We start from the raw sequence: 122,015 nt of genomic DNA on the forward strand, positions 1-122,015 counted from the left end.
CATTTTACAATAATGGCGTACTATACAGGTACGAGTCTTCTTGTTGGTCACGGAAAGAGGCGAGTAGTTACGAATGATTGGCAGCGTAACGTCCCATTTTGAAATATGCAGACATGTTGGTTGTGAAGAAATAGAGATATTTTTTTAGAAATGTCACATCTGTTTAAGATACCATTGCCATGTAAAAACGAATAAGGTAATCTGAAAAACACGGATTAAGAATTTTCGTCGAAGTTTCACCATCACTGTCTGGCTGGTAAAAATATTTTCTATGAGAAACTCGACGACAGTGAACATGCATTTATATTACATTTTGTAAGGATAATTATTTGTATCAATGTTATTGAGTTCGTGGCGTCAGTGAAATGATGTGTGTATAATCCACTTGTTCAATATGTATATAAATCTATATTTTCAGTAAGCATTCCTATCATCTGTGAGGTAAAATACGTATGACTGAATGTATGAGATGTATGTTGATACTTCGACTGTTCGGCATCCTCATCTTTACGGGGACGGTGGGGTAGCCTAGTGGTTAAGGCGTTCGCTCGTCACGCCGAAGACCCGGGTTCGATTCCCCACATGGGTACAATGTGTGAAGCCCATTTCTGGTGTCCTCCGCCGTGATATTGCTGGAATATTGCTAAGAGCGGCGTAAAATTCACTCACTCACACATCCTTACGCGGGGATAAACTGCCACATCTCTGGAACAACGCTTTCAACTCTGCAAAATAAAGAAATTATAACAATACGCGTTAATATCCCGTCACCATGCGAACCCTACCAGGTGTGTTCGGAGCTCTGTCTCTCCTTCCAGCCATGGAGAATATCTCTTGTTACTGGAAAGTACACGTTTGAAAATAAACCTTTCCCATGTTCTAGAAATAACGTGTCTTTTGTTCTTTTTTTCTGAAAAAGCACCAGGTGTTAAAGTGGTTGACATAGGGTGGTTAAAACCTTCGCTCGACAACCTAGTGTTGTTACTGACGGTGAAAATACATTGGTATGACGACATCATCAACATTATTTACTGTTACACCACGGCATGTCTGCTTTATATGGGAGGAAAACCCGGAGTAATGCAGGTAATACACGTTCTCCTGCTTTAGTGATCCGCGTGGATCTGGCGCTGACACACTAAAGATTCATAATATAGGATTCGAACCCATGATCATGTTATTCTGAGATGCTAACAACTGGCACTCGATGTCCGTTTTATTATTATTGATCTTGCAGCACCGTAACTGTGTTCATGGATTCTACCAAACAATAAACGGCTTTAACATTGCGTGTAGGATGCGGAAAAGCCGTGGATGATGATCAGGGTGCCGGATGGTGGATTCGAACCCTCTGGATCCTGAATCTCCTACTTGGCACAAGGGACAATGACGACCGAGACACCACTGCTCAACGAATTCATATAGGTATATGAATATATTTGAAATGTATTTAACGTCACTTTGCTCTCGGCGGGTGATCTCACTGCTGGACGTAGACGTTGACCTTTCAAGTAGGCGTGGTGGGCGAGCTGTCTAAGGCGCCAGGCTAGTAATCCAGCGAGCTTGGAGATGCCGGGATCGAGCCCACCTGTGACCGAGTGTAAAAAACCTTGGAGTCAACTTTGTGTGCAGACTCTTTCAGTGTTGTCACAAGCCCTAGTGTACAGTACGCAACCCTGTGCACTCAAAAGAACCCACGAATCCGTTGGTATATGACCAGATGGTGGCCACATGAATACGTGCAAACACCTAGTTGTGGGTACAGCAACGTGCAGTAAACTTGGACAAAGTACTGTGACTATGTGTCCCAATCCACCCATCTGTGAATGGGTACCTCGAAAGGATGAGAAAGTTGCATTAACTCGGTGCGCCTAGTGGCAGCAAGATTTGTATACTCCCCAGGGAGTTGAGATTGATAATATGATGTGCCGCTGAATTGACATCCAATTGATCGAGGGGAAAACAAAGAAGCGCTTTGAGTATGCATGTGGGATGGACTATAGCGCTATATAAATATCCATATAATAATAATGTAAAAAGGTACATGACATTGCCAAATCGAGGATGCTCAAGGAGAAGAACCGAGACACACTGAAACCTCAGAAACTCATTCCCCTGACCTCTGTTCCACAAGTCACGTGTCGGCCAAAACCGAGATGAATCCATATTGGAACTGAACATGTAACGGTTACAAAACACCAAATGTTTTCCCATAGATTTCTATAGTAACGTTATATTTTTTGTAAAATTATCCAGGCTGTCAACAGCCATTCCATGTACACATGGGTACATTTTGGCCTTAAACTACAATTAAAACACAAATTCCGGCTAACTTAGCCTGCTAATTTTCCGAGCACAGGAAGCTGAACACATCAACCCCAGTTCCGCACCAAATGTCACCTACTTGTAAATATCTGTAAACACAATAACATATGTCATGGGGATAAAAATGACAGCACTAAATACTTAAACTTGTGGTCAGTTTTACGTACTGGATGTATATGATTTTAAAAAACTTAAAAATCTTACACTTTTACATCCAATCACAGCTGTCACATGTCTCTATCTCTTCAGATGTTCACTCAGGGAGCATGTGGTTCTGATTTAGTGTAGAGGAACCTAACGTACAGGTTGTTTCGTTAACAAGGGAGGTAAATCCCACCTTGATTCTGAACGTTCTTTTTAAAAAACAACAACAACAAAACTACAACGTTCTTGTCCGTACAATCAACAATAAATCCTTCGACGTGACAGATTATGGTACAGTGGGGAATTCTTACTACGAGTCGTACAAGCGGACACCTTTAAGGTTGATAACCTCCGTCAACGTTATTAAATAACCATGAAATATATAAGGACCCTTTCTGCTGTCATCAGATAAGATTCATATTTTTTCTGGATAAGCTTCAAACATTTTCCTTCTAAATATTTCATTCTATTATAATCTTCAAATCGATTCTCAAGTAACTTCCTTTCATTCCACATAAATATTTTACTGTATATAATTTTTATCGTGAAATTTGAAGTACCAAAGTTCGTTATCTCCGTATTGTAAGGCGGTCGCTCCATGCTGTGTGTCTTAGAGAGTGGAGGACAGCTAGACAGCATTTGCTGAGAAGCCAGTTTTTTCGACCGTAGAAGCTGACTTAAAATTCCTTAACTCACGTACGAACGAACAGGAGCAATATTACCTTCCATTGTAACCTATACTCATGCCAATAATGGTTGTCACCCCCTTCAATTTTTTTTATTGGAGAGGGGTTGTGGGGTGGGGATGTGAGGTGTGTGGGGGTTAGGGTGGGGAGAGGGTGACAACCATTACTGGCATGATATATTTTTTTTATAAAAAATGACGATGCCACTAAAGAATGACGAACGGTTGTCGTCAGATTTGGTTCCTCTTGACAGCGAAGCGAAACGAACAACGGATCCAACTTTTCGCACTGTTAAAAAGAAATCTCACGCTAAACGTTAGTGAAATTTGTAACATTTAAAATAATGTATATTTTACTGACTGACTGTAAAATAAGCTAAACCAGAATGTTCCTTCAGAGATCCAGGACACACAACGTGATGAATTATTTCACTGCATCTATGAGGACATTCTCTTCCCACAGAGGTTACTTGTCATATCTTCCTACGAACCTCTGTTCTAATACGGCCCTTTCATGGCGCGAGTGTTCAGGATTCGTGATTGGTTGCAATCAGATTTAGTTGTGCAATCAGCGACGTTGTTTCAAAAGGGATCATTCGCAAGGTCTCGGTAATTTCCGTGTACTTCGGGAAAACTAGAACCTCTTCCTCTGCGCGATGCGCAAACGTTTCTTCTAGACAGAACTCAGTTATGTAATAGCGGATCAATGGCGTCTCCATCGCCCTCGTTGACAACGGACAAGCTAGCCATTAAATGCCTTGTGTGTCACATCAACACAAGTCCCAGGCAGAGGAGGGATATTTGTGGCCCCACATTTGCTTGTATTAGTCAAGCTGGATCTAAGTGGATGTAACACGTGTTCTGATTGGATAGAAAGAAGGGAGATACTTCGTGTTGCGATTTTTTGCCGCTAGGGTATTTTACGAGAACCGGGAAATATGGCCGTATTAGAATAGAGGTTCGTAGGAAGATATGACAAGTAACCTCTGTGGGAAGAGAATGCTACGAGGAGTGAACACAGGTGAAATTGGGTTAAAGTGAGTTTAGTTTTACGCCGCAATCAGCTATTATACCAGCTATATGGCGAAGGTCTGTAAATAATCGAGTCTGGACCAGATAATCCAGTAATCAAGGAGCATGGCTCTACGCAATTGGGGTACGATGACATGTGTCAACCAAGCCAGCGAGCCTGACCACCCGATCCCGTTAGTCGGTTCTTACGACAAGCATTGGTTACTGAAGATCAATTCTAACCCGGATCTTCACGGGTCGAATTGGGTTCAAACCCGCTTTGAATAATATTACTGTGAGAGTGTCCCGTAGCATATTGTGTGAGACAACGCACAGGCACAGATTCTACATGTACCCGCCGAGTGCGGTGTGACCGTGAGCAAGGCTCACTTCGGGGTACCTGAGAACCACAACTCAAGAAGCCAGGGGACGCAACTCTTCGTGGCGTATTGTAGTGCACTCAACCGCTGGGTGGTCCCAGTTCCTAATTCTGCGGGAGGAACCAGTGTTATAGCAAGTAGGCAGTAAATATAAATCAACAACAAGCACTCTCGATTTTTCGACAAAAACAGATGCCATTGGGTGTAACCTAGTCTGTCTCACAGTCCCTGAATCATATTATTTTCCCGACAACCTTGCCATCCCCGCAGGGTCAAAAGCCCAAAATGAAGTCTAGATTTCCCCAGGTTCTGAATCTCTGGTCTCCTTTTCAGTTTAAATGGGTTTAATTGTTATGTAGCAATCAAGATGATATATTCAGAGACTCTAGGCGTAACTGGCAAACTATGGGCAACGTTGTAAGAATGGATCACGGAAAATAAGCTATGACATGGGGTATTCACTTTCATTGTTTTCCTTAAACTGACCGATAAGATCTGGGTTACAGTTGTTCTTCAGAAGCACGTGCATGTCGTTAATTGTGGCTAACGAGATCGGGGGGTCAGGATTGCTACCCTAGCTGATTCATGTCACCGTGCCTCAGTTGCGTAGATCGATGCTCATGGTTGTTTATTCACAGACCGCCGCCATATTGCTGAAATAGTTTTGAGTGCGGCGTTAAACAACAAGTGAAAACAAACTAAAAAAATAAGTTGTGGGGCACGTTCGTTTCGTGTAAAACATTCCAGATCCTAGTTGTTGAAGAATTCTTTGGTCACTCAGCACAAGTCCCTGAGTTCAATTCACCACATGGGTTAAATGCATGTGTCAACCAATATGTTCGTGTCATACACAGCTGTGATAAACTGCCTCATTCACTCAGTCTCAAATGAACAATAAGGAACCATGCACATTTTAAGACACTTCGTACAATTAGGAGTCGATGGGATGCGTGGAACCGAGAGGCCCACAGGAGTTAAATCAGGTTATCACTAAATGTATCACATGCTCCCTGCGCGAGAGCCGTATGTAAACAAGTGAAGAGAGACAGAGACATGTGACAGCTGTGATTGGATGAAATAGTGTAAGATGTTTGTTTTTTTAAAAGCACATCCAACCAGTAATTAAAACTGACCACAATGTTAAGCATTTAGTGCTGTCATTTTTATCACCATCACTTATGCTTATTGTGTGTACAGATATTTTCCAGTAGGTGACATTTGGTGCGGAACTGGGGTTGATGTGTTCCGCTTCCTGTGCTCGCAAAACGAGTCGGACAAGTTGGCCTGATATTTTGTTTTATGGTAGTTTAAAGGCCAGAGTGTACCCATGTGTACATGGAATGGCTGTTGATAGCCTGGATATTTTTACAAAAAATATAAGGTTACTATAGAAGTCTATGGGAAAACATTTGGTGGTGTGTAACCATCATCATCGCGCCTGTCCAAAGAAGGGCTAAAATTGTTTAGTGAAATCGGTGCGGTTCTACCACGTAAGCATTAGGGGTGACTACTGATGGAGAAAAACAATTGCGATAGCGATAGTCTATTGCAACATATACTATTGCGACCAACTATTGCAATAGTGTTTTATCTGTTTGATTTATCTTATTTGACGTCATGTTATCGTTATCGATGTAATAAGCACCGAATGCTCTTTATAAAGGAATCGAATCATTAATTATGCAGAGCGGTCCAATTTCAAACTTTTGTCATGATAGAATTGTCTCACAGAATGTAAATCTAACGTGGATTTTGCCTTTGAAGCGATGATTTGTGCAAAATCCCGTTTTCATCTACATATTTAGCTGTAATAACAAGCATCGTGTTATCACTTACAATGTTGAAGCTCCTTTGTGGCTGCCTCTCAAAGAGCTTGTTAAATCCCGCTCCTCCTCCTCTTAATAAATCCCACGTGAAAAACGCTTTTCGGTCCTTATGATATAGAATAACTCCAGAAAACATACGACTGATTTTTTTAAAACTCGCATACCGTGAAGGTCCGGGTTAGAGTTGATCTTCAGTAACCCATGCTTGTCGTAAGAGGCGACTAACGGAGCGGGTGGTCAGGCTCGCTGACTGGGTTGACACATGTCATCGGTTCCCAATTGCGTATATCGATGCTCATGCTGTTGATCACTGGATTGTCTGGTCCAGACTCGATTATTTGCAGTGAGTGAGTGAGTTTAGTTTTACGCCGCACTCAGCAATATTTCAGCTATATGGCGGCGGTCTGTAAATAATCGAGTCTGGACCAGACAATCCAGTCATCAACAGCATGAGCATCGATCTGCGCAATTGGGAACCGATGACATGTGTCAACCAAGTCAGAGAAACTGACTACCCGATCCCGTTAGTCGCCTCTTATTTACAGACCTAGCCATATAGCTGGGATATTGCTGTGTGTGGCGTTAAACTAAACTCACTCTCTCACTCACTCACTCACTCACTCACTCACTCACTCTTCAGTCACAGACGTGTGTCAATGCTGAAGGCATTAAGCTATCTCCAATTGTTCTGGGCCATTGTGTAACATACAGAAATATAAATAACCAAAATACATTGACAAAAAAACCAACTAGTTTTGAAGCTTTTATTCTCTGAAATACTCCGCCGCTCGTCACAATCACTTAATATGTAAAAAACGAATCTGACAAAAAAAAACATAAAACTCGTCAACGTCGAAACAAAAATACATTTGACAGGACATCTGAATGACAGTAGTAGATGTGATGCTAAATACAAACTTGCTGGTCGATAAATAATCACATAATGGTTGACCTTCACGACACTGCCCATACGTGCAAAAATAATGTCATAACATTAGATATTTACCTATTTGTGTTTGAGGTCACACAACATCAGCTATTCAAATACCACCAAACAAAAAAATCAAAATCAAAAGTATCACACATGACCAATTAATAACATTTCATTAACTTACTAACATACCATTAAGTGGAACTCATGAAACAAGAATGCCACAAACTTACTATTACTTTCAACAATTGAATTACAAACCAACATTGCGTTCAACTATTCAAGCTAAACTATTGCACATTAACCAGTGTGTTTAACCGATCAAACAATACAATCACCAATTACCATTGCCCTTCACTGATCAAGCAATACGATTACAATTTACAATGCCTTTATTTGATCAATATTACAATCACAAATTAGTAAGCATTACTCAAGTAAAAATATACAAGATGCAATGATTACTTATGCGTTTTTCTTATGAAATAAACACATTACAAAAGTACCATTTGATTAGATTAACTTAACAAGCTTAAGGATACTAATTCATCATACGTTTTAGCCTGTCAAACAAAACCATTACGGACTGTTATAATTTTGAATTTAGCAGGCAAGATTAATTGTTCAGTACAACGGAGCCTCGCTAAACTCGACCGTGGAATAACATGCACACCTCACCACTCGGTCAGTAGTCTGTCTCACAGTCCCTGAACCACATTATTTTCCCTACTGCCAAGCTCTCTCTGCAGTGTTAAAAGTCTAAATGAAGCAAGTCTAGATTTCCTCAGGTTCTGAATCTCTGGTCTCCCTGGGGCTCCTTTTCAATTTAAATGGGCTTGTTTGTTACTATCAAAATTATATATATTCAGAGACTAAGCATTTGTCTATTCGGTCAGTAAAACTGATTTATATTACATTGGGAGTGGGGGCGTGGTGGGCGAGCTGTCTAAGGCGCCAGGCTAGTGATCTAGCGAGCTTAGGTGACGGGATCGAGCCCACCTGTGACCGGGCGTAAAAACCTTGGAGTCAACTTTGTGTGCAGACTCTTTCAGTGTTGTCACAACCCCTAGTGAACAGTAAACAACCCTGTGCACTTAAAAGAACCCACGAATCCGTTGGTATATGACCAGATGGTGGCCACATGAATACTTGCAAACACCTAGTTGCGGGTACAACAACGTGCAGTAAACTTGGACAAAGTACTGTGACTATGTGTCCCAGTCCACCCAGCTGTGAATGGGTACCGCGAAAGAGTGGGAAAGTCAGATTAACTCGGTGCGCCTAGTGGTAGCAAGAGTTGTATGCTCCCCAGGGAGTTGAGATTGATAATATGATGTGCCGCTGAGATCGATATCCAATTGATCGAGTGAAAAACAAAGAAGCGCTTTGATCCTGTGGATCGTCAGGCCGTCTGTATGTACACACACCAAATAAACGAACAATATACAAAATGCATTGTACTGTTATGAAATACATTCAAAATATACAAACAGTTGTGCTTTTAAACGCGTATAGGGCGATGGTTATGACTGATGATGGTCTAGGTTAAACAGAGATATATAAAATACAGTTTGGTAATCAGAGGCCGCATGAAACTACCATGTGCCCCCAAAATGCATATCAGAGTGTCATTTATGCTTCACGTTGTGGCCTTGTGTAGACATCATGGGTTCAGTTTGGACAAGATCAACAATTACCTGAACAGAGCAAGGCCACCTTAAGTTGATTGTGTTTCCATAGGTTTCATCTGGAGTGAGGGGCGGAAATAGGGTAGCCTGATGGGTAAAGCGTTCGCTCGTCGTGCGAAGATCCGGGTTCGATTCCCGATATGGCTACATTGTGTTAAGCCCGTTTTCTGGTGTCCCCCGCCGTGATATTGCTGGAACATTGCTAAAAGCGGCGTAAAGACATACTCACTCTGGAGTGAGCAAACTGAACGCCATTGATCATCAATGATATGGTGTGGTATAGGTATTGGTTTGAAGATGTTAAATGTAATGTATGCTTCGATAGGCTAATTTGCCTACCGGTGTCTCATTACATTCCTTTTTTCATATAGTGTTCTAATGAAGGTCAAAAAATGAATAAAAACGGGAAAGCCAAGAACAAGGACCAGTAAAACAGAACTTGCAGTTCCGTTTGAAAAAGATTATCAAAGGGAAATAACTCTTGACGTCGTATTGCACGCACCCTTAACATTGGCAATATGTACTGAAGAAGTAGATTGCAGATGTTGATATCTGTGATGTACAATCATGAAAGAGTGAACTATTCCGTGACAGGGGCTAGCTTAGCAAGTTTGACACACGGTGTTAAACACCACTATTGAATACTGTGTTATGAGTGAGTGAGTTCAGTTTTACGCCGTTTTTAGTAATATTCCAGAAATATCACGGCGAGGGACACCAGAAATGGGCTTCACACAATGCACCCATTTGGGGAATCGAACCCGGGTCTTCGGCGTGACGTGCGAACGCTTTAACCGCTACGCTATCCCGCCGCCTCCAAATGAGATTTGACTCGGATACCTTGCTGCGGTTTATCATGAAAACCCAGCTAGACACAGTATACACTTTTAGAGCCGATGGTTGCTGTGTTGTAATAGATAATGATTACCTCAGGGCCAATCATCAAACATGATACTCACATAGAACGAGTGCCAGATATATTTAGCCAAGTTTCCCCGTTTACCATGGGAGTGAAGTTTACGTTTACGACGATGAAACTAAAGTTATGCTACCCGCAGACGAAGGATTAGAGCCAACCAAATAGTATTCTCCTCATGGAGTTGAGAATGACACTGATTGCTCACGGCAGTCTGTAAATGTTTCAGCTAGGTAAATGGAAGCTGGCGTATAATTAAAAAAAAACCTGATTGTTTTGAATGCTCTCATCATCGTCGATTCTGATTTTATTCAAAAATTTATGATCATGATATTATCATTCAATGTGATAACAGCATCATCATCGCTGATGATTTTCATTATCTGTTATCATTATCATCACATCATGATCATCATTAAATCTATTATCTGAAGGATATTATTATAAACATAAGAATGCAGTTATATTTTTCTGCCTTGAAACGGATAGGATTGTTTTGTTGAGGGCTGAGTTATGATAAACAATAAAACACTAATATTGAAAAAGGAAAACTCTAACAATAAACCGGAATGGTGCCCCACAGTCAAAGACTGACTGACTGAGTTTGGTTTTACGCCGCTTTTAGCAATATTCCAGCAACATCACGGCGGGGGACACCAGAAATGGGCTTCACACATTGTACCCATGTGGGGAATCGAACCCGGGTCTTCGGCGTGACGAGCCAACGCTTTAACCACTAGGCTACCCCACCGCCCCTCACTAACAAGGTCAACGTAACACGGCCCAGATCGCCGGTGAACACTTCGTCTTGAGGTTATTATGAAAAGACCACAACGTAAAGGCTGGCAGTGTTGATGACAACGACAGAATATCCTTGAAGCGAAAAATTTGGTATTTGTCGAATTTTAAACGTGAACAAATATGTTAAACCAAGGCGAAAGGCGGAATCAATATAATGGCACATTTCCAATATATACTTCTCAAAAGATGACAATACTTAATCTGTATGATGGTTCGTACAGCACAACCTTCAAATTGTGCGTGTTTTTCTTAACCTCTTCCGAGCAGTATGGTATTTATACGTACCGATGAAGTTAGATCTAAATATACATCACCATCCTCGCCCTAAGCGAAAATGACTGTGACATTTACAGAAATTTTAAATGAATCAAACGAGGTTTAGTTTGTTCAAGTCAGAGAAATATTTTACAGATGAATATTGCATCAAGTTTACAATCTCAAGCATCAAAATTTACAATCGTGTATTGAGGATAGAACGTATCAGCTATGAAGTAATAATCATCTGAATGGCGTATCAGAACGGATATCAAAATAGAACAAACACGTTACTGTTCATTTGACATGAAAACATAACACATGAATATAGACCACTCTGGCGGAGATTCACACAGAACATGATTAAAATGAATGTCACATCGTTTGAAAATGTACAAAAATTATATGGACATACAATTCGCAAAAATCGGAAATGCCCGAGTTCTGCCGAGTTGCTGATCACGTGACACGATGCACTCAACATAGGACACCACACATGTCAGCGACAGACGTTTCTGTAGACGATAACTAAAACCTTCATCCAGAGAGTAACGGAGGGGCTTGTATCCACGCATTCCTGAGTGTAATCTAAGATATTTCCCTCTTTCTCTGCTCTGGTTGGCGTTTCTTGACGTCTCGGCATAACTAGATGACACTCGCGTGCCACCGACGATAGGTCAGTGTGTGTGAAGGACTCAAAGGGCAGATCACTCTACACTGCTTTGCCTTCTGACATAGTAAGGTATCCTTTGGGATTCGCCCGATGCCACTGAAAACGGAGGTGTTAAAATTCAATGAAAAAAAATATGGAATCTGTACACATATAATTGAAACTACGAACAGACTAAACAGCACAGATTACAGTGCCAAAACAAACATGCTAAGGACAATTCGATTTCTCTGAAACACTGGCGTATTTGAAATATTCACTTTTTCGACACGGTTAAAGGTATACGTTAAGCTATACATTCGTTTAGTAACACTCCACACCACACCACACTAAAGGTTCCAGTTTAGCAAACGGCAAAGCAACGCTTCGTTAAAATATCATATGTATTCCCCATATCAGATCAAACATACATGCAATTATTTGTTGAAAATAGAGATGTGGGGATATTAAAATACCCACGTGGAGAAGCAGATAGAAGTTGTGTGAGTGAGCATGAGCCTTTTGTGGTATATAAATGTATGGTACCTATAAACGAACGAAATATAGTTCGAAATATAGGCAAATCTGGGATTTGAATCCGCACTCCTTGCATGATGAAGGCCGCTGCTTTGCACAGCAAATATCGGCGGCTTTGATGACCAGGCAATCTCTACCAAGTGAAATATGATCTCATGCATAACGCAGAGGTCATGGCAACTCTGGTGGCGGAGAGTTGTTGGATGGGTGGCGGCGCGCGGCAAGTTGGACTGCTTTGAGTTCGTGGGTCTTTGGTCAAGTGAACTTTGTTCGAAAGTTGCCTCTGTTCACTCAGTAAAGAACTGGTACCTGAGGTTTCAGTGAGGAAGCAAATCTGTCATGCCCTAACGGGCAACATGGGCTGTATACCCCAAGGGCACCTGAGAATTAGAACTGGAATTTGCCATAACCGTTGACCTAGGTGATGATAGCGTTCCCTTTGAGTTCAGTACTATCACTGCTACTGCTACTGCTACTGCTACTGCTACTGCTACTGCTACTGCTACTACTACTACTGCTACTACTACTGCTGCTACTGCTACTGCTACTACTGCTGCTGCTGCTGTTACTACTACTATTAACACTAGTACTACCGCTACTATTGCTGCTGGTACTACTACTACCATTACCATTACTACTACTACGTCTACTACTGCTACTACTACTACTACTACCACTGCTGCTACTAATGATGCTGATAATAATAGTAAGTGATTCTTATCATCACCATCATTATTATTGCTATGATAATTATTGACAACCACCCACCTACCTAGCCCCAACTCCTATCTAACGGTTGTATTTTCAGGGTTCGTCTTAAGGTAATTATCATCACATGACCGAATATACCCAACAGTGTTGTGGAACTGCCACTGGCAACGTGTCGCTGAAGATGTAGTCTTTGGCATATTTTCGATATTAACTATCACGACTGTGACTTAATTCGGTTAATGGGAATAATGATGTTTTCGAATATTTACGAGGCTGACAAATAGAAGAAAGTTTACTTTAACCTGATGATAAGTACCCCCATGTAACTATGCCGTCATCACTCTGACCCAAAGATCCAGTCGATAGTTATATCCTTGGCAGGCATTACGTGCCGATTTCCACGAACGTTATCAGGAAAAAATGTATTGCGGCTTATCTGAAGGATTTAATATAATCTTGCCGGGAATGCTAGATTTCCGCCGTGTTTTATGTAGCGAACACGGAGGGTAAGCCAGGTCTAGATAGCTTGATGAACGTGGGGTACCATTCGTCATGCTGAAGGTGCCAGAAATACTCATTCAGGTTGGTTGGTTGGCTGGATTTTGCTTTACGCCGCACACAGCAATATTCCAGCTATATGGCGGCGGTCTGTAAATAATCGAGTCTGGACCAGACAATCCAGTGATCAACGACATGAGCATCGATCTACGCAACTGGGATACGATGGCATATGTCAACCAAGTCAGCGAGCCTGACCACCCGATCCCGTTAGTCGCCTCTTACGACTGAATTGGGTTACTGAAGACCAATTCTAACCTGGATCTTCACGGGTTTACTCATTCAGACTCGTGTATGATTCGATAAAGCTAAAGGACTTCTGAGGGACATGAATGAGTTGGTGAGTTTTGTTTTACGCCGCTTTTAGCAATATTCCAGCAATATCACGCCTTGGGACACAAGAAATGGGCTTCACACATTGCGCCCAAGTGGGGAATCGAACCCATGTCTATGACGAGTGAACGCTTCACCCACTGGTCTATCCCATCGCCCCCAAGGGACATGAACACATCAACATCGAGTAAAAATCTCCATCCCCAAATCAGGGGATTATCAAAAGTCAAATTAGGGTAGTTACAAATTTTAAATATAATCTTTAATTTATGCCCAGTGTTTCCAATAATTTCTAACTATGTAACCACTTGAGAAAAGGACTGAATTATATTGTACCCATGATGGAAATCGAACCTTTTTTGTTGACGAGCCAGCGTTTCAACCCTAAGAATGGTCACGCATAGGTGGCACCGTTGTTAAAAGTGCAATGTTGTTTTACCCGAAGACACGCTCGAATCCAAGTTAACCTTGATCATGTTTCTCTTGGAAGTATGAACCCCACATACGTGCTCGCAAATTTCACTTAAGAGCCCGAAGACACAGCCGTCGGTTCGAATCCCGGTTAAAATTGATTTGATTTTATCATATAAGCGCTCGTAAGAATCGCTTCTGGCTTTCCACAACAAAATAACACGGCACATATATCTGAAATACTGTTCAAAACGGCGTTCAATAAAACCTACTCTCTAATAAACTACTGTAGGGCCCTGGCGTATGAAATCCGACAAGGGACAGTGTCGCGTTGTCGCCATCTCAAAAACAAGTAAAATTAGGCAAAATAAACCAAAACGCGATATCACAACGCGACATTTCGCCCATTTGTCGCATTGTCGCGATGTCGCGTGTCGCGTTTTGGTTAATTTTGCCTCGTTTTGCTTGTATTTGAGAGGGCTACAACAGGACAATGCGACAACGCGACAATGTCCCTTCCAGGATTCCATACTTACGTCAGTTTAACACATATATATGTTTTATTCACGCAAAAGGGGCGGTGAGGTAGTCTAATGGTTAAAGCCTTCGCTCGACACGTACGCCCGGGTTCGATTTCCCACATGGGTACAATGTGTGAAGCCCATTTCTGGTGTCCCCCGGCGTGATATTGCTGTACTATTGCTAAAGTCGGCATAAAACCCAACTCACTCACTGACATTCACTCACTATTCACACAAAGTTAAACAGAATTACTCTGGAGGAGAAATGATACACGTCAGTAAACGTAATATTGATATACGTGAAACTGACGTTTCGTTCTGACCAAAGATGCTGAATCACCACATCTTTTACTCCTACCTTGTAAAGAAGTACAGGAACTCAAATAAGCTCTTTGTATTAACGCGAAGTGTAAGAATGAAACGAATGCCAATCTTGTTAAGCCACACGTGTTGTTCTGTCAAGAGAAGATGTAGAGGAAGAAGACGCAGTCTCCCCAGCAGGGAGCCCGAGTGGGTCGGTAATAGATCGCTGAAGAGTTCGTTAGTCAGGACATGCTTGGTCTTAAAGGGGCATACACCTACGTATTTCCGCTACATATTACAGGTGTCTTTAAACCATAGTGGTTTCTCTTCCGTCTCTCTCTTCAGAATCATCTTCTGAGCAAAGAAAGCAAAATCAAGTTGATTGGAAAATTGACTTGGGTATAATAAAATAATCCTGACTATATGGGTGAAGTCGATACAACACATTGTCGAGGACTCGTAGTTAACGAGATTTCACGGACAAAAGAAATACTCCACATCTGGGGTGTTTTTTTCTACACACGTGACTTGTTGATAAGATATTATTTTGAAGTGACAAACACGTGACAAACACGAATGTGACATAAAACAAACTATTAGAAATGCATGTATATTTCTCCACATTTACTACATCCTACGTTATGTGACTAGGTCACTAGGTCACTAGGTCATTAGATCACGACATAACTAAACATTTCACAATGCAATCTAACTAGAGAAAGTATAGACATGACGACTAAAAATTAAATAATAAACATTCATAATAAATCAATATACAAATATCTCAGGAATGTATACTCTCCCAAAAAGAAACGCATCATGAAAATAGCAATTTCATGTAGCAATGAATTAAAACGTGATTCATTTTACAAAAGGTTTTGCTCTGTTTATGAGTCCTATGGTGTTTATGTTTTGAAACATCACAACAAAATGCACCATCCGTAAAATACCCGTATTTAACAGCATGATTTTCAATTTCGGCGTGTTGTGTCACGGAATACACAATTCACATGCAATGCACGTGAAAGTTGGGGATCAGATAGTCTCAATGATGGGTATAAAAGGTTGATCGCTGTCTGTCGATTATTCACTGTATTTGGAATATTGTTGAAGATCGCAAAATGCCACGTCTTCGTGAAGCCAACCGTCATATCGCCATCGGTTTGCTTGAAGCTGGCCAGTCTTAACGTGCAGTTGCCCGACGCATGAATGTTCACCAAAGCACCATTTCACGGCTCTGGGAGAGATATCGCCGGCAGAATGCGGTAGCAGATGCCCCTCGTATAGGGCGACCTCGAGCGACCACTGCGGCGCAGGATCGCTACATCCGGGTACATCACCTGCGTCATCGAACAGCTACGGCGACCTGTACCGCTCGACAAATACCCGGATTGAAGAGGCTTTCTGCACAGACCGTCAGGAACAGGTTGCTTCGACAACAACATCGTCGACATCGAGTTCAATGGTGCACCAACGTTCAGGCCTGGAACCTACCGAATTGGCGTAGAATCTGGTTCAGTGATGAATCACGATTTCTATTGGAACGATGCGATGGAAGAATGCGGGTGTACAGACGTCGACGTGAACGTTTCGCTGACGCTTACGTTCCCCAGGTGGACAGATTCGGCCGGGACAGTGTTATGATGTGGGGAGAGATCACCTGCCGTAGGAGAAGTGATTTGGTGATGATCCAGGGCAACCTGACAGCTCAACGGTAATGTGACGAAATCCTACGCCCACACCTCCTTCCAATCATTGATCGCCAGAGGGAGTTGTTTCAACAGGACAATGCCAGGCCCCACACAGCACGTCACACTAGAGACTTCCTCCAGAACCACAACATCAATGTGTTCCCCTGGCCCTCAAGATCACCGGACTTAAACCCGATCGAACATCTGTGGGATGCCCTGGACAGACGGGTGCGACGCCGTAACCCTCAGCCCCAGACACTTCAGCAACTCGCACAGGCACTACAGGCAGAGTGGGCTGCGATTGGGCAACACGAGATTCTGAGACTTATTCGTTCGATGCCGAGGTACCCACGGTGGTCACACGAGGTATTGACTTCAGTGCCACCACACGTCTCCATGTGACACTCAAACTGACTTTCCTCGAGTTGGTGCCAAAGACGGATAAGTCTGCATTCCCAGTGTGCAATTTCGCTATATTTCATTGACTCATAAAGCCTACAAGATGTTTCAAAATAAACATAAAAATACAGTTAAAATTCCTATATGCGTTTCTTTTTGGGAGAGTATATAATGCTCTCCCGGACATCGAGGATTGTCGATAAGAAATTTTCACACACTGTTAACATACACTAAACTATGTTTATAACGAACACGTATATAACGAACTGACGGATATGACGAACTGTTTTTGTTCCGACCACATATATGCTTTAGTCGAAATAGGTACAACCAACCACGGTTATAACGAACTTAAATTGGTGGCCCTTTCGAGTTCTGTATTACCGTAGATCACTCTTCTCTCCATTATCTGTTTAGTGTTGTTTTGTGGCTGTTTGGAATCGAACACTTGACTTCGGCGTCAGGAACAAACGCTTTTGAGCACGAGGCTACCACACTGGTCATCGAAAGTGAGTTAGTGAGGGAACAAGTGTCTTGGCTCTTTCAGCAATATTTCAGCAATATCAAGGTGGGTTGATTGATTGGACCTGTTGGGGCTTCAGCTCCACGGACCAATCTTTTGAACCACACAAGTATCCACTTGGAGACTTAGGTCACATAAAAATAACTTCTTGTTTCTCATTTCCGCCCGACCCTATTTTTTTCATAGTTTTTGCAAAATCAAAGTTCTAAGAACGTTAATGAAGACACATTAATTTGACGAGGATATGTCAAATAAAAGTTAAAGTTAAAACAGTTCTTTTTGTATGGTTATTTATTGTACAAAGATGCAATCACCTTGATAAGAATACAGTTGATATAATATTTGCACATTTTGTACACAGACGTATAGCAGATAATTAACATGCAGGTTTCACCGTATAAACGACTTACATTGTACAGAAAATCAGAAAAAATATTAAAAAAAATAAAATTAAAATCCGCCTTACCTACCTACCTATTTTTATTTTTTTAAAGTGATGAGAAACAGTAAATTTATTTGATGTGGCCTTACGGTAATTGTTGGTTGGTTGGTTTGTTGTTTAACGCCGCACTCAGCAATATTCCAGCTATATGGCGGCGGTCTGGGAAAAATCGAATCTGGTCCAGGCAATCCAGCGATCAACAGCATGAACATCGATCTACGTAATTGGGATACGATGACATGTGGCAACCAAGTCAGATCCGATCCCGTTAGTCGACTCTTACGACAAGCACGGGTTGCTGGAGACCAATTCTAACTCGGATCTTCACGGGTTGTTACTGTGAGGTGACTGTGTAAGTAGCTGTTGCAGCACAGAAGGATATGTAATCAGGCTATGTCTACATACTTGCGATCTGGACAAAGTTCATCCCCCAGATAATGCTCCACACCCAGCCGACTATGATGATGAAGGACGCCATTTGTAGAAGTGCTGACAAGATGTTTAATCCGAATGCTTTAATTGGCTTGTCTATCCTCGTCTTAGCTCCACATAACACAGAGAAGGCCGAGATGATTGTACCTGGAACGGGAGATATCAAATCTAGTGATTAATGAACACACTTGCAGACAAGATGAGAGGATATGATGAGATATACCGTAGGCGCCAAACAAAAAATGTTGAGCGCGTCGTTGGTGTTGGTTTACTGGAGTGTCAGGTAATGTAACTGGGAATTGTAGTGTTTGAAAATTCTATACTGACATGGCAAGGTATGGGTAATTTGTTTGTGTATGGGTAATAATAATATATTGTGTTGAATTGTTGTGTGGTGTGGTGTTGTGTTGTGTTGTGTTGTGTTGTGTTGTGTTATGTTGTGTGGTTTGGTGTGGTGTGGTGTGGTGTGGTGTGGTGTGGTGGTTTGGTGTGGTGAGGTGAGGTGGTGTGAGGTGAGGTGTGGTGTGGTATGGTATGGTGAGGTGAGGTGGTGTGAGGTGGTGTGAGGTGAGGTGAGGTGAGGTGAGGTGTGGCGTGCGGAGCGCGGAGTAGAGAGGAGTGGTGCGGAGTGAAGAGGCGTGCGCGGGGCGTGGAGAGGAGAGGTGAGGAGTTGAGTTGAGTTGAGTGGAGAGGAGAGGAGTGGATGTGTGGTGTGATGGAGTGAGTTGTTGTTCTTTTATGTTGTGGTGTGGGGCGTTGTTTTGTGGCGTGGTATGGGTGTGATGCGATAGATTGTGTAGTGTTGTGGAGTAATGTGGCGTGTGTGTGTGTGTGTGTGTGTGTGTGTGTGTGTGTGGCGCGGCGCGGTTTGGTGTGGTAAGATGAGGCGTGGTGCGGCGTGGCGCGGTGCGGTGCGGTGCGGTGCGGTGCGGTGCGGTGAAGTGCACTGTGTTGTGTTGCGGCTGTAGGCACACTTTAGAGTGAAGATACAGTGAAGAGTACACCAGCAAGGTGAGTATGCTACCTACAGTTACCCTGACACACTATTCATGGAAAGAATGTGAGGATGTTTTCAAGTCAAAGCATATCTTCACTATCCTTTCATTCCGTATTTAATGCAAATGCTCAAAATCCCTGTCCATTCCATTCCTCAAATTGTCCTCATCAAACAACGAGTAATGTCCCTCTCTCTGATACTGCCCCAGCTCGGCCAAGGCCGGAATCCCGCACAAAGCCGGACACTAATCACGCCTCAGCCGTGCCAACAAGTGTCGATGACCTTTCCAATGCATGCTATAAATGCCAAATATCTCCGTTAATGGAACCAGAAACCTGACCGATGTAGATGACTCTACTATAGTCGTCCCCGGACCATAGGCTCTCGCAGAAATCTCGCGGAGATCTCGCAAATGTGATGAATGTTAAACCAAGGAGCTTTCAAACAGCGAACAAGGTCGGCATTGCAAATACGACTTCTTACTTCCGGCTAAGAATATATGTTCGTTTGAGCATGCGCAGAATCAAGTGATACTCGGAAACCTAACACAATGTGACGTATCAGTAAGAGCATTAGCGTTGGGAAGATGTATTTCAGCCCGATGGCTGCCACGCACGCGAGTTTTGCAGGGGCGGATGAAAGGGTTTCATCGCAATTCAATGGTATCACTGTAGTGATGAATGGTCATCGCGTGGAACAAGTGTCCTTGGAGACACTTAACACAAAATGTTTTAATGATTACAATCTCTAAAAGGATTGACAGTTGGGATGTTTTCAGTTGATAAACACGCATATTTTCGAAAATGCATGTTGCTCTTTGAAATTTTCCATACGGAATTGGAATGTCAATATATATATACCTTTTAACGCCATTTTAATTTGGGAGTTGTCTGAAAAAGTGGATGTGTGCAAATAGTGAATAGCCTTATAACATTGAAAAAAATATTTCAAACACAGTATAGAAAATATTACATTACGTTTTGACAACATCAAAAGAAGCGAGTGAGTGAGCGAGTGTGTGAGCTTTCAGCAATATTCCAGCAATATCACGGCGAGGGACACCAGAATGGGCTTCAAACATTGTAACCATGTGGGGAATCGAACCCGGGTCTTCAGCGTGACGAGCGAACGCTTTAACCACTAGGCTACCCCCATCGCCCCAATATATGTGAAAGGTAAAGCGGGGCTGAATTGGTAATGGTTGCTACAGCTGTATAACAGGCACCTAACTAGCTTCATGAAATAGGAACAAATATGTGATGGAAACAAAACGTAAGGCATGTATTTCTGTAGAAATGTTTTGTAGGTTTGTTGAATATTCAGAAAGCCACGAACTCATCAAAACTTCAGTAACCTCCCTTGTAATATTGTGAAGAAATATCTTCACAGTTACATCAATCCTGATAAGCAAGACGTTTTTAAATACACACTTGTACATCAAATTTCATGTTAAACCATACAGAATAATAATAAGAAATAATAATAACAAGACATGCATTTCTAATGAAGTCTCTCAGGTGTACAATGGTCCATATAATATAAAGGGCGGTGGGTAGCCTAATGGTTAAAGCGTACGCTCGTCACGCCGAAGACCCGGGTTCGATTCCCCACATGGGTACAATGTGTGAAGCCCATTTCTGGTGTCCCCCACCATGATATTGCTGGAATATTGCGAAAAGCGGCTCAAAACCATACTCACTCACTCGTGAGAAAGTCAGTGAGACAGTTAGATTGAGACCTATTTGAAAGGTATTTCGATTACATCGCGGCGTTTTAGCTTGATGTGGGAGGACAAGCGGAAGTGACGCAGTTGACACATGTCGTGGGTGGGAAGAAACAGGTATTTTGCTGAGAGACCTAGATACATCATCAAAGGGAATCTGAGATTGGCATCCACGATTATGAGTTTCATGTCAAAACGACGCTATTGTGTTCACAGACAATGGAATGAAATGAGTGTCATAAATATCAATATCAGCTATATCTCAAAATGAAACGTTGTTTTATAACACTGATTAATCATTAATTTTATATCTATATATCCAGCAAATATTTTATTAACCATTTCTTCACAATAACATGCTGGGATACCAGACAAATATATTTTTACGACATCCTGTCAAGGGATCGTCTAAAACAGAGAAAAACTCTGGTGTTTATTAGAAAATATAACCCAAACATTTACATACAAATGTATGTCGATATCCACTATCAGTTACATATACAGTGATCGTTTTCTGCCAGGCGAAGGGGCGGTGGGGTAGCCTAGTGGTTAAAGCGTTCGCTCGTCACACCGGAGATCCGGGTTCGATTCCCCACATGGGTACAATGTGTGAAGCCCATTTCTGGTGTCCCCAGCCGTGATATTGCTGGAATATTGAGCGGCGTAAAACTCAACTCACTCACTCCGCCAGGCGAAAGATGGTATACACTTGAAAATTCAGTATGACAACGCTACCAGGCTTAAACGGTCACTGAAACTCTGTCAGTAGAAGGTCCAAAGCACAAATGTGTTAAACATGTTATATTTGGGTTTCCACTTCATCATTAAAGTACAGATTCTAGTACTTTTGTTAGGTTGAGTCCCATCCGTCAGACACCAAATCACCAGCACAAGTGTCAGCCGTCTAACCCATTCATCACCGCGGCCTCCACTAAATGGCAGTTTGAAATGGCATTGTGTATTCACACATGTGTTACTCCCATAACTAACATCGTCATCGAATAACGATATCTTGTTTGCATCATTTTTATCCATCATTGAACATTTGAATACCTTCGTTTGCAAGGCAATTTATTTCGATTTCAGGACAAAACACATTATGTTTCTTACTTGTGACGTAATAATATTGACATTCAGAGGGTGAAATCGATAATGTTTTTGTGGGTTTTTTTATCCCACTTTTTTTGTTGTACAGCAAATCATATATGTCATAATATGTCATTTATCATATGTTTCATTGAAACAAACTGCTTATGGCAACTGGACCAATGTCATTTATCGATAAACAAAGTTTCATCGAAAAGAGTAATGGAATAGAATGGTTCAAACAAACAGCTTATGGCACAAATTTGTTGTTATCACAGTTAGAGTTAGCAATGGCTTTTGTTATATTATAGTAATTTGTTAACTCCCTCTGGATCGAAGCAAAGGAAAGTTTTCCTCGTTGAAAATTGTGTTGTTTATTACGAGACAGATTACGTTTAAAGGGTCATTTCGTTTAGAAGGAAAGCCCAACAGAATTGTTTCTTTAGTAAACTGTATATTGATTTCCGTCTTGCTGTTTATCCAGTTTTGGACTTCAATCCAGTCTGAGTTCACGATTTCACAATTCCATAAAACGCCAAAAGAAACGTTACCCTCCTACCTTTATGAATTACTTCAAAACTATCAAAGATATGGTAGAAGGTATTAGTTTCCAAGAAAGCTTAACAACACAACTTTATGCTAATCACGAAAATAAATTCCCAAACGCATTCATATTTAGGTGAAATGAATCTTTTCCAGAAGAAATAAATTGTCCTATTTCCGTCCATGCCGAAATAAACCAATAACAGTGATTTTGATGTCCAAAAGAAAGGTTGAAATAAAATTCTGCTTTGAGACAAAGATAAACCATTTAAAGTCACCATTTTTCAACTATTAAAACAAGAAACAACTGTTGTAGAGTAAAATTGTAAAATAATCATTCCTATGATTTCAGTCTTTTAAAACATTTTCTGCTGATTTGCATTAGTGAAAACAAGTAAAACGTGTCTTTGATATTGTGACAAAATGTTTAGGAACTTCTACAATGATCTTTGTAAACATTTGTGCTTGCAAAGTAACATTTTTCCATTTTCTGTTTACACATAGCAATATCAATCGCCAAAACGCAGCAATATTCAAGCAGTATTTGCATCCATTTCACATGTAGAATGATTCTATAGGGTATAAAGAGAGCCTAGAAAAGATGATATGATACACAAGTACGAGAAATATGCCACGATTAACAGCTGAAGAGAGAGAAAAAGCCATTGGGATGGTGCAGATGGGGTCGACATACAATGCTGTTGCCAACGCCATCAGATCCCACCGTATCACGGTTATAAGATTTATTCAGGGCTTCAGACAGACTGGGGTCACCGTAGACAGACCAAGAAGTGGACGTCCACGCATCACAACGCGAGTTGAAGATAGGTACCTCCGTCATTAAGGAAGGGGGGTAACGTTTCTCTTGACGTTTAGTGTATATCTGCTATGAACGTATCACAAGTTGTACAAACAGGAGAGTTTAAGTATCCAATCTTAAACAAATATTTTCCAACTTGAAGGATTCGGTTAATAATTCTATATTGAAACCACCGTAATTGAACACTATCAGTTGATCGAAATGGAATTTCATTAATATTCCTCCATTCCATATCTGTGTATTGTTTTACTATATCTTTCTCCCATTGTTGATTGGCTGAAGTCTTCTGGAACTTGGATCCTAATAAAACATTATAGTAGTATTTTGAGCCCTTTTGGCTATTCCACGTCGTCATATGAGCGAAATATTCTCAAGCACGACGTTAAACCCACTTTCACCTCACCTCACCTTTTGGCTATTCAGGAGCAAACGAATATTACATGGTAACACTGGCGCTGTTAATGGGGTAATATCATCAGAATCAGAATATATATATTACTCCGGCTTCATCCCATTGTTTAATAAATATACATTTTTTATCAATCTTAACATTATCTTTATACCATAAATCGATAATGTTGGTTGACACATAGAGTTATTTACGCCATATTTATTTGTGTTATTTGTGAACTGGCCAAGTACCTGCTATCATATTGGGGAAAATCAGTGTCCTTTTACTGCAGAGGTGATAACGGAGAGGGAGAAGGTTTAGTATTACGCCGCACTCAGCAATGTTCCAGCTATATGGCAGCGGTCTGAAAATAATCGAGTCTGGACCAGACAATCCACTGATCAACAGTATGAGCATCGACCTACGCAACTGGGATACGATGACATGTGCCAACCAAGTGAGCGAGCCCGATCCCGTTAGTCGCCTTTTACGACAAACATGGGTTACTGAAGACCAATTGAAACCCGGATCTTTACTGGTTCTAAAACGAAGGGAGGTGGGAGAGTTGCAGAGTTTGAGATGCATGGGGAATAATGTCCATCGATTTAACATGAAAACTTCATCGGTGACCGTTGGACAGCAGAGCAAACGTCTACACCACTGGATTAATGGGAATGTTGTGTTTTGTTTGCTTGTTAACGTTGGCACAGATTAAGGGATGTTTGTTTGGTTGCTGTTTAACATCGCAATATTCCAGCCATATGGCGAAGGTCTGTAAATAAACGAGTCTGGACCAGGCAATCCAGTGATCAACATCATGAACATTGATCTACGCAATTGGGATACGATGGCATGTGTCAAATAGTGGGGATGTGGTAACGGCCACATGGCATTAATGTGGATACTACGACGTAATCTGATACTGGGTTGAATAAAATCAGCAAACAAATGTTTGATAACTCGGTTAGATTTTCCTGAGACAGGTGCCTCGCTTCAGAGTTTGATGGGGAAGACCTCCATCAATCCATCAACATAACAAACATTTCATGTCATCTAACGTCTTGATTTTCTTTCTAATGTTGAATCTTATTATTATTATTATTATTATTTTACTGTGTGGTAAGTTTACGATCTTACTGCGAGGTAAAATCTCATCACACAAGCATGGCTATACGTACTTATATTAAAAGTATCCGTTCAAGAAAACTCAATGACATCTAAGGTCTTTAATGTCTTTTAAAAAATTATATATACATATGCAAAAAACACTTTTTTTTTCATTTTTGGCCCCAAAAGTATGATGCACTTTCCAAAACTGTTGCCTCCTGCTTGTTTTATGAGTATGTGCTGTTAGTCCATGTCTGTGCCAAATTTCAGCTTTCCTGCCAGAAATGAACATACAACTCCACTATAACAAACAAGCAAATAAAAGATGTACTTGGATACGTGATTGTCTTACTTTGGAGTTAGTTTCTCAAGCTTATTTGTCACGATCAAGGCTTCAAGGATGGTACGTAAACGTTTGTCCTTCTCAGAACCACCTATAGAAGGGCAAAGCGTGAACCTAAAACTATGTGTTGAAAATACCGAAGTTGTTGGCATTATCTTATGTTCCACCATTCATTGTGTTATTTCAAAGATCGAGTCATCCGTTGTACGATACAAGCCAATCACCGATATAACGACCATAAACTCGATATATCAGGATAAATGAGTCGAGTTAACATGGTTTAACTATTTATTCTATATTCATGTTCCACTTTCACTATAAAGTTACCTCGTGTTAACTGGTATACAGACTGTAGACGCGATTCGACTATTGCTACATTCCACAAAGCGTTAACGTTTAAGTATGACGTTAACGTGCAAACACAGACCAACAGTAAACCCTAACGAAACCATAAATACAATGGTTTACCATATGTCTTCCAGAGAGGAAAAAGATCAAAGCTATCATTGTTTTGTCTCTGTTCTCGTTGTAGGACTGTTTGACATTTTATTGCGTCGGGCTGTTACAACAAGAATGTCGTTATTTTAGCGTGTAGATGACTGTAGGCCTTTTTTCCATTCAAGAGCAGCGAGCAGTTTGGGAAGTGATAACAAGCGCCGAGACACGACCGGTAGAGATTTAGTAGTTTAATGGACGGGCGTAAGGGATGGCACAATCATCACAAGAAAAAGGTTCATTCAAAGAAAGGTGTTTGTTTAGTCTGTGCTGGGAGTGGGGATGGAATCCTAATCATTTGAAAATGTAGCCTATTTTCACTGTAGTGTCTTTAGATCTGAGTTTAACAAGCCCTGTACATTAGTTGTGTGGATACTATCAATGCAAAGAAAGTATTTGAGGGGAGATTTCGTCATCATGTGTTGAATTCACTGGATCATTATCACATCATAACAGTTGGCACGTTCCATTTATCTAGACTTCTTAATCTGGTAACTTGGATTCTTGTTCTGGTATCTGGGATTCTTATTGTGATATCTAGGCTTCTTCATCTGGTATGTAGGCTTCTTGGGTTGATATCAAGGCTTCTAGGCCTGGTATGAAGGCATCTTGTTCTGGTATGAAGGCATCTTGGTTTGGCATCAAGGAATCCTGGTCTGGCGTCAAGGCCTCTTGGTCTGGTATCTAGGCTTCTAGGTTTGGTATCAAGGCATCTTGGTCTGGCATCAAGGCCTCTTCGTCTGCCATCTAGGTTTCTTGGTCTGGTATCTAGGCTTCTGGGTCTGGTATCTAGATTTCTAGGTCTGGTATCAAGGCTTCTTGGTCTGGCGTCAAGACTTCTTGGTCTGGTATCAAGACCTCTTGGTCTGGTATCTAGGCTCATTGTTCTGGTATCAAAACTTCTTAGTTTGGTATCAAGGCATCTTGGTCTGGCATCAAGGCCTCTTCGTCTGCCATCTAGGCTTCTTGGTCTGGTATCTAGGCTTCTTGGTCTGGTATCTAGACTTCTAGGTCTGGTATCAAGGCACCTTTGTCTGGCGTCAAGACTTCTTGGTCTGGTATCAAGGCTTCTTGGTCTGGCGTAAAGACGTCTTGGTCTGGTATCAAGGCCTTTTGGCCTGGCGTCAAGACTTCTTGGTCTGGTATCAAGGCATCTTGGTCTGGCGTCAAGACTTCTTGGTCTGGTATCAAGGCATCTTGGTCTGGTATCTAGACTTCTTGGTCTGGCATCTAGACTTCTAGGTGTGGTATCAAGACTTCTTGGTCTGGCATCAAGGCCTCTTGGTCAGGTATCAAGGCTTTTTGGTCTGGTATCAAGGCTTCTTGGTCTGATATCAAGGCTTCTTGGCATGGTATCTAGGGTTTTTGGTCTGGTATCAAGGCTGCTTGGCCCCGTATCTTGAGTCAATGGTCTGGTATCTAGACTGAACGGTCTGGTATCTAGGCTTAATGGTCTGGTATCTAGGCTCAATGGTCTGGTATCTAGACTCAATGGTCTGGTATCTAGACTCAATGGTCTGGTATCTAGGCTCAATGGTCTGGTATCTAGACTCAATGGTCTGGTATCTAGACCCAATGGTTTGGTATCTAGACCCAGTGGTCTGGTATCTAGGCTCAATGGTCTGGTATCTAGACTCAATGGTCTGGTATCTAGACTCAATGGTCTGGTGCCTAGGCTCAATGGTCTGGTATCTAGGCTCATTGGTCTAGTTTCCATGGTCTATTTTCAGCATGTATATGTAAAGTAAGTAGTGAAACTGTACCTTAAGTCCTCTCATTATTCAACCTTACCTACCATCTATGATGCCAGGAATACTCGTTTTCGTCATTGTCCTTACGTGACTGGAGATGTAAAGGTTCTCATGGCCATATGTAATATATGGCTCTCATCTGACATTTAAACTCCAACGAAATCTTTGAAATAAATACTCTGGATATGTTCAGGCACCCCACTGCATTCTGCCATAAGTCCAAAGACTATTACAGTATTTCCAGCATTAGAAGGACCTTGACATCAGAAAGAATACCCCTGATTTGTCACGAATACTCTTAACCAATTTACCATCGATTTCCCAGAGAGCTACCATCAACATTAGGCCACATGCATCTACTTTCTCAGGTCGCCAGATCTGTGTATTAAAATAGTGGAACAAAACACATCCGCGGTTATTTCTTACAGCATCGAGACCACTTCCGTTCAAGAAAACTCATTTGTAATGTTTCAAAACACCTGTCCTATTACCTGTGGGCCACTCTGGGACATTTCCTCGCGTGCCGTTACATTCCCCGAGCTGAACACAGGGCAGGGGTTCAAGCAGTGTTCTGCCCATCGGTCAACGCGGTGCTTCCACTACCAGGTTGTTCATTACCGTTTCCTATTAGCTTAGTTTGTGGGGTTGATGCCATGGAAAGCAGGGCCAAACATAATAATAGCAGGTCTCCCACTGGTTGACACACTCTCTCTACGTCTTTGATGAAGGTAAATGTTCTGGCAGAATGTTGGCCATAGCCGGAGATTTTGTCAGTTGGCTGACTCCGCGGAACCGTATTGAAGAATAAACGTACGCATATATTGGTTCACATACTTGCTAGACTGGACAATCAACAGGCATCATGAACATCGATGCACACAAATGGGCTACGACGAATTCCTTTTTATAAAGAAATTAGGATAATGCAAATACTATTAACATTTACAGCTTAACCATGTTATTAAATCTTCAAATACCCATGAATGCACAATGCTTTTACGAAAGTCATTAAATGTAACTTATGTCATTCTTGGATTACACTTTCTTAGTAAAATGCAAATTCTAGTATTTTGAGTTAACTGAACTGAGAGACGGTAATCCCACATAGAACATTTGGCATTCAAACATGCTCATTTCTGTAGATAAAAGAGATGATAAACTAAAACGGAATTGTTTGAAATGAGATAATTAACGTTCTAATACATGCCATTAAAACGTCTCGTATTACAAGTCCTTTTTGAAACTACTCATATAGCAAGATGTCAATAGTTAAAGAAAATACTCGAGACAACCGACAACAGTCATTACTAGGAACCCTACACTCTGACCGATGGATCTCAACATCAAAATCTACATCGTAATTCTGCTAATGGAACAGAAGGTATGTACTCATTGACATTCTCATGAAATAGTACCGGAAGTAGCCTTGTAACCATTGCCAATGGTAAATTCCGACTTCCTGTATGTGCGTAGGGATACACTATAAAGTTCAAGCTTAAAGTCTGAGATTATACTCTTCAATGGAATACGTATGTCAGCAAATGGGATCTATATTCCTTTTTAGGACTGTTTGACATTGTAAATCCGATCTCCTAGCAAATTCACAACATATTGACAATACTGGTAACGCGATAGAGTGAAACGACGCTCCATACTTACATACGTACCTGTTAGCGATTCTCACAACTAATTGGTCATTTCAGCCAGTACGAGGCATTGATTGGTGGATCATACAATTGTGCGTCATCAAATCAATAGGTTGGTTTATTTTAGTTATCATTCAGTCGTTTATTTAGTTCTCGAAGAATATCAATGTCTGATTTGAAACTAATCTTCTCGAATATCAGTCATGTATTAACTGTTCTTCAGCGAAATTACGTATTAAACAGAACTTATTTTAAGATTGACATTATATGATGAACAAATTATTGCGATGACGTCACGTTATGGTTCTTGCAGTTGATTCAAAGCTAGACTAATAACTAGCCTCTGAAATGAACATGTTTTACAGAAAAAAGTTCAAAGTGAAAAAAATAGAATATATTAAAATTGAAGAAACCCTGTGGAAATCTAGACTTGCCACATTTTCTAGACTTGCGTGGGAGTTCTTGCATATATGTACTTCAGGGTCTTTATGACAGACTAATTCAAAGCCAGTTGATTTAAAGCGGCCCTTCTGAACGAGCATGTTAAAATGTAATAGTGTAAGGTGAGGTGAGGTGAAATTGGGTTTAACGTCGTGCTTGAGAATATTTCGCTCATATGACGACGTGCATGCGTGTGTATGTGTATGTGCGGCTGCTTGTACTAGCCAAGACTGAAGCTGGTTTTATAGTGCTAGCCCACTGAGATACCATGCCGCAGTGAAGCATGAATACCCCACTCAGACACATTATACTGACTCCGAGACGACCAGTCCTTGTTGTACCCATTAATGCCAGGCAGGGACCAACAAGTACCATATTTTAAGGTCTTTGGTATGACGCGGTCGGGGATCGAACCCGCGACCTTCCGCTCTCCGGGCGGACGCTCTAACCACTGCACCACGGAGGCGGTTGTGTAATATTGTAATATTGACGAAAACACAAGTGATGATTTAAAATCCTAAAGAAATTGGGTTGAGTCACAGCATGGTGACAATGACTGGATTGTCTGGTCCAGTCTCAATTGTTTACAAACATAAATAATATAGTCTAACGCTATGTGATTCGACATGAAGGGTGATTTACAATGAGAAACCGCATTCACACCCTTCCCAAACAGCTTTTTCTATAATGGATTCCATCGTTCACAGAATTGATTATGTGCACAGTCGAACCACACTCGGAGGTATACGGAAACTTCCGGACGATTTTATGGAAACTTGCCTTCAGTAATTCGGTCGTTTCCCGCGCTTCCGGACCCGGACAGAGACGTTTCAAACCATCCAACATTTTAAAATGATCTCCGGACGGAAAGATGGGTAGATGTACATGTATGAAAAGTATTGTTTACCGGACGACTAAGTTTACATATATTGGCATTGTAGAAAGAAATGCATATCTGAAAAAGAGTTGAATTTCTTGATTGAGTTGATTGTCTGCTCCAGACTCGATTGTTCCCAAACAACATCGTACTCAATTTTAGCAGAGATTTCTGATAGATGTGGAAAGGGTTTTGTTGCTTAAGTTATGCAAATCGCTCGAAGGTTTTTGATACCTAGATTGGAATCTTTTATTTCTTTTCCTACTGGATGATACTTCTTCCGGAGCCAGAGATTATCATCGTTTCCCCATACATCAGGCCATGGTTGACCATGTCATTGTATCCCAATTGCGTAGATCACTGGAGTGTCTGGTCCAGGTGCGGTTATTTACAGACCGCCGCCATATAGCTGGAATATTGCTGAGTGCGGCGTAAAACTAAACTCGCTCACTCATCTAAAATTAACTGAATAATCGAGGATGGCGTAATCTGTTTTACATGGAGTTGTATACCGGAGGTACTCATGAACTATTTTTGTATATATTATATTCTATCAACGACAATATAATAATATTCTTGATGCTATTAAATCCCTCTATCAATTCTATTTCCAATATCTCCAAAGGAACTGCAACATAACACGACCCGGTATTAATCGTATTTTTCAAACACATACTGATATCATTTCAAGGGAAGAATACCTAACATCCCTTCATTGAAAGCAAATCTGTGAACACATCTTTATGTTAAGCACGTTTTTGGCCAAGTCAGATATTTTACAAGATTAGTATGTAAATATCTAAATGATGTTAGGCAAGCGGGATCTTACACTCTGAAGGAGTCGCCAAAATAATTTGGCCAGGATAAAAAAAATCAAGTATATCGATTTTCACAATTTATTGAGTAGATTGTGGGCATAGGGCTATTTATATGAAACACACGTCCTTGCAAACGTGCACTCTGCATGTGAGATGTTGCTGAGCTAAAAAAAGCTTCCTTGTTCGAGACGGATTGATGCAGATACAATTACAAGATGGTAAATTCTCTGAATGTATACTTAAGGGCAGCTAGATTACATGACTGCTACACTGTTGCATATTTTCTTATATTAAACTCATGCTTTCGTGTAAAATGTTTTGTTATATCACAATTCTCCTGCAGTTTAATATTTTTGTTGTATCACGATGCTGCAAAAGTAAGAAATGTCTTGTTCTATCACAATATCACGTGTCAATTTTTATGTGTTTTTTAAAGCTGACAAAATGCTAAATGTTTTCTGTGTTACAATCCTACTTCACTGTCGTGTACAAAAACTGGCACACGCTGAACAGGTTCACGCTCCCATACATCAGTGCCAGCTTAGAGAGCATGTTATCTGCAATAACTACTCCGCCTTTGAAGTTCTAATCTTCACGAAAAACCGTCTCATATCAAACAAAAACCTGCGTAGAATCCAAACTTATCTCATTGACCCTCGACGTGAAAATCCCCCCTGGCATAGATCATAGCCCTCTGGCCTACACGCAATACATCCTCATTACTACGAGAAAACATCTGTATTTGATACTTTTGTACAAAGGCACAGTGATGGCGGCGCAATCGGAAGGTGCACCTTTTGCCACACCTTCTGAAGGAAATGACAGGTCGTACAAATGAAACACCGTCTCCTGATGTAATGCATTCTTTATGCATCCCGTGGCGCCAAGGGGATATTCATGATGTTTCCATGATTACAAGCGTAGCTCTTAAGACTCGGGGTAGCGGGGGAGTTGGCAGGAACGCTGGAAAATGAGTTCAACATCCTGGTGGTAATTCGACGATCCGCTGAATAATTGCGTTTTCAAATCAGGTTTGGCATTACGCCTTGCTCGTTCAATGTCCTCTCGCACCGTGATGGGCGGTGGGATAGGCTAGTGGTTAAGGCGTTTGCTCGTCACGCTGAAAACCCGGGTCGATTCCCCACATGGGCACAATGTGTGAAGCCATTTCTGGTGTCCCCCGCCGTGATATTCCTGGAATATTGCTAAAAGCGGCATAAAACCAAACTCGCTCACTTACTCTCGCACCGTGAGGCCAACAGTGAAACCTGTTTAAACCAAGAGGACACCATTCGTCGTCACATTGTCCGGATTATGATATACATGTATATTCCAGATTTACTGAATGGTGTGGTGTAATGATCCATACATCTACAATCAACCTTGTTAATCCGGACTGTGCAGCATGGTCGTCCGCTTTAACACGTCAGATGATACATATGTGTACCGTGGAGGTTCCCTACAGATGTTCTCGAAATTCAGATCTGCCAGATCAAGGGGCGATTCACTGAATGTGCAAGGTAAATGTCCAAATTCACCCTAGTCCGGATTAAAGGGGTTTCGCTAAAAAGCGTTGTGTCGTTTCCGTCATTTCTGAGACGATATAAATACATTAAACACACAAAAACATACTTTAGGGACAACGTTCCATGCATTCATTTCTCCTGATACATGGGTATATATTATTTTAAACTGTTATTACTATATAATCATGTATATTCGTTCTTAGAAAGAATGGGGTACGAGTGGCACATTAGACCCAGGCGCCGCCATTCGCCCTACGAAGTTACGTCGACTGGGTACACCACACACCTATGATTGTGTGTTCGAATCCCGGTTTTACCCTCATTACGTTTGTAGGTTTGTAAACCTCTGCTTTTGGATTTCACCAAAGTAGTAAACATCTGTGACTTGCATCAGTAACACTTCGGGCTTTTTGTTTTTTACAAACAGGAAAAAAGATGAATTTTGCAATACTTTATGAAAATGTTTGTAATCATGTAAAAACTATGGAATCCTAGAAGGGACATTGTCGCGTTGTCGCATTGTCGCGTTGTCATTGTCGCCCTCACAAAACAAGCAAAAAGTGGCAAAATCAAACCAAGCCACAACCCGACACTGTCTCTTCTACGATTCCATAAAAAGGCACAGTAAAGTATGTTGCAGTGGTAAGTTACCACTGCAACATACTTTACTGTACGTACTGGTAACCATAATTTCAATTGCCTTCATCTTTTTCAAAATATACTTCCTTTCAAAATTTAGACTCACTAGTGTAAATATAGCCACTTACTTCAGGCAACTGTTCTAAACTAAATTTTGCAAAATATGTCATACAGTTTAAAGGTACTGTTTACACATGAACTGATGTATTGTAAAACGTAACGTTGAAAAGATTATTGTCATGAGTTCAATAAATGATAAAAATCAGTGGCAATTGGCGAATTCGTAACAAAACTTTACACGAAAACGCAGCTGTTCACATGCACGATATTTGCACATGTTTTTCAGCAATTTGATGCGTGATCCTCGTGCAATTCATCTGCATAAGGTTTGCTGTTAGTTCCCCAAGTTAGTGGAGAAATCAAGTTTCGATCGATGTAACCACATATATATATTTTCAAAAGTTTAGACTCACTTAATGTGAGTGAGTGAGTGAGTGTGGTTTTACGCCGCTTTTAGCAATATTCCATCAATATCACGGCGGTTGACGCCAAAAAGGGCTTCACATTGTGCTCATGTGGAGAATCGAACCCGGTTCTTCGGCGTGACGAGCACAACGCTTTAACCACCACCGCCCCTTATACATGAACGAAGGAAGGCAGACCTGGAAAGGTGGTTTCGGATTATTGATGTCCGGATTAACAAGGTTCGGCTGTTTATGTCATAATTAAACACATGCCACACGTCACAGTTATATAATACATGAATGAGTCAACAAGGGCAGTGTCTACTGGAAGAGCGCATTACGAACACCGTGTGCGAAATAATTTCCAAATTTTGCAAGCCAATCAGGCATGCTATGCCTGAAAGTTACTAGCCCACAAAATAATTCACTAGTCCGAAATTTGTATGTAGACACGAGTTTCATCATAAAGTTGCTAATATGATGAACATTTTATCAGGCCATAATCCTGAGTGTGTATCATAACTTCTGCATGATTTAAAATATTTACGAAATGACGCCTTGAAAATTAACTAGCCAGTCGGGCCAGTGACTGTGGAAATTTACTGGCCCGAATGGATGTTTACTAGCCATGGGCTAGCGGGCCAGTGGCTATTTCGCACACTGATTACGAATACTACAAGGCAACAGTGGAGAGACGATACTGTCAGACAGCAATAAACCATAACAATGCAACAAAGATCTCTGTGTGTATTACACTGGGCGGCATCAGATTTCCCATAAACTTGATGAGGTTACTCGCGTCTTCCTTTATTACACATCTATTTACTGTTATTTATGCTAAAACGATTCTGGATCAGTAAAGAAATGATACAGATGGATTGGATCTGTTCTTGTAGCCTTCAAATAGTGAGTGAGTGAGTGAGTTTTACGCCGCTTTTAGCAATATTCCAGCAATATCACGGCGGAGGACACCAGAAATGGGCTTCACACATTGTACCCATGTGGGGCATCGAACCCGTGTCTTCCTCGTGACGAGCGAACGCTTTAACCACAAGGCTGCCCCACCGCCCCCGTGATCGTTATAAACGTATTTTACTGCATTACCCTAATTTCCATGATGTCTGGTACCCTATCAACGAGCATCAAAATAATGCAATGAACTGATCATTCATCAACCATTTATTCAATAAATAAACAGAATCATACACCACATTATGCCTGTATTATAATATTCGATCCGTTTGTAATGGTCTTCCCACAGGATACCAAGCAAACATCGCAGCGTTCTCCTAAACATGTTTATTTCATAACCTAGTCCCCTAAGCACATGTCAGAGCTCGGAGACTCTCCCGGCCGTCAAGTAGTGCACTCAACCTTTCTTCTAAGCTCGGAGCTAACAATTGTTTTCCAAGTTGGCCTTGAACCCCTAACGGTACAAGCAGGTACAGGTTTACTGTTCATCGTTACGTTTGTCAGTCTCATGTGTTATAGGTCAGTAACCACCAAGGTCAGTAATATTGGCGAAATGACATGATTAAATTCGAACTTGCTGCTAATCGAAGCACAAGGATCTAATCTTGTAGGGCTTTCACAAATTAGACAACAGAGCAGTCGCCATCTTTTTTACTGACGTTCGTTCAAATTATGTGTGTCATTAAAAACAATTATGATGTCATGTTTTTCCATGCAATTGGAATCCTAATTACAAGATGATGACGTAATCGGAGAAAAATGTTTTGACTTGATTAATATAATTGTGAATAATATGTGCCACTAATCGATTAAATAAGTCATTAAAATGTAACAGAGAGGCACTGATTTGTCTATATATACTGAAGATAACAAATAACGCAACACATAAACATGGTTTTGATCCGGATATGTTCAACTAAGAGACCGGGGATGAGGAGTGAGTGAGTATGGTTTTACGTTGCTTTTAGCAATATTCCAACAATATCACCGCGCGGGACACCAGAAATGGACGTCACACATTGTAACCATGTCGGGGAATCGAACCCATGTCTTCCTCGTGACGAGCGAACGCTTTAACCACTAGGCTACCCCACCGCCCCCGTGATCGTTATAAACGTATTTTACTGCATTACCCTAATTTCCATGATGTCTGGTACCCTATCAACGAGCATCAAAATAATGCAATGAACTGATCATTCATCAACCATTTATTCAATAAATAAACAGAATCATACACCACATTATGCCTGTATTATAATATTCGATCCGTTTGTAATGGTCTTCCCACAGGATACCAAGCAAACATCGCAGCGTTCTCCTAAACATGTTTATTTCATAACCTAGTCCCCTAAGCACATGTCAGAGCTCGGAGACTCTCCCGGCCGTCAAGTAGTGCACTCAACCTTTCTTCTAAGCTCGGAGCTAACAATTGTTTTCCAAGTTGGCCTTGAACCCCTAACGGTACAAGCAGGTACAGGTTTACTGTTCATCGTTACGTTTGTCAGTCTCATGTGTTATAGGTCAACCAAGGTCAGTAATATTGGCGAAATGACATGATTAAATTCGAACTTGCTGCTAATCGAAGCACAAGGATCTAATCTTGTAGGGCTTTCACAAATTAGACAACAGAGCAGTCGCCATCTTTTTACTGACGTTCGTTCAAATTATGTGTGTCATTAAAAACAATTATGATGTCATGTTTTTCCATGCAATTGGAATCCTAATTACAAGATGATGACGTAATCTGAGAAAAATGTTTTGACTTGATTAATATAATTGAGAATAATATGTGCCACTAATCGATTAAATAAGTCATTAAAATGTAACAGAGAGGCACTGATTTGTCTATATATATACTGAAGATAACAAATAACGCAACACATAAACATGGTTTTGATCCGGATATGTTCAACTAAGAGACCGGAGATGAGGAGTGAGTGAGTATGGTTTTACGTTGCTTTTAGCAATATTCCAACAATATCACCGCGCGGGACACCAGGAATGGACGTCACACATTGTAACCATGTCGGGGAATCGAACCCAGGCCTTCGGCGCTTTAACCACTAGGCTACCCCACCATATTCCTGAGAGTAGGGAGCACAATTCTTTCACACATACTTTCGTTTCAAGCTGCACTTATTTTGGTGGTAAGGATTTTTATTTCTGGAAACGGGGGTATGAAATCAGTGTGTGTGTTTCTCTTATGTTTCATAAGAATAATATATGCTCTATATGAACTGATAAAATCATAGAAATGGGGGAAGGATTAGTGAGTAAGTGAGTATGGTTTTACGCCGCTTTCAGCAATATTGCATGAAATATCACGGCGAGGGACACCAGAAAAGGGCTTCACACATTATACCCATGACGGGAATCGAACCGTGTTCTTGGGCGTGACGACCCAACGCTTTTAACCACTAGACTACCCCACCGCCCCGGAAGGATTAGTTCCACGTATTCCACGCTTGGCGCTGAAGTTGACTGTAGAGAATCAAGTGGCAATGGGATGATTAGAATGATGGTTTAGTCAGTGAGTCAGTTTAACCTTGCTTTGGTGATGTGTAACTTAATGTGTAAAAGAGCTGAAAGGGATGCTAGTCTTTTAACCATCGGGGAAGCTGTGGTGCCGACATACCTAGACATCAGGGATTTGAACCCACAATGGACTGTTTCTTGTATCCAACTCTCCCAAGACAACCCCGCGAATGATATGCCTCATTAAGTGAGTCGGGTTATACGCCGCCATCAGCAATATTCCAGCAATATCTCGGCGAGGAACACCAGAAATGGGCTTTACACATTAATACCAAATGAGGAAACAGACCCGGGCCTTCGGTGTGACGAGCGGGCGTTTCAACAACCAGGCCACATCACCACTCCTATGATAAGGATCGATCGATATCCGGGTGAGTATGTCATGATGTCCAGATGGCATGGGATGTCCATTATGTATTCTGACACCGGTTTCGCTAATCCATATCTACAGGTCACCTTGACACGGTTAGAATATTACTGATGTACAATTACTCACTCTTTAAATGATAAATAATGCCATCAAACACTTACATCGAAATGAAAGGTCGATGATTGTATACATTGCATATATTCAATTGTTCTAAGTAATGCATACATTTGTCGAATGTGTTTTATTCAGATCTGACCCGTGAAGATCCGGGTTAGAATTGGTCTTCAGGAACCATGCTTGTCGTAAAAGGTGACTCACGGGATTGGATGGTGGGGCTCGCTGACTTGGTTGACACATGTCATCTTATCGAAATTGCGCAGATCGATGCTCATGCTGTTGATGACTGGATTGTCTGGTCCAGACTCGATTATTTACAGACCACCGCCATATAAAATTTAGCTGGAATATTGCTGAGTGTGGCGTAAAACTAAACTCACTCACTTTTATTCAGGTCTACTCGTGTGATGCAGACACTGTGTTATCAGCAAACACTTCTGATTGACGTAACCGACCACGTGGAGACAACGATGTGATTAGTGAACGTTGACAACAGTCACGGCGCTCAAATAATGTCAGCCAAGTCGGTGCATTACATCAAACCACCTGATGCTGGTTTCAAATTACATCAAATCAAAGAGATCTGCGAACCGTTAGTTTTATCACTGACAACTAGGGAGGTTGTTCTTGAAGGCCGCTCTTTCAAAAAGCATTATGAACCGTTATAAATCAATAAGAACAATATATTATAGTGGACATGCAACGATTCAATTCATTCCGATAACGAGTGTTTTGTTTTAAATCAATCATATGCTATACTGACGAACATAAGAAAGTACACACCTGGTGTTTTGGGACTATTCCCATTAAAACCATCAATATTTTGCTAGCAATGTTGTAATTGGGCACAATATCTATGATGTTTTGGAAACACTTGCACAATGTTTGTGACAAGGCAGAACCAAAACACTTTTTAAATATTAATGCTGTTTTCGAGAAAATATTTTACCAAAGAAATCAGGTGTGTACTTTCTTTTGAACGTCAGTTTATTTTCCCCATTAGTTGATTTGATTTTCTTTTGTTTGTTCATCGGGTTGGCAATTTATTTGTCTTACATTTGAACGTGATTTACTTCTCTGTCAATTAAAGGTAGGCAAAACTGAGGCTGTATTTACCGTTTACGTACAACAAGTGCAGCAATACTTTAGTGCTGAATTCAGCTTGTGTTACATGAATATCAAATAAAGTGTACTGTAAACATTTTGTCTGCTGTTTGTTATTTGTCGCTGCAAACACTGAGTATATTATCAGTCGTTAAAATGCACTACTGCGGTTGGGTAGAAATAACACTATACTATCGGACGAAATAAAGAGTTTTGACTAGATCGAATAAACAGCATTTTCACAATGGCACCAGTGATATATATAACAGTATGTATGTATGTATGTATGTATGTATGTATGTATGTATGTATGTATGTATGTATGTATGTATGTATGTATGTATGTATGTATGTATGTATGTATGTATGTATGTATGTATGTATGTATGTATGTATGTATGTATATCGTGAGGGCGTGTAAACCTGTCTTAATCGAGTGAGTGAGTTTAGTTTTACACCACTTTTAGCAATATTTCAGCAATATATATCACAGCCGGGACACCAGAAATGGGCTTCACACATTGTACCCACGTGGGGAATCGAACCCGAGTCTTCGGCGTGACGAGCAGACGCTTTACCACCAGGCTACCCCACCGCCCCGTGTCTTAATCGAGGTCTAATTAAGTCAAACAGTGATAACATAGGCACCCCACACCATGGCTACCTACAGTGGAATCTCCCATCGCAAACAATCGGATTTCCCTCTCACATCTCTACATCCTAAGACAACAAGCAAACACCCCAATCCTTCGGCTGCTCTCAGATCCGACACATCCATCCCACCTGTATGCCGGATGAGGCCACAAACGCTTCCTACAAATCTGTCCACACCTACCGAAAGAGTAAATGTTGCATATCTGCGTGTAATGAAACCAAAAGGTTGCGGAAATGCCCCTGGCAAAACCCAACAAATAACCAAGTATTCACGCAGAGGAATCCCGCCTCTGTACCGTGTAGACTGCGTTAGGTGAGGAGCATTGCCTTCGGAAGATGGAACGTCTTCTTTGCCTGGGGGAGATAGTGACGGGAGACTATAAAGATCTATGTTCCCTGGGAGCAAGGTTAAATGGAGAACCCACGGAGGTGCAAGACAAAATTGGGGGAACAGCATAAGATCTTCTACAAATGGCTGCTATTGTTTTGATTAAACAGGCATTACTGTGTGTACAGGGGATGCGCTATTTTATGTGAGAAGCAAATCTGCTAACATCCTTTAGAAATGGCGACAGACGCGATTATTGTTATAACATTTTTTATGAATCAAACGACTCAAGAAAATGTAAAATCTTAAACATAATCCCTATTTGTAAATGAATAATATTTTTCTGAACGAATTAGCAATGCATTAATATATACGTTGCAGAAATTTTGGATATATATTTGAAATATTTATGCGATAAATTGTTCATGGAACCTAATATTTTTACAAAAGCTATGATCTTAATATTTATTCAGATTATGTCTTCGGCTGTATCTTTCATCGCGTGTGCGAATCCGATTAATCTGGATATGAATCCTCCTCAAATCCAATCACTGCAGGGCCGTTAATCTTCGACTTCATATTAACGGTAGGGACACTTGTACTGATCTTGATCTGCACTATCTCTGTAGTACACAAGGATGCAGGAGACTGAGAGATGTCAAAATCTTAGTTATCCTGGATGGCAGCAATGGCACTGTATCAAACACACTTTTCTGTTTTAATGTAAAAGTCGATCATTTAGTACTGACACTTTCATTAAAATTCCTTGAGTGAAGATCCATCTTTAGTGGTGATAACGTTTAGGGCGGGGAGTTACATACAAAAATGATTGATTGATTGATTGAGTTTAGTTTTACGCCGCACTCAGCAATGTTACAGCTATATGGCGACGGTCTGTAAGTAATCGAGTCTGGACCAGACAATCCAGTGATCAACAGCATGAGCATCAATCTACGCAATTGGGATACGATGTCAAGCAAGTCGGAGAGCCTGACCACCCGATCCCGTTAGTCGCTTCCGACGACAAGCATGGTTACTGAAGATCAATTCTCCGGATCTCGACGGGTTTACAAAATATGACAAAATTGACATATCCGGACTGGCAGTGTATCAAACACACTTTTTCTGTTTTAATTTTAAAATTCGACCATTTAGTAGTGACCCTTTCACTGAAACCCCTTGAATGAAGATCCGGCTTTCGTGGTGATAATTGTTAGGACGGCGAATTATATCATATACAATGGACAATGTTTCGTTTATTTGGATTCTTAGCAATCTTGGCAATTATATTTGGAACGGTGCCGTCTGGATGTGGGGTTTCAATGTATATGGCGATGCTTACCGCAAGATAAGCGTTTCGAATCCTAGGAAATACGTATCCAGGATTTCTTTCACTGAGAGTAGATTCACCGACGGTATGTAATCTCCTGTCATCGAATTTTGTCGCCTTTGGGGATGATCACAGGCGACAGGGTGAAATGAACAGCCAATTGAATACGCGCAACACGTAGAATGGTCAGCTTGCCGGCTCTTCAAAGGACAAGCGTGACTTGCTCCTTCCGGTCGCCATCTTGGATTTGACAGCTGCGGGTGTAATTGCATTAGGAAAACACTTGTATGGAATCAGGACCCAGATACGGTGTGCATGAGAGGTTTGAGAGTGTTCGAATAATGAGTGGTCATTACTGACACGCGTGTTATTGGTCGTTTATAATCATAAGGAGCTTTAATGACCCAGGGAACGACAACTTCCTGTTTTGACATACGTCTGGTTGGGGAGTCATTATTGAAAGTAAAATGGCTCTAATTCGACAGGGGTGCATCTGGATGAACCTGAAAACCCATGTGAAGAATGTTATCAAGGTGGGCCCATAATGTTAACATGAACTGTTAGGAATGCTCGCTGTAAAATAAATAGGAACTGATTTTAGAACTGACAACACAACAGCTTGGGGAGTGGTTTAAGATTTAAGAGACTAGTGAGGAACTTAGTGTTTATTTGTAAGCAAGATAAACGCATATTATGTATTATTCTAATGTACGAATTCTCTCATCATCGAGTTCTTTGTTCTATAATTGATCTGACATTTGATTACCGTTTGAGTTCAAATAACTTAACGAATCCTGTGTTACCAGATTTTGGTACTAAATCATGTCAGAGGTGTAATATATCAAGACATTCGAACAGGAATTCTAAAGAAGGAAGTTAATTAATTTCAAGTTTCCACTACATAAAATAAGTATAACAGTCAAGTTCAGGGTTTATAATTGGTTATAAACCTAGTGTTTAAAGCGTTCGCTCGTCACACCGAAGGCCCGGGTTCGATTCCCCACATGGGAACAATTTGTGAATCCCATTTCTGGTGTCCCCCGCCGTGACATTGCTGGAATATTGCTTAAAACGGCGTAAAACCATACTCAGTCAGTCGGTCAGTTTATAATTCAGACTTTACTAAACCGTGTATTGTTGGAAGTAAAATCTGTTTGGTCTCCCAGCTGTTTATTGAATGACTATTTGGTAACTTGACGGATGAACGCTGTCAGTCTGTTCATTATAGAGCACTTTGAAATTCTAGACATCATCAGAATAGAACGCTGATGTTACCGACCTCAACTTACCAAGAATTGTCACCTTATGCGAAAATATTTATATCTCTTTCATATTATCTCTGGCTGCTGAGAGAAAGTAGCTCGTAAGTACGACTACACAGTAGATAGAATAATTATGAAAATTATTTTTGTAAAAGGAACTTTAAGCTGGAAAAAATGGTACTGAGATATTTAACGAATTACGGTTTGGAGACCACCATTAAATATTCTTATACTCGAGGGAACTAAAATAATGCGAACGTTTCAACAAATATGCTAACGTGTAATAAGTACTAAGAAACTTAGCTGACATTTTCCGATGCACTCTCTTTCATTTTATACTGAAACACTTCTAAAAGAGACATGACGTCAATCCTCAAGGCAATGACGTCAATACACAAGAAAAATCAACTTCAGCTATCATTGCCACCGACCGTTTTCCAATCTTGGAGCGGGTTTGTGTAACAATGATATTGAACCCGTGACGTACTGATCTACATGTTCCATTTCCAATACAGAGGCGATAGAAGTCGCCAGCAGATGAATACCAACGTGTGTGTACAGAATATGGCCATCATGCGTTTGTGCAACATTGTGTGAAATTGATAAATGAAAGTAATGACGATGTTGTAGCGTATTGCCGTATCCGAGAGATTACATCTCCATCCCCAAATAGAGTCTGATCCTTGTTAATACATAACGGTAAGCAATTGTTCCTGCACGTCTGGCAACGTGCGCCTGGGCGGTGAAAACGTTGTGCAGACATCGTATACAACAACACACAAGAGCAGTCTGTCTGGTGGTTGAGATAGACTCAAAGTCGACGCAGAAAACCATATGCTGCCATCAAGTTTCTTTCATAGAGACCCCGCGCCAGAGAACAATTCCGATTTCCAAAATAAGCGTTTCGTGCACAGCTTGTTTGATTAATGAATAAATGGCGTTCTTCTCCTGCCAAATTAACTCTCGCTATCATTCGTCACCATTCGCATGTTTCCGTAACCAAGATGGAGATTGACATGGAATATCGCGAGCATTCGGCATGACGCATCGTTATCGTCATTTACCGACGTATCTTTAATATCTCGACTGCGGACTTAGTGTTATGACAAAAATCCCTTGTTCTCGAATCAAGTCGGTGGTATTGACGACTTTGTGTTTCGCTGTATTTATATTTCACACAAATATTTCCTATGAATGTAAGGCACAAGGTACAGTATATATTTTGCCTTTAAACTTCTGAGGTACGTGTATTGATGTTTGGAACATTAACAACTGATTAATGACATTTCGTATTTGGTCATATAAAGGCAATTACGTCGAGGATATGTCTACTCTCAGAATTAGGGTATCGGAATTCAATGTCAGAAGGAACGTGCTTTCGTCAGATATTCCTGTAACTCGCGGAAACGCCCGAACCATGGATTGTATCAATACTAGCCCGAAATGTCAGGTCTACAGTAGATGTAGCGGTGTCGATAACAAAGGGAACTAACTGCAGTCAGGTAATATATTTCACTGCTTTATTTCTGCATAATGTATTCCAAACAAGAGCTGGATCCATTTGACCACTGTACATCGATTTATACAACTGTTTAACTGTATTATAGGCCACTAGGCCGATATTACGCAAATAAACTGTCTGTCTGTCTGTCTGTCTGTAACTAACTCCACGATCATCTGTAATTTAGATGCCGTAATATCTGGGATGAATTCAGGAATAAAACATTTAGTTTCACGAGGATGAACTATTTCTTGTTTTGTGTCAGTAATGTCGGAAATGTATGAAATGAAAGAGTAAACGTTTATATCATTGTGTTGAAAGTCATATGAGTGTTCAATCGTACGTTCAGCAATATTTTGTGCTAGTGTTATTTGAATCGACTGAGAAAGGTGGCGTTTACGCAATTTATTAACATAAGATGTGTAACAACATACAAGTATATTAATACAGTTGGCAACAGTCATATGGGGGTGAAATAGATATAGCGGTGAGGTACCGTTATAACACAGGGTAGTCTGTCTCACAGTCCCTGAACCACATTCCCCTACAGCCTAGCCCTCCCTGCAATGCTAAAGCTCTACATGAAGCAAGTCTAGATTACCCCAGGTTCAGGCCGAACAAGTCACGGGGCTCCTTTTCAATTTAAATGGGTTTATTTGTTACTATTAAAACTATACAATATTCAGGGACTAAGCGTTAGTCTAGACACTGGGGTGAGGTTGCATCAGGTTGGTGAGATTGGATATAGAGGTAAGTACGGTTTAACATCGCTTTGAACATCTGTACGTACACATGATGGTGTACGATAGGAGGAAAGTAATGCAAGACTTATCCCCTTTGGTGCAAACCTAGGATCCTGGCTCCTCTAAGGGACGCAATTCCTCACATACGAGTTTTGGGCGGACTCTCTAAAGCGCCAGGCTAGACATCCATCGTGCTTGCGGTGACGGGATCGAGCCCACCTGTGACCGAGTGTAAAAACCCTGGAGTCGACTTTGTGTGCAGACTCTTTCAGTGTTGTCACAACCCCTAGTGTACGGTACACAACCCTGTGTACTTAAAAGAACCCACGAATCCGTTGGTATAGACCAGATGGTGGCCACGTGAATACGTGCAAACACCTAGTTGCGGGTACAGAAACGTGCAGTAAACTTGGACAAAGTACTGTGACTATGTGTCCAAGTCCACCCAGCCGTGAATGGGTACCCCGTAAGGATGGGAAAGCTACACTAACTCGGTGCGCCTAGTGGCTGCAAGAGTTGTTTGATCCCCAGGGAGTTGAGATTGATAATACGACGTTGAGATTGACATTCAATGATCGAGGAAAAACAAAGCGCCTTTGAGCAGCTGAGCTGGATATCGGCGCTATACAAATGTATGTATGTATGTGTGTGCGCGTGTGTGTGTGTGTGTGTGTGTGTGTGTGTGTACATACAATAATGGTACCTCAGACAATAATTCACCTGTGCCTCTGTGGGACGTTCATAAATCCAGAGTGCCGTTGTACAAAGCAACCTTAGCGCTAAGAGTGTCATAAGTCTATGCTAAGGTATGGGAGTTACGTTCAGCTTAGCGCTAAGGTCGCTTCGTACAACGGCACCCTGGACGTTCGGCGTCGCTGAATATTAGTCTTTGCGCAGGGCTCAATTCAATCAAAGTCGGTATAATCAAATCTGAAAATTATGCCTTCATCACAATACTTTCAATAAAGGTCCAATCTACCTCAGAACTACCAACATCCTTGGCGGTCATATATTTATATAATTACCACACGCAGAAGCCATTCTAGCCACGCAATACCAATTATTATCTCATCATTAGTTCAATCAGGAGCATTTGGAGCAAATTACGCGCGTAAATCCTGGAAGCAGCATTGAAGCATATAATTGACAACGTATAGTTGAATGTTTTACCGCTATCTGCCAACTGAACCGCTTTACTGTTATATCCTCATCGTGACGCCAAATCGTCTCTCAGGTACGATTTGGATGGAAAAAACTTTTCCATAAATTAATTTAGTGTCTAATGTTTGCAGTGTATTCTTTCTGTCAGTATACACGTCTTCCCCTACAGTGAGTGAGTGAGTGAGTGAGTGAGCGAGTCTCTTCCCCTATGGGTTGAATGTACATACAACAGGCCGGAACAACGACTTGAGCGTGGGACTTTATTGCCAAGTTCTCTAGACTACCTACGGTGAGTGAGTGAGTGAGTGAGTGAGTGAGTGAGTGTCTTCCCCTATGAGTTGAATGTACTAGTATATACAACCGTCTGGATCACCGACCAGAGCGTGTGACTTTATTGCCAAGTTCTCTAGACTACCTACGGTGAGTGAGTGTGAGTGAGTGAGTGAGTGTCTTCCCCTATGAGTTGAATGTACTAGTATATACAACCGTCTGGATCACCGACCAGAGCGTGTGACTTTATTGCCAAGTTCTCTTGACTACCTACGGTGAGTGAGTGAGTGAGTGAGTGAGTGAGTGAGTGTCTTCCCCTATGAGTTGAATGTACTAGTATATACAACCGGCTGGATCACCGACCAGAGCGTGTGACTTTATTGCCAAGTTCTCTTGACTACCTACGGTGAGTGAGTGAGTGAGTGAGTGAGTGAGTGAGTGAGTGAGTGTCTTCCCCTATGAGTTGAATGTACTAGTATATACAACCGGCTGGATCACCGACCAGAGCGTGTGACTTTATTGCCAAGTTCTCTAGACTACCTACGGTGAGTGAGTGAGTGAGTGAGTGAGTGAGTGAGTGAGTGAGTGAGTGTCTTCCCCTATGAGTTGAATGTACTAGTATATACAACCGTCTTGATCACCGACCAGAGCGTGTGACTTTATTGCCAAGTTCTCTAGACTACCTACGGTGAGTGAGTGAGTGAGTGAATGAGTGAGTGAGTGAGTATCTTCCCCGATGGGTTGAATGCACATACGAACGTTTGACTTTATTGCCAAGTTCTCTAGACTACCTACGGTGAGTAAGTGAGAGACTTCTTCAACCTATGTGTTGAATGCAGATACGAGCGTGTGACTTTATTGCCAAGTTCTGTAGACTATCTACGGTGAGTAAGTGAGTGTCTTCCCCTATGGGTTGAATGTACATACAACAGGCTGGAACACCAACCAGAGCGTGTTACCTTATTGCCAAATTCTCTAGACCACGTCAATCATAAATATTTCATTTCCTTTGATGTATCATATTACATCCTGTTAGAGAATATCTGTTCTATTTTGAGAAGAGAGTTTACAACTTTAGAGTGAACGGGAATATTAATATTTTTGCATTTTTTATAGAAAATCTGTTCCATGTCTAGCTCTTAATTCGTGTACCTTTTATAATCCAGCCCCGTAAGCAAAGCAATTAGTGGCAATGGATTCTATGAATTATATGATTGTTTTCGTGTCGCTCTTCAAAAGCGTCTAATACCACGTGACGTCATAAGCCCCCAGGTGGAACGGTAATAAACCAGAGATGTGCCATTCTAAGTATGGCAATCTATGTTATTGTCTAAATGTTCCGATCGATAGTACAATCTCGACCCAGATGTAAAACTATACGCAAAATTATACGCCCAAGTTTGCAAAAGCTTCAAGGAAGTGAAGGCCATTCGAATCAGATCACCGATGTTCAAAATAATTCTACAGGAACTACTTTTTATCACCAATGGCCGAAGGGCACATCTGCCAATTTTAAAATATCACCATCCGCGAAAAACGATAGGGAAAATTCTTTCGTGTTGTACTATGAGTGGAAGGGGCGGTGGGGTAGCCTAGTGGTTAAGGCTCGTCACACCGAAGACCCGGGTTCGATTCCACATTTTGGTACAATATGTGATGTCCATTTCTGTTGTCCCTTCGACGTAATATTGATGGAAATGCGGCGTAAAACCTTACTCACTCACTGTGGCATCCTCCATAATCTCCAGGGTATACGTTACGATCACTCTCCACTATACCCTGATGCATCCACGGCTTGGCCCGATAATTATATTACCTCCATTTGCTGAAAATTAAGGATCGTTCGGGGCTCAATTAGGATTTGTTTTGTAGATTTATTTTTAAATAAGATGAAATTACTTCAGGGACTACATATCAGACTATTTGCTATGGCCTAATCCCTATCGGCAAAATGTTCGTAGCTATTTAACAGTAATAAATCGATGTTAATGTATCGGAGTTAGCTTCACCCCAGCACTACCATCATTTTATGGAACACGTCCTGATCCTCATCTTGAGAGGCGATAGGTCAGTTTGGTGAAAGTCACGAAATGTTTATTCATTTTTAAGAATCCCAGCTTCCATAGATACTGGTTGAGCGTTAAGAAACGGATTCTGCTGCTGTTGGTGCTGATGGAGTATTCAGTGGAAGTGATGTAGGGTACGTTGCCCACATATAGGAAAGCAGAGCATCAATGAAGCATTGATTGCATCAAGCTCTGGCGCCAGAACTGTCCTCGTCTATATCGCCTGCAAGCAGGACCAGTATAGTGTAGGGCTTCGTCAGACGCCAGGTACTGGTGACACGTGGTCATGGATGTGGTGGGGGAGGTTGTGATGGCCGTGGTGGTGGTTGGGGGAGGGGGGATAATGAGAGTCTCTTTTCTCCTGACCCTTCCTTCTTGGTACAACTGGAGGTCTAATGGATGGTTTTGGGGATGAGGTGACTGACAGTTGGGGTTGAGAGAAAGTGATGATGGGAGATTTTAAAGTGGTTGATTTGGGTAGAGTTGGGTGTAGGGGTGGATGTTGACGTTGAGATGCAGGTGGGTGTGGAGTTTGCGATGAAGTTTGGGGTGGATGAGTTTCGAGGAGGAGAGGGACTACAAGCGTTTTAATTCGTGATAAATTATTTATAAATGTAACTTCATTTTAAAGTGCAAAAAATCCTTTCTCTTGACGTCGATTACATTGTAATATCTTCAGCATAGCCGAAATTTATACTCTATTATAATCATTAAAATGTTAAGAACTGTCACCCTGGGACCAGACTTGGATGTCCTTAAACCAGGATGCCGTTGTACAAAGTGATCTTAGCTCTAATGTGACTCGATTCAAAGTGCCAAGGTTGTTTTGGATAATTCTATTTCGAATAATGTCTACACCAAAACGTCGCATATATTGTAATAAAGAAGTTGTATATCCATAGAACTACCACTTTTTTCATCAGCTTTTAAATGCCACTCAAAGAAGTTAAACAAATTTAGATACTAAAAAAGTAAAAATTCCAAATCGAACCCAGATGAATGCCAAGTAAATCTAGGCTTGCAAATTATTCTAGACTTATGTTTGACTTCTATTTTTGATATATTCTTTAGGGTCTGGGATGCAGGTTGGTGTAGGTCGAGACCTTCTAATTAGTGTCTGTGTGAAAGTAAAACAAAATGTTTGACACGTGTAACTAGGGTACCGCTAGGTTTTGTATACGACATAAGATCCGAGACAAACAAAGTGGGTTTAGAATGGCCGGAATATAAAATGCTAAAAATGACCTTCCATTGCTTAGACGGACATTCAACACTACCCACATCTGTGGCATGCAGGCTCTCGAACCCAAGTGCCAATACTCCTTCTGAAAACAACACCCACAACAGAGTGCATTCCCGGAGAGGGGTCGGTCAGGGATTCGATTCACGGCCGCAACCTGTTAGAAATTTGGTACTTGATGTTTCCTTGCCTGAAGCTCGTCATAACGGTTGGATCTGAGTTTGTACACCGTGTCTAACTGAGTGGGTTTTTTATGTTAAACTGCAGCAAGGATTCCCAGTCAAATCTCATTTTGGGGCGGTGGGGTAGCCTAGTGGTTAAAGCGTTTGCACTTAACGCCGAAGACCCGGGTTCGATTCCTCACATGGGTACAAAGTGTGAAGCCCGTTTCTGGTGTCCCCCGCCGTGATATTGCTGGAATATGGCGTAAACTTAACTCAATAACTGAATCTCATTTTATCTCGGGGGGACTCCTCCTTTAAGACGCGTCTTCACAGAAATAACCTCTATTTGCGAATACATTGAATTCGATTATTTTGTGTCAAATCAATGTTCAAACTTGACATTAAACATTAAGTAACTTTAATTCTGAAGTTAACTGGGTCTAAAATCGTATATGTATGTACATACGTGGTACTGAATCCGTCCATGGGTTGAAAATGTGAGTGGTTGTGATCTGTATTTGCAAATTCATTCCATTCGAATATTTTATTTGAGTCAAATCATTGTTCAAATTAGACATTAAACTTGAAATAGGTTTAATTTTAAAGTTTACTGGGGCCGAAACATATGTGAGCATACACATATGTCATTGAAGCCGACTGTGTATGTTCATTACTTGGGTTAAAACGTGTGTTTGTGCGTGCGTGCGTACGTGTGTGATCTGTATTTCACAACGTATTTTATTCAATTAATTTATGTGTCAAATCGGTGTTCAAAGTAGACATTAATCTTCAAAACGGTGTTATTGAAGCCGCATATGTATTATCTTATCACTACTTGGGTAAACAATATACGCGTGCGTCTGCGTTCGTGCGTGTGTGTGTGCTCCAAAATGGACAAATGGATCTCTACGTGTCGCCTTTGTTCAGTCAACTACGTGATTAACTCGGCATCTCCGATATTGATAACCTGTCATGTCCTACCATTCATCAGTCCTAAATGCCCCTCGGTAAACACGCTTAACACATTGATGAAACACGTGCCGTATCACGTTATATAGCAGGGCGAGATAAAGTGAGTTTAATGCGGTATTCAAGATTATTGCACTTGTTCAACGTTTGGGTACGTGTGTACGTGCGTGCGTGTGTGTGTGTTTGTGTGGAATAGCTCGGTTCAGTTTAATGGTTTATTGTATGAAACATGTAACATGTAGAGTGAGTTGAGTTTTAGCAATAATCCAGCAACATCACTGCTGATGACACCAGAAATAGGTTTAACACATTGTGAGAATCGAACCCGGGCCTTCGGGGTGACGAGCAAACGCTTTAACCACTGGGCTACCCCACCGCCCCTATAACATGTCGAAGCTAGAAAAGATACCCCAGACCTAGTATACTGGTGCAGTGGGGTAGCCTAGTGGTTAAAGCGTTCGCTCGTCACGCCGAAAACCCGGGTTCGATTCACCACATGGGTACGTGTGAAGCCTATTTCTGGCGTCAACCGTAGTGGTATTGCTGGAATGTTGCTTAAAAACGGTTATAACTAAACTCACTCACTCACAGTATACCGGCACCGAGCTGATAAGTCTTAGTTCCATCCCATAAATGAGGAGCTCCAGGCAGGATAACAAGAAGTACCATTTATTAACGTCTTTTGTTATGACGAAGACGGGGATAGAATTCGAACCACAGACCCTCCGCTTTCTGGCAGACACCATATCCTCCAGACCACGGGGGGCGGTGGGGTAGCCTAATGGTTAAAGCGTTGGCTCGTCACGCCGAAGACCCGGGTTCGATTCCCCACATGGGCACAATGTGTGAAGTCCATTTCTGGTGTCCCCCGCCGTGATGTTGCTGAAATATATTGCCAAAAGCGGCGTAAAACCAAATTCAGTCAGTCAGTCAGTCCAGACCACGGACTCGGCTCGTGTGATATAGAACATATATAATGGTCTCACAAACAGCTGATTACTTTTGCACAAACCAGGATATTATTTAGAATACGGTCATCATTTTGTGTTTTCAAAGTACGTTATTGCAATAACAAATATTAGTTGAACCAAAACATTTAAAAATCAAGTACGTTTTTTCTCGCTGTTATTAGATGTTTTTTTGACCGAACATCAAACGATTTGATGTTTTCACACTACAGCCAAGAAACCTAATAACCCACGCCGATTCAATAGCCTGTTGTGATCCATTTAATCTAATTGCTGTTGCTAATAACACCGAGTATTGAACAGACGAGGTGACAGTCATGCTCTGCACAGAACCTTTGGTCAGATCCCAACCTTGATCAACGTTGAAATCTGACACTCTCGGTTCGTGCAACGCTGTCAGCGGTGATTAGCTAAACAAACATACGCCTCTTTCATCTTTATGATGAATGCTGGGTAATGACACGTCTACTTCCGTGTTTCGCTTTATGACTCTTATTCTCAAGGCCGCGGTTAAACAGGCATCATGCTCTCAGTATGTACACTTGATGGTTTATAAACTGTAAACACATGCTCCTTGTGTTTTGCGAGCGTTTTTGAGGTTTCTATAATTGTTTGCGGGTACCATTTGGAACTTCGGTTTGACATTAATTGTATTTCAGTCGCTCAATGTTATTAATCGTTTTAGTTGAAACAAGTACTGAAAAGGTCATTACGTCCATGAATGTGGTCTTTTCACCACACATTAACCCTTATACGGCTGTCACTGTCAGAGAGAGAGTTGAGTTGAGTTGAGTTGAGTTGAAATTGGGTTTTACATCGTACTTGAGAATATTTCGCTCATATGACGATGTGCATGCGTGTGTATGTGTATGTGCGGCTGCTTGTACTAGCCCAGACTGAAGCTGGTTTTATAGTGCTAGCCCACTGAGATACCATGCCGCAGTGAAGCATGAATACCCCACTCAGACACATTATACTGACTCCGAGCCCACCAGTCCTTGTTGTACCCATTAATGCCGAGCGCCAGGCAGGGACCAACAAGTACCATATTTCAACGTCTTTTGGTATGACGCGGTCGGAGAGAAAGAGAGAGGAGGGGGGGGGGGGCAGAGAGATGTCACTATTCCAGTTATCGTCCAACCCCCATTTGAAAACCTCTGTTCCAGGTTAAACTATCTCTCTAACCTAAAATCAAAGGGGCAGTATACTTCTTTAATGATAGAAGTAGAGCCTACATGTTGAGGATCTGTCATACAAACCCTGAAACAAATATACCCAATATGGCCAATGAAAGTCCAGAATATAAGTCTTACCGCAGTTTCAGGAAAATGAAGGAAGTCTCTGGGCACATTTTATTTTTGAAATATAATTTAGAAACTGTTTTGTTCTGTAAAAATGTTGATTTCTGGGACTAGATTTAATCTAATAGTTTGACAGCAAGAGCGGATGCCTAACCGTATCGATGTACAAGATGGGAAATAAATGGATACAGCTCACATCTCCAACACAATGGGGATGTCGGGTTAGAATATATTCCCAGCATCCCAGGCGTGTGTAAAGGAACACCGATTGGGTGTGATCTAACTCCAAACCCCTGTACGTTGTTCATTGTATAAATCACGTGTATACTTGGTTAATAGTAGGATACTACACACAGTCGCGTAAAACAACGTTCACTCAGTCAAGGACTATTCACGCCATGAGATATATTCAGCTTCTCCTAACAAGAATCTCCGCTATTTCAAGTTAAGCTGTGGGCCAATTCATGTCAAACTCCACCGTCTTCGGCTGATTAGCTCTGCTCTCGCTTAATGAGATCTCGTTAACATGTAACGAGATTGGGTGACCTCGTGTCCTCTGGGCGAACGTATAAACACGTCGACGTGGGGAGTTATCGTGGTGTATCTAAAATAATGACGCCATAACAAATTAGACATTGATTATCAGACTTGCACAAGCCTATATGATGACAATTGATAGGTCAAATGACAACTCCTAAAAGTCCATGAACACATTGTCCTCTAGACCATGACTCTAGAAATATAACAGGCCTCTGTCAGAATAAATGGCGTCTTGAAACATTCAATGAATTCCGACTGGTGTTTGTCATCGTGGTGTATCTAAAATACAAGTCAAAACATTGATTACACAACAGTCTCGTTTCCTGCTGACTGGGTTCCGTCCTAGTGCGCGTATTAGTACAATAATTAGTCCAGAATTTTGATACCAATTCATTCAACTGGATACAAAATATTTATCAGTATTATTTGATACATCTAAGCACTTGTATATTGCAACACTACGCTCCTTCTAATCCTTGCAAACACGTCGTGCAGCGGGCTCTGTCGTACAGCGTGCGGAAATCGTGGAAATCTCAAAACGAGGATCTGTCGCTAGAAATGTTTGGCGGTCTGGTCAGACTTGATATTATATCAATCACATTGTACGTTACAATGAATAAGCGCAAAGAACACATAAGAGGTGTAACGAGTGAGCCATATGAATTGTGAATCATTTTACGACCTCATCAAACAGGGTCAGTATGTGACGTCTTAGTTAAGGCCATGCTGCATACATCTCGCCATAAAATATAGAAATACGATGTTATTAAAGTTTAAAATTAACATTTACTTGTAAATGCCATTTTCTTATGAAACAAGGAATTGGAATTCAGTGTAACCATAGTTGTTTGTGGTGTCTATTTTCACTTTCACACGAGAAAATTCGGATCGGCTGAAAAGTAGGTCATTGTCTGAATAGGTTAATGAGACTCATGTTTCGGTTTGTGACGCCATAACAAATTAGACATTGATTATCAGACTTGCACAAGCCTATTTGACAATAATTATTAGTTCAAATGACAATTTGTAAAAATCCAAGAACACATTGTCCTATAGACTATGACTGCAGAAATATAAAACAGGACATTCAGATTGAATGGTGTTTGCCAGCGTGGTGTATCTATAGTTAATGATGTCATAACAAATTAGACATCGATTATTAAACTGGCACAAGCCTATATGATGATAATTGTTCTAATGACAATTTCTGAAAGGCCAAGAACAAGAAGTCCTCTCGACTAACAACTAGTCTCTGAAGTGAACATATTTTACAGAAAAAAAACCAGTTCATAAAAAAAACATATTTATGAAAAGGAGCCCCGAGACTTTGGAAATCTAGACTTGCCACATAATCTAGACTTGCATGCGATTTCTTGGATATGTTTGTTTCAGGGTTTGTATGACAGACTAATTGTCCTCTAACATACTAGCATCCTTAGTGTCTCCTTATCTAGACTTGCCTCCTTAACAGATAGAACTCCTATACACCCATAGGCTTAGCTCTAATTGATATGTACCTGTATTGTTAAAATATGTTAATCAATCAATAAGGTCATAGTGATAAATGAGCTCATCTAATTCGATGAAACAACAACATTCTCGAAATACTCACAGTCCATGAACCATATTATTTTCCCTACAGCCTAGCCCTCCCTCCAGTGCAAAAAACCTAAATGAAGCAAGTCTAGATATCCCCAAGAATCTGTGGTCTGCCTTGGGCTCCTTTTCAATTTAAATGAGTTTATTTCATACAATCAAAATTATATATTCAGAGACTAAGCGTTAGTCTGAAAGAAATTCAGGGATCATAAAATATTTTTATACCGTATATATTCAAAGAAATTCAGTCTTCAATGCAAAAATATACCCAATAATTTTAATGATCCCGATTTTGTTTGAGTACGTTTAAATTTGGATTATACATAAACCTCATGGTATGTTTAAATAATAAACCTAAATTAAAGAAAGAAAGGATTCAATTGAATTAAACAAAACTGTTTTGCGTAAGTAACAAGTATGTCACGATAGACACCGACGTGCTGAGATAATTATAAACATACTATCTTCATTTAAAAGCTTCAAACTGTCGTTTCACATAACCCAAATAACGATCTGTCAAAGATCTGCAGAATAAAACAAAGGAATGCATTGCACAATCAACATCGGAAACCGATAAAGTATAAATTGGTACAGCTCTGTCAAACGTAATGAGATACACGAATTCCTCCTAAAGCATCCGATAATTGCAGAATCTTCGCTTCATGCCAAGCTATCTGGGTCAGTCGGTAAAATTCCTGATTGTCAAAAGGCTCTTTGTGGTAATGATCGATGGCCGTAGTGGCCTTCTCCAAATACACCATATGATTATAATCAGCTTGTCACATTCCATCATGGGTTAGCTCCCCAATTTTCGTAAGCAGGTGATTTCTTTGACGGAATCTGTTCTCACTCAATTTAGGTCTTGGAGGAGGAACGCCAGCCAGCATTGCTTGATACGAACCGACTGACTGGGTACAAGGGGCGATCTATCATCGGGAAGAGAGCAATAAAGTAAATGGGTTTTATTTTAGTTTAACTTGACGTGTCTGGCGAAATTAGCATTTGGTTCAAAGAATGTGATATTTCTTCTGTAGATAAGACAAACACATATCCACACCATGGTAATTAGAGCGGAATCTGTGCTGTATTCGTCGGTAACTTCAAAAAATGATGACAGATTTGAATACGGTAAATGTAGCGTATGTTTCGTGACAGGTAGTGATAGCTGGGATTGTTTTCGTGTATTCAGAAATAAATGAATGTCGTGAACTGTGTACGTCCGAGTAGTATTTTAGCTGCATCAGCTAAATGTGTAACGATCCAAGGTGATGAAGTTGTTATAACTTTGATGAAACCAAGAATTGTAATCATTACCATACAAATGCACGATCATTGGATTCCGCCACGCATAACAGACACGACATAGCAGTCATGTCGCCAGAAACAACACGGAATTCATCATTAACTTTTACGTATGTGTCTTTCCTTCACCATCTCCTATTGGCTACGTTTAAAAACAGAAACATGTTCATAATTAGAACAACATGTGCATCAACTGGCATAATAGAAGAACTGTTGAGGAGTGGACGCCAAGGAGATGGAAACCGTTTAAAAAAAGAGACTGTATTTCATGGGAAATCTTTAAGTTCAACTCTGCTGCGGTACCCAATAATTTCACAATAACAACAAGAAGGGGAAGACCTAACCGTGGGGTAATTTAATGTTACCGATGCCAAATGGAGAGGTTTTGCAAATAATATACTGTAAGCCATTAAAAACGCAATTGGGATTTGTTGTCCTGAAACTCACAAAAGTTCTATTGAAGATTGTTGCCTGCGATACAGAGGGATAAAAGGCTGTTATTCTGGCCCATTTCGAGTTCGAGTCCCGGAGCATTCCTCTCACATGAACTTTGATACTTAAAACTGAACCTTTGACATTTCTCGTAAACACAACCACATTCATGAAACACGTTGTGCATATGCATTACCTGCACCCAGGCCCTGTAAAAGCACAAGGAATTGTGGAACTCAATCACTTTGAGAAAATGCCACACTTGACACAAGACGAAAGGAATCAGGTTATCGGTATGGTCAGCCACGGTGCTTCAGATGTGATGATTGCCAGGCACTTTAATGTGCATCCATCCACTGTAAGTCGACTCAGACAACGTTTTCGGGCTACCGGAAGTGTTGCTGATCGTCCGCGACCTGGTGCACCACCTGTGATAACAGCTCGACAAAACCGCAATATCCGAGTTTCACACTTGCGTAATCGGTTCCAAACAGCTGATGATGAGGCAAGGAAGACAATTGGGACAAGTCAACGTCATTTCAGCGCCCAAAAGGTGCAAGGACGCCTTGCTGCCTTCAACATCCGGTGTCGTCACCCGTACCGTGGTCCAACCTTATTGCATCGCCACAGCCTTGCCAGACAGCGATGGGCAGCAAATGGGGCCAATCTTGGCAACAGGACATGGCTAGATGGCATTTTGTCAGATGAATCCAGGTTTAACTTATCCTTTGCAGATGGACGTCCACAGATTTATCGACGTAAAGGAGAAAGACTTGCGCCAAACTGTGTCCTTGAACATGATCGTTTTGGAGGGGGGTGGTGTCATGATCAGACCACAGACCATCAGAGGCTGCAGACCATCCAACAGCTGTTCCTGAGAAATGTGTGTCTTTCAATGCCCCAAAGACTGCGAGCATGTCTTGCAGCGCACGGTGGACACACACGATATTGACTGCAAGTGACCCCTCCTTTGTTTGATGTCGTTGTTGCGTCACTGATGTTGTTGTTGACTGGACATTTTCAGATGAAATTATTCACAGATGTTCACTTAAAACATATCTGCCAGTTAGGTTTATATATGTTGAAAATGGTGTGAATAAAGAAAGTATGAATGTCAAATTGCGTTTTTAATGGCTTACAGTATAGATGATCAGGTATCCATGTATTGCATCCGGACCAGATTTGATCTTCAACAACCCATGCTTGTCGTAGGAGGCGACTAACGGGATCGGGTGGTCAGGCTCGCTGACTTGGTTGACACATGTCATCGTGTCCTAATTGCGCTGATTGGGCAACACAGTTTCGTTGTTTCGGTCGCTTTGAATAATATCTTACTTAAACACAGAAGTGACAGAAGTGACGGACATCTTAGACCACTCCACCTAGCAAACCTTTAAAACTGGGAACCGAACCTACTTTTTTATGTTTATGAAACGGCCAAGGGACGCTACTCTGCATAGCTAAATGCGTCGCCTTTGAGAACAGGGCCACTAGTATATTTCCCGGAATCGTTAAAAAGAATGGATACAGATAAATGACTAAGAAAGTGTACATGGTATGTACAGTCTTGATGACAATCAACATTATATTTCCAGTGGCTTAACATAATTATTCTTGTGTTCCATTGCCCCTTGGGGAAGTTAATTTTTTTAACATTCAATTTTTCTTCCCTAAACAATTGCGTAAACCAGTTCAAGCACCTGGATGCCTCTGATAGCACATCTGGCCAAGGGCACCCATCATCACTAGAGTTTTTCTGTCAAGAACTGGAAGATACGTTCGAGAAGGCTCGTAAACCGCGGTGCTCCTCCTAAACAGGGCACCTGCCTCCATGTCTTACACGTTATCGTGAAAATCAGATACAGCTTCGAGGAACTTAAGTGTCTCTCTCTTGCGTCAAATTGGCTGGAGATTTATCGTATCGTGTTGAGTGGATTCGTGGCTGACGCACGATCGATGCGCAACCTTGGGACGTGCATGCTTCAACTCGGGGCACAGGCAGTGAAGCGTTAGTTTAGGCATGCAGAGCATGCTGTATATGTCTACCATTACGAAGGCTAAAATGGTTAAATGTTAAGTTTGGCCAAACTGAAAAAAATATATTTGTAAATATGAACTTGATAAAAGTGACGAATCATGTAATGCCACATATATGCCACGATGGTAACTGGGGAAGAAATCTACCAAAACCTTGCTCAGTAAATCAATGTTTGACTTCACTCTTAAACCTGAAGACTGTTTCATTCCTCTTGTGAACTGCATTCCAAAGGTACATAAAAACCGAAAAGGACAGATACATTTCTGGGTCAGTGTACTACCAAATCCCTGTCTCCAAGATTAACCATAACACTAAATACAATCAAGGAAGATCTCTATCCATAGATAGACTTTGAAATAGGTGGCTTTAATAATAATAATAATAATAATAATAATAATAATAATAATAATAATATGCCACATTTCTATAGCGCCCTATTTGAACTACTTCTAGATCACCATGCCATATGATTTCTCAAAAACACAAGGATTTGCTTAAATATTTGCATCCTAAGAAAAGATAAAAATCAAATCTATCAACAAATTTCATTTTTCAGCTCTGTACAACAATGTCCCACATGCCAGACTTAAGGAAACATGTATCTTTGATCCACCTGGCAATTGGACATCCATGTTCATCTCAAGAGGTAGAAGACTATTTGTCAAAAATGAAAGTCCATATCATTTGTAGTATACTGAGAAAACAATATGTGATGATTATGAAATGCTGAACTTTGGTAATACATTTAGGCACATCATCATATACATCATCATAGACATCATCATGGACATCATCATAGACATCATCATATACATCATCATAGACATAAAGTGTGTTCCCCTTCCCCTTGTCTGTCCCACAGTCCCTGAACCACATTATTTCCCTACAGCCCAGCCCTCCTTGCAATGCTAAAGCCATAAATGAAGCAAGTCCAGATTTCTCCAGGTTCTGAAACTCTGGTCTCCCTGAGGCTCCTTTTCAATTTCAGTGGATTTATTCGTTACAATCAAAAACATATATTTTCAGAGACTAAGCGTTAGCCTGCCCTTCGTGTGGTTCACTCTTTAAGCATATGAATCGGGATTTCCGATCGGAATGACAGTGTCAAATGAAAGGAATTTGGCCTAGATGTTTAACTTCATGTCTATCGATGATCTGATATAATTCAATAACAAACACAAAGCCTATGCCCTCCCATTACTGTACCCACCTGAACTGGAAATAAAGAACACTTGAGAAACCGTCACATCTGTTCAACACTTAATCCACGGATAAGGTTCGGAGTGACAAAAAGAACTCTCCTAATGAAGAGGAATGACTTCAATTTTCAGACCCTCGACGTTTCCTTTATTTCGAACGCTATCCAAGTAGCTAAATCATTTTGTGTCACAATTTTAAAAATGTTTGAGGCACAAATGAACTGTTTCTACGAATAATTCAAGGAGCTCGTATCGTCAAGATTAATTGGATCTGTTCTACTTTCAGTTTTTGTGAACAAACGTGGCATCGCACTTGTCGATTGGCTATAGAACTTGACCATCGGTGACCTTGACACTACTTGAATAAATACTGACACGAAACACTTCCTCATTGCTTCAAAAAATATTTCATGGCTCCTTGATGTCTCTTCATCTTTCTCTTCATCAGGCAAGCAGAGATTCACAATAATAATGATAATCATTATAATGATAAATAATATTGATAATTATATAGCACGATACATGCAGAATATACACACAAATGATGATGTATATACAGATTTGCTCAGCGATTCCCCACATGGGTACAATGTGTGAAGCCCATTTCTGGTGTCCCCCGCCGTGATATTGCTGGAATATTGCTTAAAAACGGCGTAAAACCATACTCAGTCAGTCAGTCAGATTTGCTCAGAGAATACTGAAGCTCGTGGACAGACGTAATATTCTTGGACATATCATCCTCATGGAATAGCACAACTTTAATCGGAAAAGAACATACGGTTCAACACACGCTCGTCACATATTTGCCAAAACGTCAATCTTCCTGACTTGAACTCCGGTATATTAACAGATCAGCATCATATAACACTTGGAAATATTAACTGAGCCTTGAATCAAAGAAGCATATGAACAAACGTGGATGTGAAGTTGGGAAGCTTTATATTTTACAGTATTGTTGAAACCAGTATTTTACAGTATTACTGAAACCAGTATATTACAGTATTGCCGAAACCAGTATTTTACAGTATTGCCGAAACCAGTATTTTACAGTATTGCCGAAACCAGTATTTTACAGTATTGCCGAAACCAGTATTTTAACAGTATTACTGAAACCAGTATTTTACAGCATTGTTGAAACCAGTATTTTAACAGTATTACTGAAACCAGTATATTACAGTATTACTGAAACCAGTATTTTACAGCATTGTTGAAACCAGTATTTTACAGTATTACTGAAACCAGTATATTACAGTATTACTGAAACCAGTATATTACAGTATTGCCGAAACCAGTATTTTACAGTATTGCCGAAACCAGTATTTTAACAGTATTATTCAAACCAATATTTAACAATCTTGCTGAAGGATGGTTAGGAAACTGTCTTAAATCTTTGCAAGAAAATATTTGAATAAACCTGTTGAGATTGAGAATCTTAAACAAATGACTACGTACCATGAAAAAATGTACATGGGAAAAAGATAGATTACCGATTCCTTGATACCCATTTTTGACAGGTTCACATCATACTGGGACATTGCTGAGTGCGGCGTTATGCAACAAACAAACACTTCCCGATAGGAGAGGAAACCCGAAACTGTAGTTTGAGTGTAGTAGAAGGTGACTAACGGGATCGGGAAACCCTACTGATTTATGTCATCGTATCCCAATAGTGTAGACAGATGGTCATAATGTCAGATGGTCATAATGGGCTTTCTGGTCCAAATTCAATTATTTACAGTTTGGCGTGATGTAGCAGTAACATTTTTTGCCACAGCAGGTGGGCCACAGCAACAAGCTAGTGAGTGAATTTATCCACAGCAACAAAGAACAAAGCATAAAACAAACAAAAAACAGAACGAAAGAACAAAACAACAACAAAAACAACAAAAACCCTTCAAAGCATATTTATCTAATGTTCGATGGATAACGACAACGAGTATTACGACATCAGCCGATTTCCGGCTTTCTGATTATATAACGCTCATGCAAATAGGACAAGGTCTTATCAAACAATGTTGGTTTTGCAATGTGAGAAAAACATTATCTCTTATGTACCAACAAAAGGAGATTGCCTACGTGATGATTGTATTCAACCATACTATGAACAGAATGCTGTGATATTGAACAACAATCACACTTGAAATCATTACACGTAGGCATCTGCTCCCAGAGCATGGCATGTTCAAGGAAGGTAATCAAAGAAGAACATACACATCCTTTAACATAAAATAGACAAATAGGAAAATCGACTGAGAGCTTAATAGGAAGACGGTCCACCAAGGTCTCAGGCACCAAAGGGTAATATGTTCTAGGTCTATAAGACTATCAGGACCAATACAGACAAGAAGCCTGTGAGGTTCTGTGTTGGGTTCCATCTCCCTTGGGATGTTTGGCGTGATTTGTGTGGCTTTGTCAAGTCACAGATGTCTGATGAAGGCTTCAGTAACAGCAAGTAACGCCGTAAACAAGACCTCGGCGACATCGACCACTTACAGTCAAGTAATGACCTCAATTAGGTTCCTCTTTGTCATTGCCCACAAAGCTGTGAAGACATATGCCCAAGTAATAAAGGAGATACAGTTCTTGCATCGAAGGCAGAAGGAACGCCAGTACGTTTAAGTTGTGAGAAAAAAGTAATTGTGGATTTTGAGGTAAAATGGAACAGTATTTACTGCTCAGATAACTGAAATTACGTTTTTCATTTTTTCAAATATTCTTCTTTTAAAAAGTGTTCTTTTTGTTTTTATTTCAAACAAATCTTTTAGCAGTGTTTTCTTATGATGTTTTTGCTTATTGTTTGTAGATTTATGTAACAAACAACAAAACAAACACATGCAGTAAAGATGGTTCAGGTAATCTTTGCAAGGTCAAGCTGGTTAGGCTCTGCTTAAGGTTCTCGTCCAGACAGCGAATGGGACTACTCCTCAGAAGCGCTGAATAGTCGAACCCACCAAGAACCCTTCGGAGAATGCCCAAAAGGACAGTCTTCTGCATTACCCAGAGTGTTAGATGGGTTGTGTTCCAGGCAGCAAACCAAAGAATTTCTCCCACTGTCGGTTAAGAGATGAGGAGGTACGAATCCTAAGGCACCCTGAAGAATGGGGAATCGGACAACATGGTTCTTGGGATGCAAGCGTGATATTTTGTAAGCGAAGTCGGATTATTTGCCTTATATTTCCTGAATCAGGCAGTCATGTTAGTTTTACAATATGTAGTATCCAATAATATACACAATTCCACTGAATTTATCAAAAACGACATGGTCGGGTTTGTTGGATTGGATATATCACGGGCTGTGTGCGAGCCTGTTCCAAACAATATTATAATAGTGACTGAGTCATTTTCCGTGACGCTCTCTAGACATTGCTGGTCGTATCGTGGACCTCTGAGTCAAAGCCTCAAGCACCTGACAAGGACAGTCCCATTGAATTAATTGTATAATCTACGTTTTATATTTACATTTTAATGCGCAACCTCAAATTACTATTGAGACGCGTGAAGATCTGTGTGAGAATTGATCTTCAGTAACCCATGCTTGTCATAAGAGGCGACTAACGGGATCGGTGGTCAGGCTTGCTGACGTTATTGACACATGGCACCGTATCCCAATTCCGTAGATCGATGCTCATGCTGTTAACCACTGGATTGTCTGGTCGAGATTCGATTATTTACAGACCGCCGTCATACAGCTGGAACAATGCGTCGTTAAACAACAAACAAACAAACAAAGACATTGCTATTGTTGTTATTACCATTATCTCAATGTCAATTATTAGATGTCCGATGAAGATTTAAAGGTCATGGCCGTTTGAATATTACTGAGTGCGGCGTTTCCAAAAACTCCAAACCCAAACATCCATACATAATGAATGACACAATCTTTCAGCATGTGTTCAAAGAAAATATAACTCATTATTCCACGAATACCTCTGCCAAATACAACGATAATGGTACAACAGGCACGGAAATACACACCTTGTATAATTTTACTACCTTCTTTCACAAGAAACAGAGTACGAAACGAAAACCGTTTAAGTGAAGAGAGGTGCTCCTTCGGGAGGGTGGTCCGTTTCCTCATCAATATGTAAGTTAGTGTCTGTGAATTACCAGATAACTGCGGGAGCCTTTTGGCATCTGAGAAGTTATTCCTGTACAAAGAAGTAGAACAACAGAGAGTCTCTAACGGGAGTCAAGTGTATAAAGTTTATGCTGGTAGCAGTAACGATGGTAGCTGTTTTGAGCGAACAGAACAGGAAGGACTATCTCATTGTTGATGTTATCACTGGTTTGTTTGTAATCCTTATCCACTCGATGAAAGCCATCTTGCATCAACGTGGTCTTTCAAAGACTTCATGTGGCTACATTCCTGGAACTCGCTATTTGAAGAATACAGCCCAAGGCGATTAAAGAATGTTCTTAGCCAAAATCGTCGTCAGATATGACCAATAAAAAAAAAGACTAAAAAAACATTTATGCTTTCAGATTACATTAGTTAAAATGCCATACAATGACATGTTAGCTGTACACATAGTGATATGCAAAAATAGCGTTGTCGTTAACGTTTACCAAGCAACATATGCCACATGTTGTCTTTAAGAAAGAATTTGCCCTGAAAGCTACAGACGAGATGCAGTTGTACAAAAAACGAGATTAATGTGTGTAAAGAAACGGCGCCGTTTATTTCATAGCTGGCAACCATGTCTTGCATATGGACAGACACGATGAAAAATGTGCTTAGACAAAACCGTTGGTCAGATATGGACCTATAAAAGAACTAAAAACATTCACGTCCAACCATGCTTTCATATTAGATTAGTTAAAATTCCATACAATGACATGTTAACTGTACTAATATGAAATAATAGAGTGGTCATTGACGTTTGGTTAGCAACGTGTGCCACATGTTGTCTTCAATAAAGAATTTGTCCTGGAAGCTTCAGAAGAGAGTCAGTTGTACAATAAACGTGATTAATTTGTGCAAGGAAACGGCGCCGTTTGTTTCAAAGTCAGCAACTATGCCCCACCAAACCATCAAAAGCATCCTTGCGAAGATTCTTGGTGAAAGGAAGCACCATGTTTGAAGCCCGTTGGTTCAACAGCCGCGCATAAATAGCTTTGGTTAAAATATTCCATGCATAGTATAGTTTCCACAGAGCACTCACGTCAGATAGGAAGGGAAATTCTGACGAGGTTGACAAATTATCCTATAAATGTGCAAATGTTCCGTTATCAAAGCATGGCGAAAAACAGTCAGGTTCATCACAGAAATATGGGACAGCCAGCGATGTGAAAGTCAAAGATACAAATCAGTATTGATATGAGAGCAGTTGTTTGAATGTTTCATCTCTCTACAAACCAGACCTTTATACATGTGGCCATGAATGGTTTAAAGTGTTGCCAAACTCAATTAAACATCACGCATGCTTTTAAGATAATCATCTGATGAAGAATCCTTACGGGTATTTCTTAATATCATCAGTTATATTACATGCTCCAAGGTATTTAGCGAGGTAGGTTTAGCAGCCGAAGGTTCGGGCGATGTATACCCGTGAAGATCCGGGGTAGAATAGGTCTTCAGCAACCCATGCTTGCCACAAAAGGCGACTATGCTTGTCGTAAGAGGCGACTAACGGGATCGGGTGGTCAGGCTCGCTGACTTGGTTGACACATGTCATCGGTTCCCAATTGCGTAGATCGATGCTCATGCTGTTGATCACTGGATTGTCTGGTCAATACTCGATTATTTACAGACCGCCGCCATATAGTTAGAATATTGCTGAGTGCGGCGTAAAACTAAACTCACTCACTCACTCGGGCGATGTATCTTCATGGTTAGAACATACCGTGGTATTTGTCTTGAACATCTCTCAAAGAGTGTAAAACTAGATATTATATTTGTACTCGAGTCATATTCTCTGTCCAAGCAAAGATTGGACTCAGAGAGACACTTGAATGAAACATATCGTTTATGTAGGGAGTATGTATCTCAAGGACAAAATGACAAAGTTTGAGTTTATGAATGAGGACAAAAGCTTATGACAACATTGAATTGCTACACACTGACGACGCATAAAGGAATAGTTTGAATTTCTGCCCTAAGCAAAGACAAAATGAATAGTTTGATTTCTCTAAGCCGAAGACAAAATGAATAGTTTAAATTTCTTTCCTAAGCAAAGGCAAAATGAATAGTTTGAATTTCTCACCGAGGACAAAATGAATAGTTTGAATTTCTATCCAAAGACAATGACAAAATGAACTACACGCAGAATATGATAAAATGAGAAAAAATATTTACAACACATAATAAACAGTAATATTTTGAGTTACGGCATGATAATATTCACTAAATGGGCATTTTGTACAACTGTGGAAGAAAATTGCCAGTATCAAGAAGACCTGCCTGGACTTTACCAGTGAGCTACGGTTGTCTCTGTACATTAAGTGTTAACTCATGGACTACCTTCTTATCGGACCACATTATACTGATATAGGACACAGTAGAACACTGGCGGATGATGGTAAACGAATACGATGGCCAAAGGCAGTTTTATTTTTAAACACAAACAGGAAAGACGGTTTTGCATTAAAACTAAACTATAATAGTATTCCTTGATACAGATACTTGATAGTTCACAAAACAAACGATGTCTGAGATGTTCGTGAACGGTGCCGCTGTGCAGAGTTATCCCTGAGATCGAATCCCGGAATCGTTCTGATCCATGGTTTGTAAGTATCATTCACGTGTTCGCGTGATACACAAACCTGACAAAGGTTTGCGTCACTTCCGGGTTTTATGGACGTTTTGTTGGTTGTATGAAAAGACGGATGACTTCAACTTTCCAATAGTCATCTTGCCTTCATATCGAGAGCTCCAGCCATTGGTATCTGCCTTTCACAGTGTTTTAGATAAAATCAGCCATGCCCTTCCTACAACATTCTGAACAGCGCCATACGACCCCATGATCAAATATTGTCTGAGAAGGGTTACAACATTCAAAGCATGTCAAGCTTTCCATAAGTCCAAAACGATTTCTGTGGACATGAGGTAGACATTTCAGGCATCTGTGACCAAAATGATGTCCGATGCAATTACACATTTCCCCTGTATCATATTCTCCCGTGTTTTGTTCAGGTGAACAATTGACTTGCCCCTGCATGTGTTTGTGACCGGTGCCACAGGTGAGGCAGGAAAAGTGTTTGCGAACACCTGTATCACCACAGTTTGATAGTGATTCATAAAGACATGCTCACGATATAGTTGGAAACGTACAACTGATTATTCTCTTAGTGAAGGTATTATGATTGTGGAGAGGGTTTTGTCACATATATATTAACAGGCGGTTGTAAATATACTCAATCAAAAATGTTAAGGACCACCCCAATTTTCAATATCAAAGTATTTAATATTGGGGTGGTCCTTAACTTTTTTGATTGAGTATACAAAAGAAGTAACGCCATTTTGTGATATATTTCCAAAACCCTGAAACATCCGCAGTCTAATCGTTGATGACAAGCAGCAAGTAATTAGACCTACATTGGTTTTCGGTTGCTTGTGGCTTCAGGCAACACCGTCCAACGAGCCACAGAGAGACACGAGGGGCTTCGGTGAAGTCACTTGGCTTGGAGTTAATCCGAGTTAATGGGACGAATTGGCGCACTTAAGCCTGCGTCAAGCGTAAATCCTCGAAGTGTCAGAGATTACTGTGAGTCGATGAAGGTAGAGGTCGTTAGAGTAGGTCTGAGAATTAGGGGAGGAATTCCCTGTGGTCCCTGAGTTGTCGTGAACAACATATCAATAAATGTTATAGAGGAGAAAAGGGACACTTGGGTGTATTTATCAATAAATTATACACCGAATATGTCAACATGGGTAAGCCAGAAAGGTGAGGTTTTACTGGGGTTTGTGAATACGGCTTGAAAGTCTCGCGAAGCGCTACTTCCGGTACTAAACTGGTTCCCGGCTCACTTGCGATATGCGAGACGGGGCACAGCTTACTTCCGGTACCAGATTTTCAGTGACAAGCGTATATTCAAGTTCCAAATTGCGCCACCGCCAAATATGACTTTACTAGACCGGACCAAGTGTACAACCATGCTTGGCTGCCACAGCTGTTGACAGTCGGCTGTAGTTGACTAATTTGGGGATGGTTAGATTGGAAATTTGTTATTAATGCAAAGTTTATCGGTTCCTTACTGTCAACTGACAACCATGAGACCATTCGAAAGTCACCGGAAGTACTAAGGCCTCGCGAAATGAGGTGACCTACTTACAGGCACTATTGCGAATGTGAGAAACAATGCTAGACGTAACTACACATTGAGTTACTTGCGTGGGTCAGTATTTATGGGTGTCAGTATATAATAAGTAAAGATAGGTCAGACATTAACAACTCTGATACATGTCTTCGCGCAATTGCAACACATGTTGCAGAAAGTTCTTGGATCAGAAGAAATTTCTATTCGAACCATTGTCCTTGTCCACTGTCAGTAAAACATCGTGTATCACTTTTCACTGTCTCTAGTGATTAGTGCATCAAGTTTCATTAACGATAGTGCACTTTGGTATCACTGACTGACTGACTGAGTTTGGTTTTACTCCGCTTTTAGCAATATTCCAGCAACATTCCGGCGGGGGACACCAGAAATGACTCTGGTGTCAACATACATATTATAGAATATGGAACACTGTCACAAGTGGTGTTAAACTCAACTCACTCACTAACTGACTCGATTGAGGGAAGATGGGAATACTAGGAAGTATTTGGTCGTAGAATATGCATTTTGGATCAATGTCGATGGTATAGAAAAAGACCACAGATTTGACACAGGAAACCTATCAGATTCTGTGAATACTGTAGTTATTCTGCTGTCTTTGATGTTTCTGTGACAGAAGGGGGTCGATATGGAAATCCGTTGTTAATGAATAATTAGGTTCTCGGAGTTCAAGTGAACTGACAGATATCTGTCTCAGGGAAATATTCACGGTTAACATACAAGATGTTTGTAAATGAAAAATATTTGACATTTAGTCAGGTTACAGGATCGGGCAGTGTCCTTGTTGCTTGGCACACACACGGAATGGTCAAGGCCTAATTCCGCTGCATGTGTATCTGGGTCCCGACCCACAAAGCGTTCGTAACGTTACGACCTATCGTAACTCTATACTACACCATTGGCTTACGAATGACGAAGTGCTATGACCGCTCTTCGGATAGGGTCCCTGGGGGCCGTTGTACAAAACAACTTTAGAGCGAAAGACTACATTAAGTCTGTGTTGTGCACGTGGTATGGGAGTTACGTCCACCTTTGCGCTATTGTATAACGCCACCCTGATCTGTATTAGTGTGTCCCGCTTTATATTCCCAACCCCCTCCCCCCTGAATGAAGCAAGTCTAGACTTCCTTAGGTTCAGAATCTCCCCTCTCACTGCGGCCCTTTCAACTTATGAGGAAATATTTTTTTGGATCGCAACTATACATATTCAGAAACTAAGCGTTTGTCTAGGTGTTTATATATATAGAACAATTTATAGGGTTTAAAACTTTGGGGAATATTTGTTTTAATTAACACTGAGCATTTATTCATGATCCTTACCTTGTTTTGTTCAGTATATATATTTTTCACAATAATGGATAATATGCCTATTCAACAACCATGCGTTCACTCAGACGTTCATCGAGTCATTCACGCTCAGTTCAGTTTCTCAGTCACGTACCCAGTCACGCATGTACTCAGTTACTCACACTAACCACTCACTCACTTATTCAATCACTCACTCACACTCATCCAATCACTCATTCAACCCGTCACTCACACCAAGTCACTCAGCCACTTGCTCAGTCCTTCTGGCGCACTAAGTCACATACTCCCTCACAGGTACAACAATTATTCCCTCACCCACACAAACAACCCACTGACTAGTACAGACAGACAGACAGACAGACAGATACAAACATTTGTATAGCGCCGATATCCAGTACAACTGCTCAAAGGCGCTTAGTTTTCCCTCGATCATTGGATGTCAATCACAACGGCACATCGTATTTTCAATCTCAACTCCCTGGGGATCATACAACTCTTGCTGCCTACTAGGCGCACCGAGTTAATGTGGCTTTCCCATCCTTACGAGGTACCCATTCACAGCTGGGTGGACTGGGACACATAGTCACAGTACTTTGCACACGTTTACTGCACGTTGCTGTACCCGCAACTAGGTGTTTGCACGTATTCATGTGGCCACCATCCGGTCATCTACCAACGGATTCGTGGGTTCTTTTAACTGCACGGGCTTGTGTACTGTACACTAGGGGTTGTGACAACACTGAAAGAGTCTGCACACAAAGTTGACTTCAAGGTTTTTTACACCCGGTCACAGGTGGGCTCGATCCCGGCACCTCCAAGCTCGCTGGATTACTAGCCTGGCGCGTTAGACAGCTCGCCCACCGCGCCCCCACATATATGTGTTTTCACAAAAATCGCTTCTGCGCTTGCTTCTCCATCTACAAGTTCATCCGTCATCCCATTCAACAACCCATTCGTCCAGCCGCTCATCCAATCATTCACGCAACCCACTGACCCACCTTCAAACAGACCACCAACTCTCGCCCTCCTTCCTTTCAGAAACTTCACTCATGTACTACGAGCCCAAATTTTGAAATCTGGTAGAATCAAAAGGATAAGTTGTCAGTGACATTTGCAAATTTTAAACTTTTCTCAAGTTAAAAATATGCCATTTCCAATGGAAAATAGATACCCTTCTCTCCCTCGATTTCAAATGAAGAAACAAAGACCTATAGATTGTATCCGTAAAGGAAACGTCCGCATCGGCGTATTCATTCCATCGAAAGGTGAACAACAATATTGTTTCTTCGTTTCAAAGATAGAAAGGTCACCGAAGACGTGTAACTGTCTAGCTACCAACGTCGAGTTGCACAAGATAGAAAAAATGCTTCCGAGACAAGATAAGTATGTTCCCAGAATCCCCGCTGGAGATGAAAACGGAAGTACGCCTCAGTTTCGAGTCACTAAATAGTTATGCAATCAAATACCAGAACGGAATTCAGCCCTGATGAGTGTGCAAGGGAGACAACTCATTTACCTAATTATCTTCTTACCAGATGGCATGCCTGTTACAGTATTCTCCAAGGTAACAAGTCGGGCATGTTTGCAGCGTTTATAAATACACAAGGAAGTCTTGAAGGGATTGTCAGCAACTGGTTCCGAACATAACAAAGTCGCAGAATCACTGCAGACCAAATTAGCGGTGAAGGAACCAAGTGGTTAAAGCGTTCGCTCGTCGCGACGAGGACCTGGGTTCAAGTCCCAAATGGTTGCAGATTGAGAAACCCATTCCTAGTGTCTACCACTGACACCGACCTTCCCTCTGCCGTGATAATGCCTGAATATGGTCTCGAACAAAATCGGCGATGATCCATATTCAATCACTTCATGCTGGTGTGTCGTTTTATGCATCGGTGTGGCGGGGTAGTCCCAGCGTTCGAAAAATAATCGCCGGCCCCTGGTCCCAGTGCCGGCTGTTATTGTACCAGGCCGGCAGTTTCAAATACTTGCAGGCCCTGGTGGCCTTCGGTAAATTATCTGTCAATTTTGTTTTCAACAGGAATTTGATGCCATTCTTCATTTCCAGTGCTGTACTGGTTATAATGACAGAACTAAACAGTGTGAAACTGTGTACAGTGTACTCTATTTTGTTTTTATAGGTTTGACTTGCAGATTTCATTCAAAGGCCTGCAGATTTTAAAGCCTGCAGGCAGCAGCAGGCCCCGATGGCCAACTGGCAAATTAAAGTATTGCAAACACTGGATAGTCCAGTGGTTCAAGCGTCCGCTCGTCACGGCGAAGACCCGGGTTCGATTCCCCAGATGGATACAATGTGTAAAGCGCATTCCCGGTGTCCCCCACCGTGATATTGCTGGAATATTGCTAAAAGCGGCGCAAAACTAAACTCACTCACTCGCTGATAGAGCCTAGGTGACAAATCAGTTGAAATTAAGCAACGCTGGTCACGGAGAGTCCTTGGATGGGTGACCGTTTTGGGCACTTTACTCCTGAGAGTTTCTTGGACTTCAGTCCAGTCCCATCAAGCAAACGTGAGAGATATGGTCTCATCTCAGGCAAGTGAGTTCGTTCAAAATGGCTCGGTTCACCCAGCAGTGAATGGGAAGTTCTAATCTGACTGAGTTTTGGTTTTACGCCGCTTTTAGCAATATTCCAGCAACATCACGGCGGGGACACCAGAAATGGGCTTCACACATTGCACCCATGTGGGGATTCGAACCCGGGTCCTCGGTGTGACGAGCCAACGCTTTAACCACTAGGCTACCCCACCGCCTCTCTAATCTAAGCTAACGGATTAAAATTAAATTGAAGTAAAACACTTATCAGAGAAATGTTTACTTCTGTCTTCAACGTCATTTGCCCCTGTCAATCTCATTAAAACGATTCCTTTCACTCTATAACCTCACTGTGAGGAGAAATGAGGAAACTTCCTGTTTTAAAATTACAGCATCGCGTCAAAACATTGCCAAACATGGTGTATGTAGGTGCAGGGTTTGTACAGGTTTAGCACAGAGTCGTCTTATTAGCATTACAGCCCCTTGGCAAAGCAGTGCATGGGCCCTGCCTGCATAACCACAGCATACATAAGTAAGCATGGGGCCCTATGTTCGTGAGGCCCCAAACATCTCCCCCAGCGTGCCAATGCGCTCCGACTGCCCTGAACCTGCATGCATTTTTTATCATAATCTCATATCCGTTCCCCAACGTCTCTCCGCCAGTAAAATGTGTGGATTGTTTAATCTGAAATCTATTCGTCGCAGAGGTAACGAGCTTTTTTCCATTTCATCTCAACGATTAAACCGTACGTGTCAAAAAAGATTGTAGATTATATATAGCCCCGTATACCAAGTTTGTTATTGTTACAACCATAGGAATTTCATCCTTGATGCCTAATAGTATCCTTTAATAGGACCGCCTCCGTGGTGTAGTGGTTAGAGCGTCCGCCCGGAGAGCGGAAGGTCGCGGGTTCGATCCCCGACCGCGTCATACCAAACTTGAAGACGTTAAAATATGCTACTAGTTGGTCCCTGCCTGGCGCTCGGCATTAATGGGTACAACAAGGACTGGTCGGCTCGGAGTCAGTATAATGTGTCTGAGTGAGGTATTCATGCTTCACTGCGGCATGGTATCTCAGTGGGCTAGCACTATAAAACCAGCTTCAGTCTGGGCTAGTACCAGCAGCCGCACACACACATACACACGCATGCACGTCGTCATATGAGCGAAATATTCTCAAGCACGACGTTAAACCCAATTTCACCTCACCTCACCTCCTTCTTTAATACATCAAACGAGTTTTACCTGATCTGCCATGACTGGAGGGTATTGTAACACGTAACGTTCCACTTACTTTAAGCAGTGTATTTTGCTACCAAAAAATGCATAGAAATATTCCTTCAATATCACGTAAGGACAAGAAATGGGATTCAAACATTGTACCCACGTAGGGAATCGAACCCGCGTAATCCACTTTAACCACTAGGCTACCCCCGGCCCTTGAATTACGACGGTGAGTGAGTATGGCGCTTTTAGCAAAATTCCTGCAATATCACGGCATAGAATGGTGTGCTATTGACACTGTGGTCTGATGTCGACAACAAGGTCTAATATGGACAATATGATCGGGAGGAGAGGCTCAGTGATATGTGAATTTCGCATAGTCTTTCCATGACAACATCCAACGTTGTTCATGATATAAATCACTTATTTGTCTGGATCTGACTCGATTTAGCGGCCCTGTCTTTGTGGAATATTCTTGAGAACGGCTTAAACCAATTAGAAAATGAAACACAATTATACACACAAAAACGACAATCCTAGTCTGTCGTACAGACCCTGAAGCAATTATATCCAAGAAAGCCCACGCAAGTCTAGAAAATGCACAGCTCTGAAAATGAAGAAAGTCCCTGGGCTCCTTTTTATTGCATTTACAATTTTAATTTAAAAACTTTAATTTTCTGTAAAATATGTTCATTTCAGAGACTAGCTGTTAGTCTACGACAATCCCAGAAAAACAACAAGTCTATCCGCCGAAACATTCCTCTATAAAAGGCGAAGCAGAGGAAAATTAGATAAAAGGATCCCCTAAAATCAGCAAGGGCATGGTAAGCTGACCTTTCCGGCAACACCCGGTGTCATCAATATTTCATGGGGTTCATGAGCGTTTCCTCATGGTATGGTTATGCTACTGACTGCTTTTGGCACAGATTTCTCAAGAATACCAAATAATAAAGTGTTTGGGAGCCTTTCTATGCAAAACAAACAATTTATAAGAACTGATGTCATTGTTTTCTAAATGACGTAATATTTCTAATCCATTAGAAGTGTTTTCGTCGACAAATAACTGGAAACTGATATCGATCGTGAAATTTGTAACATTAAAACATCAACCCGCTAAAATTGGCATTCAAATGAATACCATGTGCAGCTACATCTATCACATCTATTGACATGGAGATATATACACGGTATCTCCTCAAAACGTAGCTGATGATGAAGTTTGTGAGAGATGATCGCCAAGTAAGTCCTCCCCTGTGTCCGAGGGTGCTCCCATTTGCCCTGATATCCGACCCTTACATGTTGTAACATGTGTCTATAGCACAAGCCTCGGCATTACACATATCCTTCATCGCACGGGGAGCTGAAGAGCGGAGTGTAGATAGCTGTCAATCACTCTGGAGAACGCATTTCAAAACATACCGGGATAGCGCGAGATATTGCCACGTGCACGAGCCAAGATTCTCAGTAGCAATAGACACAGACATATGCCTGTGTTTGTCAATTTCCTCGCGTATCTATGTGTTCAGACATTCCCAAAATAACTGACTCGACAACAGTTCTTGCAGGGGGTTGTGAGTGAGTGAGTGAGTTTTAACGTTCCTTGTAAAAGCATTCCACGGCGTGTCAACTTAATAAGGGAGGGCTATTTGCTTGTTTGTTGTTTAACGCCATATTCCAGCTATATAGCGGCGGTCTGTAAATAATCGAGTCTGGACTAGACAATCCAGTGACCAACAGCATGAACATTGATCAATTGGGATACGATGACATGTGTCAACCAGGTCAGCGAGCCTAACCACCCGATTCCGTTATTCGCCCCTACGACAAGCATGGGTTGCTGAAGACCAATTCTCACCCGGATCTCAGACGCTTACCACTGCAATGAAATCAACACCCATGGGTATGGTGATTACAAACCTTGAAACAAAATCGGACTCAAGATCGCTGGTTCCTGGCATGCCCAAGGGACGCAACTCTGCAGAGCGAAATGCGACGCCTAAGCCCACAACCCTATAGAAATATAACTTCTTTGAGTGGCATTTTAAAAGTTGGGAAGTACAATATAGAACAAACTTTATGGATAACAACTTCTTTTATTCGTGAGTGCGACGTTTCGATACATATTCTTGTACCGTTGTCAAGCATAATGGAACATGAAGAAGGGGGAAGTGTATATATACTGGATGTAACAATGTAACAAGGAAGTATCCTTGGTCTCGGTTGATGGTGGGCTTTTGGCGTTTGATGTGGATGGCTTCGGTGAGCTTGCGTTTAGTGAAGTCTGTTTGTTTGTTAGAGAGAATGGTTATGTCAGACCACTCTATTTGATGATTGGGGCTTGATTTGATGTGGTCGGAAATGGCTGATTTGCTGTCGGAATTGGTAACAGAGGTCTGATGTTCTTCCCGACCCATCAACACCCGAGTGAAAGAACATCAGACCTCTGTTACCAATTCCGATTTGTGTCAAAACACATTCGGGTAAGGTCTCCTGTACATTCTAGTAACCCAGGCGGTTCGGTAGCCATAGAAACATATGAAGTCATCCATTGGTGGAGGACAAGGTTGCATTCCTGAACGACGTCTTTTCCCGCCCCGCAGATTGTTTGAGTACAGAGCCAGTACTGCATTGAATTGCTGATAACTATGGGTAACTACCGATGATATTGCGCGTACAGATTCGCAGGCGTTTTTGAGTGATATTTGTCTGGGTTATTATAACAGTTAAATACATTGTGAGTGCCACTTACGTTGCTATGGTGACTGTGTCCTGGCGATTATATAGTACCTTACTGTGAGAGTGTTGGTCTGGACTCCACCCTAAATAGTACTATCGTTTTCTAAAAAGAATTGTCTTTTCACAGTATAATTTGGTTGGGTGGCTATTTTCGTCGATGTGGGAGCGATGGAGAAGCCTAGAGGTTAAAGCGTTCGCTCGTCACGGTGAAGACCTGTGTTCGATTCTCCACAGGGGTACAAAGTGTGAAATCATTTCTGGTGTCCCCCGCTGTGATATTGGTGGAATATTGCTAAAAGCGGCGTAAAACTAAGCTCACCCACAATCACTGTACGAAGGGTAGCTCAGGGTATCTATCCAAGCGGCTCGGAGATACTTCCCTGGTTAACCGAGGATGGGTATGCCGATGCCGAAAGTGTTCTACGCCGGCTGCTGCAAATGCTACGGTAATAAAAGCAACGAGCATGCACGAATACGAGCTTTAAAACGCAAAACACGTGTTGCCAACTCGCTCGACTGCAACCGCTACACGCACACAGTAATGCCCGAACGTTCTCAAAATGTCACGTCTCTTTCGCTCTATTTCCAGAGCCGAGGGAAGAAGAGACGGGACTACCTTTGGTATTTCCAAACCAATCGGAGTTTTCATCCGCCCCCTGTTAGGGAATTAGAAGCATTATCAGGAACCGTAAACAGGATATTCCTTTGGCTTTTTATCTAATCTAATTATTTAAAAGTGTTTTTGAGATTGTAAAACACATCCGAATTCCCAATTACGAACAATGTTTCGTGTGGCAACGGATTAGGGTTTTTCGTAAATTAATCTCATAATCGACATGTAAAAGCACCACCTGAACAAAAAAACATTGAACATGAAGTCAGTTCAAAGCTTTCCCTGTGGCGGTGAATTATTGCTTTTAATATTGTATTTTACAGTGCGTGTTAGGTGCAAAAATGAAACATTTTTTTTCTGTGCTTGTTTGTTGTTTAACGCCACACTCTGCAATATCACTGCTATATGAGAATGTTCTGTAAATAATTGAGTTTGAATCAGCCAAACCAGTGATCAACAGCATGAACATCATCAAATGCAATTAGATTAAGATGACAGGCATCAACCAAGTCAGCGAGCCTGACCACTCGACCCCTAAGGTGGCCTCTCACGACAAGCATGGGTTGCTGGAGACCTCATCCCGAATTCTAACTCGGTTAAATACAGACTGTTCTCGGGGGAAGGGTTGGTTGGGGTCGGGGGTGTGATTTGTGGGGGTGTTTAACGATAAAAACAGTAATATTCAAGCGGTGGTATTATATAATCGAGTCTGGGTCTGGCAAATGACTGGTTGATGTCAAAAGAATCTTTCATCACTATCGCGTAAGCTGATGTTTAGTTAACCGAATCACCTAGTGAGTGACTACAGGCATTGTCTAAGGTAAACAGGAACCATTTATGTACGAACCTCTAACACACCTGTCATCAACCATTTGACCAATTCCACTGGAATCATCCGACACGATGGCTCATAATGGCTTTTTCTTCGTGACCGCCATCAAAACCTATTTCTGTTGCAACCCATGAACCAGATGAAGATGGTCTTATTGTCTCCACCTGCTTCTTACTATTCGACAGCTTCCCCGTACTCCAACGGCGGAGGCAAATAGCACGCGTAACATCAACGGATGTTGTCAGATCTTTACAGAGGACTGATGTACAGGGTGGTTTCCCATCAAAAGCAACATATTTGTCTTGTTCTATCTGTCCCATCATTAAATGAGATACTTGTCAGAAAGTCGTGTACAGAAGAGGCACTGTTTCTGTCACATGCATGTAAACAGAAGAAAAAAACAATGTTACTCTCACACATTTGTAAACAGAGAAAACAGTGGTACCGTTTCACGCTTGTAAACAGAGGAAACAGTGTTACTGTCACACGCTTGTAAACAGAGAAACAGTGTTACTGTCACACGCTTGTAAACAGAGGAAACAGTGTTACTGCCATACGCTTGTAAACAGAAGAAACAGTGTTACTGTCACACGCTTGTAAACAGAATAAACAGTGTTACTGTCACACGCTTGTAAACAGAATAAACAGTGTTACTGTCACACGCTTGTAAACAGAGGAAACAATGTTACTGTCACACGCTTGTAAACAGAGGAAACAGTGTTACTGTCACACGCTTGTAAACAGAGGAAACAGTGTTACTGTCACGCTTGCAAACAGAATAAACAGTGGTACTGTCACACACCTGTAAACAGAGGAAACAGTGGTACTGTCACACGCTTGTAAACAGAGGAAACAGTGTTACTGTCACACGCTTGTAAACAGAAGAAACAGTGTTACTGTCACACACTGGTAAACAGAAGAAACAGTGTTACTGTCACACACTTGTAATCAGAAGAAGCAGTGTTACTGTCACACGCTTGTAAACAGAAGAAACAGTGTTACTGTCACACACTTGTAAACAGAAGAAACAGTGTTACTGTCACACACTTGTAAACAGAGGAAACAGTATTACTGTCACACGCTTGTAAACAGAAGAAGTAGATATGGCATCCAATGTTTGAATAGAAAGGAGGCTTTGTTGGCATCCACACTTGTAAACAGAGGAAACAATGTTGACATCCACACCTGTATACAGAGGAAACAATGTTGTCATCCACACCTGTCTACAGAGGAAACAGTGTTGGTATCCACACTTCTATGTAGGGGAAACAGTGTTGGCATCCACACTTGTATACAGAAGAAGCAGTGATGCTTTCTTGTACTGGCAAAACGTGATATCGGATCTGTTTGTATATTGGGATTACACTTTCTCAGTAAAGTACAGATTCGAGGGACCCGTGAAGGTCGGGGTTAGGATATTGTTCTTCTGTAACCCATGCTCGTCGTAAGAGGCGACTAACGGGATCGGGTGGTCAGGCTCCCAATTGCGCAAATCGATGCTTATGCTGTTGGTCACTGGATTGTCTGGTCCAGACTCGATTATTTACAGACCGCCGCCATATAGCTTGAATATTGCTGAGTGCGGCGTAAAGCTAAACTCATTCAGTCACTGATTCTAGTACGTTTTAGGAATTCGAATCCACACTTTTTAATTTGCTCTCGAAGACCTCGAGGCTCACTAGAACGTGACCATACTGGTTTCAGCTTTGTTACATGAGTGAGTAATTTCAGATCACTGAGCCCTGGAAGTGGCTCGAAGAGACATTCAGCACTGAAGTAAATATCTATACAACACATGCATGACTAGCAAGGGTTGATTCTGTAAATGAGATCTTTTAACGAAATAGAAATGGGTCTTTAGAAGTATAATTCCCAGTCCAGATTTTTCCAGACTGAAGTGATTAATGTTAAAATTCACAGTCATAATGTCAACTGAATTCCTGACTCAGATTCAGCTGCAAAAACGAGAGCGTGAAGGCATCATGTTTTAAAATGGTCGAACTGAAATGTTTCAATTCTCGAAGTAATCTATCATCAAGGTGATCGCCTTCACAAGAAGGAGCATGCGTTTCCCTGACAGATGCCATTAAATTGATTTGTTCAGATGCATATGATCCAATCTTGACATATCATAATGCATATGATCCAATCTTGACATATCATAATGCACATGATCCTATTTTGCCATATCATAATGTACATGATCCTATTTTGACATATCATGATGCATATGATCCTATTTTGCCATATCATAATGTACATGATCCTACTTTGATATATCATGATGCATATGATCCTATTTTGACATATCATAATGCACATGATCCTATTTTGACATATCATGATGCATATGATCCTAAGTTGACATATCATGATGTATATGATCCGATCTTGACATATCATGATGTATATGATCCAATCTTGATATGTCATGATGTATATGATCCTATTATGACATATCATAATGCAACTGATCCTATTTTGACAGATCATGATGTATATGATCCCATTTTGACATATTATAATGCACATGATCCTATTTTGACAGATCATGATGCATATGATCCTAATTTGACATATCATGATGTATATGATCCTATTTTGACATATCATGATGTATATGACCAGTCTATGACCATGTTTCGTAATACATATGATCCAATGTTTATATGACATAATACATATGATCCAGACTTGAGGACTATGGTATCGGTTGTCAATGTATCGAGACAAGCGGTTAGCTGAAATAGGGACATTGTGCAAGTACAAATGTCACTTGTATCCCAGATACGTTACGTCTGATTTGTCTTTTGCTGTTGTAATGAATATTTGAATGTACAATGTTACTCAGGAAAAAAGAGAGTGAGTGAGTTTAGTTTTACGCCGCACTCAGCAATATTCCAGCTATATGGCGGCGGTCTGTAAATAATCGAGTCTGGACAAGATAATCCAGTGATCAACCGCATGAGCATCGATCTAGGTAACTGGGAACCGATGACATGTGTCAACCAAGTCAGCGAGCCTGACCACCCGATCCCGTTTGTCACCTCTTACGTTGGAAAAAGGAATATCTTCAATACACTGACTCAAACAGTCTGCTTCAAATAACCTTGCCCCTCGTAAGACGGTTTATCCAAATAGCTTCTGTGTGCGTGCGTACGTGCGTGCGTACGTGCGTGCGTGTGTAGTTGGGGTAGGTTTTGGGAATGTCTTCGTCTAACTGCGTTTTCGAGCGGTGGGGTGGGGTGGGGGTGGGGGGACGGAAGGTGGGGAGTGATATGTTCATCCATCTGCGTGTGTGTATGTTGTGGTGGTTGTGCGTGAGAGGCAAGGGGGGTTCGTACGTCAGACAATCCACTAACAATTACAAACCTTTCACCATACGGTCTTCCTGCTGGAGCAATCATTCATCATCTTGACTGTGCCTTTAATAAACTTGACACGCGTGTGGAAGCTGAACAGTGACGTTATTTGCTCGAATAAAACACACACAGAGTGAAAGCGTGATAACTTTCATGAACTCGGGCGAAAATAACACTAATTTGGCCTAAAGACAAGACATTTCGGCAAAGCGAGTACATTTCAACCAACACCGGAAATCGGAACTACAGGCTTCTGGAAATAGGCATCCTGGGAATGCTTATTTGGGTTCAGATGTAGAATTCTTCTTCAAAATAAATTTCCTGCGTTCAGTTTCAATGGGCATGTGCTGTCGGCGTAATGACGCTGCCAACGGCTGTCACGCAGCGGGGTCATTTTAAAAATAAAATTTCATAGGGATTAGATGGGGAACAGCTTCACGGGTCTCAGACTGAACACGTTTTAATTGTAGCAATCATGCAACACGCGGTTGAAAATGAGAGCAAATTACTGATATTGATTTTTTTTTCATTTTCGTTGCTATGAGCACAGATTATTTGATGTATCCTTGTATGCAAAAAGTATTTTGATATACATGTACGTAATGACAAGAGCGAGGTTTTGTACCTTATGCAACATTCTTCAGACAGCAGAGAAAAAGGAAAAACCGGATTATCATTCAAAATCATTTTGATTTTGGTTCAAAAGGATATGGTCAGTGGTTAGGTTAGCAGCATTTACTGAAAGGCAAATCTTTGCCAAATGGGTCAACTGTTGTGTGGTAAGTGGTCAGGTAACTAGCATTGTCAAATGATTCCATTAAGGCGAGTTGTTTCAACAGTTGAGATGATCAGTGATCGGGTAACTAGCATTGTCAAAATGGGTACACCAATGGCAAAGGGTTCAATGGTGGTAAGGTAACTAGCATTGCCAAATGGGTATATCAACGCCAAATGGCTCAATGGTTGATGGTCTGTGGTCAGGTAACTAGCATTGCCAAATGGGTACATCAATACCAAATGGTTCAATGGTTGATGGTCAGAGGTCAGGTAACTAGCATTGTCAAATGATTCCATAAATACGAAATACAGGTAGTTCAACAACTGATGGCCAGTGATTAGGTAACTAGCATTGTTAAATGGGTACATCAATGCGAAATGTTTCAATAGTTGATAGTCAGTGGTAAGGTAACTAGCATTGTCAAATGGGTACATCAATGCAACAATTGATTATCAGTGGTAAGGTAACTAGCATTGTCAAATGGGTACATCAATGCGAAATGTTTCAATAGTTGATAGTCAGTGGTAAGGTAACTAGCATTGTCAAATGGGTACATCAATGCGAAATGTTTCAATAGTTGATAGTCAGTGGTAAGGTAACTAGCATTGTCAAATGGGTACATCAATGCAACAATTGATTATCAGTGGTAAGGTAACTAGCATTGTCAAATGGGTACATCAATGCAACAATTGATTATCAGTGGTAAGGTAACTAGCATTGAGTATGTTCATGGTAAATGGTTCACGTTATAATGATAAGTAGCCAGGAAAACAGCATCGGCTCGGTACAATAAAACCAAATAGTTTACTAGTTAACGGCCACTGGTCAAGTAACCGGCATGAACAAATGGGTACATCAACGCCAACTAGTTAAATAGTTAACGGTGAGTGATCAAGCTACAAGCATTAGCTGACAGTGACTCATTAATGTCAAATGGTTCACTGGTTAAGGACAGCACTAAAATGAATTGTACGCCATGGTCACTTAACTTTCAACAATAACTGCCACTATCTCGTTGATATAGGCTATTACACTATACATTTTTTACAATTACCTTTTGGCAAGTAACGGCTTCCGCCAAAGAGCAGACAGTTGCTGATAGCTTTGGTACATCTGGACACACTGTTGAAATTTATAAGTGAGTGACTGTAGTTTTACGCCGCTTTAAGCAATATTCCAGCAATATCACGGCAGGGAATACCAGAAATGGGATTCACACATTGTAGCAATGCAGGGAATCGAACCTTGGTCTTCAGCGTGACGAGCGAACGCTTTAACCACTAGACTACCCCACCTCCAGGAAATTCAGAAGGAACATGTGATTGCTGACAACAGAGACAGAGGTAATCGGGGAAACAAAGTTTCTGCATTTAAAAAACGTAACACCAAACATGTCTGGCACGTTTGTTTAAGAGCAGGCTGAATGAATGAAGGTCCGGTTTAGAATCGGTCTATGGTAACCAGGTGACTAGCGGGATTGGGTGGTCAGACTCGCTGACTTGATTGACACATTTAATCGTCTCCCAGTTATGTAGATCGTCGCTCATGATATCAACCACTGGCCGACGTCATATAGCTGGGATATTAAAATGGGCGTTAAAATCATACAAACTAATTACATATTGTCCCCAAACTCCATCAATGGCCTGCAAATGTGAACGAGAAGTCATTGAAACTTTAGTTTCATTGGTACAACTCTTTGGGTCAAAGGGGTGACTGGAGCTTCAAGAGAATCCGGACAATCCCGAAAGGTCTGGAGTCCTATTTTTTCAGGGTAGAGAGGTCTCATCCTCAGGTAATTCAACTGGTCATCCTTAATGCCCCATATTACAATCGCCCACCCTTTTCGCTCTCATCACTAAGAAATCTTGAAATTTCATCAACAAGCGATGCTGTAAAAATGTTCCCATTTACGGGTGTCAAGTTTTAGAAACTTACAACAAAAACAGATTAGCGCAAAATATACACTTTTCCCCGTTAAAGACTTGGAAAGTTCTACTTGTTTATGTGTTTACAAACTCACACAAAGTAACTGTCTCGTGTTTCACAATACTGTACCATCTTACTCCGCTGAGAGATAATACTCAGCATTTCGTTAAATCGAAATTTCATACATCATAAGCTACAGGGTATATAAAATATCACAAGATTATTGCATCCGATGATAAGAAACATTCTTACTGAAGAAGAAGAAGAAGACTCTTAGAGCTATCAGTTGAACAACATACACCTCGAGGGTAATCAGGGAAAGTCGTATAAAAGCCATCTGCCATAAACCGTAGATAACTGTAAATACCATTTCGTATCTTCCAACAGCTGTTGCTGTAACACTTTTTAATTCAGTTTATACTTTTCAAAATACATCTTCATCATACGCCATGGTGTATATTTCGTATAAAATTACTAACTGCAATATCATTTCTTTTTCTTTGTTTCTATCGTTTTTCGTTTACGCTAAACCTGAGAAGATCCGGGTTTGAATTGATCTTCAGTAATCCATGCTTGTCGTAAGAGGCGACTGACGGGCTCACCGACTTGGTTGACCCATGTCATCGTATCCCAATTGTGTAGATCAATGCTCATGATGTTGATCACTGGATTGTCTGATCAGGTTCGATTATTTACAGACTGCCGCCACATAACTGGAATATTGCTGAGTGCGGCGTAAAACAAAACTCACTCACTCACTTTAATTTCTTCCCATATCACGGTCTGATATAACTGGAATGCCGTTCAAACGTTCAAAGCGAACCCCAGACTCATTTCTTCTCGCCATAGCAGGGGCATTCCTCTGCAGCACCATCAACAAAACGCGGTAAATGTTTGGTTTCTGGCTTGTTCCAAGACATATCTAGCGTTCTGTTTATTTCTGATGCCACCCTGCAGGTATCTGGTAATCATCAAGAACCACTTGACCCTCCAGTGGACATTCTTCACCAATGTTTGGAGCAGAGCCAAAGAGTGTGTTAATGTTAGTATGCCAGATGGAGAAGTTCTTCTTCTCTATTATAATGGTTAAGCATGGAACCAGTGTGGACTTGCACAAGCTTCTAAGGTAATAATTAATAGTTTAAATGAAAATTTCTAAAAGAAACATAAATAACCGACTGGCGTCCTTACTGTCCGTTTATCAAGACTTGACTCTTTAAAGGATAGAATTGCTATACATCCATGGGCTTAGCATTCAGTACAGCCTTGGGGCAAGGCTAGAACCAATGCTTTGCACGTTGTTCTGCTGTTCTGGGTACCACCGCTCCACTGTTTCCTGATAGCAAGGGATTAGACAAATGGTGCTGCTTCAGTGCATCTCTTGATACATACACGTAATCTTTTGTTGGTTTTGAGATTCCGTGATAGTACAAGTAGCTTGTGATTTATCTTTGAAGTGTACTTACTCTTATCACTGGTCTCCCAATGGTATAGCTGTCAGTTCATTCAGCCACAGTTTGTGCCGATGTTTCTAACAGATTTAACTTGTGAATGTAAACTTTCGAGTTCCCACAAGCCATATTGACTCAGTGCTATAACTGAAGGTGATAAGAAGAGAGTGAAAGTCAAAACTTCAATAAATAGAAGTGATACGGTCTACGGTGATCTCTGCTGATTTCTCCCTCCAAACAGGATTCCTGGCAGAATACGGTATGGAATACGTAAAATGGGTGGTGGGAGGGGTTGAGATGGGGTGCATGTTGGGGTGGATGTTGTTTGGGGGGAGGCGAGCCTGTGGGTCTGTGCTCCATGGTCCGGTGCCTAGCTTTGAGGGCCAGCGGGACAGCATAGCGGTTAAGGCGTTCTCTGGTCAATCAAAAGACCCCGGTTCGATTCCCCTCATGGATACAATACTGGTATGTAAAGCCATTTCCGATTTTACCCGCCATGATATTACTTGAATACTGCTTAAATACGGCGTAAAACCATACTTAGTTCTGACATTGTCCATGTCTAATTAGGGAATTATAAATCCTTAAATAGTGGCGGTGGGGTAGCCTAGTGGTTAAAGCGTTCGCTTGTTTTGCCGAAGAAACGGGTTCGATTCCCCACATGGGTACAATGTGTAAAGCCCATTTCTGGTGTCCCTCGCAGTGATATTGCTCGAATATTGCCAAAAGCGGCGTAAAACTAAACTCACGCACTCACTCACTCAATGTTAAGCCTGTTGGGAAAGCTCTGACGCGAACGTCACAGCCAACATTCACTGTCACATACCAACAATTTCCACACACATTCATAACACTCGTAAGCCTTACTCACTCACTCAATCTTAAAATTGATAAAAATCATGATACATCAGATAGTTGACAGGCAGAAAAGTGGTCTTGACGGGTGGGTGGGTGGGCTTGTATCAGATATGCACGGACTCAAAAACGCCAGCGATTAGCTCCTCTATAAGATCTCAAATAAGGGACACTGACCCAGCTAGTCTGTCATACAGACCCTGAAGCAAATATATCCAAGAAATCCCATGCAAGTCTAGAAAATGTGGTAAGTCTAGATTTCCACAGCTTCAGGAAAATGAAGAAAGTCTCAGGGCTCCTTTTTATTATATTTTGTGGGTTTTTTCACTACGAGCCTTTTTTCTGTAAAATATGTTCATTTCAGAGACTAGTTGTTAGTCTATGACCCAGCGAAACGTTTGGGAAGTGTCTTTGCGAAAATCAAATAGATCAAATAAAGAACTGATCATTGAGCTTGACATCGTATTTAACGAGAGCGGATTGGTGTTCACAATATCGATCACTGGTTAGTCAGTTCCATAACCAATCACACATTGCCGACATCATGGCACATCCAGGCACATCGCGAGAAACTAAACATGTTTACTCGCTACAGAAAAAGCGCAACCGGGCTCATATGGGAAAAGGAAAGGAAATGCAGCGTTTCTCTTACGAGAATCCGGTTTGGCTAAATTCGAAAACGAAAGCTTTCCTTAAATAATCTCGATCGAACGAGATATTGCTTGAATAATCTCGCGTGAACGAGATATTACGAGATATCATGTTAGTGTCGTTTTGATTAATTTCCCCTGTTGATAAAGATTCAATGATTCCCTTTTTCTTCGCAGATCAAAATCCCACCGTTCCCACTGCGCAGAAAGACATTGGTTCACATCAACTTTTCATATATCCTATATATAACCTATATTAATCAAATGTTTGGATGGCATGGCACATTTTAACATTTAAGTCTTCAGGGTTTTCAAACAGTGTTTAACATCCCTGTCTTCACTCTGAAATCTCTCCTTAACATAAAGACGTTACAGTGATACTTTTTCGTTATTAACCGTATGCGAAGTGCATTATAACGAGGATTCTTACCATGAATATGCCTTATATATTTTCATCTGAATGAGGAATACAAATATTTATACATTTTTATAAATACTGACCACTCTACAGAAAAAAACACCTACATTATCTCTGACACTTGCATGTACTCTTACGCTTTCACTTACACTTACACTTACTCTTACGCTTACACGTAGACTTAATATTACGCTTACAAATATATCTACACCTACAACATCTCCTGATCTTACACTTACACTTATTTTTACACCTATTCTTACACTTTCACTTAATCCTACACTCACATATAATCTTACACTTACACTTACATTTACATCAGCATCTACATCTACTTCTACATCTACATCTACGCCTACATCTTCATCTACACCAATACAATCACTCGATCTTACATTTCACGTACTCTTACACTTACACTTACGCTTACCTTTACACTTAGTCTTACTCTTACATCTACACCTACACTTACGCTTACACCTACACTTACGCCTACTCTTACACCTACACTTACACTTAAGCTTACCTTTACTCTTATCTTACTCTTACACTGAATCTTATTCTCACTCATTCCCTTACACTTTCAATTATGTCTCTACTTACAATTACGGTGCAGCCACTATACTACGCGGAAACTTAAATACGTGTTAGGTTTTCAAAATCACCCGTGACTAATATCATAGATGTCACACATATAACGCAGGTTCAAGTTCTTTAATTATTTCCAATTCCGAACCGAACCGCAATCCTGCTGTGATCTTTACGCTATCTGGACGTTTGATTAACTTGTGGAATTCCGGGCGGACTCTTTGAAGTCTGCACTTAGCGCCCTTTTGTTTCATTTACACTTGAGATTGTTTTACTAGACGAGACATACATTTTTAAAGAGGTAAATCATGATTACTATGTCACTGTGAACATTTAGATGTCACGGTGAACGTGACATTAGTTCGTCTTTGATAATTATTGCCATTCTTAACGTAATAGGAGCAGGATCAATTTCCGAAAACAGACATACATAATTTAATTTGTTGATGTTGACTACCTGATATATTCAACTAATCAGTAAATGGGGCAACAATGAATGTTTAATTATTTCGACTGTGTACAGTACGATCTATTTTGTGTGTATTTTCGTGATCTTCTGGACAAATGGAAGTATAAACTTGAAAATGATATTTCAACAAAACATTACAAACGTTTTCAACTTAGAAAATAATTGCCGAAACACGCCGTATAAACTTGAAGTGAGTGAGTGAGTGAGTGAGTGAGTGAGTGAGCTTAGTTTTACACCGCACTCAGCAATATTCCAGCTATATGGCGGCGGTCTGTAAATAATCGAGTCTGGACCAGACAATCCAGTGATCAACACCATGCGCATCGATTTACGTAATGGGGAACCGATGACATGTGTCAACCAAGTCGCCTCTTACCACAAGCATGGGCTGCTGGAGACCAATTCTAACCCGGATCTTCACGAGTTTAAGTAAACTTCAAAATGATATTCCAACAAAACATTACAAACGTTTTCAACTTAGAAAACAGTCGCCGGAACACGACCCCAAACCCAATGCTGACACCCGTATCAGATGCATCATCATCACACCACAGTTTGTTTCATCCTAATAATCATCAAACACAGGGGTCCTATTTATCAGATGATTTCTTTCTTCTTGCAGACTACCTTGGGTCTCAACTGACGGATTATATTTTAGGACTTGTAATATTTTCACATCAAATCACGATACAGCAAAAGTAGAGGTCAGTTGAAGCATTTAGCACACACACTGATAAAGCAAAGAAACTGTTTGAACGACGCCAGGTGTTCATGGGGATGGTCATGTTTCAAGGCAATCACCATCTGTGCATTAAGTTCAAGTTGGTATCGGGTTGGCGGTTGGAAACAGGATATAGTATCTGTCTTTCGCAAGGTGAGGTGAGGTGAAATTGGGTTTAACGTCGTACTGGAAAATATTTCGCTCATATGACGACGTGCATGCGTGTGTATGTGTATGTGCGGCTGCTTGTACTAGCCCAGACTTAAGCTGGTTTTATAGTCATTCGCAAGATCTGTAGAGAGGGCGAAATTCTTAGAAACACTGGAATCTTCTGGAACTTCGAACACTATTGCAGTCTTAATACGCCGTGTCAGTTTCATGACAAAGGAACGCCAGAGTGAGTGAATGAGCTTTGTTTTATGCCGATTTTAGCAATATGACGGCGGAGGACACCAGAAATGAGTTTCACACATTGTATCCATGTGGGAAAGGAACGTCAGAAAGGATGCAGGCCTTTGATGATAATAAAGGATTGTCATGATCAGGACAAATAGGGGATTCGAACCGCAGAAACGTAAGTTTCTAACACTACTAAGGGACACAGATCTGGATATGGAAATTCCGCCTCCCGCCAAAAAAAAAAGAAAAAAAGAGAGGTAATACATCAAATGACAACCAGGGAAGCGTATTTACATATATGAATTTCCTCCCAAAATTGTCGGGAATTCAATTTAAAAAAACACTTATCTGATGACCGAGATATCAAGGCCCGCACGTTATTTTTGTGAAGAGAGTCTTGACCCTTGAATATGATCCAGGTTAGAATTGGTCTTAAGTAACCAATGTTTGTTGTAAGAGGCGAATAACGGGATCGGGTGGTCAGGCTCGCTGGCTTGGTTGACACATGTCATCGCATCCCAATTGCGTAGATCGATGTTAATGTGGTTGGCCACTGGATTGTCTGGTCCAGACTCGATTATATACAGACCGCCGCATACAACTGGAATATTGCTGAGTGCAAAGGTTTTAACTAAACACACTTACTCACACAAGATTTCTTCCCATATCACGGTCTTATATAACTTATTATTTACAGAACACCGTTATTCAGCTGGGGTATTGCTGAGTGCGGAGCTAAACAACAAACAAACAAACAAACAAAACGTGAAGCATGACTTTCTAATGATTATCAAACGTAACCCGTATTATCCTTTCAGGCAATTTTCTCTCTAGTCAGCAACATCCCACGACTATGTGACCCATATTCAACTTCAAACACATCATTCACAGTTCTAAAATAGCGAGGCACTGACTCGCTCACGCTGTGACGCCACTGCGCAAGTCTGAAGATCTGAGAACTTCCGGTTGAGGGTGGAAGGCGGATGCAGATCCCGTCTGTGTGCACGGCTGCGGGATTTACTGGCTTTGTCTCGTGAAATTACCTCCCAATGGACTGTCACGCACCTGTCAATCAATCAATGTCTCCAGCTGTTCCTAATATACCAGGGAGAAGCCTCTGGACCGATGGACGTAATATATATACATCGATCTCTTTTCACCTTCCTGGAAAAGGCCAGGATCTTGGAAAATGTGTTTTATAAATCAATAGGACATAATTCTCCTGACACCATTGAAAACCCACCGGATGTGCTTGGAATAGTTTTGCACACCAGAAGAATTATTTTGATAGTTAATATCTTAGTTCGGAATGTAGAAACCTTTAAATGTCTTAAATAGTGATTGCTTGGGTTGGATATGTAACATAGTTAGACATTTTACTTTATTGTTCGTGCACAAAGATGTTTATGACCGTCTAACAGTTCGATCAAATCAGTGATCAAGGAGTGATTGAAAGTCGCTATTAAACTTATCCGTCGGTTTGACAGCACAAGAACAATCACAGAGTGATTCCAGAACAAAACACACCGTGAAGATTCGGGTAAGAATTGGTCATTACCCATGTTTGTCATGGGATCCGACTAAAGGAACACAGTGGTCGCGCTCGCTGACTTTGTTGACACATGCAACTGTGTCCGAATTGTGTAGATCGATGCTCATGACGTCAATCACTGGATTGCATGGTCCAGACTCAGTTATGCTGAGTGCTGCATTCAACAAAGAGTGAGTAAGTGAGTTTTGTTTTACGCCGCACTCAGCAATATTCCAGCTATATGGTGGCGGTCTGTAAATAATCGAGTCTGGACCAGACAATCCAGGGATCAACATCATAAACATCGATCTGCGCAATTGGGAACCGATGACATGTGTCAACCAAGTCAGCGAGCCTGACCAACCGATCCCGTTAGTCGCCTCTTACGACAAGCATAGTCGCCTTTTGTGGCAAGCATGGATTGCTGAAGATCTTTTCTACCCCGGATCTTCAGAGCATGGATTGCTGAAGACCTATTCTACCCCTGATCTTCAGAGCATGGATTGCTGAAGATCTATTCTACCCCGGATCTTCAGAGCATGGATTGCTGAAGATCTACTCTACCCCGGATCTTCACGGGATCATTCAACAAAGAACCAATACGTAAACCAACAGAGCAAGTAGCATAAATCAATAAATTAAGTGGTATTAATTAATATAGAATCGACTTGCGATTTATTAATGAAAAAATCAATCAATTGCTTGACACAAGAATGATACCGTTTGTCCGTTTACACATAAACAACAGTAAAATGGTCAGTTTTAAGGTTTCTTTTGTAAATGGTATAATACTTTATTTATTTGTATCCTACTGATATATTGAATGCATTAATAGAAGCGACAAAACACTTTCCCAATCCGTAAGAAATCTCTGCTAAAAGTCGAATGTACAATTGTGACTATATCATGAGCATATATTTGTTTCAGCAGTATTACAGCTGTACGATGTTGTTTGTAAACAAATCGAGTCTGGACCAGACACTTAGGTGATTATCACCATGCGATACGATGACAACACGTGTTTATGAATCACTATGAAACAGTGATGATACCAGATGTTCGCGAAAAGGTGAGCGTATCCTGCCCCACCGGTGGCACCCGTCATAAACATATGCTAAGTCTGGTCAATTGTTAACTTGACATATTCTTTAATGCTGCGAAAAGTGCAGTAAATATACACGCAAGTGACTTCAACAACCGTTGATGAAATATCCGAAGAGATTCCTGATTCACAACTTGAAACACTTCACACCAATGACAGGCCTTCGTCTTGCCTCACACTTGTAACGGTAGGGGCGATGGGGTAGCCTAGTGGTTAAATGTGCGCTCTTCACGCCGAAGACCCGGGTTCGATTCCCCACATGGGTACAATATGTGAAGCCCATTTCTGGTGTCCCCCGAAGTGATATTGCAGGAATATTACTAAAACGTTGTAAAACTAAACTCACTCACTCACTCAGTGGTAAGCCTGCTGGGAAAGCTCTGACACGAATGTTACAGCCAATATTCTCTGCCACATACATACTAACAATCTCCACACACATTCATAACACTCCAGATGTTGTTGTTAGACTGACACACTGTAATCGACATCGCTACCAGGTAGCCATCTGAAATATATGTACACAATACACACCGTTGGTAAAGATCACCGAATAGATAATTATCAACATGCTGCCAAGCCAACGGTTTTTCTTTAGAAACGACCTTTGCGATGATAAAGCCCTTGTCTTTAGAATTCCGTGCAGCAAGAGGGGTTGTCGTGGTATTTGATGCCTATCAACTGTATGGCATCTCTCAATGATGTCAAGGTGTGTTACCAGCACTGTACAGTGAGTGAGTGAGTGAGTATGTTTTACGCCGATCTTGCAATATTCCAGCAATATCACGGCGGGGGACACCGTAAATGGGCTTCACACATTGTACCCATGTGGGATACCGAACCCGGGTCTTCGGCGTGACGAGCAAACGTTTTAACCACAAGGCTACTCCACCGCCCCACTGCTCATATTGGAGGTAACGAATGTAATATTAAAACATTAAAGGATGTGTTTTAGAACATGTTGTGTCAGTTTCGGGTGTTTTAACTGGAAGTAAGAAGGTTAACACATTTCAATGTCAGAAGTTTTCCTCTAAAAAAGTGAAAATAATCAAGATTTGGTAGTTCTGTGAGGAGAATATTTCTTTTTTAGCATGATCAAAATGTTTACCCACGTTCATATTGGTAAACGTGGGTAAAGGATTTTGATCATATTGGTAAACAGCCATATAGCTGGAATATTGCTGAGTGTGGCGTTAAAACAAACAAATAAATCATATTGGTAAAAGCAGAACAAGCATATAGAAAGTCACAAACATTTTACGTCAACCGTATCGCCTCCGAAGTGTGGTGGTTAGAGCGTCCGCCCGGAGAGCGGAAGGTCGCGGGTTCGATCCCCGGCCCCGTCATACCAAAACACGTTTAGATATGGTACTTGTTGGTCCCTGTCTGGCGCTCGGTATTAATGGGTACAAGGACTGGTCGGTTCGGAGTCAGTACAATGTGTCTGAGTAGGGTATTCATGTTTAAAGTCCTGCGGCATGGTATCTCAGTGGGCTAGCACCATAAAAGCAGCTGGGCTAGTACAAGCAGCTACACATACACACACATGCACATCGTCATATGAGCGAAATATTCTCAAGTTCGACGTTAAACCCCCTTTCACCTCACCTCATGTCACTGACCGTGAAGTTTGAACAATAGCTATTTTGTCACTCATTCTGGAAATTCGTGTGTACTTCTTAGAGTCAAATCTTCAGACCAATATTTACTCCTTCATAACCAGAACAGTTTTCTTTAAAGAAATAGACCGTCTGGAGAGACATAAAATCGAGGGGAAATTGAGTTTGGTTTATGAAACGACATGTAAATGCTGTTCTTCGGCGGAACGGAACTTTATTTCACTTCATATTAAAGAGGCTGGCAATGGAAATGATGTTCTGGTATTGATAAGTCAGCGATAGATCGAAAGGGCATTAATTCAACATCCAGTGGGTTAAGTTACGGAAAGCTCCAGGTTGCCATATAAACTGACGTTCAAAAGAAAGTACACACCTGATTTCTTTGGTAAAATATTTTCTTGAAAACAGCATTAATATTTAAAAAGTGTTTTGATTCTGCCTTGTCACAAACATTATGCAAGTGTTTCCAAAACACCACAGATATCGTACCCAATTAAAACATTGCTAGCAAAATATGTATGGTTTTATTGGTCTCACAGTCCCTGAACCAAATTATTTTCCCTACTGCTTAGCCCTCCCTCCCTCCTGAATGAAGCAAGTCTAGATTTCCTAAGGAATCTCTGGTCTCCCTGGGGCTCCTTTTCAATTTAAATGGGTTTGTTTGTAACAATCAAAAGTATATATATTCAGAGACTAAGCGTTAGCCTGGTTGCAACATGGCTACAGCGGAGATGTATATCTACAGTAGGCAGAACCTAATTGATTATATGGATGTATATGACTAATTGTATATTCATTAAACATATGTTTTCCAAAATCAGTGGTCAACAGGTATTAAACTAGAAAATGGGTACCCGGTGGGATAAGACATATGACTATTAACCTTCCAGCGCCTCACAGGCAGCTTGGGTTATCATCCATCATGTTGTATGCGCTTAGAGCATGGCCCTGCAGCGTGGAGTTCAGCGCTATACAAATGGCCTTATCATTATCATTATTGCTATGTTTTACAGATTAAGATGAAAATGCAGCAGAGAGGGTTCGGGTGATCCTGGCACTGTCAGGCTGGTAAGGCTCATCATCAGGTCAAGGCCCTTGACCCCTCTACGCTTAGCCCAGACAGCGAATGGGACTTCTCCCAGGAAACGCTGCCCAGTCGAACCCACAAAAACTTTTCGGAGAATATGAATCCTTCAAGGCTCCCCAACACTGCAGCCTTCTGCATTACCCAGAGTGTCAGAAGGGCTGTTCTCCCGGTGGAGAACCCGGGCACTCTCATGATCTGCGCCAAGAGATCAGGAGGTACCAATTATTATTATTATTGTACCGCTTCATTGATTTGGGCCGCTAATTGTACGGACAATAAGGATTAAATATATGTCAATATATACATAAATATGAAATGCATTACGTCTAAGGTTGTGCTCAATGGACTACCTCTGTCAACAATGTGTTGTGTTTTGATTTTGGTTTTTGTCGGATCTTCCAGGAAGTGGGGAGTTGAAATATATACGTTCATGAGTCAATGACATTCGTAAGCCCATGGTAAACTATAGAGTTACGACAGGACGCTATGTATACAGATCAGGACGCTGCTGCCACAAGAGTAGTTAAGTAGTTTACCATGGGGATGTACATATGATTTAAACTTGAAATTTAAGTTTAATGTAGACCCTGAGTTGTAAATTATAGATCCCTCATCTGGAACAGCCACGATATGCCGTTATAATTGAAACTCGGTGTTCATCAACTTATCACAAATGTGCTTAAAAATACAATTATGCGCTCCTCCGTGAAAGCAATTCAGTGCAAAAGGTTTATTACTACGCAGGTACCAACCTTATATCTGTAATTTCTGATTGCTGCCATAAAGAGGGGATATTACTGAGTGTGGCGTTTAACAACAAAGAACAAACCGATTGATGATTGCTGTTATATTATATTATTTTCGCATATGGGCCCATGGCCTGAGTACAGAAATGAAGACTGAAATGAACATTATCATGTATATTGCAAACGAAACTGAACCGGAAAATATTACCAGCGATCTATAACATTTAAACTATAAAATCATGGATATTGGCAGTGCTCCAGGGGAAAAAACCCAATCATTTTAATTCCCGCTGTTTCAGAAATGAAATGTTAATATGCATAAAGACATGTTTAGAAGATCACACGATGATATCGCATAGCGAACTCCACACGGGTATTTATGAAGGGTTTGTTTTATAAGAAACAAGGAGATTGCAGCTGAAGTATCTGTTCCTGGAATCGGCCCTTGCAGAAAGTCAGCCAATGACGTCATCGCAGCGCCAGCAGCGCCAAAACACGACGCTGTTATTCTATATCATATTTCGGTGTAATGTAAGCATACTTGAATGGAAGCAATAAAACTTATCGCGTGTAGAATGAGGTATGGTAAACAACGTGGCATTCAAGAAGTTGGGATCTCTGGAGAGAAGAGATGCCTTGAGAGGATACTTGAAGAATATAGCGTGTATAACACATATATTTTAGTCATGTTTGCTGTTGATGTTCACAATGAGAAGCCTGGGACAAAGGAACCAATTCTTATTGCAGACCTGTACCAAACCACATATCCAGAAGCATTGTATAACAAGAGGAATGACTTTCCCAGCTTTCCCTTCATGTCGAGCAATATTCAAGCAGCTTGAGCTTTGGTGCCTTCATTTCACAGCTTTCTCGGTTCAACCCAGCATGATCATTTCACGAGTGTCGCTTGGTCAAAAATATTTACAACGCTCAGAACCTGTGAAAATAATTATGGCAGACCATTCTAAATTTGAGTCTTCAGTCACAAATATGTCCAATGCAATTCCCCATTTCCATTTGTCTCTTGTTTGTCATGTTTTAAATTTTATTTGCCTGTGCATGTGTTTGTGACTGATGCCATCAGTTTCACCCATTAGCGATGTTAATGCCATTGATATAGTCGGAATCATGCAGTGGACATTTAGCAGATACTTAAGAGAGCGAAAGAGACACTTAAAAGAAATCTGGACGGAAGGGGGGAGAGAGAGAGGGGGAGGGAAAGGGGAGTGTTTAAGTGTGTGTGCGCGCATGCGTGCGTGCGTGTGTGTGTGTGTGTGAGAGAGAGAGAGAAAGAGAGAGAGAGACACTCCCGCCGAACCACTTCTGCATTGCAAAAGCCCTAAATAAAGCAAGTCTAGATTTCTTCCGGTCCAGTATTGCCCTTCTCACTCGGACTCCTTTTCAATTTAAAAGGAATTATTTGTTTCTATAAAAAATTACACATATCCAGAGACGGAGCGTTAGTCAAATACAAGGGCTGTACTCTATTACTAGAACACTGCTGACTACGGTGTAACACCTAACCCACCCATCACTCACGATAAACCGCACAGCCGCTGGAACAGCATGACCCAGTCAAGAAAAAAACACGTAAAAAGACGCAGTAGAAGACAGTTATCATGCACTAAGGCGATGAATCTTCAAGGGCTTCCTACTCAAACGTCCCCATTCGATCTTTGCTGTCTCATCTAGTGGCAGATTCAGTGCATCCACGTTGTTGCATTGATTGTAATTAATACTAAGCCTCTCCAGCGTGCACCTTACATAACATTCGTACATGGAAAAAACACAGCCCGGGATAGTTAGAAAACAGATAGAGCTGATCAAATCACCTGTTTGTTTAATCTACACTTCAACTCAATAAACCGTGTACACATACATCATTAAATGTTTGTGTTCAAATCGATGGGAGACATTTCGCAGCATGAACCCATGGAACGGTATTGGATGGTGTCCGTGAATATATTCATACTTTACAATAACATTCCAGGTGGGATAGTGGGCCGCATGGGTTTGGTTTTACGCCGCTTTTAGCAATATTCCAGCAATATCACGGCGGTTGACGCCAGAAATGGGCTTCACACATTGTACCCATGTGGGGAATCGGACCCGGGTCTTCGGCGTGACGATCAAAAGCTTTATCCACTAGGCTACCCCACCGCCCCTGCCTCCTGGAGATTTGTAGTGACGGTAGTACCCGTAGTATTCTTTACTTGTGTCCTCGCGGGGATTCGTTTTGAAAATAGTTATCTCAGTCCCTGTTATCTCATACTCGTCTCTTCGTGGGGATTAGCTGTGGACATGGGTCCCTATAATCCAATACTTGTCTCTTCCCTGACAAAACAGGTCCCAAGTACCCCACACTTGTCTCTTTGTGGGGATTCCCTGACAAAACAGTTCCCCAGTACCCAGCGCATGTCTCCCCGTTGAAAGTACACACCTGATTCTTTGGTAAAATATTTTCTTGAAAACAGCATTAATATTTAAAGTGTGTTTTGATTCTGAGTGGTCACAAAAATTGTGCAAGTGTTTCCAAAACACCACAGATATTGTACCCAATTAAAACATTGCTAGCAAAATATGTATGGTTTTATTGGGAATAGTCCCAAGACACCAGGTGTGTACTTTCTCATGTACGTCAGTATAGTCTGTCTCACAGTCCCTGAACCACATTATTTTCCCTACTGCCTAGCCCTCCCTCCTGAATGAATGAATGAAGCAAGTCTAGATTTCCTCAGGAATCTCGGGTCTCCCTGCGGCTCCTTTTCAATTTCAAATGGCTTTGTTTATTACAAACAAAATTATATTTATTTAGATTTGCCAGAACAGGCCCCTGCACCACACACTTGTCTTCTCGTGGGATTTCGTTTGAAAAACAGGCCCCCTGTACCTAGTCTGTCCTACAGTCCCTGAACCACAGTATTTCCCTACTGCAACGTTAAAACTAATTTAAGCAAGTCTAGATTTCCCCAGGTCCTGAATCTCCCAACTCACTGGGGCTCCTTTTCATTATAAAAGGGTTTATTTGTTACTATCAAAACTATATATATTCAGCGACTAAGCGTTAGTCTACCCCGTACCCAAAGCGGTCTCCCCAGATTATTTTGCACAAAAGGTCTCCTGTGGACATTCCAGAACAGGTCTCCTGTACCCAAAGCGTGTCTCCCCATACAGATTATTTTGCAGAACAGGTCTCCTGTGGACATTCCAGAACAGGTCTCCTGTACCCAGAGCGTGTCTCCTCATACAGATTATTTTGCAGAACTGGTCTCCTGTGGAGATTCCAGAACAGATCCCCAGTATCAAATGCCTGTCTGGAAAACAGAGAGCAGTTTTGTTTGAATAGAACATCACAGCACGATGAATAAAAACACTATCACATTTGCCTATGTCTGCATTAATCATAAATAAAAAATGCATATGTTACAGCGATATCTCTGTTTTGCTAGCGCGTCTTATCACTACAGACGGCCGTATTCTTGACATTGTTTTCGGGATAACCACAAGCCCTTTGTATCTATATTAAACCATAACAAACATATAGGCCAAGGCTAGCCGACACTCGATAGCCAAATGTTGTTCATATTTTTAAATTTCAAATCGGTAGCGAAATGACATTACCACAAGACATATTCTGTACAATGTTATCGAGTTCGGGTATTTCCGCCCATGTTCGGGTTCTTCCGGCTTACATCGTGACAACTCGGTCATACGAAGATAAGAAACTGAACATGTAAACCACACGCTCCACGTCAATCAATGTAATCAGTAAGCCGACATAGCTTGCAAAATAGCAGTGTAAACAGAACATCCCTAACAGGGCCTCTTGGGACTATCTGGCGGAAGTGCACGAGTGTTGACGAGAATACCTTTCGCGGTTTGTTGTGCTATCTCTATTTGTAACTAAACATAAGAGGATGTTTATGCAAGTGCGTATCATCTTGGAATGCATCCTACTCGATGGCTTCTCTGCAATGTCTAGTGATTACACGAGTACTTCTGTGCAATGTAACATCACTGTGACAATGGAAATCGCACTTACCTCAAAACAACTTATTATCTTTAATTTTGCAGTATAATGATATTTTTGTTTATATACAACTTCTTTATTCTGAACGTTTCGACATAGATTCTAATGTTGTCAAGAATCTATAGATATGTCCAAACGTCGCCTTTCACAGAATATCCATAAAACTTTCATCATTCTTCATCACCTCAACTTCTAAAATGTCTTCTTTGAGAGGCATTTTAGAAGTTGTATAGATGAAGGAAAACCCAGCTCTATGGATATCAATGACTGCGACGTTTCGGTGTAGGTACTAACACCGTTATCAAGCAAGCACAAAGAGTCTGAAATGCCCATTAAAGAAGTTATCTATAATTTCATTATAAAGAAGACATTCGAATAACAATGATATATGATAAGTCTTTAAGAATATAGTAGCGAGGGTGCGAAATTAGTTTCACGCAGCTTTTAGCAGTATTACGGCAATAGGAATAGGGCCCTTTCACTGTATCGAATGAACGCTTACATTGCCAGAAAAGCCCTTTGTCCAATTTATTTATTTGCACTCAGCAACATTCCAGCTATATGTAAATAAACGAGCCTGGACAAAACAATCTAGTGGTCAACATCATGAGCATCGATCGTCGTAATTGGGATACGATGACATGTGTCAACCAAGTCAGCGAGCCTGACCATCCGATCCCGTTAGTCGCCTCTTACGACAAGCAAGGGTTGCTGAAGATCAATTCTTCACGGGTGCTTAAGATTCAATGAGTGAGTGATCTTCAGTAACTCATGCTTATTCTCAATTTTAACCCTGTCTGAAAATGGGAGGGGTGAATTGCTGCTCCAAATACTTCCTCCAACTCATGGAGGTGTCGACCGTGATGGATTACTTTACGGGAACTTGAGAGTGCTCATTACCCTGCGTGGAAACCACGTCAAGAAAGACGCTGCATGTGTACCTTAAACACGGGCAATCCTGTGGTGTACATCAACAAGACGGTCATTATGCAGTTTAAGGTTTCTTGAAACTCCAAACGGTGTATTTAAATACTGAGATTGAAAAAAACCCTGAAAAACATCTGACGAACTAGGGCGTTACTTCATCTGGCTCTCTAGAGGTGCCAATTAGTGCACCATTCTCATAAAACCATCAACACGTTTATGTGATTACGTATTTTTAATCAACAAATATTTTAACGAGATCAGTGCAATTATAGTTGAGTGTGCTTTCTCCCGAAAACAACCTGCTGGTGCATTTTATCAGCTTTGAATCTATGGATGGGAACTGTCTGCAACGCTCGTAAATATAGAATATTTGAAATCGTTCTCGAGTATTAGAATTAAAGTTAGAACCAACACCCTTTTTGAGGGGTTTAAGCTTAAAAATTATTTTTAAAAAGGAGACAGTGAGTGAGTGAGCGCATTTGTTTTAAAGCTGCTTTGAGTGAGTGAGTTAAGTTTTACGCCGCTTTTAGCAATATACCAGCAATATCACGACGGGAGACACAAGTTGATGCTGCCATCAGTCGTGTTAAATTTATATCACGTCGACCTGTGAAGATCCGGGTTAGAGTTGGTCTTCAGCAACCCATACTTTCGTAAGAGGCGAATAACGGGATCGGGTGGTCAGGCTCGCAGACTTGGTTGACACATGTCATCGTATCCCAGTTGCGTATATCGATGTTCATGCTATTGACCACTGGATTGTCTGGCTAGATCGGTTTTAGTTAACCGGGGGACGATAGTGTGAGCATCGGAAGAGGTTAGTCGAAGTTAAAGTACATGTACACTCATTCAACCAGGTTTCAGATTTGTTGACCTGGGAACTGGTCATACTCGGGTACCATTGTGCCCACCCAATTCAGTAGAACTGTTATGTACTACAGTATATTAGAGTGAAACTTGCCTAGTTTCTGACACCGTTAGACCGGAGATCTCTTATGACATTACTACGTTTATTGTGCGCTGTTTGACGTTCTACTGTATTCTCGCTATGTAACACAGTCTGTATTAATTGAGAATTGACCAGACAATCCAGTGATTGACTGACTGACTGACTGAGTGAGTTTGGTTTTACGCCGCTTTTAGCAATATTCCAGCAACATCACGGCGGGGGACACCAGAAATGGGCTTCACACATTGTGCCCATGTGGGGATTCGAACCCGGTTCTTCGGCGTGACGAGCCAACGCTTTAACCATTAGGCTACCCCACCGCCCCTCCAGTGATTGACATCATCAGCATCAGTGATTTAATGGATCGCGTAGTCTTGGCTTGCCTAATAGACGCATCACTCTTTGGTCATGGTGACAATCACTGGATCGTACGATCACGACTCGGCCATTTGCAGCCTACGTCATTGAATGGGACCATTGAGGTTAAACAACGACCAAAGCAGCAACCATGACAACTCCCCAAATCCCACTCTTACCATTTACTGATGATTAGTTAATACTTTGTTCATTTGCAAAAGAAACGCTTCAGAATAACGAGGTTTCGCTACTCCAGAAGACAATTCCCATCTAAAACCGTTTATTTATCTGTTTCGTGAGACGCGTTAAGTTAGGGCATGTACACACTAAACGCAAACAACTTTTGAGCAAGAATACAACCATGCTTTTTAAATGAATAAATATTTATTCAACTGTTTACTATCTAAACTAATTGCATCAATATTGTAGTTAGCAGGAGGTTTAGACAACGAAACCTGGCGTTATTTATACCACGTTTTGTTTTGAATGCCCATCTTCCGTTTAAAGTGTTGCGGCTAAAAACAATTAAGTTTGTTAAGCTTATCAGCGCCTAGTAGCGATTACAGCCAGATACCCCATGTTTAAAGTTGGTGAAACATTTGTTAACTTCAAAGACAGAGACATTTTGTTAGTTCGCCTTGCTGAAGTAGCGTTACATATGACTGACTGACTGACTGAATTTGGTTTTCGCCGCTTTCAGCAATATTTCAGCAACATCATGGCGGGGGACACCAGAAATGGGCTTCACACATTGTACCCATGTGGGGATTCGAACCCGGGTCTTCGGCGTGACGAGCCAACGCTTTACCCACTAGGCTACCCCACCGCCCCCGTTACATATGCCGTTAACAAGACCGAGTAAGTACGCCGCAGCCAGCAATAGTCTAACTATGTCATGTTGATCTATAAATAATCGAACCCGGACCACACCGATCGATGATGTCAAATTAGCCAAGTTACAAAGACAAAAATTTAAGTCGTCTTCTACGAAAATCATGAGACGCTTTAAATCACTCCTGCCTCGGAAACCTCAGGTGTAAAAATAATAATAAATAATAATAATTCATTTATATAGCGCCTAGTATCCATTTGACAAGTTGCTCACTGGACGCTGTAATCAGAATCTGATTATTGTTACCCCTGATAAACCAAGCTGCCTGTGAGGCGCTAGAAGGTTATAGTCACATGACTTTATCCAACCGGGTACCCATTTTCTGCTGGGTGAACAGAGGCAATTTTGAACAAACTCACTTGCCTAAGGTGAGACCACATGCATCACATGTGCTCCGTTGTGGAGCAGGACTGAAGTCCTAGAAACTCTCAGGAGTCAAGCTGTCAAACACGGTCACCCATCCAAGGACTCTCCGAGCTTGACGTTGTTTAACTTCAACTGATTCGTGACCTGAGCTTTGTGCACAGGACCACACACCGCCACAAAAAATAGGAGGATGTTAGGATTAGGTTTCACGTCCGCTTAATTGAATTACCTGATTTGTTCTCATTTACAGATGATTTGTATGTACCCACACATGACCATATCATCATATCAATTAAATGCAGATATACTGCAATGAAGTACTTCCGTGGGAAGACAGAGCATTCGGCCGTGAGTTTATTGCATCATGCATATACATGTTAAAACCTTTCATGGTCCTCTAGTCTAGTAAAACCCTTCCATGGTCCTCTTAGTCTAGTAAAACCCTTTCATGGTCCTCTACTCTACTAAAAACCTTCCATGGTCCTCTAGTCTACTAAAAAACTTTCATGGCCCTCTAGTCTACTAAAAACCTTCCATGGCCCTCTAGTCTAGTAAAACCCTTTCATGGTCCTCTAGTCTACTGAAAAACCTTTCATGGTCCTCTAGTCTAGTAAAACCTTCCATGGTCCTCTAGTCTAGTAAAAACCTTTCATGGTCCTCTAGTCTAGTGAAACCCTTCCATGGTCCTCTAGTCTAGTGAAAACCTTTCATGGTCCTCTAGTCTACTAAAACCCTTTCATGGTCCTCTAGTCTAGTAAAACCCTTTCATGGTCCTATAGTCTAGTTAAACTTTCGATAGTCCTCTAGTCTAGTAAAACCCTTTCATGGTCCCCTAGTCTAGTGAAAACCTTTGATGGTCCTCTAGTCTAGTGAAAACATTTCATGGTCCTCTAGTCTAGTAAAACCTTTCATGGTCCTCTAGTCTAGTAAAACCCTTTCATGGTCATCTAGTCTACTAAAAACCTTTCGTGGTCCTCTAGTCTAGTGAAAACATTTCATGGTCCTCTAGTCTAGTAAAACCTTTCATGGTCCTCTAGTCTAGTAAAACCCTTTCATGGTCATCTAGTCTACTAAAAACCTTTCGTGGTCCTCTAGTCTAGTGAAAACCTATCATGGTTCTCTAGTCTACTAAAAACCTTTCATGGTCCCCTAGTCTAGTAAAACCCTTTCATGGTCCTCTAGTCTAGTAAAACCCTTTCATGGTCCCCTAGTCTAGTGAAAACCTTTCATGGTCCTCTAGTCTACTGAAAACCTTTCATGGTCCCCTAGTCTACTAAAAACCTTTCATGGTCCTCTAGTCTAGTAAAACCTTCCATGGTCCTCTAATCTAGTAAAACCCTTTCATGGTCCTCTAGTCTAGTGAAAACCTTTCATGGTGCTCTAGTCTAGTGAAAACCTTCCATGGTCCTCTAGTCTAGTGAAAACCTTTCATGGTCCTCTAGTCTAGTGAAACCCTTTCATGGTCCTCTAGTCTAGTGAAACCCTTCCATGGTCCTCTAGTCTAGTGAAAACCTTTCATGGTCCTCTAGTCTACTAAAACCCTTTCATGGTCCTCTAGTCTAGTAAAACCCTTTCATGGTCCTATAGTCTAGTAAAACCTTCCATGGTCCTCTAGTCTAGTGAACCCTTTAATGGTCCTCTAGTCTAGTGAAAACCTTTCATGGTCCTCTAGTCTAGTGAAAACCTTTCATGGTCCTCTAGTCTAGTGAAACCCTTCCATGGTCCTCTAGTCTACTAAAACCTTTCATGGTCTCCTAGTCTATTAAAACCCTTTCATGGTCCTCTAGTCTAGTAAAACCCTTTCATGGTCCTCTAGTCTAGTAAAACCCTTTCATGGTCCCTTAGTCTACTAAAAACCTTTCATGGTCCCCTAGTCTACTAAAAACCTTTCATGGTCCTCTAGTCTAGTAAAACCTTTCATGGTCCTCTAGTCTAGTAAAACCTTCCATGGTCCTCTAGTCTACTAAAAACCTTTCATGGTCCTCTAGTCTAGTGAAAACCTTTTCATGGTCCTCTAGTCTGAGTAAAAACCTTTCATGGTCCTCTAGTCTAGTGAAACATTTCATGGTCCCTCTAGTCTACTGAAAACCTTTCATGGTCCTCTAGTCTAGTAAAACATTTCATGGTCTCTCTAGTCTAGTGAAACATTTCATGGTTCTCTAGTCTAGTGAAAACCATTCATGGTCCTCAAGTCTAGTGAAAACCTTTTCATGGTTCTCTAGTCTAGTGAAAACCTTTCATGGTCCTCAAGTCCTCGTAAAAATCATGGTCATCTAGTGAGAAAAGTCTTCCTCTCGTCTAGCAGAAACCCTGCTCTAGTCTAGTAAAAACCTTTTATGGTCCCTCTTGTAAAACCTTCCTCCTCGTCTAGTCTAGTGAAAACGTTTCATGGTCCTCTTACCAAAAACCTTTCTCTCGTCTAGCTAGTAAAACCTTTTGGCTCTAGTCTAGTGAAAACCTTTCATGGTCCTCTAGTCTAGTAAAACCCTTTCATGGTCCTCTAGTCTAGTAAAGCCTTTCATGGTCCCCTAGTAAAAAAACCTCTAGTCTAGTGAAAACCTTTCATGGTCCTCTAGTCTAGTAAAACCCTTTCATGGTCCTCTAGTCTAGTGAAAACCTTTCATGGTCCTCTAGTCTAGTAAAACCCTTTCATGGTCCCTCTAGTCTACTGAAAACCTTTCATGGTCCTCTAGTCTAGTGAAAACCCTTTCATGGTCCTCTAGTCTAGTAAAAACCCTTTCATGGTCCCTAGTCTAGTCATGGTCCTCTAGTCTAGTAAACCCTTTCATGGTCCTCTAGTCTAGTGAAAACCTTTCATGGTCCTCTAGTCTAGTGAAAACCTTTCATGGTCTAGTCTAGTGAAACCCTTTCATGGTCCTCTAGTCTAGTAAAACCCTTTCATGGTCCTCTAGTAAAACCCTTTCATGGTCCTCTTTCTAGTCTAGTAAAACCTTTTCATGGTCCTCAGTCTAGTGAAAACCTTTCATGGTCCTCTAGTCTAGTAAAACCTTTCATGGTCCCTAGTCTAGTGAAACCTTTCCATGGTCCTCTAGTCTACTAAAAACCTTTCATGGTCCTCTAGTCTAGTAAAACCTTTCATGGTCCTCTAGTCTAGTAAAACCTTCCATGGTCCTCTAGTCTACTAAAAACCTTTCATGGTCCTCTTAGTCTAGTAAAACCTTTCATGGTCCTCTAGTCTAGTAAAAACCTTTCATGGTCCTCTAGTCTAGTGAAACATTTCATGGTCCTCTAGTCTACTGAAAACCTTTCATGGTCCTCTAGTCTAGTAAAACCTTTCATGGTTCTCTAGTCTAGTGAAACATTTCATGGTTCTCTAGTCTAGTGAAAACCTTTCATGGTCCTCAAGTCTAGTGAAAACTTTTCATGGTTCTCTAGTCTAGTGAAAACTTTTCATGGTCCTCAAGTCTCGTGAAATCATGGTCATCTAGTGAAAGTCTTCCTCTCGTCTAGCGAAAACCCTGCTCTAGTCTAGTGAAAACCTTTTATGGTCCTCTTGTGAAAACCTTCCTCTCGTCTAGTGAAAACGTTTCATGGTCCTCTTGTGAAAACCTTTCTCTCGTCAAGCACAAACCTTGCTCTCGTCTAGTGAAAACGTTTCATGGTCCTCTCGTGAAGACCATTGTGATACAAAATTAAGACGTTTACCGCATTACATATCGGGTTTGATGGGAAACCAATGGTTCATGGCACGAATAACAATCCTTGGAGTTGTGACCACACAATCCTCATGTTAGCTCGTTCTGTGAGTGGAGTGAGTGAATGAGGGATATTTATGACACTTTTAGACATCGAGAAACATAACCCAGTAAGCCTGAATTCTAACCTACCAACACAAGTCACCACCAACGTCGGATAAGAAGCTCCACTCCCCAATAAGACAGTAATCCCACAATGAACATCCTGCTGCCTCGATATGTCATCTTAAATAGCCGTCTTTATGTGTCTGTCTCTAGTCGGAAATGATTGAATGAAAACCTGCAGCATGAAACCGACCATTGTCACGCTTTCACTCTGCTGTCAAGAAAGATTTGCAAAATAAAAACGATCGAAACATTTTCACAATCACAACAAATCTCTGCTAAATGCACGTTTTTTGTCACAAATGTGTTTACATCACTGTGAAAAGGGGTGATATCAGATGTTCACGAAATATGTAGCATATCCTGCTCCACTGGTGTCAACTGTGACAAACATATACAAAACATGACTTAAAAACAGAAGATATGGTCATTGTTTATTTATTTTCACAACCCGGCTTCCGGCCAATGACCCTCACCTGATCAATATTGTTGATACAATTCCCCTGACCTCCCCGCTGACCGGAGTCGCTAAATCAATGGCCATCTAGTCTGGCTACTTCCGGTATTGAAGACAGAAACAAGTTGTTGGTTTCCTGTCAGAGGAAATAAGGGATATAAATGACGTTAGTGCTGGTGTCCGTCCACCAGTCACTACAGAAGTCGGATTGTGTTATCGTGTTATAACACAAGCTAATGGGTAGCACAACGACCGTTCAGCCTGCTGTATTACAATCATTCCATTGATTGGATGAAGGATGTGTGCTTTGTGGTTTAATGGGTTTTGTTCGGCTCATAATCTCCCTCGACAATATTGGTGTTGCTTTCAGTTGGACTCGCGGTCTGTACATTGTCAATGTAATACAGACCAAACCATTCATAGTGATTTTGGTCATGACACGCAGGGGGGTCACTTACTTTATACATAAATAATGGGGTGTGTGTGTGTGTTTCATTCACATTCTACATGCTTCTTCATAAAAATCATCATCAACCCCCACCCCACCCCACGCCATAAATTGTGAACGGTCCATAAATACGTTGTATTACTGTACTGGTACCACATTATTTTCCCTGCCCCGAAGCGCTTACTTCAACGCCAAACCCTAAATGGAGCAAGTCTAGATTTTACCCCATTTCTGAATGAATCTCCAAGCATACTGGGTTCCCCTTCAATTTAATTGGAGTTATTTGATGATCGAGACTGGACCAGACAATCCAGTAATCAACATCATGAGCATCGATCTACGCATCTGGGAATCGACGAGCCTGATCCCGTTAGTCGCCTCTTACGACAAGCATGGGTTACTGAAGATCATTCTAACCCGGATCTTCAAGGGTCCATTACTACAAGGTGAGGTGGGGGTAAATGGGGCTTAACCTTGTCTACAGATTATTGCATTTAAATTACGATGTGCATGCATGTTTGTTTGTTTTCGTTATTGTTTGTTAGTGTGCGTGCGTTCAGGCGTGCGTGTGTGTGACGCTATTAAATATTCAACACTCTGAATGTTTGGGACTCCATGTTACAACTTCATTTTCCTCCATGCAGCAAGAAGCACAATGCTACCTTCAAACGTGACAACATCATGATTACGATGCAGGGTTTATGGCCAAGTTGATGTGCATTTTGCGTCCCTTGTGAGGAACTATCGCACTACCCATTTGCCCACCTTTCCTCACCTTTAAGAAATGACAATACGGGTTTAACCATGCCATTTTTGTAATCCATGACAGTGAACATCTGACAGAAATCATGGAAACCATGACATTGTCTTGTTGACGGTGATAGAACTATACTACATAAAATGTTAAGGAACATGCGATTAATATCCAATGACTGTGGTTAAGGATGTTCGTTAAATTGTTTTGAGTAGTATACATCAAGATCTAGTTGTGACAATGCCTGGTGACCCTGGGGCGAACGTGAGTCGTTCAAGTTAATAACTTGCCTTTTACGTCGGCGCTGTGACAAAATATAATGAAACTGAGCATGGTCGATTGCCTTTTTTATCAAAACGCCTAAAATGTTTTTACAGTGTTCAACGCAAAGACTCTCAAGCAGAGGAGACCAGAAGATGTGGTATCTGACAATGACATATAGGCATTAGAAATGCCAAGGACATATTTGTTCTAATTGCTCGGAATCGGCCATGGTGAGAATAGCAAGTCAAATGCAATAACTGATAGACCTGATGAACGGAGGGTATCATCTGTGTCGACGGTTTACAACGAGGATCGTGTTTTTAAAAGTTTTTTTAGGTTTTCTCTTCCTCTCTCCCTCCCCCTCTCTCTCCACCTCTCTCACCCCCTCCTCGTCTCTTTCTCTCTCTCCCTCCCTCGCTTATCTCTCTCACTCTGTATGTATGTGTGTGTGTGTCTGTGTGCGTCACTCTCTCCACCTCTCTCTCTGTCTCTCTCTTTCTCTCTCTTCTGTGTGCGTCACTCTCTCCACCTCTCTCTGTCTCTCTCTCTCTCTCTCCCTCCTCCTCCTCTCTCTCTCTCTCTGTATGTATGTGTGTCTGTGTGCGTCACTCTCTCCACCTCTCTCTCTCTGTCTCTCTCTTTCTCTCTCTCCCTCCCTCCCTTCTCTCTCTCACTCTGTATGTATGTGTGTGTCTGTGTGCGTCACTCTCTCCACCTCTCTCTCTCTCTCTCTCTCTCTTGCTCACTCTCTCTCCCTCCCTCCCTCTCTCTCACTCTGTATGTATGTGTATGTCTGTGTGCCTGTGTCCGTCTCTCTCTCTCTCTCACTCCCTTCCCTCTCTCTCACTCTGTATGTATGTGTATGTCTGTGTGCCTGTGTCCGTCTCTCTCTCTCTCTCTCTCTCTCTCTCTCTCTCTCTCTCTCTCTCTCTCTCTCTCTCTCTCTCTCTCTCTCTCTCTCACCGGATAGCCGTGCCTCTCTCAATATACAAAGATAAAGATTCAATGTATAATGTATAATGATCTGTACAAGTATAATGATCTGTACAAACCATAATGTAATTCCAATTTAATTTACATTTGTTATACTCTGTTAATGTCAACACAATGACTCATGCCCAGGCTGCCGGGCTCCGCTGGGATTCACCGTCTGTAAACACAGATGTGACGTCTTCTGAGATATTGTCTAGTTTTTCAGCAATATCAGGCAGTATTTATAGACTCATCGCAGGAATGCCATAGCAATGTATGTTTTCACAATCATTATATCAGAAATTGGTGTCGTGACATTCAAATACTTCTGAGATTCGAGACAATCCGGGAATAATAATCCGTATTTCTGTCTGACGAAATGTCTTAAGTCAAATGAAAAGGCCTCTTAGTGAGACATTTCTTGACTTAATAATTAATGCAGAACCAATTAACCTCTATCATGATGTGATTATCAAGTGCGCTAATTAAACAATCATTAATAGATGCAGTTCATTAGCTGCAGTGCAATCACAATTCACAACACCTGCAACAGGTATATCGATCTGTGAGGTAAATATAGTACGTTAGCCCATTTGCATATTTACAACTCATCACTAGAGTTCGCTGCGCATGTGCGCTCGTGACATCTCCTGTTATTCCTGGATTGGTGCCAAAACGTCAACTGGAGCCAGTAGGATTCAAATCTATTAACGGTTACGGAGAGAGGAGGAGTAGATCCGAATCTTCCATATCAGGTTTCGGAAAGGGACGATTGGGACCGAATGAGACCGAGTGGGGGCGACTGGCACTGAGTCTTACATATTAGGTTACGGAAAGGGGCGAGTGGGGACGAGTGGGACCAAATGGGACCGAATGGGACCGAGATTTCTTTATCAGGCAGATGGGGCGAGCGGGGACGAATTAGACCGCCTTCCTCATCAGGTTACGGGAAGGGGCGAGTGGGGACGAGTCGGAATGAGTGGTGACGACTAAGGTTTAGTCTTACATATCAGGTTACGGAAAGGGGCGATTTGGGCCGAATGGGACCGAGATTTCTTTATCAGGCGAATGGGGCGAGTGGTGACGAAATAGACCGTCTTCAATATCAGGTTACGGGAAGGGCGAGCGGGACATAACAAACGGATTGAACACATGCACAATATGGGATACCTTCCATGAAGCATATCGCCTTGGAATTTCTGCCAAACGTGTTTCGCCTATAGAGACTGATACACGATACCAAGTCACAAGAGAATCTTGACGAGGAAATGTTAGCATAAAGGAATACAATGGCTGTTACCACTTGCAGTGATGCTTCAAACTTGTACTACAGCTGTCTGGCGTTAAAGGAGTACTTCCCGTGTACACAAACAAGTGGCAGGAGGTTTTGCGATTATTCCTTTAAGTATACAACGTGGGGATGAAGCGTAATTGTTTACAGCGACGTAAGCAGGTTAGCGTTAAAATTTAACGTCACATCGGCAATATGTCAGCCATATTATGACGAGAACAATTTATACATTATGGTACACAATAGGACCGAGATTTCTTTATCAGGCGGTTGGGGCGAGGGGGGACGAATTAGATCTTGAAGTATACAACGTGGGGATGAAGCGTAATTGTTTACAGCGACGTAAACAGGTAAGCGTTAAAATTTAACGTCACATTGGCAATATGTCAGCCATATTATGACGAGAACAATTTAGACATTATGATACACAATAAGACCATAAATCTGTCGACAATGCACAGTACAACAACTAAGGAATCCCAGTTTTGTATTTAAACAACCAAACCTTAAATTGGTGTCACTATACAGAACAACACACAGATCGCCATACTAACGGCTTAGAGTGTACGACAGAACAAAATAAATTATAATATATACTGAACAGCCAAAGAAACGCAAGTCTGGCTTTTTGTCACTTTTGAACGTTCCATCAACATGAACGCTTACTTTTATGAGATTTCATTTTTTCGAACTCGCGTTTCTTTTGCTGTTCAGTATATATGTTTGTGGAGACGTTCACGAACAAATTTTCATGTAAGGTAATTATTTTCATAATTACCATACATGTAATACACATAATAAATATAACACATTTCTGAGCAACATAAAGTAACAGATAAACGTTTAATGGGGGACGATTCGAACAAATTGTCTAGGTTAGAATCTTTTTCAAAGCCATTTAAACATCTAAATGTCTACCAACAAAACCAGCGCTTAATAATCACGTCCTTAATGTTCATTAGGTAGAATTGCTATATTTCACGCAGGCCACTGAGCACAAAGTCTTGTGCCGGACAGGAAAATGCCACCAGCTTAAGAAGCATGGTCTGTTCAAGACCCGTTCGTAGATTAATCGTTTATTAATACATTAACAATCTCCAACTCCAGCAGGTGGAACCACAACTTAAAGGGTTAAGTCTCACAGCAGGTGCATCATGGTATATTAAACAGGGAAATCGCTATGCTATTTACAACACCAAGCGGCTCAGACTCCCTAGCGAAGATTAAAATTGACATGACAAGCTCTGCAATGAACACATCAGGATAGGTGGATTTCACACAGTGACGTCAGGCTATGTTTACAGTTTATATTTTTCTGATGAGACGGTTCTGTGTTCGTTGAGCTGAAATATATCTATTTACCTAATATGTTCATGCAATTTCGTCAGTTGGTTGAACATTATTGGCTTAACATGTCAATAACATATATTGATGAAGGTTGAACGGGTTGTTTTCAAGTTACACATGGGTCACCAGCCAGATCAAGGGAACGTACGATCTGGTATCAAAAAACAAATTAATTACAAGAGAGTATGGTTTGGAAAACTCTTACATGATTACTAGACGTAATTGACCGAAAAATCACCTTAAGCAACGGCTCCGAAAATGGAATTTGAGAATATAATTTAATTGATATTTGCATAATTGACTTTAGTTTTGACTCCTGAACACTTATTTGGATAGTAAGATCTTCAGAGATTATACCAGCTTTGAAATTTCTTCCATTGCAACTTGTAATTACACTGATTGCATCGGAAAATTAAATCTTTCGTTGAAATCTGTCAATCATCCCCATTGTCATTTTGTGATGCTTAAGTGTGACGATGAATATCATAATAAGGATACGAGGTTTGTTTCAATGATGATTATATGAATAATACAAAAGAATATAACGAATGCAATAACAGTTCTGTGATGTTGATGATGATGATGATGATGATGATGATGATGACGATGAAGATCATAATAAGGATATGAAGACTGTTTAATGATGATTATATGCATAATAAAAAGTATATAACGAATGCAAGAACAGTTCTGTGATGATGATGATGATGATGATGATGATAAAGTACTTACCTAGTCCTGGGATGATGATATTGAGAACGCAGCACATGACAGCCACTGGCAATGGCATACACGGTATCGCATTATACAGAGGCCCGTGTTTTTCAGCTATTTCAATAATCTCGGCTTTCTCATCACTTATATGCACATTTTTCCTCTGTGGTCCAGTAAGGGATGTTTTAACGTCGTCTTGTGGTGTAGCCATCGTAATTAAAGAATCCAAACCTGTGAGAGTAACTTTTTCCAAATATCGTTCGCTCAAGTAGACTGGGTTACTCCATGATGCGTTGAAACCAAAGAGGAACTGGTAGCGTAAAAAACTCCACAGCAGCGTTCCACAGCTATGTTCAGTCCTTCTCGGCCGCTGAGTATCACTGTGAACTCCTAACACCGAGATAACTGGCTCCCACAACAACACCGTGGATATCGCTAGTACTGATTCTCTTAACAAACAACTCCTGAACCGCGTGGACGGTGGTATGATTAAATTGTTATCCAGTGATTAAGGACTCGAATGGTGAGTATTACGCTGTGCAGGTGAATCTATGCCAGGTTCACCCAAAAAGAAAAAGTGCCAAAGTTTAGGAATTAGAGTCTTTGAGGAGCCTGGGTTAGTCTAGAAGGAATTTCTTCACGGTGTGTAATCCATTTATCAGTCCGCTGCGGAGGTGAACGGAGCTCCTCCTATCAGGCTGAATACCTCAAATATATAAACAAGCTTGGGAATAATCTCAGGTTTGCTGCCTGGCAATGCTCGAAGACACTCGCAACACGGCCTGCTGTAGCAGCAATCGGCATTGATTAAATGATGATGATGATGATGATGATGATGATGATGATGATGATGATGATGATGATGATGATGATGATGATGATGATGATGATGATGATGATGATGATGATGATGATGATGATGATGATGATGATGATGATGATGATGATGATGATGATGATGATGATGATGATGATGATGATGATGATGATGATGATGATGATGATGATGATGATGATGATGATGATGATGATGATGATGATGATGATGATGATGATGATGATGATGATGATGATGATGATGATGATGATGATGATGATGATGATGATGATGATGATGATGATGATGATGATGATGATGATGATGATGATGATGATGATGATGATGATGATGATGATGATGATGATGATGATGATGATGATGATGATGATGATGATGATGATGATGATGATGATGATGATGATGATGATGATGATGATGATGATGATGATGATGATGATGATGATGATGATGATGATGATGATGATGATGATGATGATGATGATGATGATGATGATGATGATGATGATGATGATGATGATGATGATGATGATGATGATGATGATGATGATGATGATGATGATGATGATGATGATGATGATGATGATGATGATGATGATGATGATGATGATGATGATGATGATGATGATGATGATGATGATGATGATGATGATGATGATGATGATGATGATGATGATGATGATGATGATGATGATGATGATGATGATGATGATGATGATGATGATGATGATGATGATGATGATGATGATGATGATGATGATGATGATGATGATGATGATGATGATGATGATGATGATGATGATGATGATGATGATGATGATGATGATGATGATGATGATGATGATGATGATGATGATGATGATGATGATGATGATGATGATGATGATGATGATGATGATGATGATGATGATGATGATGATGATGATGATGATGATGATGATGATGATGATGATGATGATGATGATGATGATGATGATGATGATGATGATGATGATGATGATGATGATGATGATGATGATGATGATGATGATGATGATGATGATGATGATGATGATGATGATGATGATGATGATGATGATGATGATGATGATGATGATGATGATGATGATGATGATGATGATGATGATGATGATGATGATGATGATGATGATGATGATGATGATGATGATGATGATGATGATGATGATGATGATGATGATGATGATGATGATGATGATGATGATGATGATGATGATGATGATGATGATGATGATGATGATGATGATGATGATGATGATGATGATGATGATGATGATGATGATGATGATGATGATGATGATGATGATGATGATGATGATGATGATGATGATGATGATGATGATGATGATGATGATGATGATGATGATGATGATGATGATGATGATGATGATGATGATGATGATGATGATGATGATGATGATGATGATGATGATGATGATGATGATGATGATGATGGAAGACACTCATAACACGGCCTGCTGTAGCAGCAATCGGCATTGATTAAGCACTAGCAAGGAATTTCTCAGAGTAGCGTGCTAACCTCGCAAGCAACACGGGCGTATGGAGGCAGTACCGCATTACCTGTTGTTGGTGGGAGGGAGAGTTGACAGAGACTTATTGGGGAGACATTACCGTATTACCTGTTGTTGGTGTGAGGGAGAGTTGACAGAGACTTGTTGGGGAGACATTACCGTATTACCTGTAGTTGGTGGGAGGGAGAGTTGACAGAGACTTGTTGGGGAGACATTACCGTATTACCTGTTGTTGGTGGGAGGGAGAGTTGACAGAGACTTGTTGGGGAGACAGTACCGTATTACCTGTTGTTGGTGTGAGGGAGAGTTGACAGAGACTTGTTGGGGAGACATTACCGTATTACCTGTAGTTGGTGTGACGGAGAGTTGACAGAGACTTGTTGGGGAGACAGTACCGTATTACCTGTAGTTGGTGGGAGGGAGAATTGACAGAGACATGTTGGGGAGACATTACCGTATTAACTGTTGTTGGTGTGAGGGAGAATTGACAGAGACATGTTGGGGAGACATTACCGCATTACCTGTTGTTGGTGGGAGGAGAGGTAACAGAGACTTGTTGGGGGACATTACAATAATACCGTGTTGGGGAAGTGAGAGTTGACACTTGTTAGGCAGCACCGTGTTACCTGTAGTTGGTGTGGAGGAGAGACTTGACAGAGACTTGTTGGGGGAGACAGTACCGTATTACCTGTTGTTGGTGGGAGAGAGTTGACAGAGACTTGTTGGGGAGACAGTACCGTATTACCTGTTGTTGGTGTGAGGGAGAGCTGACAGAGACATGTTGGGGAGACAGTACCGCATTACCTGTAGTTGGTGTGAGGAGAGCTGACAGAGACTTGTTGGGGAGACAGCACTGCATTACCTGTAGTTGGTGGGAGGGAGAGCTGACAGAGACATGTTGGGGAGACATTACCGTATTAACTGTTGTTGGTGTGAGGGAGAATTGACAAAGACATGTTGGGGAGACATTACCGTATTACCTGTAGTTGGTGTGAGGGAGAATTGACAGAGACTTGTTGGGGAGACAGCACTGTATTACCTGTAGTTGGGTGGAGGAGAGTTGACAGAGACATGTTGGGAGAGACAGCACCGCATTACCTGTTGTTGGTGTGAGGAGAGTTGACAGAGACTTGTTGGGGAGACATTACCGTATTACCTGTTGTTGGTGTGAGGAGAGCTGACAGAGACTTGTTGGGGAGACAGTACCGTATTACCTGTAGTTGGTGTGAGGAGAGCTTGTTGACAGAGACTGTTGTTGGGGAGACAGCACTGCATTACCTGTTGCTGGTGGGAGGAGAGCTGACAGGAGACATGTTGGGGAGACAGCACCGTATTACCTGTTGTTGGTGGGAGGGAGAGCTGACAGAGACTTGTTGGGGAGACAGTACTGCGTATTACCTGCACAGTTGGTGGGAGGGAGAGCTGACAGAGACTTGTTGGGGAGACAGTACCGTATTACCTGTTGCTGGTGGGAGGGAGAGTTGACAGAGACTTGTTGGGGAGACATTACCGTATTACCTGTTGTTGGTGGGAGGGAGAGTTGACAGAGACTTGTTGGGGAGGCAGTACCGTATTACCTGTAGCTGGTGTGAAGGAGAGTTGACAGAGACTTGTTGGGGAGACATTACCGTATTACCTGTTGTTGGTGGAGGGAGAGTTGACAGAGACTTGTTGGGGAGACATTACCGTATTACCTGTTGTTGGTGGGAAGGGGAGAGTTGACAGAGACTTGTTGGGGAGACATTACCGTATTACCTGTTGTTGGTGGGAGGGAGAGCTGACAGAGACTCTGTTGGGGAGACAGTACCGTATTACCTGTTGTTGGTGAAGGAGAGTTGACAGAGACTTGTTGGGGAGAGACAGTACTGCATTACCTGTTGTTGGTGTGAGGGAGAGCTGACAGAGACTTGTTGGGGAGACAGTACCGTATTACCTGTTGTTGGTGGGAGGAGAGTTGACAGAGACTTGTTGGGGAGACATTACCGCATTACCTGTTGTTGGTGAGAGGAGAGTTGACAGAGACTTGTTGGGAGAGGCAGTACCGCATTACCTGTTGTTGGTGGTGAAGGAGAGTTGACAGAGACTTGTTGGGAGACAGTACCGTATTACCTGTTGTTGGTGGGAGGAGAGCTGACAGAGACTTGTTGGGGAGACAGTACCGTATTACCTGTTGTTGGTGGGAGGGAGAGTTGACAGAGACTTGTTGGGGAGACAGTACCGTATTACCTGTTGTTGGTGGGAGGGAGAGTTGACAGAGACTTGTTGGGGAGACAGAACCGTATTACCTGTTGTTGGTGTGAGGAGGAGAGTTGACAAGAGACTTGTTGGGGAGACAGTACCGTATTACCTGTTGTTGGTGGGAGGGAGAGTTGACAGAGACTTGTTGGGGAGACAGTACCGTATTACCTGTTGTTGGTGGGAGGGAGAGTTGACAGAGACTTGTTGGGGAGACAGTACCGTATTACCTGTTGTTGGTGGGAGGGAGAGTTGACAGAGACTTGTTGGGGAGACAGTACCGTATTACCTGTTGTTGGTGGGAGGGAGAGTTGACAGAGACTTGTTGGGGAGACAGTACCGTATTACCTGTAGTTGGTGGGAAGGAGAGTTGACAGAGACTTGTTGGGGAGACAGTACCGTATTACCTGTTGTTGGTGGGAGGGAGAGTTGACAGAGACTTGTTGGGGAGACATTACCGTATTACCTGTTGTTGGTGGAGGGAGAGTTGACAGAGACTTGTTGGGGAGACAGTACCGTATTACCTGTTGTTGGTGGGAGGGAGAGTTGACAGAGACTTGTTGGGGAGACAGTACCGTATTACCTGTAGTTGGTGGGAGGGAGAGTTGACAGAGACTTGTTGGGGAGACAGTACCGCATTACCTGTTGTTGGTGGGAGGGAGAGTTGACAGAGACTTGTTGGGGAGACAGTACCGTATTACCTGTAGTTGGTGTGAAGGAGAGTTGACAGAGACTTGTTGGGGAGACAGTACCGTATTACCTGTTGTTGGTGTGAAGGAGAGTTGACAGAGACTTGTTGGGGAGACAGTACCGTATTACCTGTTGTTGGTGGGAGGAGAGTTGACAGAGACTTGTTGGGGAGACATTACCGTATTACCTGTAGTTGGTGGTGAGGAGAGTTGACAGAGACTTGTTGGGGAGACAGTACCGTATTACCTGTTGTTGGTGTGAAGGAGAGTTGACAGAGACTTGTTGGGGAGGCAGTACCGCATTACCTGTTGTTGGTGTGAGGGAGAGTTGACAGAGACTTGTTGGGGAGACACCGTATTACCTGTGTGTTGGTGTGAAGGAGAGCTGACAGAGACCTGTTGGGGAGGCAGTACCGTATTACCTGTAGTTGAGAGTGTGAAGGAGAGTTGACAGAGACTTGTTGGGGAGGCAGTACCGTATTACCTGTAGTTGGTGGGAAGGAGAGTTGACAGAGACTTGTTGGGGAGGCAGTACCGTATTACCTGTAGTTGGTGGTGGAGGAGAGTTGACAGAGACTTGTTTGGGAGACAGCATTACCGTATTACCCTGTAGTTGGTGGGAAGGAGAGTTGACAGAGACTTGTTGGGGAGACAGTACCGTATTACCTGTAGTTGGTGGGAGGGAGAGTTGACAGAGACTTGTTGGGGAGACAGTACCGTATTACCTGTAGTTGGTGTGAGGGAGAGTTGACAGAGACTTGTTGGGAGAGGCAGCACTGTATTACCTGTTGTTGGTGTGAGGGAGAGTTGACAAAGACTTGTTGGGGAGACAGTACCGTATTACCTGTTGTTGGTGGGAGGGAGAGTTGACAGAGACTTGTTGGGGAGACAGTACCGCATTACCTGTTGTTGGTGGGAAGGAGAGTTGACAAAGACTTGTTGGGGAGACATTACCGCATTACCTGTTGTTGGTGGGAAGGAGAGTTGACAAAGACTTGTTGGGGAGACATTACCGCATTACCTGTTGTTGGTGGGAAGGAGAGTTGACAGAGACTTGTTGGGGAGGCAGTACCGTATTACCTGTAGTTGGTGGGAAGGAGAGTTGACAGAGACTTGTTGGGGAGACAGTACCGTATTACCTGTAGTTGGTGTGAGGGAGAGTTGACAGAGACTTGTTTGGGAGGCAGTACATTGTATTACCTGTTGTTGGTGGGAGAAGGAGAGTTGACAAAGACTTGTTGGGGAGACAGTACCGTATTACCTGTTGTTGGTGGGAGGGAGAGTTGACAGAGACTTGTTGGGGAGGCAGTACCGTATTACCTGTTGTTGGTGGGAAGGAGAGTTGACAAAGACTTGTTGGGGAGACAGTACCGCATTACCTGTAGTTGGTGTGAGGGAGAGTTGACAGAGACTTGTTGGGGAGGCAGTACCGTATTACCTGTTGTTGGTGTGAGGGAGAGTTGACAGAGACTTGTTGGGGAGACAGTACCGTATTACCTGTTGTTGGTGGGAGGGAGAGTTGACAGAGACTTGTTGGGGAGGCAGTACCGCATTACCTGTTGTTAGTTGGTGTGAGGGAGAGTTGACAGAGACTTGTTGGGGAGGCAGTACTGCATTACCTGTTGTTGGTGTGAAGGAGAGTTGACAGAGACTTGTTGGGGAGACAGTACTGTATTACCTGTTGTTGGTGGAGGAGAGTTGACAGAGACTTGTTGGGGAGGCAGCACTGTATTACCTGTAGTTGGTGGGAAGGAGAGCTTGACAGAGACTTGTTGGGGAGGACAGTACCGTATTACCTGTACCGTTGGTGTGAAGGAGGGTTGACAGAGACTTGTTGGGGAGACAGTACCGTATTACCTGTAGTTGGTGTGAAGGAGAGTTGACAGAGACTTGTTGGGGAGACAGTACCGCATTACCTGTTGTTGGTGTGAAGGAGAGTTGACAGAGACTTGTTGGGGAGACAGTACCGTATTACCTGTTGTTGGTGTGAAGGAGAGTTGACAGAGACTTGTTGGGGAGACAGTACCGTATTACCTGTTGTTGGTGGGAAGGAGAGAGTTGACAAAGACATGTTGGGGAGGCAGTACCGTATTACCTGTTGCTGGTGTGAGGGAGAGTTGACAGAGACTTGTTGGGGAGGCATTACCGTATTACCTGTTGTTGGTGTGAGGGAGAGTTGACAGAGACTTGTTGGGGAGGCATTACCGTATTACCTGTTGTTGGTGTGAGGGAGAGTTGACAAAGACTTGTTGGGGAGGCAGTACCGCATTACCTGTTGTTGGTGAGGGAGAGTTGACAAAGACATGTTGGGGAGACAGTACCGTAATACCTGTTGTTGGTGTGGAGGAGAGTTGACAAAGACATGTTGGGAGGCAGTACCGTATTACCTGTTGTTGGTGTGAGGAGAGTTGACAGAGACTTGTTGGGGAGGCAGTACCGTATTACCTGTTGTTGGTGTGAGGAGAGTTGACAGAGACTTGTTGGGGAGACAGTACCGTATTACCTGTTGTTGGTGTGAAGGAGAGTTGACAAAGACTTGTTGGGGAGGCAGTACCGTATTAACTGTTGTTGGTGTGAGGGAGAGTTGACAAAGACTTGTTGGGGAGGCATTACCGTATTACCTGTTGTTGGTGGGAAGGAGAGTTGACAGAGACCTGTTGGGGAGGCATTACCGTATTACCTGTTGTTGGTGTGAGGGAGAGTTGACAAAGACATGTTGGGGAGGCATGGTGTGAAGGAGAGTTGACAGAGACTTGTTGGGGAGACAGTACCGTATTACCTGTTGTTGGTGTGAGAGGAGAGTTGACAGAGACTTGTTGGGGAGGCATTACCGTATTACCTGTTGTTGGTGGAGGAGAGTTGACAGAGACTTGTTGGGGAGACAGTACCGTATTACCTGTAGTTGGTGGGAGGAGAGTTGACAGAGACTTGTTGGGGAGACAGTACCGTATTACCTGTTGTTGGTGGGAAGGAGAGTTGACAGAGACTTGTTGGGGAGGCATTACCGTATTACCTGTAGTTGGTGTGAGGAGAGTTGACAGAGACTTGTTGGGGAGACAGTACCGTATTACCTGTTGTTGGTGTGAGGGAGAGTTGACAGAGACTTGTTGGGGAGGCATTACCGTATTACCTGTTGTTGGTGTGAAGGAGAGTTGACAGAGACTTGTTGGGGAGGCATTACCGTATTACCTGTTGTTGGTGTGAGGAGAGTTGACAGAGACTTGTTGGGGAGGCAGTACCGTATTACCTGTTGTTGGTGGGAAGGAGAGTTGACAGAGACTTGTTGGGGAGGCAGTACCGTATTACCTGTAGTTGGTGTGAAGGAGAGTTGACAAAGACATGTTGGGGAGGCAGTACCGTATTAACTGTTGTTGGTGTGAGGGAGAGTTGACAAAGACTTGTTGGGGAGGCATTACCGTATTACCTGTTGTTGGTGGTGTGAGGAGGGAGAGAGTTGACAGAGACTTGTTGGGGAGGCAGTACCGTATTACCTGTTGTTGGTGTGAAGGAGAGTTGACAGAGACATGTTGGGGAGGCAGTACCGTATTACCTGTTGTTGGTGGGA

The 122,015-nt window shown here is 41.5% G+C and overlaps 1 protein-coding gene across 2 annotated transcripts; it reads right to left on the reverse strand.

Moving 5' to 3' along the window:
* Positions 1-10,882: 10,882 nt before the first annotated feature.
* Positions 10,883-113,938, reverse strand: LOC124280096 (protein stum homolog). Of its 2 annotated transcripts, XM_046715987.1 has the most exons (4): positions 113,157-113,938; positions 18,446-18,619; positions 15,265-15,339; positions 10,883-11,731 (listed from the first exon to the last, which is right to left on the reverse strand). In XM_046715987.1, the coding sequence occupies exons 1-3, from the start codon at positions 113,347-113,349 to the stop codon at positions 15,293-15,295; spliced, it is 414 nt and encodes a 137-aa protein (XP_046571943.1). In that variant the 5' UTR covers positions 113,350-113,938; the 3' UTR covers positions 10,883-11,731; positions 15,265-15,292. The 2 variants fall into 2 exon arrangements, with proteins under 2 accessions (XP_046571943.1, XP_046571942.1); XM_046715986.1 differs by lacking the exon at positions 15,265-15,339 and having other exon boundaries at positions 113,157-113,937.
* Positions 113,939-122,015: the final 8,077 nt, after the last annotated feature.

The sequence above is a fragment of the Haliotis rubra genome, unplaced genomic scaffold (genome assembly GCF_003918875.1).
Source record: "Haliotis rubra isolate DU_JTF1 unplaced genomic scaffold, ASM391887v1 Scf26, whole genome shotgun sequence".
Lineage (NCBI taxonomy): Eukaryota > Metazoa > Mollusca > Gastropoda > Lepetellida > Haliotidae > Haliotis > Haliotis rubra.

Bases quoted from the DNA above. Each gene is read 5' to 3' on its own strand.
- LOC124280096 (XM_046715986.1), bottom strand. From the start codon at position 113,349: ATGGCTACACCACAAGACGACGTTAAAACATCCCTTACTGGACCACAG. The intron at 18,620-113,156 runs GTAAGTACTTTA...CTCCCGTTCCAG, and splicing joins TATCATCATCCCAGGACTAG to GTACAATCATCTCGGCCTTC. The intron at 11,732-18,445 runs GTATGTAGACAT...CTCCGTTTTCAG, and splicing joins GAACTTTGTCCAGATCGCAA to TGGCATCGGGCGAATCCCAA.